This window comes from Schistocerca piceifrons, chromosome 2 (genome assembly GCF_021461385.2).
Source record: "Schistocerca piceifrons isolate TAMUIC-IGC-003096 chromosome 2, iqSchPice1.1, whole genome shotgun sequence".
NCBI classification, from domain to species: Eukaryota; Metazoa; Arthropoda; class Insecta; order Orthoptera; family Acrididae; genus Schistocerca; species Schistocerca piceifrons.
The window spans coordinates 646848981-646991538 of NC_060139.1; the positions used below are offsets into that span (position 1 = coordinate 646848981).

At 45.7% G+C, this 142558-nt stretch overlaps 55 non-coding genes across 55 annotated transcripts; all 55 read right to left on the reverse strand.

The window, feature by feature from the left end:
* Window positions 1-10161: 10161 nt before the first annotated feature.
* Window positions 10162-10243, reverse strand: Trnas-gcu. The gene has a single exon. It is a non-coding gene; the product is annotated as a tRNA-Ser (tRNA).
* A 2224-nt stretch (window positions 10244-12467) lies between these two features.
* On the reverse strand, window positions 12468-12549 carry Trnas-gcu. The gene has a single exon. It is a non-coding gene; the product is annotated as a tRNA-Ser (tRNA).
* Window positions 12550-14773: 2224 nt separating this feature from the next.
* Window positions 14774-14855, reverse strand: Trnas-gcu. Its single transcript has one exon. It is a non-coding gene; the product is annotated as a tRNA-Ser (tRNA).
* Window positions 14856-21904: 7049 nt separating this feature from the next.
* Trnas-gcu lies at window positions 21905-21986 on the reverse strand. The gene has a single exon. It is a non-coding gene; the product is annotated as a tRNA-Ser (tRNA).
* Window positions 21987-22798: 812 nt separating this feature from the next.
* Trnas-gcu lies at window positions 22799-22880 on the reverse strand. Its single transcript has one exon. It is a non-coding gene; the product is annotated as a tRNA-Ser (tRNA).
* A 7051-nt stretch (window positions 22881-29931) lies between these two features.
* On the reverse strand, window positions 29932-30013 carry Trnas-gcu. The gene has a single exon. It is a non-coding gene; the product is annotated as a tRNA-Ser (tRNA).
* Window positions 30014-36146: 6133 nt separating this feature from the next.
* On the reverse strand, window positions 36147-36228 carry Trnas-gcu. The gene has a single exon. It is a non-coding gene; the product is annotated as a tRNA-Ser (tRNA).
* Window positions 36229-37050: 822 nt separating this feature from the next.
* Trnas-gcu lies at window positions 37051-37132 on the reverse strand. The gene has a single exon. It is a non-coding gene; the product is annotated as a tRNA-Ser (tRNA).
* Window positions 37133-37954: 822 nt separating this feature from the next.
* Trnas-gcu lies at window positions 37955-38036 on the reverse strand. Its single transcript has one exon. It is a non-coding gene; the product is annotated as a tRNA-Ser (tRNA).
* An 822-nt stretch (window positions 38037-38858) lies between these two features.
* On the reverse strand, window positions 38859-38940 carry Trnas-gcu. Its single transcript has one exon. It is a non-coding gene; the product is annotated as a tRNA-Ser (tRNA).
* An 822-nt stretch (window positions 38941-39762) lies between these two features.
* Trnas-gcu lies at window positions 39763-39844 on the reverse strand. The gene has a single exon. It is a non-coding gene; the product is annotated as a tRNA-Ser (tRNA).
* Window positions 39845-40666: 822 nt separating this feature from the next.
* Trnas-gcu lies at window positions 40667-40748 on the reverse strand. Its single transcript has one exon. It is a non-coding gene; the product is annotated as a tRNA-Ser (tRNA).
* Window positions 40749-41570: 822 nt separating this feature from the next.
* Trnas-gcu lies at window positions 41571-41652 on the reverse strand. Its single transcript has one exon. It is a non-coding gene; the product is annotated as a tRNA-Ser (tRNA).
* Window positions 41653-42474: 822 nt separating this feature from the next.
* On the reverse strand, window positions 42475-42556 carry Trnas-gcu. The gene has a single exon. It is a non-coding gene; the product is annotated as a tRNA-Ser (tRNA).
* Window positions 42557-49222: 6666 nt separating this feature from the next.
* Window positions 49223-49304, reverse strand: Trnas-gcu. Its single transcript has one exon. It is a non-coding gene; the product is annotated as a tRNA-Ser (tRNA).
* Window positions 49305-52442: 3138 nt separating this feature from the next.
* Window positions 52443-52524, reverse strand: Trnas-gcu. Its single transcript has one exon. It is a non-coding gene; the product is annotated as a tRNA-Ser (tRNA).
* Window positions 52525-53346: 822 nt separating this feature from the next.
* On the reverse strand, window positions 53347-53428 carry Trnas-gcu. The gene has a single exon. It is a non-coding gene; the product is annotated as a tRNA-Ser (tRNA).
* Window positions 53429-54250: 822 nt separating this feature from the next.
* Trnas-gcu lies at window positions 54251-54332 on the reverse strand. Its single transcript has one exon. It is a non-coding gene; the product is annotated as a tRNA-Ser (tRNA).
* Window positions 54333-55154: 822 nt separating this feature from the next.
* Window positions 55155-55236, reverse strand: Trnas-gcu. The gene has a single exon. It is a non-coding gene; the product is annotated as a tRNA-Ser (tRNA).
* Window positions 55237-56058: 822 nt separating this feature from the next.
* On the reverse strand, window positions 56059-56140 carry Trnas-gcu. The gene has a single exon. It is a non-coding gene; the product is annotated as a tRNA-Ser (tRNA).
* An 822-nt stretch (window positions 56141-56962) lies between these two features.
* Trnas-gcu lies at window positions 56963-57044 on the reverse strand. Its single transcript has one exon. It is a non-coding gene; the product is annotated as a tRNA-Ser (tRNA).
* An 822-nt stretch (window positions 57045-57866) lies between these two features.
* Window positions 57867-57948, reverse strand: Trnas-gcu. The gene has a single exon. It is a non-coding gene; the product is annotated as a tRNA-Ser (tRNA).
* Window positions 57949-74791: 16843 nt separating this feature from the next.
* On the reverse strand, window positions 74792-74873 carry Trnas-gcu. Its single transcript has one exon. It is a non-coding gene; the product is annotated as a tRNA-Ser (tRNA).
* Window positions 74874-75695: 822 nt separating this feature from the next.
* On the reverse strand, window positions 75696-75777 carry Trnas-gcu. The gene has a single exon. It is a non-coding gene; the product is annotated as a tRNA-Ser (tRNA).
* Window positions 75778-76599: 822 nt separating this feature from the next.
* Trnas-gcu lies at window positions 76600-76681 on the reverse strand. Its single transcript has one exon. It is a non-coding gene; the product is annotated as a tRNA-Ser (tRNA).
* Window positions 76682-77503: 822 nt separating this feature from the next.
* On the reverse strand, window positions 77504-77585 carry Trnas-gcu. The gene has a single exon. It is a non-coding gene; the product is annotated as a tRNA-Ser (tRNA).
* An 822-nt stretch (window positions 77586-78407) lies between these two features.
* On the reverse strand, window positions 78408-78489 carry Trnas-gcu. Its single transcript has one exon. It is a non-coding gene; the product is annotated as a tRNA-Ser (tRNA).
* An 821-nt stretch (window positions 78490-79310) lies between these two features.
* Trnas-gcu lies at window positions 79311-79392 on the reverse strand. Its single transcript has one exon. It is a non-coding gene; the product is annotated as a tRNA-Ser (tRNA).
* Window positions 79393-80214: 822 nt separating this feature from the next.
* On the reverse strand, window positions 80215-80296 carry Trnas-gcu. The gene has a single exon. It is a non-coding gene; the product is annotated as a tRNA-Ser (tRNA).
* An 822-nt stretch (window positions 80297-81118) lies between these two features.
* Window positions 81119-81200, reverse strand: Trnas-gcu. The gene has a single exon. It is a non-coding gene; the product is annotated as a tRNA-Ser (tRNA).
* Window positions 81201-82022: 822 nt separating this feature from the next.
* Window positions 82023-82104, reverse strand: Trnas-gcu. Its single transcript has one exon. It is a non-coding gene; the product is annotated as a tRNA-Ser (tRNA).
* Window positions 82105-82925: 821 nt separating this feature from the next.
* On the reverse strand, window positions 82926-83007 carry Trnas-gcu. Its single transcript has one exon. It is a non-coding gene; the product is annotated as a tRNA-Ser (tRNA).
* An 822-nt stretch (window positions 83008-83829) lies between these two features.
* Trnas-gcu lies at window positions 83830-83911 on the reverse strand. The gene has a single exon. It is a non-coding gene; the product is annotated as a tRNA-Ser (tRNA).
* Window positions 83912-84733: 822 nt separating this feature from the next.
* On the reverse strand, window positions 84734-84815 carry Trnas-gcu. The gene has a single exon. It is a non-coding gene; the product is annotated as a tRNA-Ser (tRNA).
* Window positions 84816-85637: 822 nt separating this feature from the next.
* Window positions 85638-85719, reverse strand: Trnas-gcu. The gene has a single exon. It is a non-coding gene; the product is annotated as a tRNA-Ser (tRNA).
* An 821-nt stretch (window positions 85720-86540) lies between these two features.
* Trnas-gcu lies at window positions 86541-86622 on the reverse strand. The gene has a single exon. It is a non-coding gene; the product is annotated as a tRNA-Ser (tRNA).
* An 822-nt stretch (window positions 86623-87444) lies between these two features.
* On the reverse strand, window positions 87445-87526 carry Trnas-gcu. Its single transcript has one exon. It is a non-coding gene; the product is annotated as a tRNA-Ser (tRNA).
* An 822-nt stretch (window positions 87527-88348) lies between these two features.
* Window positions 88349-88430, reverse strand: Trnas-gcu. Its single transcript has one exon. It is a non-coding gene; the product is annotated as a tRNA-Ser (tRNA).
* An 822-nt stretch (window positions 88431-89252) lies between these two features.
* Trnas-gcu lies at window positions 89253-89334 on the reverse strand. The gene has a single exon. It is a non-coding gene; the product is annotated as a tRNA-Ser (tRNA).
* Window positions 89335-90155: 821 nt separating this feature from the next.
* Window positions 90156-90237, reverse strand: Trnas-gcu. Its single transcript has one exon. It is a non-coding gene; the product is annotated as a tRNA-Ser (tRNA).
* An 822-nt stretch (window positions 90238-91059) lies between these two features.
* Trnas-gcu lies at window positions 91060-91141 on the reverse strand. Its single transcript has one exon. It is a non-coding gene; the product is annotated as a tRNA-Ser (tRNA).
* Window positions 91142-91962: 821 nt separating this feature from the next.
* Window positions 91963-92044, reverse strand: Trnas-gcu. The gene has a single exon. It is a non-coding gene; the product is annotated as a tRNA-Ser (tRNA).
* An 822-nt stretch (window positions 92045-92866) lies between these two features.
* Trnas-gcu lies at window positions 92867-92948 on the reverse strand. Its single transcript has one exon. It is a non-coding gene; the product is annotated as a tRNA-Ser (tRNA).
* Window positions 92949-93770: 822 nt separating this feature from the next.
* On the reverse strand, window positions 93771-93852 carry Trnas-gcu. The gene has a single exon. It is a non-coding gene; the product is annotated as a tRNA-Ser (tRNA).
* Window positions 93853-94674: 822 nt separating this feature from the next.
* Window positions 94675-94756, reverse strand: Trnas-gcu. The gene has a single exon. It is a non-coding gene; the product is annotated as a tRNA-Ser (tRNA).
* An 822-nt stretch (window positions 94757-95578) lies between these two features.
* Trnas-gcu lies at window positions 95579-95660 on the reverse strand. The gene has a single exon. It is a non-coding gene; the product is annotated as a tRNA-Ser (tRNA).
* Window positions 95661-96481: 821 nt separating this feature from the next.
* On the reverse strand, window positions 96482-96563 carry Trnas-gcu. Its single transcript has one exon. It is a non-coding gene; the product is annotated as a tRNA-Ser (tRNA).
* Window positions 96564-97385: 822 nt separating this feature from the next.
* Trnas-gcu lies at window positions 97386-97467 on the reverse strand. The gene has a single exon. It is a non-coding gene; the product is annotated as a tRNA-Ser (tRNA).
* An 821-nt stretch (window positions 97468-98288) lies between these two features.
* Window positions 98289-98370, reverse strand: Trnas-gcu. Its single transcript has one exon. It is a non-coding gene; the product is annotated as a tRNA-Ser (tRNA).
* An 822-nt stretch (window positions 98371-99192) lies between these two features.
* On the reverse strand, window positions 99193-99274 carry Trnas-gcu. The gene has a single exon. It is a non-coding gene; the product is annotated as a tRNA-Ser (tRNA).
* Window positions 99275-100096: 822 nt separating this feature from the next.
* Window positions 100097-100178, reverse strand: Trnas-gcu. The gene has a single exon. It is a non-coding gene; the product is annotated as a tRNA-Ser (tRNA).
* An 822-nt stretch (window positions 100179-101000) lies between these two features.
* Window positions 101001-101082, reverse strand: Trnas-gcu. The gene has a single exon. It is a non-coding gene; the product is annotated as a tRNA-Ser (tRNA).
* Window positions 101083-101904: 822 nt separating this feature from the next.
* On the reverse strand, window positions 101905-101986 carry Trnas-gcu. The gene has a single exon. It is a non-coding gene; the product is annotated as a tRNA-Ser (tRNA).
* Window positions 101987-102786: 800 nt separating this feature from the next.
* On the reverse strand, window positions 102787-102868 carry Trnas-gcu. The gene has a single exon. It is a non-coding gene; the product is annotated as a tRNA-Ser (tRNA).
* Window positions 102869-109479: 6611 nt separating this feature from the next.
* Window positions 109480-109561, reverse strand: Trnas-gcu. Its single transcript has one exon. It is a non-coding gene; the product is annotated as a tRNA-Ser (tRNA).
* Window positions 109562-142558: the final 32997 nt, after the last annotated feature.

Here is a 142558-nt window from a genome sequence, read left to right on the forward strand (position 1 = left end):
AGGCACTTCTCGCTGAGTTGTAACTGCTGCCGGAGGGTGCGTACACATTGACAACTGTGACATCAAAGATTTGGCAGCTAATACCGCGACCAGATTCAAGTTTTTCGACTTCTGTGACGGGGATACCATTACGGATTAGCATGGCCGTGCCTGTATGAAGTTCGTGAGCTACGTTTTCAGTGGATTGGAAACCAGGAATATCAAGACTTTTGACTGCCACCTCCTGTAGTAGAATGATGTCTGCTTCAGATTCGTAAACGAATTGCCGCAGCATTGCTACTTTAAGGTCGGATTGCAGTTTGTTAATATTTATGGTTAACAGTGTATAGGCTTGAGACATGGCTACATTACGCTTAACTTAGACATTGAGGACTGCCAGTGTGTCATACGAACTACATCACAGAAAATATTGAAAAAACCATACGGAACAAAACAGAAAACAACCTATAGAGGCCTTCCGTCCTAACGCAACGTCACTAAGCCGTAAACAAGTATCCATTAATCGTTACTACTGTGGGGGTGGATCTCGCCGACACTTTTGGTTTGACTGCCGTCAAGTTCCTCACGCACTATTTCGGACCCGATATTCTTCTGTTTCAAATCTGATTTCCCTGGTTGCGACTGTTGTGATTGCGATGGATTACGAGAAGTCGAAAGATTAGGCTGCGGTTTGAGTTTGTGTCGTACCGTGGGGTGAGACGCCGATAGTGTTGTCGAGTCATCGGCCTTCTGTGTTGCTGTTTCCGTCCGACCGACACTCGTGAGCTGTTGTTTGGCAACAGCTTTCTCCTGGTTGTTTCCAGCTGAGGCTTGTTGTCGTAGTTTGTTGTGGAGCCGATGTTTACCCGCCACTTCCTCATGTTGATCGTGTTGAGGCGACTGTTGTACCAACGCCGGTGACACTCAAAGTTGTTGTCAGTTGCTGTTGGTCGGTAGGATCCTCCGTTTCCACATCCGATTTGTTGGCGGCAGGTGGTACTGCAGGATCAATGTGCAAACAATCGGCTTCTACTAAATCTTTGTCAGCTGAAGGTCATGGTTTTCTGATTGTGGGACAGGTGCGAGATAATTCATCTTCTGAATGATCATCGCTTCGCTCCAGTGGCCTTTTTTTATTCTGTAAATCACTGTCAGGGGGAACAGATTCGAGATACGTCGGGGCTACGATAGGTGGAAAATCAGTGACACTGCAAGGAATGTCAGGTGAAATTTCCTTAGCAACATCATCTTCAGGTTGGACAGGTGTACCGTTTGCCACAACTTCACTGAGTGTCAATTTGCGTCGCTGCATGAGGTTAGTTTTTAAGACAAACACACGGCGGGGACAATCCTGCCGGAAAATGACTTGACTCATTACAGACATGACATGTAGGGATTTGTCCAGTATAAATAATGTGGGCCTTGTGACTTACAACGGAGATATGTGACGGGATATTAGACTTAACTTCCATTTCAACCGACCTTATTCCATTAAAGCACTGTATTTTAAAATGCGGCGACCAGCGTTCATTAATGATTTCTTTAACATCCCCATATTGAGACAGAGCAACCTTAATTTTTTCGTTTTCAAGTTCAATGGGTAAATTAAGAACTCGAACAGTCCGATATGTAGTATCAGCCCTTTTGAGACAAACCATACTCTTAGTGCCTTCCCAATGGATAAACTCGACTTGGTTGCCAAACTTATCACGAATTTTATCAACCATTAACGGATTGAAGAACTTAACAAACACACAGTAGTTGTCGGAATCAAGCTGGGTAATACGAACAGAATCCGGATTAATGCCAATTACCTCTGTCAGCCATTCGTGCACCTCGCGAGCAGACGGTTGAACTCGGCGAGTTTCCTTTTCAAACGAAAAAACCAGGGTGTTCTTCCTGATGGAGACAGCCATATTGTGCAGCACCGGTCGGATTACGGTCAAAATCGAAAATCCGTAGAACGACGAATAACCGAAGACGTAACAAATACACAAAACCGGTGAAGAACAGATCTCAGTTTAAACACTGAACAGAAAGCAGTACACACGAAACAGTAAACAGTAGCGTAAGCGCTGTGTTCACGGAGCGGCGGCTAGTACGTCCGTACGCGACGGCAGCTAGAACCAGAATGCGCACAGCACACGCCGGAGGTCCGCACACCAAGGCCGAAAAAAGCCGACTTACGAACCACTCGGCCACCTCGTCTGCTGGAACTACAACTGTTTCTTTGGCGAGTGCTTGCGGAAAGAAGACATTTGTCGATTCGAAAACGCATTTAAAACATTGTACTGGGCCGGTGTTAACGTCTAATGCCCAGCTGCAGTGCAACCGACCAAGCTCCCACTCGCGAATTCTTTAATGACAGCATCCGTCAACGTCGATATCCGATCGGGACAAAATCACCGGCCCACTTATTTACTGCAGGAATAAGCACTGTATCGACATGCAGTGTCGTCTAATGCAAATCATAAATGTGCTGTGGATTCTTTTCTACAGCTTACTGCAACGAACCGTACATCTCGATGCGCTGCACTGATATTGCTTTCAAGGTTTTGACGTTCCTCCTAGCCGAAGATTGTCGTGCTGTCTGCTATGGAGGTTGGTGTTTGGGGGGCCACTAGCGACGGATGTCTGCAAAGTGAAGTCTCTCCAGTAGGCCCTGCCAAATCGCTTCTGTATATGGCGGCCCGACGCAGAACAAACTGGCAGATGTGTTATTATAGGATCGATACGTTAAAATGACTGCGACAGGTATGCACGTAATTATAAATAAGAACTCGTCGTTCGCAAATACCAACATACTCTTCACTGGAGCCGGAATTTGATTGGTTTATAGATCTCGAAATGATGTTTAATTCGAAGGGCATACGCTGTGGAATGTTGTGCACTTTCATCTGGTTGGCAGTTTTGTCTCGTATTTCATACACACGCTATCTGCCACGTACGCGCTTCGTTGTTACTGCTGAGTGGCGTTTCGCATGGAGAAGGAGTGACCGCAAACGGGTGCTTTACGTAAAATTCCTCAACGAGGATGGGATTCGAACCCACGCGTGCAGAGCACATTGGATTAGCAGTCCAACGCCTTAACCACTTTTTTTTCTTTTTTTAACGACTTTTTTTTGTCAGACGCCATAACCACTTTAATTTTTTTTTACGCCTTAACCACTTTTTTTTATTTTATCTTCCGGTACCGGGAATCGAACCCGGGCCTCCTGGGTGAGAGCCAGGTATCCTAGCCACTTTTTTTTTCTTTTTATTTTTTCTTTTTTTCTTTTTTTATTTAATTTTTCTTATATGATTTTTTAACGGAGAATAGAAGCTTAGCAGCATGAGGCAGGTGGAGGCAAAACGGGTAGTGGTCTGAGACTTAAGGCCTGGCCATGACGTCTCCCCCCAGTCCCGTTGCTGAGATGCTTCAATATAATATTCGTGACTGAGTATGCAAGCTATGCGTTGTGTTCATCGTACTCCTGAACCGATTGATCCTTCATTTTACACAAAAAATTTAGTTCATGTTGAGGCATTCGCAATTGAAGCTGATAGTTTGTAGTGTGTGTGGTATTTATTTATTTTATATTTTTTTTCCTTATTCCCACTGCTTCTTGAAAACAAAAAACATGCCTCTTTGTAACAGAAAAGTAATGCATGAAGCAATGGATCCTGAACGTGTATGTTTGTTCTTGTTCTAGTTTTTTTTTTTAGTAATTTGTTTGTTTTATTTTTGCTTTTTTTTCTTGTAAGAGAAGAAACTTTATTGAATGCAAAAAATAAATATTATGGTAAGGCACTATTGCCATAGCCTTGTTGTCTTGTTGATAGTTATAATAGTAATAATAATAAAAAGACATAGCCTCTTCCATTAGAAGAAATGAGACTTCCATGTTACTAATAAAATCGTAAAAAAAAACTTATCTGTACCCTGCGATGCTGGTTTTTGGTTTTTTTTCTTAATTTTTTAATTTTTTTTTGTTTTTTTTTCGGCTTCTGCTGTGGAATGAACAAAATAGCCTTCTGTGTTAGCAGAGTATAATTGATAGTAGTATGAAGCTGTAATTTTTTTCCTGTTTTTTTTTTTTAGAAACAAGCGTCCATTCGGTTAAAGAAATGATTTGTGTTTATCTCAGTTGCGTGTCAACCAATGCCCAGTCACTCAAATACTATTTTTAGCATATTGCCGTAGTTCTTCTTGTGATCTTTTTATTTCAGGTCTCTATAAAAAGCAAACTTCATGTTCACGTAAAACTCAATGGAATTGTCAGTTCCCAGGTGATTAATTACGTAATTGACATAGTGTCCCATTAACCAGTGGACGGAGTTGTTTTTTGCTGCGGGAAAATAGAGAGTCTGAGGCCTGAGGAATGTCACAGGGGGAAAATTTTCTACCGAAGACCTCGTAAGAAGTGCAAGTTGTTCTCTAATCCAACTACAGATTTATAGATTCCCACCGCACGTTAATCTGTGCACTAACGTATCGATCAGTTTGCATTTGAGACATAGATTCGTTTCGCTAATGCCGATTGCATGTAGCCTTTCATTAGTGCTGACGGTCCCATCCACTGTTTTATACCACGTTGATTTGACGTCGGATGCAAGACCACGCATATGAATATTTTCCCAATTGGCGTCCCAATCAAAATGTGTATATTTTCTTTCTAATTTGTTTCTCCCCTCCATTTTCTTTCGATGACACAGAATATCGCGGGCCGTGATCCGTCGTGAGTTGATTATGGCACTGCCAAGATAGCTGAGTTCCACGAAATATACTCGAACGTGCTGGAGCCAGTTATTTATTTTTTGCACATTCACCGGTGGCTATAGACTTGCAGGCCTGACAACTTCAAATAATTTAGTTGTAATGCTGTCAGCGTGGTCGCTAAGGATAGTGGCGGTCCTTTTTATAAAAAGTGCAGACGCCTTATTTCTAATGTCAACTAACCCTAAACCTCCATTCCTGGGATCTAAGGTCGCTGTTGTTGCATCTACTCGGAATATTTCACCTCTCCACAGACAACTGGCAATGGTAGACATTATCTGTTTTCCAATCATTTTGGGTAACAGGAAGATCTGCGCTGTAAAGTAACCTTTGGAGAGGAGGCAGTTGTTAATGAAAAGTACCCTCTGAACCTCGTTCATATTACGGGAGAGGTTTTCTCTTGTTGTTCCAAGAATTTGTCCTGACGTATTTCTCCAATTGATAGCTGCCATTTTCAATGGACAAGGCGTCAGCGTTATTCCCAGTGCTTTGCACTGGGTGACTTTTGTGGCCCAGGCTAATGTGGTGTGTTGGAAACCCCGTAGGTTTAAGAGTTTGCTTTTGTTTGCGTTGAGACTTGCTCCGGAGAGGCTACAGTACTTCTTAATTAGTACTTCCAATTGCGAAATGTCTTCGGCATTACGCAGTACGACTCCGACATCATCGGCATAGCTGTTTATAACAGTTCGGTGACCAGATAATGTGAGGCGAGTCAGGCTGACATGAACACTGCGGAGAAAAGGCTCTAAAGACAGCACGAAGAGGAGCATTGAGAGGGGGCTTCCTTGAGGCACGCCACGCCTGATCTGGATCTGCTTTGTCCTCTGGCTGTTGACTGATATACAAGCGCGGATTCCTGTTGCGATATTTCTAATCACACTTAGGACGCGCTCATTGAAACCTATTTTCTTCAGTGTGGCATTAAGGAATCTATGATCCACACGATCAAAAGCTTTCTGGAAGTCAATAAACATGATAGCACATTTTATGTTGGTCACAGCAGTGATTGCAATTACATCTCTATATTCAGCTATGCTTTTAAAAGTACTTCTATTAGGAACACGTGACTGGTGTGAGCTTACTATCTTTGTAGCGAGCTGTGAGAGTCTGTTGTTTATAATTCTGCCGACGATTTTATAATCAGAGTTTAACAGAGAGATAGGACGAAAGTTATTAAGGTTTGTTTTTGCAGTATTTTTTGGAATGAGTACTATTGTGCTCTCTTTAAAAACAGAAGGTATCTGTTTTCCCTGAAGTACCTCGTTTGTGATTCGGGTAAACATGTCACCAATCAAAGGCCAGTATCGTATATAAAATTCAGCAGGCAAACCATCCGGTCCCGGTGATTTCTTCAAAGGAGACTTGCAGATGGTTCTGTAGATTTCTTCGTTAGTACACTCGACGAGAAGGTTTTCGTTTTCCTCGTCCGACATCTGAGGAGCTATGGAACTAAGGTACTCATCGAAGGACTCTTCACATACCGGACTGACTGAGTATAGGTCTTCGTAATACTTGTGCACTGCATTGACAATGTCTCTCTGAGTCATGAGTGTCTCGCCATTTTCAGACTGAAGTCCATCGATGAAGGTGCGTCTCCTATTTCTTTCGTGCCTCAGTAGATGGTACAAGGAAGCATGTTCATCCTCCACGACTGTTTTAGCCTTTGATTTTATTTTCAGACCCTCCATCTGCTGTCTTTTAATGCTGAGCAATTTGGCATTGGTTTGCTTGATATCTGCCAGACGGATGTTGGAAGTGTCTGCCTGCTCATATAGATTTCTCAGCATGGTGTAATAAAATTCGATGGAATTTTTCAAGTCTTTAGATCGTTGTACACTAGAATGAATGAGAACTTTTCTCAGTTTAGGCTTTGCCCTGTTGCACCACCAGTCTAGAACTGAGACATGCCTATTTGCGGAGCGGAGGCACATCGCCCACGCTTCTGTCAAACTTTCCTCTAGTCCGTCTTCCTGCATCAGTGACATGTTAAGGTGCCATTGACTTCTGAAACGACGAGTAGGTTGCGCAATAAGGCTGACGGTAACGAGTACGGCACTATGATCAGAAAAGTAGACAGGAGTCGTCTCCGCTTTAATGAAGGAACTGACTAGACTTTGCGATATGTAGAGTCTGTCACTTCTACTTCGTGATTGAGGACCGATATATGTGAAAGCCACAAATGTGGGGTACGTTATTTCCCAAGCATCCTTAAGCTGTAAAACAGTGACGAAACGCTTCAGTTCGTTGCAGCTATTAAAATTTGGAACCTGGTCTTTTTTATTAATCACACAATTGAAATCACCGCCGATTATAAGATCCTTTGGGTTTTTCCGCAATAAATAAATGATCTCTTCTTTAAAGAACTGTGCTCTTTCCATTCTATTGGATGTACCGGAAGGGGCATACAGATTGACAAGTGTAAAACCAAAAACTTTGATACCTATCGCCCTGCCGGAGTCCAATCACTCAATATCTGTGACAGGGATTCCCTCCCTGACTAAAATTGCTGTCCCTACATTGGTGTCAAGCGAGACATTTAAAATTGCCAAATATCCTGGCACTGTCAGGTTAGTGAGTACAACTTCTTGTAGGAAAACAATGTCCGTCCCTGACTTGTATAGGTACTCTTTGAGCGCTGCAACTTTAGTTGCGGATGTAATCCTGTTAATATTGATAGTTGCAAGTGTATACGCCTGGGACATTTAGTTTACATAAAAATGTACATAAATGAATAAAATGCTAGTAAAATAGTAATTAAAAAAGGGATCTGCGCCGCTTCTAGAAGGGGTAAAAGTACTCCACTTCAATAAGCTCCTACAAGAATAATCTACAGATAAATACCTATGTGTATGAATAATACTTAGACCACTGCTTTTGGTTCCTCCGAGAAAAAAAAAAGGACTAAGACAGTAGTACAATTAGAACTGAAAGCGGCTCAACAATGGATTTTTTTTCCTTTTCTTTTTTTGTTGGTTTGAAAAATTTCATTTCGGTATAGTATTCCTAACTTCACGGGTTTTAGTTTTACATAGGGGCTTTGCATCACTAATGTTACTTGAAGGTACCTCCTTAGGTTTTTCCGTGATAATTTCATACAGGACATTCTTGGCCGTTGCGTCATCTTGTCCAGGTTGTTGTTTGCTTTGGTTACGTGAAGCTTTGAGAGAAGGTTGCGGTTTGAGTCTACGTCGTTGGCCATCTTGGCTCAACGCGCTGTCCTTCACATTGTCTATCTTTACCACTGTTGAGACCGAAGCTGAATCAACAGCGTGCAGTTTACGACCTCCACTTCCTTGCTCTTCCGTCACTAACTCCAGAGCGCTGACTGAATCGGTTGGTTGGGGGTCCGTAAGTTCGTGAATGCGGTTCTGCTCCGTCACCTCATGGGGTTTGGAGTGCGGCTCGTCCGTCGCCGCGACAACCGTTACTGCTTCGCCTCCAGGGTTTGTTGGTACCTGTGCGGCCGCCGACAGCGGTTGGGTTGCCTCTGCCGCTGTCATGACGTCCATACATGTACTGTCTGTTTCCTCTAACACATCCGCATCACACTGCTTCTGTTTGCGGGTGGAGGGGGAATTACGGGAGGACTCGTCCTCAGAGCCGTCATCAGTCGTTTCCAACGGTCGTTTCTTATTCTGAAGACGCATTCGGGAACAGAAGGGTGACTTGTTACAACTTTCAGAGGCGGGAACTCTGTGTTAGTTATGGCGGGCGTTGTAGAAGTACCTGCACCACCGTCATTATCCGAAGGAAGGGAGTTGCTACTTGGTAAGACGTCGCTGAGGGTCAGTTTTTGACGCTGTGTTAGATTATTCCGGAGGACAAAAACACGGCGTGGACAATCTTGTCTGAAATGACCTGTCTCATTACAAATATTACACGTACGCTCCTGTCCAGAATAAACAACATGTGCTTTGTGACCTGAAACAGATATATGGGACGGAATATTGGCTTTCACCTCCATTTCGACGGACCTAATGCCATTATAGCACTGTATCTTGTACAGTTTCGACCATCTTTCGTTATAGATTGATTTAACTTCCCCATATTTAGATAGAGCGTCTCTGATCAACTGATTGTCAACTTCAATAGGAACATTCAAAATCCTCACATTGGTGTACATGATATCAGCTTTTCGTACAGAAACATTACTTTTTGAACCGTCTCGATGAACAAATTCAACAAATTATCCCCTTTTTGCAAGTAACCTATCGACAGTCACGGAGTTCAGAAATTTAACATCAACACAGTATTTTTCAGCATCTAACTGCGTGGCATGAACAGAGTCAGAATTGATGCAGATTACCTCTGTGAGCCAATCACGGATCTCCAGTGCAGTGGGTTGGACGGGCCGGGTTTCCTTCTCGAACGAGAAGACTAACGTATTCTTCCTGACGGTGGCAGACATAGCCTTCTGTTCCGACGAAATTCCGGTAAAAACCGAAATCGCGACGAAGAACGAAACTGAGAACGGACGATAGCACTTCAAAAACACTTATCAGGACCGCCACACACAATTATACTACGAAAATGCACAGACAGCTGTACGTAAACACAACACACCGGCGATAGCGCTAACGTATGCGGAGCAAGAAACAAGCACGTACGACCGTGGCCACCTCGTCTGCTGGAACTACAACTGTGCCTTTGGTGAGTGCTTGCGGAAATAAGACATTTGTCGACTCGAAAACGCATTGTACTGGGCCGATGTTAACGTCTAATACCCAGCTGCAGTGCAACCGACCAAGCTCCCACTCGTGAATCATTTAATGATGGCATCCGTCCACGTCAGTATCCGATCGGAGGAAAGTAGTCGGCCCACTTACTTACTGCAGAAATAAGCACCGAATCGTCGTGTAGCGTTGTCTCATGCAAATGAGATATGTCCTGTGCATCCAGTATAACAACTACTGCAACGACGCGATTATCTCGATTCGCAACATTTATTTGTCACCTTCGTTGACCTCATCGCTGATGTTGCTTTCAGGTTTCTTTCGAAGAGCAAACCACGTTCTTCGTAGCCGAGTTGTGAGACCAGAGGCTCCTGCTGTCGGCGATGGAGGCAGACCTTATCAGATCGCTTTTGTATACGGCGGCCGGATGGAAATCAAACTGCTACAGTTGGAGGTATTATAGGCTCGATACGTTAAAATGACTGCGAGAAGTAAGCACTTAAATATGAATGAGAACGCACCGTTCCCAAACACCACCACGGTGCCAAACTTCGATTCGTTTATAGATCTTGAGATGATGTTTGATTCGAAAGACGTACGCTATCGAATGTTGTGTCCTTCCAATTGGTAGGCGGTTTAGTTTCGTATTTCTTACAGATGTTATCTGCCACCTACACGTTCCATTGCTACTACTCAGTGGCGTTTCGCATGTAGAAGGCGTGATCCGAAATGGCTGTTTTACGTAAAATTCTTCGACGAGGATGGGATTCGAACCCACGCGTGCAGAGCACATTGGATTAGCAGTCCAACGCCTTAACCACTCGGCCACCTTGTCTGATGCATCGGAAACTGCGTCCCTCGCTAGTCCTTACGGAAAGAAGTCGTTTGTCGATTCGAAATCGCATCGTACTGTGGCTGGTGTACACGCTGTAACGCCCTGCTGCAGTGCAGCTGACCAAGCTCCCACTCGTTAATCATTTACATCTACATCTACATCTACATCTATACTCCGCGAGCCACCTTACGGTGTGTGGCGGAGGGTACTTATTGTACCACTATCTGATCCCCCCTTCCCTGTTCCATTCACGAATTGTGCGTGGGAAGAACGACTGCTTGTAAGTCTCCGTATTTGCTCTAATTTCTCGGATCTTTTCGTTGTGATCATTACGCGAGATATATGTGGGCGGTAGTAATATGTTGCCCATCTCTTCCCGGAATGTGCTCTCTCGTAATTTCGATAATAAACCTCTCCGTATTGCGTAACGCCTTTCTTGAAGTGTCCGCCACTGGAGCTTGTTCAGCATCTCCGTAACGCTCTCGCGCTGACTAAATGTCCCCATGACGAATCGCGCTGCTTTTCGCTGGATCATGTCTATCTCTTCTATTAATCCAACCTGGTAAGGGTCCCATACTGATGAGCAATACTCAAGAATCGGACGAACAAGCGTTTTGTAAGCTACTTCTTTCGTCGATGAGTCACATTTTCTTAGAATTCTTCCTATGAATCTCAACCTGGCGCCTGCTTTTCCCACTATTTGTTTTATGTCATCATTCCACTTCAGATCGCTCCGGATAGTAACTCCTAAGTATTTTACGGTCGTTACCGCTTCCAATGATTTACCACCTATGGCATAATCGTACTGGAATGGATTTCTGCCCCTATGTATGCGAATTATATTACATTTATCTACGTTTAGGGAAAGCTGCCAGCTGTCGCACCATGCATTAATCCTCTGCAGGTCTTCCTGGAGTACGTACGAGTCTTCTGATGTTGCTACTTTCTTGTAGACAACCGTGTCATCTGCAAATAGCCTCACGGAGCTACCGATGCTGTCAACTAAGTCATTTATGTATATTGTAAACAATAAAGGTCCTATCACGCTTCCTTGCGGTACTCCCGAAATTACCTCTACATCTGCAGATTTTGAATCGTTAAGAATGACATGTTGTGTTCTTTCTTCTAGGAAATCCGGAATCCAATCACAAACCTGGTCCGATATTCCGTAAGCTCGTATTTTTTTCACTAAACGTAAGTGCGGAACCGTATCAAATGCCTTCCTGAAGTCCAGGAATACGGCATCAATCTGCTCGCCAGTGTCTACGGCACTGTGAATTTCTTGGGCAAATAGGGCGAGCTGAGTTTCACATGATCTCTGTTTGCGGAATCCATGTTGGTTATGATGAAGGAGATTTGTATTATCTAAGAACGTCATAATACGAGAACACAAAACATGTTCCATTATTCTACAACAGATTGACGTAAGCGAAATAGGCCTATAATTATTCGCATCTGATTTATGACCCTTCTTGAAAATGGGAACGACCTGCGCTTTCTTCCAGTCGCTAGGTACTTTACGTTCTTCCAGCGATCTACGATAAATTAATGATGGCATCCGTCCACGTCGGTAACCGATCGGAGGAAAGTAGTCGGCCCACTTACTTACTGCAGAAATAAGCACCGAATCGTCGTGTAGCGTTGTCTAATGCAAATGAAAGATGTCCTGTGCATTCAGTATAACAACTACTGCAACGACGCGATTATCTCGATTCGAAACATTTATTTGTCACCTTCGTTGACCTCATCGCTGATGTTGCTTTCAAGTTTCTTTCGAAGAGCAAACCACGTTCTTCGTAGCCGAATTGTGAGACCAGAGGCTCCTGCTGTTGGCGATGGAGCCAGGCCCTATCAGATCACTTCCGTATACGGCGGCCGGATGGAAAGCAAACTGTCGAAAGGCGACAGTTGCGCTACGGTTGGAGGTACTATAGCCTCGATACGTGAAAATGACTGCGATAAGTAAGCACTTAAATATGAATGAGAACGCACCGTTCCCAAACACCACCATGGTGCCAAACTTCGATTCGTTTATAGATCTTGAGATGATGTTTGATTCGAAAGACGTACGCTATCGAATGTTGTGTCCTTCCAATTGGTAGGCGGTTTAGTTTCGTATTTCTTACAGATGTTATCTGCCACCTACACGTTCCATTGCTACTACTCAGTGGCGTTTCGCATGTAGAAGGCGTGATCCGAAATGGCTGTTTTACGTAAAATTCTTCGACGAGAATGGGATTCGAACCCACGCGTGCAGAGCACATTGGATTAGCAGTCCAACGCCTTAACCACTCGGCCACCTTGTCTGATGCATCGGAAACTGCGTCCCTCGCTAGTCCTTACGGAAAGAAGTCGTTTGTCGATTCGAAATCGCATCGTACTGTGGCTGGTGTACACGCTGTAACGCCCTGCTGCAGTGCAGCTGACCAAGCTCCCACTCGTTAATCATTTACATCTACATCTACATCTACATCTATACTCCGCGAGCCACCTTACGGTGTGTGGCGGAGGGTACTTATTGTACCACTATCTGATCCCCCCTTCCCTGTTCCATTCACGAATTGTGCGTGGGAAGAACGACTGCTTGTAAGTCTCCGTATTTGCTCTAATTTCTCGGATCTTTTCGTTGTGATCATTACGCGAGATATATGTGGGCGGTAGTAATATGTTGCCCATCTCTTCCCGGAATGTGCTCTCTCGTAATTTCGATAATAAACCTCTCCGTATTGCGTAACGCCTTTCTTGAAGTGTCCGCCACTGGAGCTTGTTCAGCATCTCCGTAACGCTCTCGCGCTGACTAAATGTCCCCATGACGAATCGCGCTGCTTTTCGCTGGATCATGTCTATCTCTTCTGTTAATCCAACCTGGTAAGGGTCCCATACTGATGAGCAATACTCAAGAATCGGACGAACAAGCGTTTTGTAAGCTACTTCTTTCGTCGATGAGTCACATTTTCTTAGAATTCTTCCTATGAATCTCAACCTGGCGCCTGCTTTTCCCACTATTTGTTTTATGTCATCATTCCACTTCAGATCGCTCCGGATAGTAACTCCTAAGTATTTTACGGTCGTTACCGCTTCCAATGATTTACCACCTATGGCATAATCGTACTGGAATGGATTTCTGCCCCTATGTATGCGAATTATATTACATTTATCTACGTTTAGGGAAAGCTGCCAGCTGTCGCACCATGCATTAATCCTCTGCAGGTCTTCCTGGAGTACGTACGAGTCTTCTGATGTTGCTACTTTCTTGTAGACAACCGTGTCATCTGCAAATAGCCTCACGGAGCTACCGATGCTGTCAACTAAGTCATTTATGTATATTGTAAACAATAAAGGTCCTATCACGCTTCCTTGCGGTACTCCCGAAATTACCTCTACATCTGCAGATTTTGAATCGTTAAGAATGACATGTTGTGTTCTTTCTTCTAGGAAATCCGGAATCCAATCACAAACCTGGTCCGATATTCCGTAAGCTCGTATTTTTTTCACTAAACGTAAGTGCGGAACCGTATCAAATGCCTTCCTGAAGTCCAGGAATACGGCATCAATCTGCTCGCCAGTGTCTACGGCACTGTGAATTTCTTGGGCAAATAGGGCGAGCTGAGTTTCACATGATCTCTGTTTGCGGAATCCATGTTGGTTATGATGAAGGAGATTTGTATTATCTAAGAACGTCATAATACGAGAACACAAAACATGTTCCATTATTCTACAACAGATTGACGTAAGCGAAATAGGCCTATAATTATTCGCATCTGATTTATGACCCTTCTTGAAAATGGGAACGACCTGCGCTTTCTTCCAGTCGCTAGGTACTTTACGTTCTTCCAGCGATCTACGATAAATTAATGATGGCATCCGTCCACGTCGGTAACCGATCGGAGGAAAGTAGTCGGCCCACTTACTTACTGCAGAAATAAGCACCGAATCGTCGTGTAGCGTTGTCTAATGCAAATGAAAGATGTCCTGTGCATTCAGTATAACAACTACTGCAACGACGCGATTATCTCGATTCGAAACATTTATTTGTCACCTTCGTTGACCTCATCGCTGATGTTGCTTTCAAGTTTCTTTCGAAGAGCAAACCACGTTCTTCGTAGCCGAATTGTGAGACCAGAGGCTCCTGCTGTTGGCGATGGAGCCAGGCCCTATCAGATCACTTCCGTATACGGCGGCCGGATGGAAAGCAAACTGTCGAAAGGCGACAGTTGCGCTACGGTTGGAGGTACTATAGCCTCGATACGTGAAAATGACTGCGATAAGTAAGCACTTAAATATGAATGAGAACGCACCGTTCCCAAACACCACCATGGTGCCAACCTTCGATTCGTTTATAGATCTTGAGATGATGTTTGATTCGAAAGACGTACGCTATCGAATGTTGTGTATTTCCAATTGGTAGGCGGTTTAGTTTCGTATTTCTTACGGATGTTAACTGCCACCTACACGTTCCATTGCTACTACTGAGTGGCGTTTCGCGTGTAGAAGGCGTGATCCGAAATGGGTGCTTTACGTAAAATTCTTCGACGAGGATGGGATTCGAACCCACGCGTGCAGAGCATATTGGATTAGCAGTCCAACGCCTTAACCACTCGGCCACCTCGTCTGATGCATCGGAAACTGCGTCGCTCGCTAGTCCTTACGGAAAGAAGTCGTTTGTCGATTCGAAATCGCATCGTACTGTGGCTGGTGTACACGCTGTAACGCCCTGCTGCAGTGCAGCTGACCAAGCTCCCACTCGTGAATCATTTAATGATGGCATCCGTCCACGTTGGTATCCGATCGGAGGAAAGTAGTCGGCCCACTTACGTACTGCAGAAATAAGCACCGAATCGTCGTGTAGCGTTGTCTAATGCAAATGAAAAATGTCCTGTGCATTCAGTATAACAACTACTGCAACGCCGCGATTATCTCGATTCGAAACATTTATTTGTCACCTTCGTTGACCTCATCGCTGATGTTGCTTTCAAGTTTCTTTCGAAGAGCAAACCACGTTCTTCGTAGCCGAATTGTGAGACCAGAGGCTCCTGCTGTTGGCGATGGAGCCAGGCCCTATCAGATCGCTTCCGTATACGGCGGCCGGATGGAAAGCAAACTGTCGAAAGGCGACAGTTGTGCTACGGTTGGAGGTATTATAGGCTCGATACGTTAAAATGACTGCGATAAGTAAGCACTTAAAAATGAATGAGAACGCACCGTTCCCAAACACCACCATGGTGCCAAACTTCGATTCGTTTATAGATCTTGAGATGATGTTTGATTCGAAAGACGTACGCCATCGAATGTTGTGTATTTCCAATTGGTAGGCGGTTTAGTTTCGTACTTCTTACGGATGTTAACTTTCACCTACACGTTCCATTGCTACTACTGAGTGGCGTTTCGCATGTAGAAGGCGTGATCCGAAATGGGTGCTTTACGTAAAATTCTTCGACGAGGATGGGATTCGAACCCACGCGTGCAGAGCACATTGGATTAGCAGTCCAACGCCTTAACCACTTTTTTTTTTTTTTTTTTTTTTTAAATTGCCTCCTGGGTGAGAGCCAGGTATCCTAGCCCCTTTTTTTTTTTTTTTTTTTTTTTTTTTACCACTCGAACGAATATATCTATTGAAAAAAATATTAAAGAATATCCACCACACAGCCACTTCAAAAGAAGTACAGTACTGAAATTAAAATCCTAAAACATGACTATATAATGTAGACTGCTTACTGAAATAAAGATTAAAACACGAAAACTTCAGTCCTGGTGTAGAGAAGAAACATACATAAAAGGCGGCAAATCCAGAAACAGTATAAAAGAAAATGGCTCACACAGGTGACCTTAGCCAACACCCTCTCTTTCAAATGTCAGGCTAAGCATATTGGCAAAATCATCTCGGAGGCCTGGCAATCGCAAGCGCTGCCAGTAAGCAGTAAGCATGTACTGCCGAAACGCTAGGTGTCCATCCTCTTCATGACAACTGTTGACAAAATGTACGAAATGGCCAATCAACCACATGACGGTATGGAGCTTCGTCCGCGGAAAAAAGGAAGAATCGGGCTGGACAATGATGTCAATAGTATAAGCGGCTTCAGCAGACCTAGTGACAAAAGCAAGTTGTTTCCTGAGCCAACGCCAATTAGCAAGGTGCCCACAGCAGGTGAATCGATGTTCAAGGGTATCCAGGAGACCACACCGAGTACAGGTGTCCGTGTCAGAAAGACCAATACGGTGCAGTCGTACATTGGTGGGAACCAAATTATTTACTACCCTATACCACGTGGACGCCACGGCCATAGAGTGGATCGGCAGACTAACGTTCTTCCAGACGTTCCTCCAGGACACAGATGGAGACGCCAGCTCTATTGGATTGGGACCGGCCAGCCCCTCCCAGCGGGCAATCAAGCCCTTGGTCGTTGGCACCGGTCGCCGCAAGAAGACGTCACCGAGGTAACTCACCGCAATGTAAAATTCCCGAATGTGTTTCAACTTAAAATTTAGGCGTCCGACATCGACAGGTGGAGCAAGGCTCGCCGGACGCACAACAGTAAAAAGCCTGGATGTAATTGAAGTCACTTCTTGCGTAACAATTAGAGTCGTTCGGCGGACGTACAAAGCAGACGCCTTGCGAGTAATGTCAGAGAGGCCCAAGCCTCCGGAGAGACGCGGTTTCGTCATTACCTCGTAACGTAACTTGAATAGATGGCCCTTCCATATAAACCTGCTAGACAATTGGCGCAACCTTTTCGCCACCATCATGGGAAGTGGGAACAGCTGAGCAACATAATAAGCTTTACATAGAACGTAGGTGTCTAAAATTCTGACTCTTTGCAAAATGGTAGCAGAGCGCTGCTTATGGACCATCAGAGCCCCCTGTATCTTCTCGGTGACAGATTTCCAATTGAGAGCCGCCATTTTTAGAGGACACCGATCAATGATAATCCCCAAGGACGTATGGCGATCGACAAAAGTGGCCCAAGGGACGTCAGCATCGCGAAATCCTCGAATGTCAAGGAACTTACATTTACCCTGATTGAGACGCGCTCCAGAGACACGACAGTATGCATCAACTGCCCCTTTCAACAACGGGATATCATCACGTTGACGAAGGAGAACAACGACATCATCCGCATATGCCTTAACAGAGAGCTTCCCACCAGAGAGGGACATACCCTGAAGCTTGAGAGCAATAGTCCGAAGCAGCGGTTCCAGGGACAATACCCTGAGGCACTCCGCGGCGGATAGCAATGGGCGGCGTCAGCTGCCCATTGACCGACACCCGAGCTGTTATTCCCCTATACAAATTGCCAAGAACACCACGTGATGAAGCGTTAAAACCTATTGTACCTAAAACACGATCTAAAAACACATGACTGACGTGATCAAAAGCCTTATAAAAATCAAGGAAGGCAAAGGCACAATGTACGTTTGTAACCGCCGCAACCGAGACAACATCCCGATATTCGGCTACTGGTGTCAGAATAGATCTATCATGAAAACAACATTGATGTGCACCAATCACACCCCGAAGCAGAGAAGACAACCGGCTATTGAGCGCTCTAGCAGCTGTCTTATAGTCAAAATTCAGCAATGTGAGCGGACGAAGATTGGCAGCAGATAAACGACCAGAGGACTTCGGGATTAAAACAATTTTCCCTACTTTAAAATCGGCAGGCACATCCATCCCCCTGACAATCTCATTTAAAATCTGCGTAAAAATGCCACCCAAAAGAGGCCAAAAACGGAGATAAAATTCTTTAGGCAGGCCGTCTGGACCCGGCGATTTACTGGACGGAGAGCGAGCAATAAAATCGAAAACATCATCTACCTGGAACTCCCGGAGAAATTCGCCGTTCGCGTCAGGCGCGATCGTCGCAGTTAGATCCCCAAAGACATCATCCGAAAGAGACGCACCAGAATCATCGGCAGAATATAGACTAGTGTAATACTGATGAAGAGCACGAACCATTTCCTCCTGTGCACTAAGCTGTCGCCCATCATCCACCGTAAGAGAAGAGATGAAGGAGCGACGACGACGAGTCTGATGCCGTAGCAGGTGGTACAAGGATGTCAGTTCACCTTCAACAAGAGAGTGAGGTTTCGACTTAACTCGCAGACCATCCATCTGTCGTCGTTTAAGGCTCAAGAGCTTGGCTTTAGTACGACGAACATCATGGATCCGCAGTGGAGAGGTACCCGCCGCGTCATATAGTTCACGCAGGACAGAGTAGTAATATTCATACGTGTTCTTAAAATCACGCGTCCTAGCAGCACAGTAGAAAATCAAAGTCTGACGAATCTTGGGCTTGGCAAACGCAGTCCACCAAACCAGCAAGGAGGGGTATCGCGGGACAGAGCGAAGACATCGCTCCCACACGCCACTTATAACATCATCCATAGCACTGTCGGCAAGGTGGGAAACATTTAACATCCACTGGGAACGATAAAGTTTTGCAGGTTGGCGACTAAGATTTACAGTTGCAGTAAAAGCACAATGGTCAGAAAAACTAGTAGGAATAACATCGACAGAAAGAATTTTATCACATAAAAAATCAGATAAATAGAATCTGTCGAGTCTACTGCATGAGGACGCGGTAAAAAACGTATATTTCACCAGGGTTGGATATTTGTGTTCCCAAACATCACGCAGATGCATCGTACGAACTAAGTCATGTAAATCACGGCAATAATTAAAATTGGGGGACTGGTCTGCAGGGCGTAAAACACAATTAAAATCGCCTCCGAGCAGGAGACTCCGAGGACTCTGGCGCAAAAGATAAATAAGCTCTTCTTTATAAAAGCGCGATCGAGCCACAGTGTGACCCGAACCAGAGGGGGCATACAAAACAACGAGGCGGAGATCAAAAAGACGACAACCAATCCCACGGCCAGAGTCAAGGAATTCAATGTCAGTAATAGGAATGCCCTCTCGAAAGAAAAGAGCAGTTCCTGTTGAATTTTCCGGCGCGACATTAAAAACGGTTTGAAATCCAGGTAGAGAGAGATCAGAAAACAACACTTCCTGCAAAAACACTACGTCCGCACAGGCGTCGTAAATAAACTGCCGCAAAGAGGCAATGCGAACGTCGGACTCAATACGGTTAACATTTAAGGTAAGAAAGGTGTATGCTTGAACCATAGAGAGAAAAGCGAGAAAACAAATCACCTACACCGACGCACCAGCGTCACAGTCCATAGCAGGGGTGACGGAGGCATCCGAGGGAGGGGGACTGCTACCCCGTTCCGCGGATCCCTTACGTTTCGGTTTTTTACGAACAGCATTAACGTTCGGCTGAACGCGTAACTTGCGTCGGCTGACGGGCAAGGAAACTTCAGCCGCCGGTGACGTAGGAGGGTCAAGTTCTGTATCCGACACCACCCGCGCCGGTCCACATGCGGGATCCGGGGTCGCGGGGGAAACATCCGACAAAACGGAATGGTCAACACCTGCACTAGCTTCCGGCAAACATGGACTGCACGGAGGCGAAACGTGAGCAGGAAGGTCCGAGGCCGCAGAGTTGGAAGGAAGCGGAGCAGCTCCGCTGGCAGAGGTATGGGGCAGCGAAGCAGGAAGTTGTCGCGGCTCCACTTGTTGTGACATCGAAGTCGGTTCGGAAGACGGCGCCAACAGGCCCGACCGACGACCCGACTCGAGAGAAGCTGCGTCGGAGGCCGGAGGGGCGCCAGCAGCCGCCACCGGAACCGCTACCTCAGGAGGGCAGGGAGCAGCTACAGTACACAGTGGCTCGGAGGATGCCGGTCGCTCGGACTGGGGCACCTCAGGGAGACCCTCATCCGTACTATTTCCATCGTGTGGGCGACGCCTCTTATTATTCAAAAGTGGCACACCCACCTGAGGGACAGACGGAACAACATCAGATTTAGCACGCAAAGGAGGAAATTCTGTGTCAGGGGTGCGCAAAACCTGTGGCGGGGCGCTACTACCACTGGACTGTGCTACACCAAGAGCAGAACCACCTGCAACGAGGTCAGCGACCGTTAACTTGCGACGCTGTTCGAGAGAATTTTTTAAAACAAAAACTCTCCGCGGACAGTCGGTACGCACGTGACCACTTTCATTGCACAAAAAACAGCTGCCAACCTGACCACTATATGTTACATGGACACGATATCCACCGATCTGCAGGTGAGACGGAATATTCTGCTTAACGTGCATTTCGACTGAACGAATACCACTGTAACATTGCAGGCGATGTTGGCTCGACCAGCGTTCAAGGCGAATGCTCTTTACATCACCATACTTCTGTAGACCCTCCTTAAGATAGACATTATCCACCTCCGGTGGAAGGTTGTAAACACGAACATTGGTATACGTGATGGAAGCATTGGAAAGCAGCACGGTACTTACAGAATCATCCCGATGCCGAAAGAGAACTTGATGACCATATTTAGAAAGAATTTTATCAACCTGAAGTGGGTCCATAAACTTAACAAAGAAAACATACAGTTCGGTATCAAAATAAGCAGTGTGCACCTGATCCGAATGAACACCAAAGGTATCTACCAACCAATCATGAATCTCAAGAGAACTAGGTTGCACATGACGGGTTGACTTGTCAAAAGCAAAACTAACTGTAGCCTGACGAGGAATAACCTGGGACGACATTTTCAAAATATGCGGTCGAAACCGCTACACAAAAGACACTGAAATAAGGACAGAAAAAAAAAAACACAAGGTACGAAACAACGACGGAGAAACACTCACAGAAGTTGCAACACAACACGTAAACAAAAACGATAGTCCACTATACGTAACGCTACGGCGGAGCGGAAGACTAGGCACGTCCACACTGCACGGCGTCTAAAGCGGAACTGCCACTCGGCCACCTCGTCTGATGCATCGGAAACTGCGTCGCTCGCTAGTCCTTACGGAAAGAAGTCGTTTGTCGATTCGAAATCGCATCGTACTGTGGCTGGTGTACACGCTGTAACGCCCTGCTGCAGTGCAGCTGACCAAGCTCCCACTCGTGAATCATTTAATGATGGCATCCGTCCACGTTGGTATCCGATAGGAGGAAAGTAGTCGGCCCACTTACGTACTGCAGAAATAAGCACCGAATCGTCGTGTAGCGTTGTCTAATGCAAATGAAAAATGTCCTGCGCATTCAGTATAACAACTACTGCAACGACGCGATTATCTCGATTCGAAACATTTATTTGTCACCTTCGTTGACCTCATCGCTGATGTTGCTTTCAAGTTTCTTTCGAAGAGCAAACCACGTTCTTCGTAGCCGAATTGTGAGACCAGAGGCTCCTGCTGTTGGCGATGGAGCCAGGCCCTATCAGATCGCTTCCGTATACGGCGGCCGGATGGAAAGCAAACTGTCGAAAGGCGACAGTTGTGCTACGGTTGGAGGTATTATAGGCTCGATACGTTAAAATGACTGCGATAAGTAAGCACTTAAAAATGAATGAGAACGCACCGTTCCCAAACACCACCATGGTGCCAAACTTCGATTCGTTTATAGATCTTGAGATGATGTTTGATTCGAAAGACGTACGCCATCGAATGTTGTGTATTTCCAATTGGTAGGCGGTTTAGTTTCGTACTTCTTACGGATGTTAACTTTCACCTACACGTTCCATTGCTACTACTGAGTGGCGTTTCGCATGTAGAAGGCGTGATCCGAAATGGGTGCTTTACGTAAAATTCTTCGACGAGGATGGGATTCGAACCCACGCGTGCAGAGCACATTGGATTAGCAGTCCAACGCCTTAACCACTCGGCCACCTCGTCTGATGCATCGGAAACTGCGTCCCTCGCTAGTCCTTACGGAAAGAAGTCGTTTGTCGATTCGAAATCGCATCGTACTGTGGCTGGTGTACACGCTGTAACGCCCTGCTGCAGTGCAGCTGACCAAGCTCCCACTCGTGAATCATTTAATGATGGCATCCGTCCACGTTGGTATCCGATCGGAGGAAAGTAGTCGGCCCACTTACTTACTGCAGAAATAAGCACCGAATCGTCGTGTAGCGTTGTCTAATGCAAATGAAAAATGTCCTGTGCATTCAGTATAACAACTACTGCAACGCCGCGATTATCTCGATTCGAAACATTTATTTGTCACCTTCGTTGACCTCATCGCTGATGTTGCTTTCAAGTTTCTTTCGAAGAGCAAACCACGTTCTTCGTAGCCGAATTGTGAGACCAGAGGCTCCTGCTGTTGGCGATGGAGCCAGGCCCTATCAGATCGCTTCCGTATACGGCGGCCGGATGGAAAGCAAACTGTCAGTTGCGCTACGGTTGGAGGTATTATAGGCTCGATACGTTAAAATGACTGCGATAAGTAAGTACTTAAATATGAATGAAAACGCACCGTTCCCAAACACCACCATGGTGCCAAACTTCGATTCGTTTATAGATCTTGAGATGATGTTTGATTCGAAAGACGTACGCTATCGAATGTTGTGTATTTCCAATTGGTAGGCGGTTTAGTTTCGTATTTCTTACGGATGTTAACTTTCACCTACACGTTCCATTGCTACCACTGAGTGGCGTTTCGCATGTAGAAGGCGAGATCCGAAATGGGTGCTTTACGTAAAATTCTTCGACGAGGATGGGATTCGAACCCACGCGTGCAGAGCACATTGGATTAGCAGTCCAACGCCTTAACCACTCGGCCACCTCGTCTGATGCATCGGAAACTGCATCCCTCGCTAGTCCTTACGGAAAGAAGTCGTTTGTCGATTCGAAATCGCATCGTACTGTGGCTGGTGTACACGCTGTAACGCCCTGCTGCAGTGCAGCTGACAAAGCCCCCACTTGTGAATCATTTAATGATGGCATCCGTCCACGTCGGTATCCGATCGGAGGAAAGTAGTCGGCCCACTTACTTCCTGCAGAAATAAGCACCGAATCGTCGTGTAGCGTTGTCTAATGCAAATGAAAAATGTTCTGTGCATTCAGTATAACAACTACTGCAACGCCGCGATTATCTCGATTCGAAACATTTATTTGTCACCTTCGTTGACCTCATCGCTGATGTTGCTTTCAAGTTTCTTTCGAAGAGCAAACCACGTTCTTCGTAGCCGGTTGGAGGTATTATAGGCTCGATACGTTAAAATGACTGCGATAAGTAAGTACTTAAATATGAATGAGAACGCACCGTTCCCAAACACCACCATGGTGCCAAACTTCGATTCGTTTATAGATCTTGAGATGATGTTTGATTCGAAAGACGTACGCTATCGAATGTTGTGTATTTCCAATTGGTAGGCGGTTTAGTTTCGTATTTCTTACGGATGTTAACTTTCACCTACACGTTCCATTGCTACCACTGAGTGGCGTTTCGCATGTAGAAGGCGAGATCCGAAATGGGTGCTTTACGTAAAATTCTTCGACGAGGATGGGATTCGAACCCACGCGTGCAGAGCACATTGGATTAGCAGTCCAACGCCTTAACCACTTTTTTTTTTTTTTTTTTTTATATTTCCATTTTTTTTTTTTTTTATTTTTTAGATATTTTACGCCTTAACCACTTTTTTTTTTTTTTTTTGTCTTTGTGTTAAACCATTTTAATGACCCAGTGCAGCTCGGTGGAGGCGCGTTGGGCAGGGGTCGAATCCCGAGGCCTGGCCATGACGTCTCCTCCTCCCTGCACTGAAGCACAGTGGCACCAGTACGTAGTAATTGTCTTTGGTTCGGAGTCGCATGATACTGATATGTGGACACGGGGCTTATTTATGCGTTGTCTAACTAAACAGGTGAAAGCTTGGCAGGAAGGCAAAGTAACTAAGAGCTAGCGTGAATGTCTCCCCTATCATGAAGTGAGATCAGTATCCCCTTATACCGGCGCCATTAATGCAACTGGCGCAGGAGCGAGCAATAGAAGTGGAAACTTAACCAATCCCCTGCTTTTCGAAAACAATACTGAGCATATTCGCAAAGTCCCTCTTAAGATGTGGGAAAGATTGTTGCGTCCAGTACTCATGAAGCATGTAACCAGTAAACGAAATAAAATCGGAAATACCATCACCATCAACCACTGCAAAAATGTAACGGCCAAGAAGCCACATAATGGTGTTGTTCTTTGTCCGGGGATAAAAAACCGTGTCCGGCCAGCAGAGAATATCAGTTGTAAAAGCTGATTCCGAGCTTCTGGTGAGTAACGCCAATTGTCGGCGCAGCCAGTACCACATGCGAAGACGGTCAGCGCAGGTAAATCGGTGTGGGAGTGTATCAATACAACCACACGTTTGACAAAGCGGAGTGACACTTAAACCTATACGATGAAGTCGTTCGTTCGTAGGAATCAGCTGATTAACTACCTTATACCATAGGGAGGCAACAGCTGCGGAATGAACGGGTAAGCTAATATTCGTCCATATGTGACGCCAATTAAAACGGGGATATTGTAAAACAATCGGGATGGAAGAAGAAGACCTGTGCCATTTGTCAAGCAGTGTTCGCGTAGTAAAAACAGGACTACGTTGTAAGTGGAGATCCAGATAACTAATCTCAATGTAGAAGTCCCGAACATGCCGTAGCTTCGCATTTAGAGGCCCTACGTTAATAGGCGGTGACAAGCTCGCAGGACGAACGACATGGAATAATCGCGAAGTAACAGTCGGGGACTCAGAAAATAAAAGATGGAGGGTGCGCTTAACATAAAGGGCAGCAGCCTTGACACGGACATCGGTGAACGACAAGCCGCCCTCAAGTCGCGGCTTCGTAAGAACATCACAACGTAATTTAAAAATGTGCCCCCGCCAAATATATCTGTTAATAAGCTGGACCATTTTTGCACCCTGCATTCTGGGAAGCGGAAACAACTGAGCAACGTAATATACTTTACATAAAACATAAGTGTCTAATACATGCTTTTTTTGCAGTATCGGTATCGAACGCCATGAGTGTTCGAATAAAACACCTTGAAGCTTGGAAATGGCCACTTGCCAATTTTTCGCAGCCATACGAAGAGGACACCGTTCAAGATAGATACCTAAATGTGTATGATGTTCAACAGCCGTAACCCACGGAACAACCACATGTTCAAAGCCCCGCAAATTCAGGAGTTTGCTTTTACGGGGGTTGATACGAGAACCTGAGGCCGCAGAAAATTTATCCAGTTCCATTTTCAACGGCGGCACTTCTGCGGAGGAACGAAGTAAAACAACCAAATCATCAGCATAAGCTGTTGCTGTGTGGGTAACCCCAGAGATCGTAAGACCACGAAGTGTCGAGTTGAGACGTGTGAGGAGTGGTTGAAGGGAGAGAGCATAAAGGGTCATGGATAAAGGGCTACCTTGCGGGACGCCACGTTTAATATCAATGACCTTCGTCAGCTGTCCATTAATGTCAATCTTAGCAGAAATGCCAGTCGTCATATTCTTAAGAACCAGCAGCGCCTTTTCATTAAAACCGAGTCGGCGCAGCAGAAGCTCTAAAAACGAATGGGACACACGATCAAAAGCCTTACTAAAATCAACAAATAAAAGCGCACAGGAAATATTGGTGACAGCGACAATCGACACAATATCACGATACCCCGCCAGAGGCGTCAAGATGGAGCGCCCCGGAAAGCAGCTTTGACAAGGAGTTATCACAGGTGTAAGCAAGAGGGATAGACGTGCATTAACAGCCCTAGCAGCCGTCTTATAATCAAAATTTAAAAGGGTTAAAGGACGAAAGTCACTAGCTGTCTTCAAACCAGCAGATTTCGGTATCAGGACAACCGTACCTCTCTTGAATTCGGCTGGAATTGTGCCACCATTCAAAATTTCATTTACTATATCCGTAAAAACCGGCCCTATAATAGTCCAAAAGCGAACAAAAAACTCCTTAGGAAGGCCATCCGGACCAGGAGATTTGTGAGATGGTGAACAAGCAATGAAAGCTGAAATTTCGTCTGCAGTAAAAGGAGCTAAAAATTCCATATTATGGTCCTCTGTTAAAACTGATGGGATAGCAGTTGAAATCTCGTCAACATCAAGCGGATCAGAATCAGCCACAGCATATAAGGTCTCATAGTAGCAGGTAAGTTCATGGGTTATTTGATTCTGTAAGGTAAGCCGGCGACCATCAGCTGCCATAAGGCCGTCAATCAATACACGTCGACGGTTCTTGTGGTGACGAAACAGATGGTACATGGAAGTCATTTCATGTGCTAAGGTGGACGGCGGCTTAGATTTAATCTTCAATCCTTCCATCTGAAGCCGTTTAATACTAAGGAGCTTGGCTTTAATTTTCCGAACCTCAGAAAGGTGGGCACATGTCATTCGAGGAGTATCATAAAGTTCGCGAAGCACCGAATAATAATACTCAAAAGTCAGTTTCAGATCTCGCGCTCTATTATAACTGTAGGACATTAAAGTGCGACGTAGTTTTGGCTTCGCACAGTGGATCCACCAGTGAAGCTTAGACGGATAGTATCGCAGAGAACGTAAACACATGTCCCACGCCGTCTGTATTAGAGGTTCGATGTCAGGGTCATCGAGCAAGGAGACATTTAATTTCCACAGTGGCCGATAAAGTTTAAGAGGCTGACGTTCCAAATTAATTATAACCGCAAGGGCACAATGATCCGTAAAACTGGCTGGAATTACATCTACATTTAAAACAGAAACACTAAGGGGATCAGAAATATACAATCGGTCCAGGCGACTACTTGACGTGGCAGTAAAAAATGTAAATTTAACTAAAGTGGGGTGTTTAACCTCCCACGCATCGCGTAGTCGTAGTTGACGTACAAGAGAATGTAGCTCGAAACAATAATTAAAATGAGGGGATTGGTCCTTAGCTTGTAATACACAATTAAAATCACCCCCCAATATCAAAGTCGCAGGATTTTTGCGTAAAAGATAAATCAGATCCTCTTTATAAAAACGAGACCTTTCCTGCCGTTTGCTGGAACCAGAGGGGGCGTAAATATTAACCAAGGTTGTGTCAAATAACCGACAACCAATACCCCTTCCCGAGTCTAAGAGCTCAATTTCGGTAACGGGGATACCGTCACGAATTAGTAAGGCAGTACCTGTGGAAAACTCAGGCGCAAAATTTATAATAGTGCGAAAGCCAGGAACAAACAGGTGTGCAACGGAGACTTCCTGCAGGAAAACAGCATCAGCTGCAGAGTCATAAATGAACTGCTGCAGAGACGCTAACTTCAGAGCAGATTGAATGCTATTTATATTTAAGGTAATAAACGTGTACGCCTGCAACATCAACAAAACAAAAGGGAAAATGAACCCTAATTACACCACATTAGAAGCAACTACATCCAGATCATCAACATCAGACATGGCAGAGGGTGATTGCCCGGAATCAACGGAATCAGAGTCATCCTTTGCATGCTTGTGTTTTTTCCGCACCACGTGAAGATTGGGGGGCACTTTCACCCGACGGCGTATCTGATGCACACCAGAGTCAAGAGCAGGTGGAGTGGGGGGTTCGAGATCAGGCACGTCAACCAAGGCATCCGAAGGATTAGCAGGGCAAGAGGAATCTGAAGAAGGAGCAAGCAAGGGGAAAACTGCATCAGGAACATCGGCACCGGCATCAGAAGGTGTAGGTATTGGAAGTGTAGGAGGTGGAGAGATAGGTTTGGAATCCGCTGAAGCGGAGCGCGCAGTTCTAGAAGCGATTTTCCGACAAACAGCTGTCTGCACCGAAGTGTCGTCAACATGTTGTGATGCCTGTGTCGGGAGGGATGTCAACACCACCTCGACCGAATGTTGGGGCTCTTGCGCCGACAGCGTGGCACCAGGTTTGACGTCATCAGGCAAAGCAGGAGACACAGTGGGAACAGAATCCAAAACAAGCAAGGGAGATTCCGGAATTCTCTCGTCAGATTCGCTAACCGGCTGCGAAACAGCAGCTTCGTCATCAGTGCTACCGGTATCACTAGCACGACGGCGTTTGTTATTGGAAACAGACGGGATCGGTGTAGAAGCAGCCGATACATCTGGGCGAGTGGGTAACGGGGGAAAACCTGCATCAGAGGAAGGTGTCACCCGTTGTGAACAATCTACTGCAGGAGGCTGACACGAGACAGTGGAGGAAGCTGCTGGCACAAGATCGGCAACCGTTAATTTGCGGCGTTGTGCTAGCCCATTTTTAAGCACAAACACCCGCTTAGGGCAATTAGCACGAACATGACCATTTTCATTACATAGAAAACACGTACCAACTTGCCCCTCATAAGTAAGATGAACACGATAACCACATACAACCAGATGGGACGGTATATTCGACTTAATATGCATTTCAACCGATCTGATACCATTATAACATTGTAGCTTAGGTTGTGCAGACCAACGTTCATGTCGAATTGATCGAACGGTACCATAACCAAGCAAAGCTTCCTTGAGATAACTGTTTTCAACTTCAGGGGGTAAATTATAAACCCGAACTGTGGTATACGTAATTTCCGCATTTGAAACAGTAACACTGCTAACAGAACCATCTCTATGACGGAACGACACTTGCTCACCATGTTTAAGTAAAATCTTATCTAGCAAAACCGGGTTCAACAATTTCACAAAAAAGCAGTAAAGTTCTGTGTCAAAATACGCCGTATGTACCTGGTCCGATGTAATGCCAATCGTATCCACAATCCATTCGTGAATTTCCAACGAAGTTGGTTGAACATTCCTGGTGGCCTTGTTAAACTGAAAACTGAGAGTACACTTCCGCGGAAACAACCGGGAAGCCATAACACTTAATTAATGCGGCAAAAGCCGCTAGGCAACACAAGACACAACACAAACACTAAGTCGACGAAACAACGAAGAAAAGAAGACAAAGAAACGGCACACACAGAAGGTAAATAGTCACAACCCGAGGGAAACGGCGGATCGAATACACAGCACGTCCGATCGCTGTCGCGTCTCAAGCGGAACTGCCACTCGGCCACCTCGTCTGATGCATCGGAAACTGCATCCCTCGCTAGTCCTTACGGAAAGAAGTCGTTTGTCGATTCGAAATCGCATCGTACTGTGGCTGGTGTACACGCTGTAACGCCCTGCTGCAGTGCAGCTGACAAAGCCCCCACTTGTGAATCATTTAATGATGGCATCCGTCCACGTCGGTATCCGATCGGAGGAAAGTAGTCGGCCCACTTACTTCCTGCAGAAATAAGCACCGAATCGTCGTGTAGCGTTGTCTAATGCAAATGAAAAATGTTCTGTGCATTCAGTATAACAACTACTGCAACGCCGCGATTATCTCGATTCGAAACATTTATTTGTCACCTTCGTTGACCTCATCGCTGATGTTGCTTTCAAGTTTCTTTCGAAGAGCAAACCACGTTCTTCGTAGCCGAATTGTGAGACCAGAGGCTCCTGCTGTTGGCGATGGAGCCAGGCCCTATCAGATCGCTTCCGTATACGGCGGCCGGATGGAAAGCAAACTGTTGAAAGGCGACAGTTGCGCTACGGTTGGAGGTATTATAGGCTCGATACGTTAAAATGACTGCGATAAGTAAGCACTTAAATATGAATGAGAACGCACCGTTCCCAAACACCACCATGGTGCCAAACTTCGATTCGTTTATAGATCTTGAGATGATGTTTGATTCGAAAGACGTACGCTATCGAATGTTGTGTATTTCCAATTGGTAGGCGGTTTAGTTTCGTATTTCTTACGGATGTTAACTTTCACCTACACGTTCCATTGCTACTACTGAGTGGCGTTTCGCATGTAGAAGGCGTGATCCGAAATGGGTGCTCTACGTAAAATTCTTCGACGAGGATGGGATTCGAACCCACGCGTGCAGAGCACATTTGATTAGCAGTCCAACGCCTTAACCACTCGGCCACCTTTTTTTTTTTTTTTTTTTTTTTTTTTTTTGTAAGGCCTGGCCATGACGTCTCCCCCTCCCTGCACTGAAGCACAGTGGCACCAATACGTAGTAATTTCCCTTGGTTCAGAGTCTTATGATATTTATATGTGGACACGGGGCTTGTGATGCAGTGTCTATCCAAACAGGTAAAAGCTTGGCAGGAAAGCAAAATAAGTAAGAGCTAGCGAGAATGTCTTCCCTATCGTGAAGTGAGATCAGTATGCCCCTATACCGATGCCATTAATGTAACTGGCGCAGGAGCGATCAATAGAAGTGGAAACTTAACCAATCCCCTGCTTTTCGAAGACAATACTAAGCATATTCGCAAAGTCCCTCTTAAGATGTGGGAGAGATTGTTGCGTCCAGTACTCATGAAGCATGTAACCAATAAACGAAATAAAATCGGAAATACCATCACCATCAACCACTGCAAAAATGTAACGGCCAAGAAGCCACATAATGGTATTGTTCTTTGTCCCGGGATAAAAAACCGTGTCCGGCCAGTAGAGAATATCAGTTGTAAATGCCGATTCCGAGCTCCTGGTGAGTAACGCCAATTGTCGGCGCAGCCAGTACCACATGCGAAGACGGTCAGCGCAGGTAAATCGGTGTTGGAGTGTATCAACACAACCACACGTTTGACAAAGCGGAGAGACACTTAAACCTATGCGATGAAGTCGTTCGATCGTAGGAATCAGCTGGTGAACTACCTTATAGCATAGGGAGGCAACAGGTGCTGAATGAACGGGTAAGCTAATATTCGTCCATATGTGACGCCAATTAAAACGGGGATATTGCAAAACAATCGGGATGGAAGAAGAAGACCTGTGCCATTTGTCAAGCAGTGTTCGCATAGTAAAAACAGGACGACGTTGGAAGTGGAGATCCAGATAACTAATCTCAATGTAGAAGTCCCGAACATGCCGTAGCTTCGCATTTAGAGGCCCTACGTTAATAGGCGGTGACAAGCTCGCAGGACGAACGACATGGAATAATCGCGAAGTAACAGTCGGGGACTCAGAAAATAAAAGATGGAGGGTGCGCTTAACATAAAGGGCCGCAGCCTTGACACGGACATCGGTGAACGACAAGCCGCCCGCAAGACGCGGCTTCGTAAGAACATCACAACGTAATTTAAAAATGTGCCCCCGCCAAATATATCTGTTGATAAGCTGGACCATTTTTGCACCCTGCATTCTTGGAAGCGGAAACAACTGAGCAACGTAAAATACTTTACATAAAACATAAGTGTCTAATACACGCTTTTTTTGCAGTAGCGGTATCGAACGCCATGAGTGTTCGAATAAAACACCTTGAAGCTTGGAAATGGCCACTTGCCAATTTTTTGCAGCCATACGAAGAGGACACCGTTCAAGATAGATGCCTAAATGTGTATGGTGTTCAACAGCCGTAACCCACGGAACAACCACATTTTCAAAGCCCCGCAAATTCAGAAGTTTGCTTGTATGGGGGTTGAGACGAGAACCGGAGGCCGCAGAAAATTTATCTAGTTCCATTTTCAACTGCGGCACTTCGGCGGCGGAACGAAGCAAAACAACCAAATCATCAGCATAAGCTGTTGCTGTCAGGGTAACCCCAGAAATCGTAAGACCACGAAGTGTCGAGTTGAGACGAGAGAGGAGTGGTTGAAGGGAGAGAGCATAAAGGGTCATGGATAAAGGGCTACCTTGCGGGACGCCACGTTTAATATCAATGACCTTCGTTAGCTGGCCATTAATGTCAATCTTAGCAGAAATACCAGTCGTCATATTCTTAAGTACCAGCAGCGCCTTTTCATTAAAACCGAGTCGGCGCAGCAGAAGCTCTAAAAACGAATGGGACACACGATCAAAAGCCTTACTAAAATCAACAAATAAAAGCGCACAGGAAATATTGGTGACAGCGACAATCGACACGACATCACGATACCCCGCCAGAGGAGTCAATATGGAGCGCCCTGGAAAGCAGCTTTGACAAGGAGTTATCACAGGTGTAAGCAAGAGGGATAGACGTGCATTAACAGCCCTAGCAGCCGTCTTATAATCAAAATTTAAAAGGGTTAAAGGACGAAAGTCACTAGCTGTCTTCAAACCAGCAGATTTCGGTATCAGGACAACCGTACCTCTCTTGAAATCGGCTGGAATTGTGCCACCATTCAAGATTTCATTTACAATATCCGTAAAAACAGGCCCTATAATAGTCCAAAAGCGAACAAAAAATTCCTTAGGAAGGCCATCCGGACCAGGAGATTTGTGAGATGGTGAACAAGCAATGAAAGCTGAAATTTCGTCTGCAGTAAAAGGAGCTAAAAATTCCACATTATGGTCCTCTGTTAAAACTGATGGGATAGCAGTTAAAATCTCGTCAACATCAAGCGGATCAGAATCAGCCACAGCATATAAGGTCTCATAGTAGCAGGTAAGTTCATGGGTTATTTGATTCTGTAAGGTAAGCCGGCAACCATCAGCTGCCATAAGGCCGTCAATCAATACACGTCGACGGTTCTTGTGGTGACGAAACAGGTGGTACATGGAAGTCATTTCATGTGCTAAGGTGGACGGCGGTTTAGATTTAATCTTCAATCCTTCCACCTGAAGCCGTTTAATACTAAGGAGCTTGGCTTTAATTTTCCGAATCTCAGAAAGGTGGGCACCTGTCATTCGAGAAGTATCATAAAGTTCGCGAAGCACCGAATAATAATACTCAAAAGTCAGTTTCAGATCTCGCGCTCTATTATAACTGTAGGACATTAAAGTGCGACGTAGTTTTGGCTTCGCACAGTGGATCCACCAGTGAAGCTTAGACGGATAGTATCGCAGAGAACGTAAACACATGTCCCACGCCGTCTGTATTAGAGGTTCGATGTCAGGGTCATCGAGCAAGGAGACATTTAATTTCCACAGCGGCCGATAAAGTTTAAGAGGCTGACGCTCCAAATTAATTATAACCGCAAGGGCACAATGATCCGTAATACTGGCTGGAATAACATCTACATTTAAAACAGAAACACTAAGGGGATCAGAAATATACAATCGGTCCAGTCGACTACTTGACGTGGCAGTAAAAAATGTAAATTTAACTAAAGTGGGGTGTTTAACCTCCCACGCATCGCGTAGTCGTAGTTGACGTACAAGAGAATGTAGCTCGAAACAATAATTAAAATGAGGCGATTGGTCCTTAGCTTGTAATACACAATTAAAATCACCCCCCAATATCAAAGTCGCAGGATTTTTGCGTAAAAGATAAATCAGATCCTCTTTATAAAAACGAGACCGTTCCTGCCGTTTGCTGGAACCAGAGGGGGCGTAAATATTAACCAAGGTTGTGTCAAATAACCGACAACCAATACCCCTTCCCGAGTCTAAGAGCTCAATTTCGGTAACGGGGATACCGTCACGAATTAGTAAGGCAGTACCTGTGGAAAACTCAGGCGCAAAATTTATAATAGTGCGAAAGCCAGGAACAAACAGGTGTGCAACGGAGACTTCCTGCAGGAAAACAACATCAGCTGCAGAGTCATAAATGAACTGCTGCAGAGACGCTAACTTCAGAGCAGATTGAATGCTATTTATATTTAAGGTAATAAACGTGTACGCCTGCAACATCAACAAAACAAAAGGGAAAATGAACCCTAATTACACCACATTAGAAGCAACGACATCCAGATCATCAACATCAGACATGGCAGAGGGTGATTGCCCGGAATCAACGGAATCAGAGTCATCCTTTGCATGCTTGTGTTTTTTCCGCACCGCGTGAAGATTGGGGGGCACTTTCACCCGACGGCGTATCTGATGCACACCAGATTCAAGAGCAGGTGGAGTGGGGGGTTCGAGATCAGGCACATCAACCAAGGCATCCGAAGGATTAGCAGGGCGAGAGGAATCAGAAGAAGGAGCAAGCAAGGGGAAAACTGCATCAGGAACATCGGCACCGGCATCAGAAGGTGTAGGTATTGGAAGTGTAGGAGGTGGAGAGATAGGGTTGGAATCCGCTGAAGCGGAGCGCGCAGTTCTAGAAGCGATTTTCCGACAAACAGCTGTCTGCACCGAAGTGTCGTCAACATGTTGTGATGCCTGTGTCGGGGGGGATGTCAACACCACCGCGACCGAATGTTGGGGCTCTTGCGCCGACGGCGTGGCAGCAAGTTTGACGTCATCAGGCAAAGCAGGAGACACGGTGGGAACAGAATCCAAAACAAGCATGGGAGATTCCGGAAGTCTCTCGTCAGATCCGCAAACCGGCTGCGAAACAGCAGCTTCGTCATCAGTGCTACCGGTATCACTAGCACGACGGCGTTTGTTATTGGAAACAGACGGGATCGGTGTAGAAGCAGCCGATACATCTGAGCGAGTGGGTAACGGGGGAAAACCTGCATCAGAGGAAGGTGTCACCCGTTGTGAAGAATCTACTGCAGGAGGCTGACACGAGACAGTGGAGGAAGCTGCTGGCACAAGATCGGCAACCGTTAATTTGCGGCGTTGTGCTAGCCCATTTTTAAGCACAAACACCCGCTTAGGGCAATTAGCACGAACATGACCATTTTCATTACATAGAAAACACGTACCAACTTGCCCCTCATAAGTAAGATGAACACGATAACCACATACAACCAGATGGGACGGTATGTTCGACTTAATATGCATTTCAACCGATCTGACACCATTATAACATTGCAGCTTATGTTGTGCAGACCAACGTTCATTTCGAATTGACCGAACGGTACCATAACCAAGCAAAGCTTCCTTGAGGTAACTGTTTTCAACTTCAGGGGGTAAATTATAAACCCGAACTGTGGTATACGTAATTTCAGCATTTGAAACAGTAACACTGCTAACAGAACCATCTCCATGACGGAACGACACTTGCTCACCATGTTTAAGTAAAATCTTATCTAGCAAAACCGGGTTCAACAATTTCACAAAAAAGCAGTAAAGTTCTGTGTCAAAATACGCCGTATGTACCTGGTCCGATGTAATGCCAATTGTATCCACAATCCATTCGTGAATTTCCAACAAAGTTGGTTGAACATTCCTGGTGGCCTTGTTAAACTGAAAACTGAGAGTACACTTCCGCGGAAACAACCGGGAAGCCATAACACTTAATTAATGCGGCAAAAGCCGCTATACAACACAAGACACAACACAAACACTAAGGCGACGAAACAACGAAGAAAAGAAGACAAAGAAACGTCACACACAGAAAGTAAATAGTCACAACCCGAGGGAAACGGCGGATCGAATACACAGCACGTGCGATCGCTGTCGCGTCTCAAGCGGAACTGCCACCTCGTCTGATGCATCGGAAACTGCGTCCCTCGCTAGTCCTTACGGAAAGAAGTCGTTTGTCGATTCGAAATCGCATCGTACTGTGGCTGGTGTACACGCTGTAACGCCCTGCTGCAGTGCAGCTGACCAAGCTCCCACTCGTGAATCATTTAATGATGGCATCAGTCCACGTTGGTATCCGATCGGAGGAAAGTAGTCGGCCCACTTACTTACTGCAGAAATAAGCACCGAATCGTCGTGTAGCGTTGTCTAATGCAAATGAAAAATGTCCTGTGCATTCAGTATAACAACTACTGCAACGCCGCGATTATCTCGATTCGAAACATTTATTTGTCACCTTCGTTGACCTCATCGCTGATGTTGCTTCCAAGTTTCTTTCGAAGAGCAAACCACGTTCTTCGTAGCCGAATTGTGAGACCAGAGGCTCCTGCTGTTGGCGATGGAGCCAGGCCCTATCAGATCGCTTCCGTATACGGCGGCCGGATGGAAAGCAAACTGTCGAAAGGCGACAGTTGCGCTACAGTTGGAGGTATTATAGGCTCGATACGTTAAAATGACTGCGATAAGTAAACACTTAAATATGAATGAGAACGCACCGTTCCCAAACACCACCATGGTGCCAAACTTCGATTCGTTTATAGATCTTGAGATGATGTTTGATTCGAAAGACGTACGCTATCGAATGTTGTGTATTTCCAATTGGTAGGCGGTTTAGTTTCGTATTTCTTACGGATGTTAACTTTCACCTACACGTTCCATTGCTACCACTGAGTGGCGTTTCGCATGTAGAAGGCGAGATCCGAAATGGGTGCTTTACGTAAAATTCTTCGACGAGGATGGGATTCGAACCCACGCGTGCAGAGCACATTGGATTAGCAGTCCAACGCCTTAACCACGCGGCCACCTCGTCTGATGCATCGGAAACTGCATCCCTCGCTAGTCCTTACGGAAAGAAGTCGTTTGTCGATTCGAAATCGCATCGTACTGTGGCTGGTGTACACGCTGTAACGCCCTGCTGCAGTGCAGCTGACCAAGCTCCCACTCGTGAATCATTTAATGATGGCATCCGTCCACGTCGGTATCCGATCGGAGGAAAGTAGTCGGCCCACTTACTTACTGCAGAAATAAGCACCGAATCGTCGTGTAGCGTTGTCTAATGCAAATGAAAAATGTCCTGTGCATTCAGTATAACAACTACTGCAACGCCGCGATTATCTCGATTCGAAACATTTATTTGTCACCTTCGTTGACCTCATCGCTGATGTTGCTTTCAAGTTTCTTTCGAAGAGCAAACCACGTTCTTCGTAGCCGAATTGTGAGACCAGAGGCTCCTGCTGTTGGCGATGGAGCCAGGCCCTATCAGATCGCTTCCGTATACGGCGGCCGGATGGAAAGCAAACTGTCGAAAGGCGACAGTTGCGCTACAGTTGGAGGTATTATAGGCTCGATACGTTAAAATGACTGCGATAAGTAAACACTTAAATATGAATGAGAACGCACCGTTCCCAAACACCACCATGGTGCCAAACTTCGATTCGTTTATAGATCTTGAGATGATGTTTGATTCGAAAGACGTACGCTATCGAATGTTGTGTATTTCCAATTGGTAGGCGGTTTAGTTTCGTATTTCTTACGGATGTTAACTTTCACCTACACGTTCCATTGCTACCACTGAGTGGCGTTTCGCATGTAGAAGGCGAGATCCGAAATGGGTGCTTTACGTAAAATTCTTCGACGAGGATGGGATTCGAACCCACGCGTGCAGAGCACATTGGATTAGCAGTCCAACGCCATAACCACTCGGCCACCTCGTCTGATGCATCGGAAACTGCATCCCTCGCTAGTCCTTACGGAAAGAAGTCGTTTGTCGATTCGAAATCGCATCGTACTGTGGCTGGTGTACACGCTGTAACGCCCTGCTGCAGTGCAGCTGACCAAGCTCCCACTCGTGAATCATTTAATGATGGCATCCGTCCACGTCGGTATCCGATCGGAGGAAAGTAGTCGGCCCACTTACTTACTGCAGAAATAAGCACCGAATCGTCGTGTAGCGTTGTCTAATGCAAATGAAAAATGTCCTGTGCATTCAGTATAACAACTACTGCAACGCCGCGATTATCTCGATTCGAAACATTTATTTGTCACCTTCGTTGACCTCATCGCTGATGTTGCTTTCAAGTTTCTTTCGAAGAGCAAACCACGTTCTTCGTAGCCGAATTGTGAGACCAGAGGCTCCTGCTGTTGGCGATGGAGCCAGGCCCTATCAGATCGCTTCCGTATACGGCGGCCGGATGGAAAGCAAACTGTCGAAAGGCGACAGTTGCGCTACAGTTGGAGGTATTATAGGCTCGATACGTTAAAATGACTGCGATAAGTAAACACTTAAATATGAATGAGAACGCACCGTTCCCAAACACCACCATGGTGCCAAACTTCGATTCGTTTATAGATCTTGAGATGATGTTTGATTCGAAAGACGTACGCTATCGAATGTTGTGTATTTCCAATTGGTAGGCGGTTTAGTTTCGTATTTCTTACGGATGTTAACTTTCACCTACACGTTCCATTGCTACCACTGAGTGGCGTTTCGCATGTAGAAGGCGAGATCCGAAATGGGTGCTTTACGTAAAATTCTTCGACGAGGATGGGATTCGAACCCACGCGTGCAGAGCACATTGGATTAGCAGTCCAACGCCTTAACCACTCGGCCACCTCGTCTGATGCATCGGAAACTGCATCCCTCGCTAGTCCTTACGGAAAGAAGTCGTTTGTCGATTCGAAATCGCATCGTACTGTGGCTGGTGTACACGCTGTAACGCCCTGCTGCAGTGCAGCTGACCAAGCTCCCACTCGTGAATCATTTAATGATGGCATCCGTCCACGTCGGTATCCGATCGGAGGAAAGTAGTCGGCCCACTTACTTACTGCAGAAATAAGCACCGAATCGTCGTGTAGCGTTGTCTAATGCAAATGAAAAATGTCCTGTGCATTCAGTATAACAACTACTGCAACGCCGCGATTATCTCGATTCGAAACATTTATTTGTCACCTTCGTTGACCTCATCGCTGATGTTGCTTTCAAGTTTCTTTCGAAGAGCAAACCACGTTCTTCGTAGCCGAATTGTGAGACCAGAGGCTCCTGCTGTTGGCGATGGAGCCAGGCCCTATCAGATCGCTTCCGTATACGGCGGCCGGATGGAAAGCAAACTGTCGAAAGGCGACAGTTGCGCTACAGTTGGAGGTATTATAGGCTCGATACGTTAAAATGACTGCGATAAGTAAACACTTAAATATGAATGAGAACGCACCGTTCCCAAACACCACCATGGTGCCAAACTTCGATTCGTTTATAGATCTTGAGATGATGTTTGATTCGAAAGACGTACGCTATCGAATGTTGTGTATTTCCAATTGGTAGGCGGTTTAGTTTCGTATTTCTTACGGATGTTAACTTTCACCTACACGTTCCATTGCTACCACTGAGTGGCGTTTCGCATGTAGAAGGCGAGATCCGAAATGGGTGCTTTACGTAAAATTCTTCGACGAGGATGGGATTCGAACCCACGCGTGCAGAGCACATTGGATTAGCAGTCCAACGCCTTAACCACTCGGCCACCTCGTCTGATGCATCGGAAACTGCATCCCTCGCTAGTCCTTACGGAAAGAAGTCGTTTGTCGATTCGAAATCGCATCGTACTGTGGCTGGTGTACACGCTGTAACGCCCTGCTGCAGTGCAGCTGACCAAGCTCCCACTCGTGAATCATTTAATGATGGCATCCGTCCACGTCGGTATCCGATCGGAGGAAAGTAGTCGGCCCACTTACTTACTGCAGAAATAAGCACCGAATCGTCGTGTAGCGTTGTCTAATGCAAATGAAAAATGTCCTGTGCATTCAGTATAACAACTACTGCAACGCCGCGATTATCTCGATTCGAAACATTTATTTGTCACCTTCGTTGACCTCATCGCTGATGTTGCTTTCAAGTTTCTTTCGAAGAGCAAACCACGTTCTTCGTAGCCGAATTGTGAGACCAGAGGCTCCTGCTGTTGGCGATGGAGCCAGGCCCTATCAGATCGCTTCCGTATACGGCGGCCGGATGGAAAGCAAACTGTCGAAAGGCGACAGTTGCGCTACAGTTGGAGGTATTATAGGCTCGATACGTTAAAATGACTGCGATAAGTAAACACTTAAATATGAATGAGAACGCACCGTTCCCAAACACCACCATGGTGCCAAACTTCGATTCGTTTATAGATCTTGAGATGATGTTTGATTCGAAAGACGTACGCTATCGAATGTTGTGTATTTCCAATTGGTAGGCGGTTTAGTTTCGTATTTCTTACGGATGTTAACTTTCACCTACACGTTCCATTGCTACCACTGAGTGGCGTTTCGCATGTAGAAGGCGAGATCCGAAATGGGTGCTTTACGTAAAATTCTTCGACGAGGATGGGATTCGAACCCACGCGTGCAGAGCACATTGGATTAGCAGTCCAACGCCTTAACCACTCGGCCACCTCGTCTGATGCATCGGAAACTGCATCCCTCGCTAGTCCTTACGGAAAGAAGTCGTTTGTCGATTCGAAATCGCATCGTACTGTGGCTGGTGTACACGCTGTAACGCCCTGCTGCAGTGCAGCTGACCAAGCTCCCACTCGTGAATCATTTAATGATGGCATCCGTCCACGTCGGTATCCGATCGGAGGAAAGTAGTCGGCCCACTTACTTACTGCAGAAATAAGCACCGAATCGTCGTGTAGCGTTGTCTAATGCAAATGAAAAATGTCCTGTGCATTCAGTATAACAACTACTGCAACGCCGCGATTATCTCGATTCGAAACATTTATTTGTCACCTTCGTTGACCTCATCGCTGATGTTGCTTTCAAGTTTCTTTCGAAGAGCAAACCACGTTCTTCGTAGCCGAATTGTGAGACCAGAGGCTCCTGCTGTTGGCGATGGAGCCAGGCCCTATCAGATCGCTTCCGTATACGGCGGCCGGATGGAAAGCAAACTGTCGAAAGGCGACAGTTGCGCTACAGTTGGAGGTATTATAGGCTCGATACGTTAAAATGACTGCGATAAGTAAACACTTAAATATGAATGAGAACGCACCGTTCCCAAACACCACCATGGTGCCAAACTTCGATTCGTTTATAGATCTTGAGATGATGTTTGATTCGAAAGACGTACGCTATCGAATGTTGTGTATTTCCAATTGGTAGGCGGTTTAGTTTCGTATTTCTTACGGATGTTAACTTTCACCTACACGTTCCATTGCTACCACTGAGTGGCGTTTCGCATGTAGAAGGCGAGATCCGAAATGGGTGCTTTACGTAAAATTCTTCGACGAGGATGGGATTCGAACCCACGCGTGCAGAGCACATTGGATTAGCAGTCCAACGCCTTAGCCACTCGGCCACCTCGTCTGATGCATCGGAAACTGCATCCCTCGCTAGTCCTTACGGAAAGAAGTCGTTTGTCGATTCGAAATCGCATCGTACTGTGGCTGGTGTACACGCTGTAACGCCCTGCTGCAGTGCAGCTGACCAAGCTCCCACTCGTGAATCATTTAATGATGGCATCCGTCCACGTCGGTATCCGATCGGAGGAAAGTAGTCGGCCCACTTACTTACTGCAGAAATAAGCACCGAATCGTCGTGTAGCGTTGTCTAATGCAAATGAAAAATGTCCTGTGCATTCAGTATAACAACTACTGCAACGCCGCGATTATCTCGATTCGAAACATTTATTTGTCACCTTCGTTGACCTCATCGCTGATGTTGCTTTCAAGTTTCTTTCGAAGAGCAAACCACGTTCTTCGTAGCCGAATTGTGAGACCAGAGGCTCCTGCTGTTGGCGATGGAGCCAGGCCCTATCAGATCGCTTCCGTATACGGCGGCCGGATGGAAAGCAAACTGTCGAAAGGCGACAGTTGCGCTACAGTTGGAGGTATTATAGGCTCGATACGTTAAAATGACTGCGATAAGTAAACACTTAAATATGAATGAGAACGCACCGTTCCCAAACACCACCATGGTGCCAAACTTCGATTCGTTTATAGATCTTGAGATGATGTTTGATTCGAAAGACGTACGCTATCGAATGTTGTGTATTTCCAATTGGTAGGCGGTTTAGTTTCGTATTTCTTACGGATGTTAACTTTCACCTACACGTTCCATTGCTACCACTGAGTGGCGTTTCGCATGTAGAAGGCGAGATCCGAAATGGGTGCTTTACGTAAAATTCTTCGACGAGGATGGGATTCGAACCCACGCGTGCAGAGCACATTGGATTAGCAGTCCAACGCCTTAACCACTCGGCCACCTCGTCTGATGCATCGGAAACTGCATCCCTCGCTAGTCCTTACGGAAAGAAGTCGTTTGTCGATTCGAAATCGCATCGTACTGTGGCTGGTGTACACGCTGTAACGCCCTGCTGCAGTGCAGCTGACCAAGCTCCCACTCGTGAATCATTTAATGATGGCATCCGTCCACGTCGGTATCCGATCGGAGGAAAGTAGTCGGCCCACTTACTTACTGCAGAAATAAGCACCGAATCGTCGTGTAGCGTTGTCTAATGCAAATGAAAAATGTCCTGTGCATTCAGTATAACAACTACTGCAACGCCGCGATTATCTCGATTCAAAACATTTATTTGTCACCTTCGTTGACCTCATCGCTGATGTTGCTTTCAAGTTTCTTTCGAAGAGCAAACCACGTTCTTCGTAGCCGAATTGTGAGACCAGAGGCTCCTGCTGTTGGCGATGGAGCCAGGCCCTATCAGATCGCTTCCGTATACGGCGGCCGGATGGAAAGCAAACTGTCGAAAGGCGACAGTTGCGCTACGGTTGGAGGTATTATAGGCTCGATACGTTAAAATGACTGCGATAAGTAAGCACTTAAATATGAATGAGAACGTACCGTTCCCAAACACCACCATGGTGCCAAACTTCGATTCGTTTATAGATCTTGAGATGATGTTTGATTCGAAAGACGTACGCTATCGAATGTTGTGTATTTCCAATTGGTAGGCGGTTTAGTTTCGTATTTCTTACGGATGTTAACTTTCACCTACACGTTCCTTTGCTACTACTGAGTGGCGTTTCGCATGTAGAAGGCGTGATCCGAAATGGGTGCTTTACGTAAAATTCTTCGACGAGGATGGGATTCGAACCCACGCGTGCAGAGCACATTGGATTAGCAGTCCAACGCCTTAACCACTCGGCCACCTTTTTTTTTTTTTTTTTTTTTATTTTTTTTTTTTTTTTTTTTAGACGACGACGACGACGACGACAACCGCGAGGGTCTCTACCAGGGGTAGGAAATACATCACAAGAACTAAGTATTCCACGTCGGCATTCTCCGGAGACTGCCAAAAGCAGCAGTTTCTGGTGCCTACTTTAATAGCACCATTCGCACTATTCATTTGCGAGAGCATTTCTTAAATACCGCACCCATTCATAATTTTTTTTATCCTTGACCGCTTTTTTCGAAAGATCTACGGTAGAAGGGGCTGTTACAAAATTCATTTGCCTCCTGTGAGGATCGAACTCACGACCTCTGGTTTACTAGGCCAGCGCTCTGCCACTTTTTTTTTATTTTTTTTTTTTTTTAGATTACCTGCAATCTTCGGATCCGAAGTCCGACGCCTTATCCATTTTTTTTTTTTACCTTATCCATTTTTTTTTTATTAATTTTTCCACCATCATCACCGCTTTTTTTTGTTTTTTTTTAAATGCACTGTAATGACCCAGTGCAGCTCGGGGGAGGCGCGTTGGGCAGGGGTCGAAACCCGAGGCCTGGCCATGACGTCTCCCCCTCCCTGCACTGAAGCACAGTGGCACCAATACGTAGTAATTTTCCTTGGTTCAGAGTCTTATGATACTTATAAGTGGACACGGGGCTTGTGATGCAGTGTCTATCCAAACAGGTAAAAGCTTGGCAGGAAAGCAAAATAAGTAAGAGCTAGCGAGAATGTCTTCCCTATCATGAAGTGAGATCAGTATGCCCCTATACCGGTGCCATTAATGTAACTGGCGCAGGAGCGATCAATAGAAGTGGAAACTTAACCAATCCCCTGCTTTTCGAAGACAATACTAAGCATATTCGCAAAGTCCCTCTTAAGATGTGGGAGAGATTGTTGCGTCCAGTACTCATGAAGCATGTAACCAATAAACGAAATAAAATCGGAAATACCATCACCATCAACCACTGCAAAAATGTAACGGCCAAGAAGCCACATAATGGTATTGTTCTTTGTCCCGGGATAAAAAACCGTGTCCGGCCAGCAGAGAATATCAGTTGTAAATGCCGATTCCGAGCTCCTGGTGAGTAACGCCAATTGTCGGCGCAGCCAGTACCACATGCGATGACGGTCAGCGCAGGTAAATCGGTGTTGGAGTGTATCAACACAACCACACGTTTGACAAAGCGGAGAGACACTTAAACCTATACGATGAAGTCGTTCGTTCGTAGGAATCAGCTGGTGAACTACCTTATACCATAGGGAGGCAACAGGTGCTGAATGAACGGGTAAGCTAATATTCGTCCATATGTGACGCCAATTAAAACGGGGATATTGCAAAACAATCGGGATGGAAGAAGAAGACCTGTGCCATTTGTCAAGCAGTGTTCGCATAGTAAAAACAGGACGACGTTGGAAGTGGAGATCCAGATAACTAATCTCAATGTAGAAGTCCCGAACATGCCGTAGTTTCGCATTTAGAGGCCCTACGTTAATAGGCGGTGACAAGCTCGCAGGACGAACGACATGGAATAATCGCGAAGTAACAGTCGGGGACTCAGAAAATAAAAGATGGAGGGTGCGCTTAACATAAAGGGCCGCAGCCTTGACACGGACATCGGTGAACGACAAGCCGCCCGCAAGACGCGGCTTCGTAAGAACATCACAACGTAATTTAAAAATGTGCCCCCGCCAAATATATCTGTTGATAAGCTGGACCATTTTTGCACCCTGCATTCTTGGAAGCGGAAACAACTGAGCAACGTAAAATACTTTACATAAAACATAAGTGTCTAATACACGCTTTTTTTGCAGTAGCGGTATCGAACGCCATGAGTGTTCGAATAAAACACCTTGAAGCTTGGAAATGGCCACTTGCCAATTTTTTGCAGCCATACGAAGAGGACACCGTTCAAGATAGATGCCTAAATGTGTATGGTGTTCAACAGCCGTAACCCACGGAACAACCACATTTTCAAAGCCCCGCAAATTCAGAAGTTTGCTTTTACGGGGGTTGAGACGAGAACCAGAGGCCGCAGAAAATTTATCTAGTTCCATTTTCAACTGCGGCACTTCTGCGGCGGAACGAAGCAAAACAACCAAATCATCAGCATAAGCTGTTGCTGTCAGGGTAACCCCAGAAATCGTAAGACCACGAAGTGTCGAGTTGAGACGAGAGAGGAGTGGTTGAAGGGAGAGAACATAAAGGGTCATGGATAAAGGGCTACCTTGCGGGACGCCACGTTTAATATCAATGACCTTCGTTAGCTGGCCATTAATGTCAATCTTAGCAGAAATACCAGTCGTCATATTCTTAAGTACCAGCAGCGCCTTTTCATTAAAACCGAGTCGGCGCAGCAGAAGCTCTAAAAACGAATGGGACACACGATCAAAAGCCTTACTAAAATCAACAAATAAAAGCTCACAGGAAATATTGGTGACAGCGACAATCGACACGACATCACGATACCCCGCCAGAGGAGTCAATATGGAGCGCCCTGGAAAGCAGCTTTGACAAGGAGTTATCACAGGTGTAAGCAAGAGGGATAGACGTGCATTAACAGCCCTAGCAGCCGTCTTATAATCAAAATTTAAAAGGGTTAAAGGACGAAAGTCACTAGCTGTCTTCAAACCAGCAGATTTTGGTATCAGGACAACCGTACCTCTCTTGAAATCGGCTGGAATTGTGCCACCATTCAAGATTTCATTTACAATATCCGTAAAAACAGGCCCTATAATAGTCCAAAAGCGAACAAAAAATTCCTTAGGATGGCCATCCGGACCAGGAGATTTGTGAGATGGTGAACAAGCAATGAAAGCTGAAATTTCGTCTGCAGTAAAAGGAGCTAAAAATTCCACATTATGGTCCTCTGTTAAAACTGATGGGATAGCAGTTAAAATCTCGTCAACATCAAGCGGATCAGAATCAGCCACAGCATATAAGGTCTCATAGTAGCAGGTAAGTTCATGGGTTATTTGATTCTGTAAGGTAAGCCGGCAACCATCAGCTGCCATAAGGCCGTCAATCAATACACGTCGACGGTTCTTGTGGTGACGAAACAGGTGGTACATGGAAGTCATTTCATGTGCTAAGGTGGACGGCGTTTTAGATTTAATCTTCAATCCTTCCATCTGAAGCCGTTTAATACTAAGGAGCTTGGCTTTAATTTTCCGAATCTCAGAAAGGTGGGCACCTGTCATCCGAGAAGTATCATAAAGTTCGCGAAGCACCGAATAATAACACTCAAAAGTCAGTTTCAGATCTCGCGCTCTATTATAACTGTAGGACATTAAAGTGCGACGTAGTTTTGGCTTCGCACAGTGGATCCACCAGTGAAGCTTAGACGGATAGTATCGCAGAGAACGTAAACACATGTCCCACGCCGTCTGTATTAGAGGTTCGATGTCAGGGTCATCGAGCAAGGAGACATTTAATTTCCACAGCGGCCGATAAAGTTTAAGAGGCTGACGCTCCAAATTAATTATAACCGCAAGGGCACAATGATCCGTAAAACTGGCTGGAATAACATCTACATTTAAAACAGAAACACTAAGGGGATCAGAAATATACAATCGGTCCAGTCGACTACTTGACGTGGCAGTAAAAAATGTAAATTTAACTAAAGTGGGGTGTTTAACCTCCCACGCATCGCGTAGTCGTAGTTGACGTACAAGAGAATGTAGCTCGAAACAATAATTAAAATGAGGCGATTGGTCCTTAGCTTGTAGTACACAATTAAAATCACCCCCCAATATCAAAGTCGCAGGATTTTTGCGTAAAAGATAAATCAGATCCTCTTTATAAAAACGAGACCTTTCCTGCCGTTTGCTGGAACCAGAGGGGGCGTAAATATTAACCAAGGTTGTGTCAAATAACCGACAACCAATACCCCTTCCCGAGTCTAAGAGCTCAATTTCGGTAACGGGGATACCGTCACGAATTAGTAAGGCAGTACCTGTGGAAAACTCAGGCGCAAAATTTATAATAGTGCGAAAGCCAGGAACAAACAGGTGTGCAACGGAGACTTCCTGCAGGAAAACAACATCAGCTGCAGAGTCATAAATGAACTGCTGCAGAGACGCTAACTTCAGAGCAGATTGAATGCTATTTATATTTAAGGTAATAAACGTGTACGCCTGCAACATCAACAAAACAAAAGGGAAAATGAACCCTAATTACACCACATTAGAAGCAACGACATCCAGATCATCAACATCAGACATGGCAGAGGGTGATTGCCCGGAATCAACGGAATCAGAGTCATCCTTTGCATGCTTGTGTTTTTTCCGCACCGCGTGAAGATTGGGGGGCACTTTCACCCGACGGCGTATCTGATGCACACCAGATTCAAGAGCAGGTGGAGTGGGGGGTTCGAGATCAGGCACGTCAACCAAGGCATCCGAAGGATTATCAGGGCGAGAGGAATCAGAAGAAGGAGCAAGCAAGGGGAAAACTGCATCAGGAACATCGGCACCGGCATCAGAAGGTGTAGGTATTGGAAGTGTAGGAGGTGGAGAGATAGGGTTGGAATCCGCTGAAGCGGAGCGCGCAGTTCTAGAAGCGATTTTCCGACAAACAGCTGTCTGCACCGAAGTGTCGTCAACATGTTGTGATGCCTGTGTCGGGGGGGGATGTCAACACCACCTCGACCGAATGTTGGGGCTCTTGCGCCGACGGCGTGGCAGCAAGTTTGACGTCATCAGGCAAAGCAGGAGACACAGTGGGAACAGAATCCAAAACAAGCATGGGAGATTCCGGAAGTCTCTCGTCAGATCCGCAAACCGGCTGCGAAACAGCAGCTTCGTCATCAGTGCTACCGGTATCACTAGCACGACGGCGTTTGTTATTGGAAACAGACGGGATCGGTGTAGAAGCAGCCGATACATCTGGGCGAGTGGGTAACGGGGGAAAACCTGCATCAGAGGAAGGTGTCACCCGTTGTGAAGAATCTACTGCAGGAGGCTGACACGAGACAGTGGAGGAAGCTGCTGGCACAAGATCGGCAACCGTTAATTTGCGGCGTTGTGCTAGCCCATTTTTAAGCACAAACACCCGCTTAGGGCAATTAGCACGAACATGACCATTTTCATTACATAGAAAACACGTACCAACTTGCCCCACATAAGTAAGATGAACACGATAACCACATACAACCAGATGGGACGGTATGTTCGACTTAATATGCATTTCAACCGATCTGACACCATTATAACATTGCAGCTTATGTTGTGCAGACCAACGTTCATTTCGAATTGACCGAACGGTACCATAACCAAGCAAAGCTTCCTTGAGGTAACTGTTTTCAACTTCAGGGGGTAAATTATAAACCCGAACTGTGGTATACGTAATTTCAGCATTTGAAACAGTAACACTGCTAACAGAACCATCTCTATGACGGAACGACACTTGCTCACCATGTTTAAGTAAAATCTTATCTAGCAAAACCGGGTTCAACAATTTCACAAAAAAGCAGTAAAGTTCTGTGTCAAAATACGCCGTATGTACCTGGTCCGATGTAATGCCAATCGTATCCACAATCCATTCGTGAATTTCCAACGAAGTTGGTTGAACATTCCTGGTGGCCTTGTTAAACTGAAAACTGAGAGTACACTTCCGCGGAAACAACCGGGAAGCCATAACACTTAATTAATGCGGCAAAAGCCGCTACACAACACAAGACACAACACAAACACTAAGGCGACGAAACAACGAAGAAAAGAAGACAAAGAAACGTCACAAACAGAAAGTAAATAGTCACAACCCGAGGGAAACGGCGGATCGAATACACAGCACGTGCGATCGCTGTCGCGTCTCAAGCGGAACTGCCACCTCGTCTGATGCATCGGAAACTGCATCCCTCGCTAGTCCTTACGGAAAGAAGTCGTTTGTCGATTCGAAATCGCATCGTACTGTGGCTGGTGTACACGCTGTAACGCACTGCTGCAGTGCAGCTGACCAAGCTCCCACTCGTGAATCATTTAATGATGGCATCCGTCCACGTCGGTATCCGATCGGAGGAAAGTAGTCGGCCCACTTACTTACTGCAGAAATAAGCACCGAATCGTCGTGTAGCGTTGTCTAATGCAAATGAAAAATGTCCTGTGCATTCAGTATAACAACTACTGCAACGCCGCGATTATCTCGATTCGAAACATTTATTTGTCACCTTCGTTGACCTCATCGCTGATGTTGCTTTCAAGTTTCTTTCGAAGAGCAAACCACGTTCTTCGTAGCCGAATTGTGAGACCAGAGGCTCCTGCTGTTGGCGATGGAGCCAGGCCCTATCAGATCGCTTCCGTATACGGCGGCCGGATGGAAAGCAAACTGTCGAAAGGCGACAGTTGCGCTACAGTTGGAGGTATTATAGGCTCGATACGTTAAAATGACTGCGATAAGTAAACACTTAAATATGAATGAGAACGCACCGTTCCCAAACACCACCATGGTGCCAAACTTCGATTCGTTTATAGATCTTGAGATGATGTTTGATTCGAAAGACGTACGCTATCGAATGTTGTGTATTTCCAATTGGTAGGCGGTTTAGTTTCGTATTTCTTACGGATGTTAACTTTCACCTACACGTTCCATTGCTACCACTGAGTGGCGTTTCGCATGTAGAAGGCGTGATCCGAAACGGGTGCTTTACGTAAAATTCTTCGACGAGGATGGGATTCGAACCCACGCGTGCAGAGCACATTGGATTAGCAGTCCAACGCCTTAACCACTCGGCCACCTCGTCTGATGCATCGGAAACTGCATCCCTCGCTAGTCCTTACGGAAAGAAGTCGTTTGTCGATTCGAAATCGCATCGTACTGTGGCTGGTGTACACGCTGTAACGCCCTGCTGCAGTGCAGCTGACCAAGCTCCCACTCGTGAATCATTTAATGATGGCATCCGTCCACGTCGGTATCCGATCGGAGGAAAGTAGTCGGCCCACTTACTTACTGCAGAAATAAGCACCGAATCGTCGTGTAGCGTTGTCTAATGCAAATGAAAAGTGTTCTGTGCATTCAGTATAACAACTACTGCAACGACGCGATTATCTCGATTCGAAACATTTATTTGTCACCTTCGTTGACCTCATCGCTATTGTTGCTTTCAAGTTTCTTTCGAAGAGCAAACCACGTTCTTCGTAGCCGAATTGTGAGACCAGAGGCTCCTGCTGTTGGCGATGGAGCCAGGCCCTATCAGATCGCTTCCGTATACGGCGGCCGGATGGAAAGCAAACTGTCGAAAGGCGACAGTTGCGCTACGGTTGGAGGTATTATAGGCTCGATACGTTAAAATGACTGCGATAAGTAAGCACTTAAATATGAATGAGAACGCACCGTTCCCAAACACCACCATGGTGCCAAACTTCGATTCGTTTATAGATCTTGAGATGATGTTTGATTCGAAAGACGTACGCTATCGAATGTTGTGTATTTCCAATTGGTAGGCGGTTTAGTTTCGTATTTCTTACGGATGTTAACTTTCACCTACACGTTCCATTGCTACTACTGAGTGGTGTTTCGCATGTAGAAGGCGTGATCCGAAACGGGTGCTTTACGTAAAATTCTTCGACGAGGATGGGATTCGAACCCACGCGTGCAGAGCACATTGGATTAGCAGTCCAACGCCTTAACCACTTTTTTTTTTTTTTTTTTAAAGTCGGGCCAAGTCGCATAAGAGGAGCAACAAAATGCGCTTTTCCGGTACCGGGAATCGAACCTGTTCCTCCTGGGTGAGAGCCAGGTACCCTAGCCACTTTTTTTTTTTTTTTAACGCGTCGGACCAGAGTGTCAATTGTTCACATCGAATAAGAAGTTCATTTGATATTGACGGCGAGCTTTTGGCGCTGACTCAGCCACTGACCTGCGATCAGTTTGCACAAAATGCTAGGGCTCGTCCGGGATTTGAACCCGGGACCTCCTGCACCCTAAGCAGGAATCATACCCCTTTTTTTTTTTTTTTTTTTTTTTTGAAGCAGACACTCTACCACTCGAACGAATATATCTATTGAAAAAAAATATTAAAGAATATCCACCACACAGCCACTTCAAAAGAAGTACAGTACTGAAATTAAAATCCTAAAACATGACTATATAATGTAGACTGCTTACTGAAATAAAGGTTAAAACACGAAAACTTCAGTCCTGGTGTAGAGAAGAAACATACATAAAGGCGGCAAATTCAGAAACAGTATAAAAGAAAATGGCTCACACAGGTGACCTTAGCCAACACCCTCTCTTTCAAATGTCAGGCTAAGCATATTGGCAAAATCATCTCGGAGGCCTGGCAATCGCAAGCGCTGCCAGTAAGCATTAAGCATGTACTGCCGAAACGCTAGGTGTCCATCCTCTTCATGACAACTGTTGACAAAATGTACGAAATGGCCAATCAACCACATGACGGTATGGAGCTTCGTCCGCGGAAAAAAGGAAGAATCGGGCCGGACGATGATGTCAATAGTATAAGCGGCTTCAGCAGACCTAGTGACAAAAGCAAGTTGTTTCCTGAGCCAACGCCAATTAGCAAGGTGCCCACAGCAGGTGAATCGATGTTCAAGGGTATCCAGGAGACCACACCGAGTACAGGTGTCCGTGTCAGAAAGACCAATACGGTGCAGTCGTACATTGGTGGGAACCAAATTATTTATTACCCTATACCACGTGGACGCCACGGCCATAGAGTGGATCGGCAGACTAACGTTCTTCCAGACGTTCCTCCAGGACACGGATGGAGACGCCAGTTCTATTGGATTGGGACTGGCCAGCCCCTCCCAGCGGGCAATCAAGCTCTTGGTCGTTGGCACCGGTCGCCGCAAGAAGACGTCACCGAGGTAACTCACCGCAATGTAAAATTCCCGAATGTGTTTCAACTTAAAATTTAGGCGTCCGACATCGACAGGTGGAGCAAGGCTCGCCGGACGCACAACAGTAAAAAGCCTGGATGTAATGGAAGTCACTTCTTGCGTAACAATTAGAGTCGTTCGGCGGACGTACAAAGCAGACGCCTTGCGAGTAATGTCAGAGAGGCCCAAGCCTCCGGAGAGACGCGGTTTCGTCATTACCTCGTAACGTAACTTGAATAGATGGCCCTTCCATATAAACCTGCTAGACAATTGGCGCAACCTTTTCGCCACCATCATGGGAAGTGGGAACAGCTGAGCAACATAATAAGCTTTACATAGGACGTAGGTGTCTAAAATTCGGACTTTTTGCAAAATGGTAGCAGAGCGCTGCTCATGGACCATCAGAGCCCCCTGTATCTTCTCGGTGACAGATTTCCAATTGAGAGCCGCCATTTTTAGAGGACACCGATCAATGATAATCCCCAAGGACGTATGGCGATCGACAAAAGTGGCCCAAGGGACGTCAGCATCGCGAAATCCTCGAATATCAAGGAAGTTACATTTACCCTGATTGAGACGCGCTCCAGAGACACGACAGTATGCATCAACTGCCCCTTAGCCGAATTGTGAGACCAGAGGCTCCTGCTGTTGGCGATGGAGCCAGGCCCTATCAGATCGCTTCCGTATACGGCGGCCGGATGGAAAGCAAACTGTCGAAAGGCGACAGTTGCGCTACGGTTGGAGGTATTATAGGCTCGATACGTTAAAATGACTGCGATAAGTAAGCACTTAAATATGAATGAGAACGCACCGTTCCCAAACACCACCATGGTGCCAAACTTCGATTCGTTTATAGATCTTGAGATGATGTTTGATTCGAAAGACGTACGCTATCGAATGTTGTGTATTTCCAATTGGTAGGCGGTTTAGTTTCGTATTTCTTACGGATGTTAACTTTCACCTACACGTTCCATTGCTACTACTGAGTGGCGTTTCGCATGTAGAAGGCGTGATCCGAAATGGGTGCTTTACGTAAAATTCTTCGACGAGGATGGGATTCGAACCCACGCGTGCAGAGCACATTGGATTAGCAGTCCAACGCCTTAACCACTCGGCCACCTCGTCTGATGCATCGGAAACTGCGTCCCTCGCTAGTCCTTACGGAAAGAAGTCGTTTGTCGATTCGAAATCGCATCGTACTGTGGCTGGTGTACACGCTGTAACGCCCTGCTGCAGTGCAGCTGACCAAGTTCCCACTCGTGAATCATTTAATGATGGCATCCGTCCACGTTGGTATCCGATCGGAGGAAAGTAGTCGGCCCACTTACTTACTGCAGAAATAAGCACCGAATCGTCGTGTAGCGTTGTCTAATGCAAATGAAAAATGTCCTGTGCATTCAGTATAACAACTACTGCAACGCCGCGATTATCTCGATTCGAAACATTTATTTGTCACCTTCGTTGACCTCATCGCTGATGTTGCTTTCAAGTTTCTTTCGAAGAGCAATCCACGTTCTTCGTAGCCGAATTGTGAGACCAGAGGCTCCTGCTGTTGGCGATGGAGCCAGGCCCTATCAGATCGCTTCCGTATACGGCGGCCGGATGGAAAGCAAACTGTCGAAAGGCGACAGTTGCGCTACGGTTGGAGGTATTATAGGCTCGATACGTTAAAATGACTGCGATAAGTAAGCACTTAAATATGAATGAGAACGCACCGTTCCCAAACACCACCATGGTGCCAAACTTCGATTCGTTTATAGATCTTGAGATGATGTTTGATTCGAAAGACGTACGCTATCGAAAGTTGTGTATTTCCAATTGGTAGGCGGTTTAGTTTCGTATTTCTTACGGATGTTAACTTTCACCTACACGTTCCATTGCTACCACTGAGTGGCGTTTCGCATGTAGAAGGCGAGATCCGAAATGGGTGCTTTACGTAAAATTCTTCGACGAGGATGGGATTCGAACCCACGCGTGCAGAGCACATTGGATTAGCAGTCCAACGCCTTAACCACTCGGCCACCTCGTCTGATGCATCGGAAACTGCATCCCTCGCTAGTCCTTACGGAAAGAAGTCGTTTGTCGATTCGAAATCGCATCGTACTGTGGCTGGTGTACACGCTGTAACGCCCTGCTGCAGTGCAGCTGACCAAGCTCCCACTCGTGAATCATTTAATGATGGCATCCGTCCACGTCGGTATCCGATCGGAGGAAAGTAGTCGGCCCACTTACTTACTGCAGAAATAAGCACCGAATCGTCGTGTAGCGTTGTCTAATGCAAATGAAAAATGTTCTGTGCATTCAGTATAACAACTACTGCAACGACGCGATTATCTCGATTCGAAACATTTATTTGTCACCTTCGTTGACCTCATCGCTATTGTTGCTTTCAAGTTTCTTTCGAAGAGCAAACCACGTTCTTCGTAGCCGAATTGTGAGACCAGAGGCTCCTGCTGTTGGCGATGGAGCCAGGCCCTATCAGATCGCTTCCGTATACGGCGGCCGGATGGAAAGCAAACTGTCGAAAGGCGACAGTTGCGCTACGGTTGGAGGTATTATAGGCTCGATACGTTAAAATGACTGCGATAAGTAAGCACTTAAATATGAATGAGAACGCACCGTTCCCAAACACCACCATGGTGCCAAACTTCGATTCGTTTATAGATCTTGAGATGATGTTTGATTCGAAAGACGTACGCTATCGAATGTTGTGTATTTCCAATTGGTAGGCGGTTTAGTTTCGTATTTCTTACGGATGTTAACTTTCACCTACACGTTCCATTGCTACCACTGAGTGGCGTTTCGCATGTAGAAGGCGAGATCCGAAATGGGTGCTTTACGTAAAATTCTTCGACGAGGATGGGATTCGAACCCACGCGTGCAGAGCACATTGGATTAGCAGTCCAACGCCTTAACCACTCGGCCACCTCGTCTGATGCAGCGGAAACTGCATCCCTCGCTAGTCCTTACGGAAAGAAGTCGTTTGTCGATTCGAAATCGCATCGTACTGTGGCTGGTGTACACGCTGTAACGCCCTGCTGCAGTGCAGCTGACCAAGCTCCCACTCGTGAATCATTTAATGATGGCATCCGTCCACGTCGGTATCCGATCGGAGGAAAGTAGTCGGCCCACTTACTTACTGCAGAAATAAGCACCGAATCGTCGTGTAGCGTTGTCTAATGCAAATGAAAAATGTTCTGTGCATTCAGTATAACAACTACTGCAACGACGCGATTATCTCGATTCGAAACATTTATTTGTCACCTTCGTTGACCTCATCGCTATTGTTGCTTTCAAGTTTCTTTCGAAGAGCAAACCACGTTCTTCGTAGCCGAATTGTGAGACCAGAGGCTCCTGCTGTTGGCGATGGAGCCAGGCCCTATCAGATCGCTTCCGTATACGGCGGCCGGATGGAAAGCAAACTGTCGAAAGGCGACAGTTGCGCTACGGTTGGAGGTATTATAGGCTCGATACGTTAAAATGACTGCGATAAGTAAGCACTTAAATATGAATGAGAACGCACCGTTCCCAAACACCACCATGGTGCCAAACTTCGATTCGTTTATAGATCTTGAGATGATGTTTGATTCGAAAGACGTACGCTATCGAAAGTTGTGTATTTCCAATTGGTAGGCGGTTTAGTTTCGTATTTCTTACGGATGTTAACTTTCACCTACACGTTCCATTGCTACCACTGAGTGGCGTTTCGCATGTAGAAGGCGAGATCCGAAATGGGTGCTTTACGTAAAATTCTTCGACGAGGATGGGATTCGAACCCACGCGTGCAGAGCACATTGGATTAGCAGTCCAACGCCTTAACCACTCGGCCACCTCGTCTGATGCATCGGAAACTGCATCCCTCGCTAGTCCTTACGGAAAGAAGTCGTTTGTCGATTCGAAATCGCATCGTACTGTGGCTGGTGTACACGCTGTAACGCCCTGCTGCAGTGCAGCTGACCAAGCTCCCACTCGTGAATCATTTAATGATGGCATCCGTCCACGTCGGTATCCGATCGGAGGAAAGTAGTCGGCCCACTTACTTACTGCAGAAATAAGCACCGAATCGTCGTGTAGCGTTGTCTAATGCAAATGAAAAATGTTCTGTGCATTCAGTATAACAACTACTGCAACGACGCGATTATCTCGATTCGAAACATTTATTTGTCACCTTCGTTGACCTCATCGCTATTGTTGCTTTCAAGTTTCTTTCGAAGAGCAAACCACGTTCTTCGTAGCCGAATTGTGAGACCAGAGGCTCCTGCTGTTGGCGATGGAGCCAGGCCCTATCAGATCGCTTCCGTATACGGCGGCCGGATGGAAAGCAAACTGTCGAAAGGCGACAGTTGCGCTACGGTTGGAGGTATTATAGGCTCGATACGTTAAAATGACTGCGATAAGTAAGCACTTAAATATGAATGAGAACGCACCGTTCCCAAACACCACCATGGTGCCAAACTTCGATTCGTTTATAGATCTTGAGATGATGTTTGATTCGAAAGACGTACGCTATCGAATGTTGTGTATTTCCAATTGGTAGGCGGTTTAGTTTCTTTTTTCTTACGGATGTTAACTTTCACCTACACGTTCCATTGCTACCACTGAGTGGCGTTTCGCATGTAGAAGGCGAGATCCGAAATGGGTGCTTTACGTAAAATTCTTCGACGAGGATGGGATTCGAACCCACGCGTGCAGAGCACATTGGATTAGCAGTCCAACGCCTTAACCACTCGGCCACCTCGTCTGATGCATCGGAAACTGCATCCCTCGCTAGTCCTTACGGAAAGAAGTCGTTTGTCGATTCGAAATCGCATCGTACTGTGGCTGGTGTACACGCTGTAACGCCCTGCTGCAGTGCAGCTGACCAAGCTCCCACTCGTGAATCATTTAATGATGGCATCCGTCCACGTCGGTATCCGATCGGAGGAAAGTAGTCGGCCCACTTACTTACTGCAGAAATAAGCACCGAATCGTCGTGTAGCGTTGTCTAATGCAAATGAAAAATGTTCTGTGCATTCAGTATAACAACTACTGCAACGACGCGATTATCTCGATTCGAAACATTTATTTGTCACCTTCGTTGACCTCATCGCTATTGTTGCTTTCAAGTTTCTTTCGAAGAGCAAACCACGTTCTTCGTAGCCGAATTGTGAGACCAGAGGCTCCTGCTGTTGGCGATGGAGCCAGGCCCTATCAGATCGCTTCCGTATACGGCGGCCGGATGGAAAGCAAACTGTCGAAAGGCGACAGTTGCGCTACGGTTGGAGGTATTATAGGCTCGATACGTTAAAATGACTGCGATAAGTAAGCACTTAAATATGAATGAGAACGCACCGTTCCCAAACACCACCATGGTGCCAAACTTCGATTCGTTTATAGATCTTGAGATGATGTTTGATTCGAAAGACGTACGCTATCGAATGTTGTGTATTTCCAATTGGTAGGCGGTTTAGTTTCGTATTTCTTACGGATGTTAACTTTCACCTACACGTTCCATTGCTACTACTGAGTGGCGTTTCGCATGTAGAAGGCGTGATCCGAAATGGGTGCTTTACGTAAAATTCTTCGACGAGGATGGGATTCGAACCCACGCGTGCAGAGCACATTGGATTAGCAGTCCAACGCCTTAACCACTCGGCCACCTCGTCTGATGCATCGGAATCTGCGTCCCTCGCTAGTCCTTACGGAAAGAAGTCGTTTGTCGATTCGAAATCGCATCGTACTGTGGCTGGTGTACACGCTGTAACGCCCTGCTGCAGTGCAGCTGACCAAGCTCCCACTCGTGAATCATTTAATGATGGCATCCGTCCACGTCGGTATCCGATCGGAGGAAAGTAGTCGGCCCACTTACTTACTGCAGAAATAAGCACCGAATCGTCGTGTAGCGTTGTCTAATGCAAATGAAAAATGTTCTGTGCATTCAGTATAACAACTACTGCAACGACGCGATTATCTCGATTCGAAACATTTATTTGTCACCTTCGTTGACCTCATCGCTATTGTTGCTTTCAAGTTTCTTTCGAAGAGCAAACCACGTTCTTCGTAGCCGAATTGTGAGACCAGAGGCTCCTGCTGTTGGCGATGGAGCCAGGCCCTATCAGATCGCTTCCGTATACGGCGGCCGGATGGAAAGCAAACTGTCGAAAGGCGACAGTTGCGCTACGGTTGGAGGTATTATAGGCTCGATACGTTAAAATGACTGCGATAAGTAAGCACTTAAATATGAATGAGAACGCACCGTTCCCAAACACCACCATGGTGCCAAACTTCGATTCGTTTATAGATCTTGAGATGATGTTTGATTCGAAAGACGTACGCTATCGAATGTTGTGTATTTCCAATTGGTAGGCGGTTTAGTTTCGTATTTCTTACGGATGTTAACTTTCACCTACACGTTCCATTGCTACTACTGAGTGGCGTTTCGCATGTAGAAGGCGTGATCCGAAATGGGTGCTTTACGTAAAATTCTTCGACGAGGATGGGATTCGAACCCACGCGTGCAGAGCACATTGGATTAGCAGTCCAACGCCTTAACCACTCGGCCACCTCGTCTGATGCATCGGAAACTGCGCCCCTCGCTAGTCCTTACGGAAAGAAGTCGTTTGTCGATTCGAAATCGCATCGTACTGTGGCTGGTGTACACGCTGTAACGCCCTGCTGCAGTGCAGCTGACCAAGCTCCCACTCGTGAATCATTTAATGATGGCATCCGTCCACGTTGGTATCCGATCGGAGGAAAGTAGTCGGCCCACTTACTTACTGCAGAAATAAGCACCGAATCGTCGTGTAGCGTTGTCTAATGCAAATGAAAAATGTCCTGTGCATTCAGTATAACAACTACTGCAACGCCGCGATTATCTCGATTCGAAACATTTATTTGTCACCTTCGTTGACCTCATCGCTGATGTTGCTTTCAAGTTTCTTTCGAAGAGCAAACCACGTTCTTCGTAGCCGAATTGTGAGACCAGAGGCTCCTGCTGTTGGCGATGGAGCCAGGCCCTATCAGATCGCTTCCGTATACGGCGGCCGGATGGAAAGCAAACTGTCGAAAGGCGACAGTTGCGCTACGGTTGGAGGTATTATAGGCTCGATACGTTAAAATGACTGCGATAAGTAAGCACTTAAATATGAATGAGAACGCACCGTTCCCAAACACCACCATGGTGCCAAACTTCGATTCGTTTATAGATCTTGAGATGATGTTTGATTCGAAAGACGTACGCTATCGAATGTTGTGTATTTCCAATTGGTAGGCGGTTTAGTTTCGTATTTCTTACGGATGTTAACTTTCACCTACACGTTCCATTGCTACTACTGAGTGGCGTTTCGCATGTAGAAGGCGTGATCCGAAATGGGTGCTTTACGTAAAATTCTTCGACGAGGATGGGATTCGAACCCACGCGTGCAGAGCACATTGGATTAGCAGTCCAACGCCTTAACCACTTTTTTTTTTTTATTTTATAAAACCTTTATTAAAAAAAACAGTGTTACACATTGCAAATACATACTAAGTTATACATACATGAAGTTATTTAAACAAAGCGGTTTGATCATTTCAATTGCGCTGACGTTAAGGAAAGACAACAGAAGATTGTGTTACTGACTAAATCACCAGAAAGAATTAAATTAAACATAAATACTTGAGAATGGCGGAAAGGAGATATATAATAAAGTTGACTAGCCTTCCAACTACACTTTCTGGACATTAATTGAATCTAAGTATTTCAAGTGATCAGATCTATATAATCAGTCTTTCACTGCAAAAATGAACAGGGCAATGTGCCAGCCATTGAATATTACATTTATCGGATAGAATCTTATGGTTTTAACCAATCGATAAGGAAATTTCTATAAAAAACTGTCTGTTTCCAAATTTCTAGTATAAGCCAATAATGCACCTTTCATGTTTTGTGTTTGGCACTATTAGACACACAATCTCAATGTCACATAAGTTCTGTACATTAGCTTATAAATTTCAAAAAACTACTCTCTGAAGTAGAGAAAGCACACATAATAAATATACTGTAAAACCTTAAATAGTATCCTTAAGGTAACTATAATACATCACTGTCAACACAGTCTTCTTTTTTATATTAACCAATGCCCATTCTTTCAAATACAATTTTTAGCATATTACCGAACTTTTTCTTGTGATTCGAATAGCTTCTAATTTTGTGGAACTCACACAGCATGTGTACCTTGAACTCTATGATGCTATCGGATCCTAATTTGTTAAGGACGTAGTTAACAAAATTTCCCAGCAACCAGTACAGTGAGTGTAACTGACGTGGGTGACGAAGTCTGCACATGGTCATATATCGAGCGCAAACCTAATAAAAACGTCGTTACACCGCACCGTGGCGACCTTAGAAACAGGACTTGTGTGCAACTAAGGCACACAGGTACGAAACAAAGCATCAAGAGTCCTTCGGAAGTCAACGCGAGTTTTCGTGGAGCCTTCACCAGCCAGCGGCGACTTCGCGGGTGTGGGCATCTGACGGAGTGCAGCCAAGCAGTACGGTCACGCAGTTGTTCCACGAGAAGGCGCATCTGTTGGGCAGCAGCTGAACGCTGCAAACCCCGACAACCTTTTTTCTCCCTAAACTAATAGGCCCAGTACGTCAGCTGCGGGGTGTTCCTCCGGCTGGTATTAGAGGTGTTGCTGAGGGCTTCGCCTGTCTACGGCGGTGCCGGGCGTGGTTGCAGCCAGCGACGTTTGCGGTGTTCGACTCAGCGTCCTGCCGGTTGCGGAAGCGGGGTCGCAGCATCTCAGCGGCTGCATCGACGGCTGTTACATCTGCAGCCCATAGCAGCACACTGATCATCGAGAACTACAAATTACAATATTAGCGTCCGGTGAGTTTGTTTCAAGTTGGAAGTGGAGTGTTGTACATAGGAAGTGTGCTTTTACAGGATTGTTGATTGCAAATCTGCGTGTGTAAATAGTTAATATTTTACAATAATGTCGGGAAGTGAAATGTCAGACGAAGAGCAATCTATGTCCGATAGGAGCATGAGAGCCCTTTTTAGGGCGATCGCTAAATTAAAACACTCTAACGAGGAATCTACTGCTAGATTGAAACAGGAACTAAAACAGGAATTAAAACAGTCTAACGAGGAATCTACTGCTAGACTTAAAGGGGAGCTAACAAAATCAACAGACAGGTTGCAGGAATATCTTAATGAAACCAGTCGAGAATTAAGTGATAAAATAGAGTCTTCTAAAGTTGAAATGCAAGAAAAATTAGTAGGACTTAGTAATAAGATTGCCGATAATTGTAAAAGGTTAGAAGAACATATCCAGGAATCGCGCGAGGAAAAAGCTCGCATGCGAAACGATATCACTGACTTAACCGAGAGACTAGATAGTGTCAATATCTTAGTTGTAAATGAAATACAGAAAAATAACGATATGTTACGAGATGAATTTTCTATGCAAACAGAAACTGTTCGCAGAGAATTATTGAAATCTATTAAAGAGGTCTCTACCAAACCTGTAGAGATTTCTTCAATAGATAATGTAGAATTAGAAACATTAACTCATCAAGTAGAAAAGGACCATACCGAAATCGAAAACATGAAATTTTTAATTACTGAGATATGCAGTAATCTTGAGACTGCCAAAGATAATAATATTGACGAAGGTACAGAGCGTTCACATCGTGAACACAGTGAAGAATCGATATTAGCTAATCGCGTATCCAATACAGAAATGCGGATACAGGAAATTACGAAACGGTTATCGGAATTAGATAATAACGAGAACATTTCAGGTAGCAGAGGTAATAAAATAATCAGAGACAACAGTCGCATCGAATTTGCTAGCACGGATGGCAACAATATGAATAAGGCAGTCACGGCAAGCCAATCCGATGCAACTCCGTCTCTGCCAGCTAAACAGAATCCGACTATTTCTCTCGCAGAATGTCTGGATGACATAACAACAAATTCAAATGTAGCAAGTCGATTTCCTGTATTCAAACCAGGAGGCGAACTGCACCCTATAATCTTTATAAAAGCTTTTGAAACATCATTATCTCCTAAATGGAGTAATGAAAAACGCATTCAATTTGTAATAGGACATTTAGAAGCAGAAGCTGCGGAATGGGCAGTACTGCATAGAAATGAATTCAGGGATTGGGATGATTTTGTTAAGCAGTTTAAACAAAATTATTGGTCAAGAGGAAAACAACAACACTTAACTTTAGAGTTGTTAGACCCTCCTCCATATTCTAAACGGTGGGGAGGTTATAGGAATTATTTTGAATGGCATTTAAACCGTGCTAAATTAATTGAAGAACCAATTATTGAAAGTCATTTAATACGAGTCCTAATTAGTAGGTTACCGTATTACGTAAAGGAAAGAATGATAGAAAGAGAATGGTCACAGCCGTGCGAATTGTTAGGATATTTAGAGCAGTTAGATATACTTAATAGAGAAAGGGAAGACAAGAAGTTTAGATTTGGTAGAAATGACAATCCTCGAAATAATAATAATGATTCAGAACCACGAAAAGCTAATAACAACAATCATAGTCGGTTCTGTTATATAAAACGTCAATCTAAAGATAAAGAGAGCCAACAAAATCGTGGTAATAACTCTAAAGTGCGGAAATTACACAATAACGATCAGGAGATAAATCATCCTCAAGTAATTAATGAAGGTCAAGTGGTAGGTGACGTCATCATAGAACGTTCGGAAAACTAGTAAAGTCCTTTAGTACGGGTCAACTAAAGGGAACTATTGGTCAAGATTACCCAAGACCCAATTGCAATTTATCATTAAGCTGCCAAAAGGACGATGACTGGCAACAAGATTTACTTCAGGAAGACAATCAGATAAGGGAGAATGTAACATATAAACCCGTTATTAAAGGTTATATTAAAGACACCGAAGTAAATATTATAGTTGATTCGGGTAGCGAAGTAAGTATTTTATCCAAAGAATTATTTCAGCTTAAAAGAAAATATTGGAATTTCCCGACTTTACCTGTAACTGGGGTGAAAATTATAGGAGTTACTGGTAAAAGAAGTCAAAATATTACTGAAGAAGTTTATGTAACTTTTGAAATTGCTGAACAAGTAATTGCTCACTCTGTACTCGTCGTAGCCAACTTAAATGTGGCCATAATTTTAGGTATAGATTGGCTGTGTAAATATAAAGCTATATTAGATTTTAAAGATTCTTCCTTAACCATCCATAAGGAGGCATGTACTTTTAAGGTGAGGTTCTCTAACAGTCAAGTACCTGAAAATTGCTACGAGTCCTTACAGATTAAGTACGCACCGACCATGAATCTATTAACAGATTTTAGTGATCTTGGGTATGCAGTATACCAATGTCAGGCTAGTAATAGTATCGAAACCGAAGTGAAAGAAAAATGTTTATCTACGAATTGTCTATCCGAGCAAGAAAAGGAAGAGTTGGAATCTTTGATGTTAGAATTTAGAGCCGTCTTCTCAGATGAACCGGGGAGAATTAAAGATTACGTTTGTAAACTTAAGATTAAAGATAAGAAACCATTCTTTAAGAAACCTTATCCTATTCCAGTACAATTCAAAGAACCGGCTAGTAGAGAAATAAGTAAGATGCTAGAACAAAACATTATCGAACGATCATGTAGCGCTTTTAACAGTCCGTTGTGGGTAGTTAAGAAAGCTACTGGTGGGGTACGACTGGTTCTGGATGCCCGTGAATTAAATAAAATTATAGAGATGGAAAGAAACAGACCTATTCCTATGGAGGACGTACTTCTTAAGATCGCTGGTTCTCGTTATATGAGTACAATGGATCTAACCTCTGGCTACCATCAAGTAACATTACACCCGGATTCACGGCAATATACGGCTTTTCTTTTTGAAGGCAGATCATATCAGTTCCAAGTTTTACCTTTTGGACTTAATATATCAGTGTCAACTTTCATTAGGGCATTAGATTCTGCTTTGGGTCAGCAATTGTTACAAAAGATTATTTTATATGTAGATGATATTTTGGTAGCTACTAAAACGTGGGAAGAACACGTAACGATATTACGGGAATTGTTTAACCGTTTAATTGACAGAGGAATTACTTTAAAATTATCTAAGTCTTACTTCGGAAAGGAGGAAGTGAGTTTTTTGGGGCATATAGTGGACAGTAAAGGTATTAGGCCAGACCCAGCACGTATCGAAGCTATTGCTCGATGCCCGAGTCCTAGAAATCGGAAACAATTGAAATCATTCTTAGGAATGGTAGGATTTCTGAGAAGATTTCTTCCAGGGCAGGATATTGTTAATCCTACATTACTAGATTTATTGAAAGAGAAGTCAGTATGGCTCTGGGGACAAAAGGAAGAGGAAGTTTTTAATAAGATAAAAGGAGCGTTAACCAAAGCCAAAATGCTATACCACCCAGATTTCGATCAGGACTTTGGTATGTGTACGGATGCCTCTGATTATGGTGTGTCTTGTGTAATATTCCAAGGTGATCTGACCAATGAAGAGGGATTATATCGGCCTATTGGATTCGCTAGTCGAACTTTAAATAAACATGAAAGAAATTATTTTGTATCCGAGAAGGAAGCTCTCGCAGTGGTATGGGGTTTTCAACGATTTAGAGGATTATTAATGGGAAGAAAAACAATTGTATATACTGATCATCAGGCTTTAATCTTTTTGAACAATTGCCGGTTACTGCACCGTAGGCTATTACGTTGGGTATTATACTTGCAAGAATTTCAGTACGAAATTAGGTATATAAAAGGATCTCAGAATGTAATTTCAGATGCTTTGTCAAGGCTTCCCGTAGGAATGGAGAATATTAATATTGCAGAAGAACCAGGAACAAATTATCATGTTTATTTCCTTTTGACTAAGGAGAACGAACGTAAGGTTAAACGGATAGTAACTGCTGTTAGATGCAATCAAAGAAATGACGATCAATATAGGGACCTTATACAAAACCTTAATAATGGGGACGAAACAGTTAACACCCGGGGTGTGTGGTTATATTTTAACGACTTGTTGTATTGGAAAGCACAGAGGGAACACCAGAGATGGAAAATCTGCATTCCGAAAACTGTTGTGGACGAGTTAATTACTTATATTCATGAAGGTTACGGGCATTTTGGGATTCATAAATGTATTAAACATCTAATGAAGTATTATTATTTCAAAAATATGTCCCGTATTGTGAGAAGTATTATTAGGGCTTGTGAAACCTGTCAAAAGGTTAAAGTTAATAACAAATCCAAGCGTTATAAATTATATGCTGTAATTCCTCGAGGTTTGTGGGATCTACTGTCATTAGATTTTTTCGGCCCTCTGCCTCGGAGTTCAGGAGGATTAACATATGTGTTTGTTGTAATGGAATGTTGGTCCAAACATGTGAAACTATATACTTTGAAACGAGCGAATACAGCAAGCGTTATACGCTGCCTCACCCGAAATTACTTTGTTAACTGGGGCATTCCTAAACGACTTATGTCTGACAACGGTAGTGCCTTTATTAGTCAAAGATTTCAAGATATGATAAGACAATATGGAATCAAACATATCTTAATTTCGAAATATCACCCTCAAAGTAATTTAGTAGAAAGAGTCATGAAAGAATTAGGACGATTATGTAGAACTTATTGTGCACATAAACATACTCGGTGGGCCAAACTAATGCCTGAATTCGAAAAGATATTAAATGAATTGCCTCACCTAACGACGGGATTATCACCTATAGAAATTTTAGGCAAACGAATTATAGGTGAGCCTTTACTAGCTGCTTTACCTTGGCCACCAGTAAATGAGATACAACAAGATATTCCAGACGAAAAAGTTTGCGAACAGATTGTAAAAAATGCCGAACGGAGAATTAAAAGTTATAATCAACAGGCTGTAGAACCCTCATTTCAGGTAGGAGATCTTGTGTTAGTACGATCTCATCCTAAAAGTTCTAAGATCGATAAGGAATGTAGAAAATTCTTCTTTATCTTTGAAGGTCCATATGTTGTACATAAGATTGTACATCCCAAAGCATTACTTCTTATGGAACCTTCATCAGGTGTAATTAAAGGATTATATAGTGTTGATCAAATGAAACTCTTCATTCCTAAATAAGTTAATATTTAGTATATGTTACATACGGAAGAGCGTTCATAGTTTATTCATGTGAAGTTTTTCGTGATAGTTACGTATTATTTTAAAGAATAGAACAGAAAGCTTAAACAAGTGTTCTGCAATAATCTACTGGTACTTCAAAAAGAGAAAGATAACCAAAAAGGGGGATTTATATGGAGGAAATTTTGCTCTTAGGTCTAAAGGAATTTTGCGTATTTTAAATTTACTCGGATAGTAGGAGCCAAAGGGGATGGTTAATAGTTTTAGGGACCATGGGCGTCCAGAGCTATATGGCTCACGAGAACATAGCAGAGTGCCTTTAATAGAGGTTTGTAATAGTGTTAATATAGAACACACCAAACGGGGCTCTCTCGCTTGTTTCTCCTAAATAAATGGCCATTACCCAACAAGGTGTCCGAAGGTAAAGAAAGCCGTGCCGAGATTCTAAAGAAAGTTTTGCTTGATTTCTTCTTGACCTCAGGCATAAATAAGGCATTAGGGAAGAGAATGATGTAAAGTAAATAGTACTATTAGTTATTGTGAGAAACGTATTGGTAATATACATTCTTGGAAAGAATAACTCTAGTAAATAAATGAAACTATAACTAATCTATCACAATTTGAATGCTCTGTCCTAATGTACAACGTTAAAGAACGTACTAAATTAGTATTTATTAGCAACTATTAACTGAAGAGGAGCAATCTCCCTATATTCGGTTACGAATTACCATAAGAGCACAATTAAGAGTAAATGACAAATAGTCACAACGGTATCGTGTTAAAAGGATTAAATCTATCTAATAGCAAGGACTTGAGGTTACGTAAAATGTGAGGAAAATGTATTAACAGTTAAATATTGTATATTCAGTTTTAATTCAGGTTAAAACCTGACAAACTGAGCTTGTGGGTGGGGTATGTAGTGGGACGAAATTAAACGTCACCCATCCACCAAGTCAGCCCAGTTTGCAGGTGACTATAAGTTTAATTTAGTTTTTGTTTATGTGTTTTCTTATTATTTGTAATAAATGTGAATTATCTAAAAGTTTTGTATTTTTTTTTATGTGTTTCATGTACGGAGAGATCGGCGCAACGAACGGGGACAGCATCTTCGTTGCCGCGACCAGAGAGGAAATTGCTGGCCGCTATACGTCGCGGGTCGACAGCCAAGGAGCAACAGAAGATCCTGGAACCGAGTTGTTGCGTCGTGTTTCTAAAAAAATTAAAAATGAATTTTTATACTCTTTTTGTACAACAATGACGTCATAATGATCTTAACCTTATTGAAAAGTTAGTCACTGTCTGTCAACGCTCAAGTTCACATCTGTATGTGTAGGAAGCTAATAAAATAGTGTATGCTACTAAAGTTGAAACACGTGTCTTGAAGATTTATTTATGAAGAGTTATGTGAACGGATTAATAATATATTTGACAAGATTATTGATTCAGACAGCGTTGGCCGAAACTTTGAATCTAAAAAGTTTATTTAATGTGTGATTCTGATATCGATTAGATCAAGATAACGTGTGTCGATATAATTTTCTGAGGAGAAACAAACGAAATTTAAATTCGAAAAAGTTACGAAAACCAATTGGCCCAAGTGATGTAATTCTCTGCACACGACTCAACTGATGTTTTACAGTTTCGCTCAAGAACCATTCTATGACAATTTAAAAAGAATATAAATCATTTTTGAAGTGAGTGTAACTGACGTGGGTGACGAAGTCTGCACATGGTCATATATCGAACGCAAACCTAATAAAAACGTCGTTACACCGCACCACGCGTGCAGAGCACATTGGATTAGCAGTCCAACGCCTTAACCACTCGGCCACCTCGTCTGATGCATCGGAAACTGCGCCCCTCGCTAGTCCTTACGGAAAGAAGTCGTTTGTCGATTCGAAATCGCATCGTACTGTGGCTGGTGTACACGCTGTAACGCCCTGCTGCAGTGCAGCTGACCAAGCTCCCACTCGTGAATCATTTAATGATGGCATCCGTCCACGTTGGTATCCGATCGGAGGAAAGTAGTCGGCCCACTTACTTACTGCAGAAATAAGCACCGAATCGTCGTGTAGCGTTGTCTAATGCAAATGAAAAATGTCCTGTGCATTCAGTATAACAACTACTGCAACGCCGCGATTATCTCGATTCGAAACATTTATTTGTCACCTTCGTTGACCTCATCGCTGATGTTGCTTTCAAGTTTCTTTCGAAGAGCAAACCACGTTCTTCGTAGCCGAATTGTGAGACCAGAGGCTCCTGCTGTTGGCGATGGAGCCAGGCCCTATCAGATCGCTTCCGTATACGGCGGCCGGATGGAAAGCAAACTGTCGAAAGGCGACAGTTGCGCTACGGTTGGAGGTATTATAGGCTCGATACGTTAAAATGACTGCGATAAGTAAGCACTTAAATATGAATGAGAACGCACCGTTCCCAAACACCACCATGGTGCCAAACTTCGATTCGTTTATAGATCTTGAGATGATGTTTGATTCGAAAGACGTACGCTATCGAATGTTGTGTATTTCCAATTGGTAGGCGGTTTAGTTTCGTATTTCTTACGGATGTTAACTTTCACCTACACGTTCCATTGCTACTACTGAGTGGCGTTTCGCATGTAGAAGGCGTGATCCGAAATGGGTGCTTTACGTAAAATTCTTCGACGAGGATGGGATTCGAACCCACGCGTGCAGAGCACATTGGATTAGCAGTCCAACGCCTTAACCACTTTTTTTTTTTTATTTTATAAAACCTTTATTAAAAAAAACAGTGTTACACATTGCAAATACATACTAAGTTATACATACATGAAGTTATTTAAACAAAGCGGTTTGATCATTTCAATTGCGCTGACGTTAAGGAAAGACAACAGAAGATTGTGTTACTGACTAAATCACCAGAAAGAATTAAATTAAACATAAATACTTGAGAATGGCGGAAAGGAGATATATAATAAAGTTGACTAGCCTTCCAACTACACTTTCTGGACATTAATTGAATCTAAGTATTTCAAGTGATCAGATCTATATAATCAGTCTTTCACTGCAAAAATGAACAGGGCAATGTGCCAGCCATTGAATATTACATTTATCGGATAGAATCTTATGGTTTTAACCAATCGATAAGGAAATTTCTATAAAAAACTGTCTGTTTCCAAATTTCTAGTATAAGCCAATAATGCACCTTTCATGTTTTGTGTTTGGCACTATTAGACACACAATCTCAATGTCACATAAGTTCTGTACATTAGCTTATAAATTTCAAAAAACTACTCTCTGAAGTAGAGAAAGCACACATAATAAATATACTGTAAAACCTTAAATAGTATCCTTAAGGTAACTATAATACATCACTGTCAACACAGTCTTCTTTTTTATATTAACCAATGCCCATTCTTTCAAATACAATTTTTAGCATATTACCGAACTTTTTCTTGTGATTCGAATAGCTTCTAATTTTGTGGAACTCACACAGCATGTGTACCTTGAACTCTATGATGCTATCGGATCCTAATTTGTTAAGGACGTAGTTAACAAAATTTCCCAGCAACCAGTACACAGCGTTATTTTTTGCTTCTGGGAAATAGCGTGCTTCAGGCCTGTTTATCAATGACTGCGATATATACTCAGGGGATGTTCTTGTAATCAGAGCTATTTGCTCCCGGATCCACTTCCAACTATTCATGTGACCACTGCAAGTATATCTATGAATTACTGTGTCAACTAGATGGCATTGTTGACATAAATTTGTTTCACAGAGTCCGATTGCGTGCAGTCTTTCATTGGTGCTAACTATGTTGTTAACTGTCTTGTACCATGACGTTTTTATGTTAGACGTGAGCACATTAGAACTAATGTTCTTCCAAATCTCAGTCCACTCAATGTTTGGAAACTGTCGTTCTATTTTGTTTCTTCCTTCGCTTTTCTTTCGTTCCCGCATTATGGCTCTCGATGTTAAGTGTCGGGACTGCCTGAGTTCGACACTGACATAACTAAACTCAACATAGAAAATCCTCACGTGCTGTAAGCGACTGTTGATATTCTGCACGTCAATCGGGGGAAGCAGGCTTAGAGGTTTAATGATCTCGAAAAGTTGGCTGGTTATGCTTTCTCGCGAGTCTCTTATTAAATTAACTTGCCTTTTGATAAAAAGAGCAGAGGCTTTATCCGTTATGTCAGTTAATCCTAGTCCACCATTTTTAGGATCTAAAGTGGCTACTTTAGCAGGTACTCTGAACACTTCACCTCTCCACAAAAATTTTGTGATTTTGGACATTATTCTTCTCGCTATCATTCTCGGTATTGGAAACAGCTGGGCAGTATAATAAGCCTTAGCAAGGATGCATGAGTTGATATACTGTGTTCGTTGAACTTGGTTCATATATCGAGTTAAATTCTCTACAATGGCTCCTTGCACTTTATCTGCTGCAACTTTCCAATTTAAAGCCGTCATTTTCATAGGGCATGCTGTCAGGGTGATCCCAAGTGTTTTATGTTGTCCGACTAATTTTGCCCACTCGACGTTGATATTAGCAAAACCTCTGAGATTTAACATCTTACTTTTTTTTCCGTTTGCATTGGCTCCAGATGCTCTACAGTACGAATCAATCACTGTTGCTAGCGTGGTTACCTCGTCATTATTCCTTATAATGACCCCTATATCGTCAGCATAGGCTCTTATAACTGTTTTGTTTCCTGATAATGTTAAGCCTTTTAATGTAGCATGGACGTGTCGGAGGAAAGGTTCCAGCGAAATTGCGAAGAGCGACATGGACAGAGGACTTCCTTGAGGAACACCTCGTTGTATTTGCATCGGCCTGGATTGTTGACAATTCACCGCTATTTTAGCATTTATTCCAGTTGCTATGTTCTTAATCAACTGGATAACCCTATCGTTGAAACCTATTTTCTTCAATGTCTGTAGAAGATATTCATGGTTAACTACATCGAACGCCTTATAAAAATCTAAAAACAATAAAGCACACTTTATGTTTGTTACAGAAGTTATTGCAATGATATCCCTGAATTCCGCTAGATTTTGAAAAATGGTTCTGCCTTGCGCACAGTTCTGATGTTGACTAATAATTTTATCTGTAAGGCATGAAATTCTCTTGTTTATTATTCTAGCTATTAATTTATAATCAGAATTCAGCAGTGAAATTGGACGAAAATTATTTAAATCTTTGTTTCCATTATTTTTTGGCACCAGAACAATTTTACTCTCCTTAAACTCAGCCGGAATCATTTTACCCTGAATAACCTCATTTACAATGTCCGTAATTTTCGCACCTACTATTGGCCAGTAACGGATGTAAAACTCTGCTGGCAGACCATCCGGTCCTGGGGATTTTTTTGGTGGCGAGGCGCACAGAGTCTCATACACGTCTTCTTCACTGACAACCTCGAGAAAATTTTCGTTGTCATCTTCTGTCAGCTGTGGGGCTATGATGTCAAGGAATTCTTCCAAGGAAGTATCACTACTTTGATGTACAGAATATAGCTCGCAATAATAGCGATAAATCTCGTCCATGATATCCTGCTGGGTTCTGAGAATCGTGCCGTGTTTTGTTCGAATTTCTTCAATAAAAGTCCTTCTCCCGTTTTTCGTATGCTTCACTAAATGATATAGGGAAGTAGTTTCATCTGCTGACACCGAATTTGCCTTCGATTTTATCTTCAACCCTTCCATTTGACTTCTCTTGATATTAAGTAACTTGGCTTTGACTTTTTTTATGTCTGCTATCCGAAGTGAGGAACCTGCTGAGACTTGATCATATAGATCTCTCAAAACAGAATAGTAATACTCTATAGTGCATTTCATTTCCCTTGCGCTCTGGGCACTGTATTGAATAAGAACTTTCCTCAACTTTGGCTTTGCCATTTTAACCCACCAGTCAATAGCAGTGGCATATCTACTACGGGCTCGCAGGCATATTGCCCATGTTTCTTTAATCAGATCTTCTAAATCATGATTAACTAACAAGGAAGTGTTCAAATTCCACTGATTCTTGAATCGGCGAACCGGCTGTCTTGTTAGATTTATGCAAGCTAAGACACTTGAATGGTCTGAAAAGTACGTAGGAACGGTTTCTACTTTTGTCACGGAAGTTACAAGATTTTTAGAAATATATAGTCTATCAATCCTGCTACGTGATGTTGCCGTGACATAAGTGAACTCAACAGTGGAGGGGTATTTGATTTCCCATATATCCTTTAATTCTAAACCAGTAACTAATTGTTTTAGTTCACTTGAGAAATTAAAATTAGGTAACTGATCTTTTCGATTTAAAACACAATTAAAATCACCTCCAAGTAATAACTGTCTTGGTGATTTCCTTAACAAGTATATCAGGTCATCTTTGAAGAAACGTGCCCTGTCAGCTCGATGAGAACTTCCTGAAGGGGCGTACAAGTTGATGATAGTCACATCATAGATGTTTAGTCCTATTCCCCTTCCGGATTCCAGTCGTTCCAACTCGCTTACTGTAATCCCTTCCCTTACCAAAATAGCTGTTCCAACACTTGTTTCGGGAGACACATTTATGTAACTGACAAAACCGGGAATTACCAAATCCGAAATTAGAACTTCTTGTAACAGGGCAATATCAGTCGCGGATTCGTACAAAAATTCCTTAAGGGCCGATAATTTCAAACCGGTCGTGATTTTATTTATGTTTATAGTGGTGACAGAATAAGATTGCGTCATTGTGCTGTCACTATGTAGTTGTTTTGTTGAACTAATTTAGTTTACTGTGGTTCAGGGTTCAGTTAAGCTGTAACAGTTTTCTCGGAAGGCTGAACATGGAATAACACTTCAATCAGTTTATTAGTTACTGTCCCGTTTTTTTCTACTTCTGATGTTTTCTCTTGTGCCGCAAGCAGACTGATTTCCTGGTAAACTTTCTGATTTTTCCTCCAGTGATTCGTGTACGACCGTTTCGGACTGAACATTCTTTGGGCTTGGGTCGCCCCTACTGGATTTTCCCTTCCCTTGGTTACGAGCTACATTCTCATTTGGTTGCGTCGGTATTTTACTTCGCGGCTTATCTGGAGCAGCAGCAGACGCTTTCGCAATTTCGGTTGCCGGCGCCTGCCCTGAGGTGTTGACCGTGATTTCAGTTTGGCCACCACTTCCTCGTTCTTTATTAATTTCACTCACTTTCTGATCGAGGGAAACAAATGGAGACTGCAGTTTTGCATCCTCTCCCTGAAGTTGTTTATTAACAGATAGATTCTGATCTTTGCAATCGGCTACTGCACCTATTGTTTCTTGCAAATTAATGCTACTTACACCCCTTTCATTTTCTGGTACCGTATGTGTATTATCTTTCTGTTCATTAGTTTCCATTCGCATTTTGCCTTCAGGTTCCTCTGCCTTCTCATCGCACTGTTTTTGCTTGCGAAGTGAGGGAGTGGGACAAGACAGCTCGTCCTCTGAGCAACTATCAGTTAGCTCCAGAGGTCGTTTTTTCGGTTGCATTTCAGTTTCACGAGTAGTGGCAACGGGGTTTCCTTTTGTTGTTAACGGGGGAAATTGACTGTTATCGTGAAGGGAGACATCAGCTTGTCCCGCTGCGTAAACATCCTCAACCAGTTGTTCCGGGCTATTCTTTGGTAACAGATCATTTAAGGTAAGCTTCTGACGCTGTATCAAATTACTTTTAAGCACAACAGTTCGCCGCGGACATTCCTGTCTGAAGTGGCCGGTTTCGTTACATATATGACATGTAGCTTCCTGACCTGTATAAACAATTTGTGCCTTATACCCACAAACAGTTATGTGAGACGGAATATTCGTCTTAACGTCCATCTCTACACAGCGGACCCCGTTAAAACACTGCAGTTTAAAGCGAGGCGACCATCTTTCATTTGCAATTGATTTAACGTCTCCGTAGTTTGAAAGAGCTTCCTTAATCTTATCATTTTCAATTTCAATGGGGAGATTCAAGACACGAACGGTTTTGTAATGAATGTCCGCTCTATAGATGGAAACCTTACTTTTATAACCATTTCTATGCACAAAATCTACTTCATAGCCCCACTTTCGTAACACTTTATCAACAGTCGAAGCACTGATTAACTTGACAAAAACACAGTATTTTTCCTGATCCAGTTGCCAGGTATGAACGGTTTCAGAATTTAGACCAATTACCTGTGTAATCCAGTCATCAATTTCCAGGGATGTCGGCTGAACAGGACGGGATTCTTTGTCAAAAGCAAATACCAGAGTATTCTTCCTGAGGTTTGTAGCCATGGTTAATCCAGCGAAGCAATTTCGGTTAAACAACCGAAATTCCAAGTAGCAGCAGCAAGACCAGAAAGAGCGATCAGATCACAAGGAACAGGAACGAACACGGAGATTAACGGACAGACGGCACTCGGCGAAGCACAAGTACAGCGATGTAAACACTGAAGCGCAGCGCAACAGTTAACAGCGGCCACTCGCGAGCGCGGCTGAAACGGAACTGACCACTCGGCCACCTCGTCTGATGCATCGGAAACTGCGTCCCTCGCTAGTCCTTACGGAAAGAAGTCGTTTGTCGATTCGAAATCGCATCGTACTGTGGCTGGTGTACACGCTGTAACGCCCTGCTGCAGTGCAGCTGACCAAGCTCCCACTCGTGAATCATTTAATGATGGCATCCGTCCACGTTGGTATCCGATCGGAGGAAAGTAGTCGGCCCACTTACTTACTGCAGAAATAAGCACCGAATCGTCGTGTAGCGTTGTCTAATGCAAATGAAAAATGTCCTGTGCATTCAGTATAACAACTACTGCAACGCCGCGATTATCTCGATTCGAAACATTTATTTGTCACCTTCGTTGACCTCATCGCTGATGTTGCTTTCAAGTTTCTTTCGAAGAGCAAACCACGTTCTTCGTAGCCGAATTGTGAGACCAGAGGCTCCTGCTGTTGGCGATGGAGCCAGGCCCTATCAGATCGCTTCCGTATACGGCGGCCGGATGGAAAGCAAACTGTCGAAAGGCGACAGTTGCGCTACGGTTGGAGGTATTATAGGCTCGATACGTTAAAATGACTGCGATAAGTAAGCACTTAAATATGAATGAGAACGCACCGTTCCCAAACACCACCATGGTGCCAAACTTCGATTCGTTTATAGATCTTGAGATGATGTTTGATTCGAAAGACGTACGCTATCGAATGTTGTGTATTTCCAATTGGTAGGCGGTTTAGTTTCGTATTTCTTACGGATGTTAACTTTCACCTACACGTTCCATTGCTACTACTGAGTGGCGTTTCGCATGTAGAAGGCGTGATCCGAAATGGGTGCTTTACGTAAAATTCTTCGACGAGGATGGGATTCGAACCCACGCGTGCAGAGCACATTGGATTAGCAGTCCAACGCCTTAACCACTCGGCCACCTCGTCTGATGCATCGGAAACTGCGTCCCTCGCTAGTCCTTACAGAAAGAAGTCGTTTGTCGATTCGAAATCGCATCGTACTGTGGCTGGTGTACACGCTGTAACGCCCTGCTGCAGTGCAGCTGACCAAGCTCCCACTCGTGAATCATTTAATGATGGCATCCGTCCACGTTGGTATCCGATCGGAGGAAAGTAGTCGGCCCACTTACTTACTGCAGAAATAAGCACCGAATCGTCGTGTAGCGTTGTCTAATGCAAATGAAAAATGTCCTGTGCATTCAGTATAACAACTACTGCAACGCCGCGATTATCTCGATTCGAAACATTTATTTGTCACCTTCGTTGACCTCATCGCTGATGTTGCTTTCAAGTTTCTTTCGAAGAGCAAACCACGTTCTTCGTAGCCGAATTGTGAGACCAGAGGCTCCTGCTGTTGGCGATGGAGCCAGGCCCTATCAGATCGCTTCCGTATACGGCGGCCGGATGGAAAGCAAACTGTCGAAAGGCGACAGTTGCGCTACGGTTGGAGGTATTATAGGCTCGATACGTTAAAATGACTGCGATAAGTAAGCACTTAAATATGAATGAGAACGCACCGTTCCCAAACACCACCATGGTGCCAAACTTCGATTCGTTTATAGATCTTGAGATGATGTTTGATTCGAAAGACGTACGCTATCGAATGTTGTGTATTTCCAATTGGTAGGCGGTTTAGTTTCGTATTTCTTACGGATGTTAACTTTCACCTACACGTTCCATTGCTACTACTGAGTGGCGTTTCGCATGTAGAAGGCGTGATCCGAAATGGGTGCTTTACGTAAAATTCTTCGACGAGGATGGGATTCGAACCCACGCGTGCAGAGCACATTGGATTAGCAGTCCAACGCCTTAACCACTCGGCCACCTCGTCTGATGCATCGGAAACTGCGTCCCTCGCTAGTCCTTACGGAAAGAAGTCGTTTGTCGATTCGAAATCGCATCGTACTGTGGCTGGTGTACACGCTGTAACGCCCTGCTGCAGTGCAGCTGACCAAGCTCCCACTCGTGAATCATTTAATGATGGCATCCGTCCACGTTGGTATCCGATCGGAGGAAAGTAGTCGGCCCACTTACTTACTGCAGAAATAAGCACCGAATCGTCGTGTAGCGTTGTCTAATGCAAATGAAAAATGTCCTGTGCATTCAGTATAACAACTACTGCAACGCCGCGATTATCTCGATTCGAAACATTTATTTGTCACCTTCGTTGACCTCATCGCTGATGTTGCTTTCAAGTTTCTTTCGAAGAGCAAACCACGTTCTTCGTAGCCGAATTGTGAGACCAGAGGCTCCTGCTGTTGGCGATGGAGCCAGGCCCTATCAGATCGCTTCCGTATACGGCGGCCGGATGGAAAGCAAACTGTCGAAAGGCGACAGTTGCGCTACGGTTGGAGGTATTATAGGCTCGATACGTTAAAATGACTGCGATAAGTAAGCACTTAAATATGAATGAGAACGCACCGTTCCCAAACACCACCATGGTGCCAAACTTCGATTCGTTTATAGATCTTGAGATGATGTTTGATTCGAAAGACGTACGCTATCGAATGTTGTGTATTTCCAATTGGTAGGCGGTTTAGTTTCGTATTTCTTACGGATGTTAACTTTCACCTACACGTTCCATTGCTACTACTGAGTGGCGTTTCGCATGTAGAAGGCGTGATCCGAAATGGGTGCTTTACGTAAAATTCTTCGACGAGGATGGGATTCGAACCCACGCGTGCAGAGCACATTGGATTAGCAGTCCAACGCCTTAACCACTCGGCCACCTCGTCTGATGCATCGGAAACTGCGTCCCTCGCTAGTCCTTACGGAAAGAAGTCGTTTGTCGATTCGAAATCGCATCGTACTGTGGCTGGTGTACACGCTGTAACGCCCTGCTGCAGTGCAGCTGACCAAGCTCCCACTCGTGAATCATTTAATGATGGCATCCGTCCACGTTGGTATCCGATCGGAGGAAAGTAGTCGGCCCACTTACTTACTGCAGAAATAAGCACCGAATCGTCGTGTAGCGTTGTCTAATGCAAATGAAAAATGTCCTGTGCATTCAGTATAACAACTACTGCAACGCCGCGATTATCTCGATTCGAAACATTTATTTGTCACCTTCGTTGACCTCATCGCTGATGTTGCTTTCAAGTTTCTTTCGAAGAGCAAACCACGTTCTTCGTAGCCGAATTGTGAGACCAGAGGCTCCTGCTGTTGGCGATGGAGCCAGGCCCTATCAGATCGCTTCCGTATACGGCGGCCGGATGGAAAGCAAACTGTCGAAAGGCGACAGTTGCGCTACGGTTGGAGGTATTATAGGCTCGATACGTTAAAATGACTGCGATAAGTAAGCACTTAAATATGAATGAGAACGCACCGTTCCCAAACACCACCATGGTGCCAAACTTCGATTCGTTTATAGATCTTGAGATGATGTTTGATTCGAAAGACGTACGCTATCGAATGTTGTGTATTTCCAATTGGTAGGCGGTTTAGTTTCGTATTTCTTACGGATGTTAACTTTCACCTACACGTTCCATTGCTACTACTGAGTGGCGTTTCGCATGTAGAAGGCGTGATCCGAAATGGGTGCTTTACGTAAAATTCTTCGACGAGGATGGGATTCGAACCCACGCGTGCAGAGCACATTGCATTAGCAGTCCAACGCCTTAACCACTCGGCCACCTCGTCTGATGCATCGGAAACTGCGTCCCTCGCTAGTCCTTACGGAAAGAAGTCGTTTGTCGATTCGAAATCGCATCGTACTGTGGCTGGTGTACACGCTGTAACGCCCTGCTGCAGTGCAGCTGACCAAGCTCCCACTCGTGAATCATTTAATGATGGCATCCGTCCACGTTGGTATCCGATCGGAGGAAAGTAGTCGGCCCACTTACTTACTGCAGAAATAAGCACCGAATCGTCGTGTAGCGTTGTCTAATGCAAATGAAAAATGTCCTGTGCATTCAGTATAACAACTACTGCAACGCCGCGATTATCTCGATTCGAAACATTTATTTGTCACCTTCGTTGACCTCATCGCTGATGTTGCTTTCAAGTTTCTTTCGAAGAGCAAACCACGTTCTTCGTAGCCGAATTGTGAGACCAGAGGCTCCTGCTGTTGGCGATGGAGCCAGGCCCTATCAGATCGCTTCCGTATACGGCGGCCGGATGGAAAGCAAACTGTCGAAAGGCGACAGTTGCGCTACGGTTGGAGGTATTATAGGCTCGATACGTTAAAATGACTGCGATAAGTAAGCACTTAAATATGAATGAGAACGCACCGTTCCCAAACACCACCATGGTGCCAAACTTCGATTCGTTTATAGATCTTGAGATGATGTTTGATTCGAAAGACGTACGCTATCGAATGTTGTGTATTTCCAATTGGTAGGCGGTTTAGTTTCGTATTTCTTACGGATGTTAACTTTCACCTACACGTTCCATTGCTACTACTGAGTGGCGTTTCGCATGTAGAAGGCGTGATCCGAAATGGGTGCTTTACGTAAAATTCTTCGACGAGGATGGGATTCGAACCCACGCGTGCAGAGCACATTGGATTAGCAGTCCAACGCCTTAACCACTCGGCCACCTCGTCTGATGCATCGGAATCTGCGTCCCTCGCTAGTCCTTACGGAAAGAAGTCGTTTGTCGATTCGAAATCGCATCGTACTGTGGCTGGTGTACACGCTGTAACGCCTGCTGCAGTGCAGCTGACCAAGCTCCCACTCGTGAATCATTTAATGATGGCATCCGTCCACGTTGGTATCCGATCGGAGGAAAGTAGTCGGCCCACTTACTTACTGCAGAAATAAGCACCGAATCGTCGTGTAGCGTTGTCTAATGCAAATGAAAAATGTCCTGTGCATTCAGTATAACAACTACTGCAACGCCGCGATTATCTCGATTCGAAACATTTATTTGTCACCTTCGTTGACCTCATCGCTGATGTTGCTTTCAAGTTTCTTTCGAAGAGCAAACCACGTTCTTCGTAGCCGAATTGTGAGACCAGAGGCTCCTGCTGTTGGCGATGGAGCCAGGCCCTATCAGATCGCTTCCGTATACGGCGGCCGGATGGAAAGCAAACTGTCGAAAGGCGACAGTTGCGCTACGGTTGGAGGTATTATAGGCTCGATACGTTAAAATGACTGCGATAAGTAAGCACTTAAATATGAATGAGAACGCACCGTTCCCAAACACCACCATGGTGCCAAACTTCGATTCGTTTATAGATCTTGAGATGATGTTTGATTCGAAAGACGTACGCTATCGAATGTTGTGTATTTCCAATTGGTAGGCGGTTTAGTTTCGTATTTCTTACGGATGTTAACTTTCACCTACACGTTCCATTGCTACTACTGAGTGGCGTTTCGCATGTAGAAGGCGTGATCCGAAATGGGTGCTTTACGTAAAATTCTTCGACGAGGATGGGATTCGAACCCACGCGTGCAGAGCACATTGGATTAGCAGTCCAACGCCTTAACCACTCGGCCACCTCGTCTGATGCATCGGAAACTGCGTCCCTCGCTAGTCCTTACGGAAAGAAGTCGTTTGTCGATTCGAAATCGCATCGTACTGTGGCTGGTGTACACGCTGTAACGCCCTGCTGCAGTGCAGCTGACCAAGCTCCCACTCGTGAATCATTTAATGATGGCATCCGTCCACGTTGGTATCCGATCGGAGGAAAGTAGTCGGCCCACTTACTTACTGCAGAAATAAGCACCGAATCGTCGTGTAGCGTTGTCTAATGCAAATGAAAAATGTCCTGTGCATTCAGTATAACAACTACTGCAACGCCGCGATTATCTCGATTCGAAACATTTATTTGTCACCTTCGTTGACCTCATCGCTGATGTTGCTTTCAAGTTTCTTTCGAAGAGCAAACCACGTTCTTCGTAGCCGAATTGTGAGACCAGAGGCTCCTGCTGTTGGCGATGGAGCCAGGCCCTATCAGATCGCTTCCGTATACGGCGGCCGGATGGAAAGCAAACTGTCGAAAGGCGACAGTTGCGCTACGGTTGGAGGTATTATAGGCTCGATACGTTAAAATGACTGCGATAAGTAAGCACTTAAATATGAATGAGAACGCACCGTTCCCAAACACCACCATGGTGCCAAACTTCGATTCGTTTATAGATCTTGAGATGATGTTTGATTCGAAAGACGTACGCTATCGAATGTTGTGTATTTCCAATTGGTAGGCGGTTTAGTTTCGTATTTCTTACGGATGTTAACTTTCACCTACACGTTCCATTGCTACTACTGAGTGGCGTTTCGCATGTAGAAGGCGTGATCCGAAATGGGTGCTTTACGTAAAATTCTTCGACGAGGATGGGATTCGAACCCACGCGTGCAGAGCACATTGGATTAGCAGTCCAACGCCTTAACCACTCGGCCACCTCGTCTGATGCATCGGAAACTGCGTCCCTCGCTAGTCCTTACGGAAAGAAGTCGTTTGTCGATTCGAAATCGCATCGTACTGTGGCTGGTGTACACGCTGTAACGCCCTGCTGCAGTGCAGCTGACCAAGCTCCCACTCGTGAATCATTTAATGATGGCATCCGTCCACGTTGGTATCCGATCGGAGGAAAGTAGTCGGCCCACTTACTTACTGCAGAAATAAGCACCGAATCGTCGTGTAGCGTTGTCTAATGCAAATGAAAAATGTCCTGTGCATTCAGTATAACAACTACTGCAACGCCGCGATTATCTCGATTCGAAACATTTATTTGTCACCTTCGTTGACCTCATCGCTGATGTTGCTTTCAAGTTTCTTTCGAAGAGCAAACCACGTTCTTCGTAGCCGAATTGTGAGACCAGAGGCTCCTGCTGTTGGCGATGGAGCCAGGCCCTATCAGATCGCTTCCGTATACGGCGGCCGGATGGAAAGCAAACTGTCGAAAGGCGACAGTTGCGCTACGGTTGGAGGTATTATAGGCTCGATACGTTAAAATGACTGCGATAAGTAAGCACTTAAATATGAATGAGAACGCACCGTTCCCAAACACCACCATGGTGCCAAACTTCGATTCGTTTATAGATCTTGAGATGATGTTTGATTCGAAAGACGTACGCTATCGAATGTTGTGTATTTCCAATTGGTAGGCGGTTTAGTTTCGTATTTCTTACGGATGTTAACTTTCACCTACACGTTCCATTGCTACTACTGAGTGGCGTTTCGCATGTAGAAGGCGTGATCCGAAATGGGTGCTTTACGTAAAATTCTTCGACGAGGATGGGATTCGAACCCACGCGTGCAGAGCACATTGCATTAGCAGTCCAACGCCTTAACCACTCGGCCACCTCGTCTGATGCATCGGAAACTGCGTCCCTCGCTAGTCCTTACGGAAAGAAGTCGTTTGTCGATTCGAAATCGCATCGTACTGTGGCTGGTGTACACGCTGTAACGCCCTGCTGCAGTGCAGCTGACCAAGCTCCCACTCGTGAATCATTTAATGATGGCATCCGTCCACGTTGGTATCCGATCGGAGGAAAGTAGTCGGCCCACTTACTTACTGCAGAAATAAGCACCGAATCGTCGTGTAGCGTTGTCTAATGCAAATGAAAAATGTCCTGTGCATTCAGTATAACAACTACTGCAACGCCGCGATTATCTCGATTCGAAACATTTATTTGTCACCTTCGTTGACCTCATCGCTGATGTTGCTTTCAAGTTTCTTTCGAAGAGCAAACCACGTTCTTCGTAGCCGAATTGTGAGACCAGAGGCTCCTGCTGTTGGCGATGGAGCCAGGCCCTATCAGATCGCTTCCGTATACGGCGGCCGGATGGAAAGCAAACTGTCGAAAGGCGACAGTTGCGCTACGGTTGGAGGTATTATAGGCTCGATACGTTAAAATGACTGCGATAAGTAAGCACTTAAATATGAATGAGAACGCACCGTTCCCAAACACCACCATGGTGCCAAACTTCGATTCGTTTATAGATCTTGAGATGATGTTTGATTCGAAAGACGTACGCTATCGAATGTTGTGTATTTCCAATTGGTAGGCGGTTTAGTTTCGTATTTCTTACGGATGTTAACTTTCACCTACACGTTCCATTGCTACTACTGAGTGGCGTTTCGCATGTAGAAGGCGTGATCCGAAATGGGTGCTTTACGTAAAATTCTTCGACGAGGATGGGATTCGAACCCACGCGTGCAGAGCACATTGGATTAGCAGTCCAACGCCTTAACCACTCGGCCACCTCGTCTGATGCATCGGAATCTGCGTCCCTCGCTAGTCCTTACGGAAAGAAGTCGTTTGTCGATTCGAAATCGCATCGTACTGTGGCTGGTGTACACGCTGTAACGCCTGCTGCAGTGCAGCTGACCAAGCTCCCACTCGTGAATCATTTAATGATGGCATCCGTCCACGTTGGTATCCGATCGGAGGAAAGTAGTCGGCCCACTTACTTACTGCAGAAATAAGCACCGAATCGTCGTGTAGCGTTGTCTAATGCAAATGAAAAATGTCCTGTGCATTCAGTATAACAACTACTGCAACGCCGCGATTATCTCGATTCGAAACATTTATTTGTCACCTTCGTTGACCTCATCGCTGATGTTGCTTTCAAGTTTCTTTCGAAGAGCAAACCACGTTCTTCGTAGCCGAATTGTGAGACCAGAGGCTCCTGCTGTTGGCGATGGAGCCAGGCCCTATCAGATCGCCTCCGTATACGGCGGCCGGATGGAAAGCAAACTGTCGAAAGGCGACAGTTGCGCTACGGTTGGAGGTATTATAGGCTCAATACGTTAAAATGACTGCGATAAGTAAGCACTTAAATATGAATGAGAACGCACCGTTCCCAAACACCACCATGGTGCCAAACTTCGATTCGTTTATAGATCTTGAGATGATGTTTGATTCGAAAGACGTACGCTATCGAATGTTGTGTATTTCCAATTGGTAGGCGGTTTAGTTTCGTATTTCTTACGGATGTTAACTTTCACCTACACGTTCCATTGCTACTACTGAGTGGCGTTTCGCATGTAGAAGGCGTGATCCGAAATGGGTGCTTTACGTAAAATTCTTCGACGAGGATGGGATTCGAACCCACGCGTGCAGAGCACATTGGATTAGCAGTCCAACGCCTTAACCACTCGGCCACCTCGTCTGATGCATCGGAATCTGCGTCCCTCGCTAGTCCTTACGGAAAGAAGTCGTTTGTCGATTCGAAATCGCATCGTACTGTGGCTGGTGTACACGCTGTAACGCCCTGCTGCAGTGCAGCTGACCAAGCTCCCACTCGTGAATCATTTAATGATGGCATCCGTCCACGTTGGTATCCGATCGGAGGAAAGTAGTCGGCCCACTTACTTACTGCAGAAATAAGCACCGAATCGTCGTGTAGCGTTGTCTAATGCAAATGAAAAATGTCCTGTGCATTCAGTATAACAACTACTGCAACGCCGCGATTATCTCGATTCGAAACATTTATTTGTCACCTTCGTTGACCTCATAGCTGATGTTGCTTTCAAGTTTCTTTCGAAGAGCAAACCACGTTCTTCGTAGCCGAATTGTGAGACCAGAGGTTCCTGCTGTTGGTGATGGAGCCAGGCCCTATCAGATCGCTTCCGTATACGGCGGCCGGATGGAAAGCAAACTGTCGAAAGGCGACAGTTGCGCTACGGTTGGAGGTATTATAGGCTCGATACGTTAAAATGACTGCGATAAGTAAGCACTTAAATATGAATGAGAACGCACCGTTCCCAAACACCACCATGGTGCCAAACTTCGATTCGTTTATAGATCTTGAGATGATGTTTGATTCGAAAGACGTACGCTATCGAATGTTGTGTATTTCCAATTGGTAGGCGGTTTAGTTTCGTATTTCTTACGGATGTTAACTTTCACCTACACGTTCCATTGCTACTACTGAGTGGCGTTTCGCATGTAGAAGGCGTGATCCGAAATGGGTGCTTTACGTAAAATTCTTCGACGAGGATGGGATTCGAACCCACGCGTGCAGAGCACATTGCATTAGCAGTCCAACGCCTTAACCACTCGGCCACCTCGTCTGATGCATCGGAAACTGCGTCCCTCGCTAGTCCTTACGGAAAGAAGTCGTTTGTCGATTCGAAATCGCATCGTACTGTGGCTGGTGTACACGCTGTAACGCCCTGCTGCAGTGCAGCTGACCAAGCTCCCACTCGTGAATCATTTAATGATGGCATCCGTCCACGTTGGTATCCGATCGGAGGAAAGTAGTCGGCCCACTTACTTACTGCAGAAATAAGCACCGAATCGTCGTGTAGCGTTGTCTAATGCAAATGAAAAATGTCCTGTGCATTCAGTATAACAACTACTGCAACGCCGCGATTATCTCGATTCGAAACATTTATTTGTCACCTTCGTTGACCTCATCGCTGATGTTGCTTTCAAGTTTCTTTCGAAGAGCAAACCACGTTCTTCGTAGCCGAATTGTGAGACCAGAGGCTCCTGCTGTTGGCGATGGAGCCAGGCCCTATCAGATCGCTTCCGTATACGGCGGCCGGATGGAAAGCAAACTGTCGAAAGGCGACAGTTGCGCTACGGTTGGAGGTATTATAGGCTCGATACGTTAAAATGACTGCGATAAGTAAGCACTTAAATATGAATGAGAACGCACCGTTCCCAAACACCACCATGGTGCCAAACTTCGATTCGTTTATAGATCTTGAGATGATGTTTGATTCGAAAGACGTACGCTATCGAATGTTGTGTATTTCCAATTGGTAGGCGGTTTAGTTTCGTATTTCTTACGGATGTTAACTTTCACCTACACGTTCCATTGCTACTACTGAGTGGCGTTTCGCATGTAGAAGGCGTGATCCGAAATGGGTGCTTTACGTAAAATTCTTCGACGAGGATGGGATTCGAACCCACGCGTGCAGAGCACATTGCATTAGCAGTCCAACGCCTTAACCACTCGGCCACCTCGTCTGATGCATCGGAAACTGCGTCCCTCGCTAGTCCTTACGGAAAGAAGTCGTTTGTCGATTCGAAATCGCATCGTACTGTGGCTGGTGTACACGCTGTAACGCCCTGCTGCAGTGCAGCTGACCAAGCTCCCACTCGTGAATCATTTAATGATGGCATCCGTCCACGTTGGTATCCGATCGGAGGAAAGTAGTCGGCCCACTTACTTACTGCAGAAATAAGCACCGAATCGTCGTGTAGCGTTGTCTAATGCAAATGAAAAATGTCCTGTGCATTCAGTATAACAACTACTGCAACGCCGCGATTATCTCGATTCGAAACATTTATTTGTCACCTTCGTTGACCTCATCGCTGATGTTGCTTTCAAGTTTCTTTCGAAGAGCAAACCACGTTCTTCGTAGCCGAATTGTGAGACCAGAGGCTCCTGCTGTTGGCGATGGAGCCAGGCCCTATCAGATCGCTTCCGTATACGGCGGCCGGATGGAAAGCAAACTGTCGAAAGGCGACAGTTGCGCTACGGTTGGAGGTATTATAGGCTCGATACGTTAAAATGACTGCGATAAGTAAGCACTTAAATATGAATGAGAACGCACCGTTCCCAAACACCACCATGGTGCCAAACTTCGATTCGTTTATAGATCTTGAGATGATGTTTGATTCGAAAGACGTACGCTATCGAATGTTGTGTATTTCCAATTGGTAGGCGGTTTAGTTTCGTATTTCTTACGGATGTTAACTTTCACCTACACGTTCCATTGCTACTACTGAGTGGCGTTTCGCATGTAGAAGGCGTGATCCGAAATGGGTGCTTTACGTAAAATTCTTCGACGAGGATGGGATTCGAACCCACGCGTGCAGAGCACATTGGATTAGCAGTCCAACGCCTTAACCACTCGGCCACCTCGTCTGATGCATCGGAATCTGCGTCCCTCGCTAGTCCTTACGGAAAGAAGTCGTTTGTCGATTCGAAATCGCATCGTACTGTGGCTGGTGTACACGCTGTAACGCCTGCTGCAGTGCAGCTGACCAAGCTCCCACTCGTGAATCATTTAATGATGGCATCCGTCCACGTTGGTATCCGATCGGAGGAAAGTAGTCGGCCCACTTACTTACTGCAGAAATAAGCACCGAATCGTCGTGTAGCGTTGTCTAATGCAAATGAAAAATGTCCTGTGCATTCAGTATAACAACTACTGCAACGCCGCGATTATCTCGATTCGAAACATTTATTTGTCACCTTCGTTGACCTCATCGCTGATGTTGCTTTCAAGTTTCTTTCGAAGAGCAAACCACGTTCTTCGTAGCCGAATTGTGAGACCAGAGGCTCCTGCTGTTGGCGATGGAGCCAGGCCCTATCAGATCGCTTCCGTATACGGCGGCCGGATGGAAAGCAAACTGTCGAAAGGCGACAGTTGCGCTACGGTTGGAGGTATTATAGGCTCAATACGTTAAAATGACTGCGATAAGTAAGCACTTAAATATGAATGAGAACGCACCGTTCCCAAACACCACCATGGTGCCAAACTTCGATTCGTTTATAGATCTTGAGATGATGTTTGATTCGAAAGACGTACGCTATCGAATGTTGTGTATTTCCAATTGGTAGGCGGTTTAGTTTCGTATTTCTTACGGATGTTAACTTTCACCTACACGTTCCATTGCTACTACTGAGTGGCGTTTCGCATGTAGAAGGCGTGATCCGAAATGGGTGCTTTACGTAAAATTCTTCGACGAGGATGGGATTCGAACCCACGCGTGCAGAGCACATTGGATTAGCAGTCCAACGCCTTAACCACTCGGCCACCTCGTCTGATGCATCGGAATCTGCGTCCCTCGCTAGTCCTTACGGAAAGAAGTCGTTTGTCGATTCGAAATCGCATCGTACTGTGGCTGGTGTACACGCTGTAACGCCCTGCTGCAGTGCAGCTGACCAAGCTCCCACTCGTGAATCATTTAATGATGGCATCCGTCCACGTTGGTATCCGATCGGAGGAAAGTAGTCGGCCCACTTACTTACTGCAGAAATAAGCACCGAATCGTCGTGTAGCGTTGTCTAATGCAAATGAAAAATGTCCTGTGCATTCAGTATAACAACTACTGCAACGCCGCGATTATCTCGATTCGAAACATTTATTTGTCACCTTCGTTGACCTCATCGCTGATGTTGCTTTCAAGTTTCTTTCGAAGAGCAAACCACGTTCTTCGTAGCCGAATTGTGAGACCAGAGGCTCCTGCTGTTGGCGATGGAGCCAGGCCCTATCAGATCGCTTCCGTATACGGCGGCCGGATGGAAAGCAAACTGTCGAAAGGCGACAGTTGCGCTACGGTTGGAGGTATTATAGGCTCAATACGTTAAAATGACTGCGATAAGTAAGCACTTAAATATGAATGAGAACGCACCGTTCCCAAACACCACCATGGTGCCAAACTTCGATTCGTTTATAGATCTTGAGATGATGTTTGATTCGAAAGACGTACGCTATCGAATGTTGTGTATTTCCAATTGGTAGGCGGTTTAGTTTCGTATTTCTTACGGATGTTAACTTTCACCTACACGTTCCATTGCTACTACTGAGTGGCGTTTCGCATGTAGAAGGCGTGATCCGAAATGGGTGCTTTACGTAAAATTCTTCGACGAGGATGGGATTCGAACCCACGCGTGCAGAGCACATTGGATTAGCAGTCCAACGCCTTAACCACTCGGCCACCTCGTCTGATGCATCGGAATCTGCGTCCCTCGCTAGTCCTTACGGAAAGAAGTCGTTTGTCGATTCGAAATCGCATCGTACTGTGGCTGGTGTACACGCTGTAACGCCCTGCTGCAGTGCAGCTGACCAAGCTCCCACTCGTGAATCATTTAATGATGGCATCCGTCCACGTTGGTATCCGATCGGAGGAAAGTAGTCGGCCCACTTACTTACTGCAGAAATAAGCACCGAATCGTCGTGTAGCGTTGTCTAATGCAAATGAAAAATGTCCTGTGCATTCAGTATAACAACTACTGCAACGCCGCGATTATCTCGATTCGAAACATTTATTTGTCACCTTCGTTGACCTCATAGCTGATGTTGCTTTCAAGTTTCTTTCGAAGAGCAAACCACGTTCTTCGTAGCCGAATTGTGAGACCAGAGGTTCCTGCTGTTGGTGATGGAGCCAGGCCCTATCAGATCGCTTCCGTATACGGCGGCCGGATGGAAAGCAAACTGTCGAAAGGCGACAGTTGCGCTACGGTTGGAGGTATTATAGGCTCGATACGTTAAAATGACTGCGATAAGTACGCACTTAAATATGAATGAGAACGCACCGTTCCCAAACACCACCATGGTGCCAAACTTCGATTCGTTTATAGATCTTGAGATGATGTTTGATTCGAAAGACGTACGCTATCGAATGTTGTGTATTTCCAATTGGTAGGCGGTTTAGTTTCGTATTTCTTACGGATGTTAACTTTCACCTACACGTTCCATTGCTACTACTGAGTGGCGTTTCGCATGTAGAAGGCGTGATCCGAAATGGGTGCTTTACGTAAAATTCTTCGACGAGGATGGGATTCGAACCCACGCGTGCAGAGCACATTGCATTAGCAGTCCAACGCCTTAACCACTCGGCCACCTCGTCTGATGCATCGGAAACTGCGTCCCTCGCTAGTCCTTACGGAAAGAAGTCGTTTGTCGATTCGAAATCGCATCGTACTGTGGCTGGTGTACACGCTGTAACGCCCTGCTGCAGTGCAGCTGACCAAGCTCCCACTCGTGAATCATTTAATGATGGCATCCGTCCACGTTGGTATCCGATCGGAGGAAAGTAGTCGGCCCACTTACTTACTGCAGAAATAAGCACCGAATCGTCGTGTAGCGTTGTCTAATGCAAATGAAAAATGTCCTGTGCATTCAGTATAACAACTACTGCAACGCCGCGATTATCTCGATTCGAAACATTTATTTGTCACCTTCGTTGACCTCATCGCTGATGTTGCTTTCAAGTTTCTTTCGAAGAGCAAACCACGTTCTTCGTAGCCGAATTGTGAGACCAGAGGCTCCTGCTGTTGGCGATGGAGCCAGGCCCTATCAGATCGCTTCCGTATACGGCGGCCGGATGGAAAGCAAACTGTCGAAAGGCGACAGTTGCGCTACGGTTGGAGGTATTATAGGCTCGATACGTTAAAATGACTGCGATAAGTAAGCACTTAAATATGAATGAGAACGCACCGTTCCCAAACACCACCATGGTGCCAAACTTCGATTCGTTTATAGATCTTGAGATGATGTTTGATTCGAAAGACGTACGCTATCGAATGTTGTGTATTTCCAATTGGTAGGCGGTTTAGTTTCGTATTTCTTACGGATGTTAACTTTCACCTACACGTTCCATTGCTACTACTGAGTGGCGTTTCGCATGTAGAAGGCGTGATCCGAAATGGGTGCTTTACGTAAAATTCTTCGACGAGGATGGGATTCGAACCCACGCGTGCAGAGCACATTGGATTAGCAGTCCAACGCCTTAACCACTCGGCCACCTCGTCTGATGCATCGGAATCTGCGTCCCTCGCTAGTCCTTACGGAAAGAAGTCGTTTGTCGATTCGAAATCGCATCGTACTGTGGCTGGTGTACACGCTGTAACGCCTGCTGCAGTGCAGCTGACCAAGCTCCCACTCGTGAATCATTTAATGATGGCATCCGTCCACGTTGGTATCCGATCGGAGGAAAGTAGTCGGCCCACTTACTTACTGCAGAAATAAGCACCGAATCGTCGTGTAGCGTTGTCTAATGCAAATGAAAAATGTCCTGTGCATTCAGTATAACAACTACTGCAACGCCGCGATTATCTCGATTCGAAACATTTATTTGTCACCTTCGTTGACCTCATCGCTGATGTTGCTTTCAAGTTTCTTTCGAAGAGCAAACCACGTTCTTCGTAGCCGAATTGTGAGACCAGAGGCTCCTGCTGTTGGCGATGGAGCCAGGCCCTATCAGATCGCTTCCGTATACGGCGGCCGGATGGAAAGCAAACTGTCGAAAGGCGACAGTTGCGCTACGGTTGGAGGTATTATAGGCTCAATACGTTAAAATGACTGCGATAAGTAAGCACTTAAATATGAATGAGAACGCACCGTTCCCAAACACCACCATGGTGCCAAACTTCGATTCGTTTATAGATCTTGAGATGATGTTTGATTCGAAAGACGTACGCTATCGAATGTTGTGTATTTCCAATTGGTAGGCGGTTTAGTTTCGTATTTCTTACGGATGTTAACTTTCACCTACACGTTCCATTGCTACTACTGAGTGGCGTTTCGCATGTAGAAGGCGTGATCCGAAATGGGTGCTTTACGTAAAATTCTTCGACGAGGATGGGATTCGAACCCACGCGTGCAGAGCACATTGGATTAGCAGTCCAACGCCTTAACCACTCGGCCACCTCGTCTGATGCATCGGAATCTGCGTCCCTCGCTAGTCCTTACGGAAAGAAGTCGTTTGTCGATTCGAAATCGCATCGTACTGTGGCTGGTGTACACGCTGTAACGCCCTGCTGCAGTGCAGCTGACCAAGCTCCCACTCGTGAATCATTTAATGATGGCATCCGTCCACGTTGGTATCCGATCGGAGGAAAGTAGTCGGCCCACTTACTTACTGCAGAAATAAGCACCGAATCGTCGTGTAGCGTTGTCTAATGCAAATGAAAAATGTCCTGTGCATTCAGTATAACAACTACTGCAACGCCGCGATTATCTCGATTCGAAACATTTATTTGTCACCTTCGTTGACCTCATCGCTGATGTTGCTTTCAAGTTTCTTTCGAAGAGCAAACCACGTTCTTCGTAGCCGAATTGTGAGACCAGAGGCTCCTGCTGTTGGCGATGGAGCCAGGCCCTATCAGATCGCTTCCGTATACGGCGGCCGGATGGAAAGCAAACTGTCGAAAGGCGACAGTTGCGCTACGGTTGGAGGTATTATAGGCTCGATACGTTAAAATGACTGCGATAAGTAAGCACTTAAATATGAATGAGAACGCACCGTTCCCAAACACCACCATGGTGCCAAACTTCGATTCGTTTATAGATCTTGAGATGATGTTTGATTCGAAAGACGTACGCTATCGAATGTTGTGTATTTCCAATTGGTAGGCGGTTTAGTTTCGTATTTCTTACGGATGTTAACTTTCACCTACACGTTCCATTGCTACTACTGAGTGGCGTTTCGCATGTAGAAGGCGTGATCCGAAATGGGTGCTTTACGTAAAATTCTTCGACGAGGATGGGATTCGAACCCACGCGTGCAGAGCACATTGGATTAGCAGTCCAACGCCTTAACCACTCGGCCACCTCGTCTGATGCATCGGAATCTGCGTCCCTCGCTAGTCCTTACGGAAAGAAGTCGTTTGTCGATTCGAAATCGCATCGTACTGTGGCTGGTGTACACGCTGTAACGCCTGCTGCAGTGCAGCTGACCAAGCTCCCACTCGTGAATCATTTAATGATGGCATCCGTCCACGTTGGTATCCGATCGGAGGAAAGTAGTCGGCCCACTTACTTACTGCAGAAATAAGCACCGAATCGTCGTGTAGCGTTGTCTAATGCAAATGAAAAATGTCCTGTGCATTCAGTATAACAACTACTGCAACGCCGCGATTATCTCGATTCGAAACATTTATTTGTCACCTTCGTTGACCTCATCGCTGATGTTGCTTTCAAGTTTCTTTCGAAGAGCAAACCACGTTCTTCGTAGCCGAATTGTGAGACCAGAGGCTCCTGCTGTTGGCGATGGAGCCAGGCCCTATCAGATCGCTTCCGTATACGGCGGCCGGATGGAAAGCAAACTGTCGAAAGGCGACAGTTGCGCTACGGTTGGAGGTATTATAGGCTCAATACGTTAAAATGACTGCGATAAGTAAGCACTTAAATATGAATGAGAACGCACCGTTCCCAAACACCACCATGGTGCCAAACTTCGATTCGTTTATAGATCTTGAGATGATGTTTGATTCGAAAGACGTACGCTATCGAATGTTGTGTATTTCCAATTGGTAGGCGGTTTAGTTTCGTATTTCTTACGGATGTTAACTTTCACCTACACGTTCCATTGCTACTACTGAGTGGCGTTTCGCATGTAGAAGGCGTGATCCGAAATGGGTGCTTTACGTAAAATTCTTCGACGAGGATGGGATTCGAACCCACGCGTGCAGAGCACATTGGATTAGCAGTCCAACGCCTTAACCACTCGGCCACCTCGTCTGATGCATCGGAATCTGCGTCCCTCGCTAGTCCTTACGGAAAGAAGTCGTTTGTCGATTCGAAATCGCATCGTACTGTGGCTGGTGTACACGCTGTAACGCCCTGCTGCAGTGCAGCTGACCAAGCTCCCACTCGTGAATCATTTAATGATGGCATCCGTCCACGTTGGTATCCGATCGGAGGAAAGTAGTCGGCCCACTTACTTACTGCAGAAATAAGCACCGAATCGTCGTGTAGCGTTGTCTAATGCAAATGAAAAATGTCCTGTGCATTCAGTATAACAACTACTGCAACGCCGCGATTATCTCGATTCGAAACATTTATTTGTCACCTTCGTTGACCTCATAGCTGATGTTGCTTTCAAGTTTCTTTCGAAGAGCAAACCACGTTCTTCGTAGCCGAATTGTGAGACCAGAGGTTCCTGCTGTTGGTGATGGAGCCAGGCCCTATCAGATCGCTTCCGTATACGGCGGCCGGATGGAAAGCAAACTGTCGAAAGGCGACAGTTGCGCTACGGTTGGAGGTATTATAGGCTCGATACGTTAAAATGACTGCGATAAGTAAGCACTTAAATATGAATGAGAACGCACCGTTCCCAAACACCACCATGGTGCCAAACTTCGATTCGTTTATAGATCTTGAGATGATGTTTGATTCGAAAGACGTACGCTATCGAATGTTGTGTATTTCCAATTGGTAGGCGGTTTAGTTTCGTATTTCTTACGGATGTTAACTTTCACCTACACGTTCCATTGCTACTACTGAGTGGCGTTTCGCATGTAGAAGGCGTGATCCGAAATGGGTGCTTTACGTAAAATTCTTCGACGAGGATGGGATTCGAACCCACGCGTGCAGAGCACATTGCATTAGCAGTCCAACGCCTTAACCACTCGGCCACCTCGTCTGATGCATCGGAAACTGCGTCCCTCGCTAGTCCTTACGGAAAGAAGTCGTTTGTCGATTCGAAATCGCATCGTACTGTGGCTGGTGTACACGCTGTAACGCCCTGCTGCAGTGCAGCTGACCAAGCTCCCACTCGTGAATCATTTAATGATGGCATCCGTCCACGTTGGTATCCGATCGGAGGAAAGTAGTCGGCCCACTTACTTACTGCAGAAATAAGCACCGAATCGTCGTGTAGCGTTGTCTAATGCAAATGAAAAATGTCCTGTGCATTCAGTATAACAACTACTGCAACGCCGCGATTATCTCGATTCGAAACATTTATTTGTCACCTTCGTTGACCTCATCGCTGATGTTGCTTTCAAGTTTCTTTCGAAGAGCAAACCACGTTCTTCGTAGCCGAATTGTGAGACCAGAGGCTCCTGCTGTTGGCGATGGAGCCAGGCCCTATCAGATCGCTTCCGTATACGGCGGCCGGATGGAAAGCAAACTGTCGAAAGGCGACAGTTGCGCTACGGTTGGAGGTATTATAGGCTCAATACGTTAAAATGACTGCGATAAGTAAGCACTTAAATATGAATGAGAACGCACCGTTCCCAAACACCACCATGGTGCCAAACTTCGATTCGTTTATAGATCTTGAGATGATGTTTGATTCGAAAGACGTACGCTATCGAATGTTGTGTATTTCCAATTGGTAGGCGGTTTAGTTTCGTATTTCTTACGGATGTTAACTTTCACCTACACGTTCCATTGCTACTACTGAGTGGCGTTTCGCATGTAGAAGGCGTGATCCGAAATGGGTGCTTTACGTAAAATTCTTCGACGAGGATGGGATTCGAACCCACGCGTGCAGAGCACATTGGATTAGCAGTCCAACGCCTTAACCACTCGGCCACCTCGTCTGATGCATCGGAATCTGCGTCCCTCGCTAGTCCTTACGGAAAGAAGTCGTTTGTCGATTCGAAATCGCATCGTACTGTGGCTGGTGTACACGCTGTAACGCCCTGCTGCAGTGCAGCTGACCAAGCTCCCACTCGTGAATCATTTAATGATGGCATCCGTCCACGTTGGTATCCGATCGGAGGAAAGTAGTCGGCCCACTTACTTACTGCAGAAATAAGCACCGAATCGTCGTGTAGCGTTGTCTAATGCAAATGAAAAATGTCCTGTGCATTCAGTATAACAACTACTGCAACGCCGCGATTATCTCGATTCGAAACATTTATTTGTCACCTTCGTTGACCTCATAGCTGATGTTGCTTTCAAGTTTCTTTCGAAGAGCAAACCACGTTCTTCGTAGCCGAATTGTGAGACCAGAGGTTCCTGCTGTTGGTGATGGAGCCAGGCCCTATCAGATCGCTTCCGTATACGGCGGCCGGATGGAAAGCAAACTGTCGAAAGGCGACAGTTGCGCTACGGTTGGAGGTATTATAGGCTCGATACGTTAAAATGACTGCGATAAGTAAGCACTTAAATATGAATGAGAACGCACCGTTCCCAAACACCACCATGGTGCCAAACTTCGATTCGTTTATAGATCTTGAGATGATGTTTGATTCGAAAGACGTACGCTATCGAATGTTGTGTATTTCCAATTGGTAGGCGGTTTAGTTTCGTATTTCTTACGGATGTTAACTTTCACCTACACGTTCCATTGCTACTACTGAGTGGCGTTTCGCATGTAGAAGGCGTGATCCGAAATGGGTGCTTTACGTAAAATTCTTCGACGAGGATGGGATTCGAACCCACGCGTGCAGAGCACATTGCATTAGCAGTCCAACGCCTTAACCACTCGGCCACCTCGTCTGATGCATCGGAAACTGCGTCCCTCGCTAGTCCTTACGGAAAGAAGTCGTTTGTCGATTCGAAATCGCATCGTACTGTGGCTGGTGTACACGCTGTAACGCCCTGCTGCAGTGCAGCTGACCAAGCTCCCACTCGTGAATCATTTAATGATGGCATCCGTCCACGTTGGTATCCGATCGGAGGAAAGTAGTCGGCCCACTTACTTACTGCAGAAATAAGCACCGAATCGTCGTGTAGCGTTGTCTAATGCAAATGAAAAATGTCCTGTGCATTCAGTATAACAACTACTGCAACGCCGCGATTATCTCGATTCGAAACATTTATTTGTCACCTTCGTTGACCTCATCGCTGATGTAGCTTTCAAGTTTCTTTCGAAGAGCAAACCACGTTCTTCGTAGCCGAATTGTGAGACCAGAGGCTCCTGCTGTTGGCGATGGAGCCAGGCCCTATCAGATCGCTTCCGTATACGGCGGCCGGATGGAAAGCAAACTGTCGAAAGGCGACAGTTGCGCTACGGTTGGAGGTATTATAGGCTCGATACGTTAAAATGACTGCGATAAGTAAGCACTTAAATATGAATGAGAACGCACCGTTCCCAAACACCACCATGGTGCCAAACTTCGATTCGTTTATAGATCTTGAGATGATGTTTGATTCGAAAGACGTACGCTATCGAATGTTGTGTATTTCCAATTGGTAGGCGGTTTAGTTTCGTATTTCTTACGGATGTTAACTTTCACCTACACGTTCCATTGCTACTACTGAGTGGCGTTTCGCATGTAGAAGGCGTGATCCGAAATGGGTGCTTTACGTAAAATTCTTCGACGAGGATGGGATTCGAACCCACGCGTGCAGAGCACATTGGATTAGCAGTCCAACGCCTTAACCACTCGGCCACCTCGTCTGATGCATCGGAATCTGCGTCCCTCGCTAGTCCTTACGGAAAGAAGTCGTTTGTCGATTCGAAATCGCATCGTACTGTGGCTGGTGTACACGCTGTAACGCCTGCTGCAGTGCAGCTGACCAAGCTCCCACTCGTGAATCATTTAATGATGGCATCCGTCCACGTTGGTATCCGATCGGAGGAAAGTAGTCGGCCCACTTACTTACTGCAGAAATAAGCACCGAATCGTCGTGTAGCGTTGTCTAATGCAAATGAAAAATGTCCTGTGCATTCAGTATAACAACTACTGCAACGCCGCGATTATCTCGATTCGAAACATTTATTTGTCACCTTCGTTGACCTCATCGCTGATGTTGCTTTCAAGTTTCTTTCGAAGAGCAAACCACGTTCTTCGTAGCCGAATTGTGAGACCAGAGGCTCCTGCTGTTGGCGATGGAGCCAGGCCCTATCAGATCGCTTCCGTATACGGCGGCCGGATGGAAAGCAAACTGTCGAAAGGCGACAGTTGCGCTACGGTTGGAGGTATTATAGGCTCGATACGTTAAAATGACTGCGATAAGTAAGCACTTAAATATGAATGAGAACGCACCGTTCCCAAACACCACCATGGTGCCAAACTTCGATTCGTTTATAGATCTTGAGATGATGTTTGATTCGAAAGACGTACGCTATCGAATGTTGTGTATTTCCAATTGGTAGGCGGTTTAGTTTCGTATTTCTTACGGATGTTAACTTTCACCTACACGTTCCATTGCTACTACTGAGTGGCGTTTCGCATGTAGAAGGCGTGATCCGAAATGGGTGCTTTACGTAAAATTCTTCGACGAGGATGGGATTCGAACCCACGCGTGCAGAGCACATTGCATTAGCAGTCCAACGCCTTAACCACTCGGCCACCTCGTCTGATGCATCGGAAACTGCGTCCCTCGCTAGTCCTTACGGAAAGAAGTCGTTTGTCGATTCGAAATCGCATCGTACTGTGGCTGGTGTACACGCTGTAACGCCCTGCTGCAGTGCAGCTGACCAAGCTCCCACTCGTGAATCATTTAATGATGGCATCCGTCCACGTTGGTATCCGATCGGAGGAAAGTAGTCGGCCCACTTACTTACTGCAGAAATAAGCACCGAATCGTCGTGTAGCGTTGTCTAATGCAAATGAAAAATGTCCTGTGCATTCAGTATAACAACTACTGCAACGCCGCGATTATCTCGATTCGAAACATTTATTTGTCACCTTCGTTGACCTCATCGCTGATGTAGCTTTCAAGTTTCTTTCGAAGAGCAAACCACGTTCTTCGTAGCCGAATTGTGAGACCAGAGGCTCCTGCTGTTGGCGATGGAGCCAGGCCCTATCAGATCGCTTCCGTATACGGCGGCCGGATGGAAAGCAAACTGTCGAAAGGCGACAGTTGCGCTACGGTTGGAGGTATTATAGGCTCGATACGTTAAAATGACTGCGATAAGTAAGCACTTAAATATGAATGAGAACGCACCGTTCCCAAACACCACCATGGTGCCAAACTTCGATTCGTTTATAGATCTTGAGATGATGTTTGATTCGAAAGACGTACGCTATCGAATGTTGTGTATTTCCAATTGGTAGGCGGTTTAGTTTCGTATTTCTTACGGATGTTAACTTTCACCTACACGTTCCATTGCTACTACTGAGTGGCGTTTCGCATGTAGAAGGCGTGATCCGAAATGGGTGCTTTACGTAAAATTCTTCGACGAGGATGGGATTCGAACCCACGCGTGCAGAGCACATTGGATTAGCAGTCCAACGCCTTAACCACTCGGCCACCTCGTCTGATGCATCGGAATCTGCGTCCCTCGCTAGTCCTTACGGAAAGAAGTCGTTTGTCGATTCGAAATCGCATCGTACTGTGGCTGGTGTACACGCTGTAACGCCTGCTGCAGTGCAGCTGACCAAGCTCCCACTCGTGAATCATTTAATGATGGCATCCGTCCACGTTGGTATCCGATCGGAGGAAAGTAGTCGGCCCACTTACTTACTGCAGAAATAAGCACCGAATCGTCGTGTAGCGTTGTCTAATGCAAATGAAAAATGTCCTGTGCATTCAGTATAACAACTACTGCAACGCCGCGATTATCTCGATTCGAAACATTTATTTGTCACCTTCGTTGACCTCATCGCTGATGTTGCTTTCAAGTTTCTTTCGAAGAGCAAACCACGTTCTTCGTAGCCGAATTGTGAGACCAGAGGCTCCTGCTGTTGGCGATGGAGCCAGGCCCTATCAGATCGCTTCCGTATACGGCGGCCGGATGGAAAGCAAACTGTCGAAAGGCGACAGTTGCGCTACGGTTGGAGGTATTATAGGCTCAATACGTTAAAATGACTGCGATAAGTAAGCACTTAAATATGAATGAGAACGCACCGTTCCCAAACACCACCATGGTGCCAAACTTCGATTCGTTTATAGATCTTGAGATGATGTTTGATTCGAAAGACGTACGCTATCGAATGTTGTGTATTTCCAATTGGTAGGCGGTTTAGTTTCGTATTTCTTACGGATGTTAACTTTCACCTACACGTTCCATTGCTACTACTGAGTGGCGTTTCGCATGTAGAAGGCGTGATCCGAAATGGGTGCTTTACGTAAAATTCTTCGACGAGGATGGGATTCGAACCCACGCGTGCAGAGCACATTGGATTAGCAGTCCAACGCCTTAACCACTCGGCCACCTCGTCTGATGCATCGGAATCTGCGTCCCTCGCTAGTCCTTACGGAAAGAAGTCGTTTGTCGATTCGAAATCGCATCGTACTGTGGCTGGTGTACACGCTGTAACGCCCTGCTGCAGTGCAGCTGACCAAGCTCCCACTCGTGAATCATTTAATGATGGCATCCGTCCACGTTGGTATCCGATCGGAGGAAAGTAGTCGGCCCACTTACTTACTGCAGAAATAAGCACCGAATCGTCGTGTAGCGTTGTCTAATGCAAATGAAAAATGTCCTGTGCATTCAGTATAACAACTACTGCAACGCCGCGATTATCTCGATTCGAAACATTTATTTGTCACCTTCGTTGACCTCATAGCTGATGTTGCTTTCAAGTTTCTTTCGAAGAGCAAACCACGTTCTTCGTAGCCGAATTGTGAGACCAGAGGTTCCTGCTGTTGGTGATGGAGCCAGGCCCTATCAGATCGCTTCCGTATACGGCGGCCGGATGGAAAGCAAACTGTCGAAAGGCGACAGTTGCGCTACGGTTGGAGGTATTATAGGCTCGATACGTTAAAATGACTGCGATAAGTAAGCACTTAAATATGAATGAGAACGCACCGTTCCCAAACACCACCATGGTGCCAAACTTCGATTCGTTTATAGATCTTGAGATGATGTTTGATTCGAAAGACGTACGCTATCGAATGTTGTGTATTTCCAATTGGTAGGCGGTTTAGTTTCGTATTTCTTACGGATGTTAACTTTCACCTACACGTTCCATTGCTACTACTGAGTGGCGTTTCGCATGTAGAAGGCGTGATCCGAAATGGGTGCTTTACGTAAAATTCTTCGACGAGGATGGGATTCGAACCCACGCGTGCAGAGCACATTGCATTAGCAGTCCAACGCCTTAACCACTCGGCCACCTCGTCTGATGCATCGGAAACTGCGTCCCTCGCTAGTCCTTACGGAAAGAAGTCGTTTGTCGATTCGAAATCGCATCGTACTGTGGCTGGTGTACACGCTGTAACGCCCTGCTGCAGTGCAGCTGACCAAGCTCCCACTCGTGAATCATTTAATGATGGCATCCGTCCACGTTGGTATCCGATCGGAGGAAAGTAGTCGGCCCACTTACTTACTGCAGAAATAAGCACCGAATCGTCGTGTAGCGTTGTCTAATGCAAATGAAAAATGTCCTGTGCATTCAGTATAACAACTACTGCAACGCCGCGATTATCTCGATTCGAAACATTTATTTGTCACCTTCGTTGACCTCATCGCTGATGTTGCTTTCAAGTTTCTTTCGAAGAGCAAACCACGTTCTTCGTAGCCGAATTGTGAGACCAGAGGTTCCTGCTGTTGGTGATGGAGCCAGGCCCTATCAGATCGCTTCCGTATACGGCGGCCGGATGGAAAGCAAACTGTCGAAAGGCGACAGTTGCGCTACGGTTGGAGGTATTATAGGCTCGATACGTTAAAATGACTGCGATAAGTAAGCACTTAAATATGAATGAGAACGCACCGTTCCCAAACACCACCATGGTGCCAAACTTCGATTCGTTTATAGATCTTGAGATGATGTTTGATTCGAAAGACGTACGCTATCGAATGTTGTGTATTTCCAATTGGTAGGCGGTTTAGTTTCGTATTTCTTACGGATGTTAACTTTCACCTACACGTTCCATTGCTACTACTGAGTGGCGTTTCGCATGTAGAAGGCGTGATCCGAAATGGGTGCTTTACGTAAAATTCTTCGACGAGGATGGGATTCGAACCCACGCGTGCAGAGCACATTGGATTAGCAGTCCAACGCCTTAACCACTCGGCCACCTCGTCTGATGCATCGGAAACTGCGTCCCTCGCTAGTCCTTACGGAAAGAAGTCGTTTGTCGATTCGAAATCGCATCGTACTGTGGCTGGTGTACACGCTGTAACGCCCTGCTGCAGTGCAGCTGACCAAGCTCCCACTCGTGAATCATTTAATGATGGCATCCGTCCACGTTGGTATCCGATCGGAGGAAAGTAGTCGGCCCACTTACTTACTGCAGAAATAAGCACCGAATCGTCGTGTAGCGTTGTCTAATGCAAATGAAAAATGTCCTGTGCATTCAGTATAACAACTACTGCAACGCCGCGATTATCTCGATTCGAAACATTTATTTGTCACCTTCGTTGACCTCATCGCTGATGTTGCTTTCAAGTTTCTTTCGAAGAGCAAACCACGTTCTTCGTAGCCGAATTGTGAGACCAGAGGTTCCTGCTGTTGGTGATGGAGCCAGGCCCTATCAGATCGCTTCCGTATACGGCGGCCGGATGGAAAGCAAACTGTCGAAAGGCGACAGTTGCGCTACGGTTGAAGGTATTATAGGCTCGATACGTTAAAATGACTGCGATAAGTAAGCACTTAAATATGAATGAGAACGCACCGTTCCCAAACACCACCATGGTGCCAAACTTCGATTCGTTTATAGATCTTGAGATGATGTTTGATTCGAAAGACGTACGCTATCGAATGTTGTGTATTTCCAATTGGTAGGCGGTTTAGTTTCGTATTTCTTACGGATGTTAACTTTCACCTACACGTTCCATTGCTACTACTGAGTGGCGTTTCGCATGTAGAAGGCGTGATCCGAAATGGGTGCTTTACGTAAAATTCTTCGACGAGGATGGGATTCGAACCCACGCGTGCAGAGCACATTGGATTAGCAGTCCAACGCCTTAACCACTCGGCCACCTCGTCTGATGCATCGGAAACTGCGTCCCTCGCTAGTCCTTACGGAAAGAAGTCGTTTGTCGATTCGAAATCGCATCGTACTGTGGCTGGTGTACACGCTGTAACGCCCTGCTGCAGTGCAGCTGACCAAGCTCCCACTCGTGAATCATTTAATGATGGCATCCGTCCACGTTGGTATCCGATCGGAGGAAAGTAGTCGGCCCACTTACTTACTGCAGAAATAAGCACCGAATCGTCGTGTAGCGTTGTCTAATGCAAATGAAAAATGTCCTGTGCATTCAGTATAACAACTACTGCAACGCCGCGATTATCTCGATTCGAAACATTTATTTGTCACCTTCGTTGACCTCATCGCTGATGTTGCTTTCAAGTTTCTTTCGAAGAGCAAACCACGTTCTTCGTAGCCGAATTGTGAGACCAGAGGTTCCTGCTGTTGGTGATGGAGCCAGGCCCTATCAGATCGCTTCCGTATACGGCGGCCGGATGGAAAGCAAACTGTCGAAAGGCGACAGTTGCGCTACGGTTGAAGGTATTATAGGCTCGATACGTTAAAATGACTGCGATAAGTAAGCACTTAAATATGAATGAGAACGCACCGTTCCCAAACACCACCATGGTGCCAAACTTCGATTCGTTTATAGATCTTGAGATGATGTTTGATTCGAAAGACGTACGCTATCGAATGTTGTGTATTTCCAATTGGTAGGCGGTTTAGTTTCGTATTTCTTACGGATGTTAACTTTCACCTACACGTTCCATTGCTACTACTGAGTGGCGTTTCGCATGTAGAAGGCGTGATCCGAAATGGGTGCTTTACGTAAAATTCTTCGACGAGGATGGGATTCGAACCCACGCGTGCAGAGCACATTGCATTAGCAGTCCAACGCCTTAACCACTCGGCCACCTCGTCTGATGCATCGGAAACTGCGTCCCTCGCTAGTCCTTACGGAAAGAAGTCGTTTGTCGATTCGAAATCGCATCGTACTGTGGCTGGTGTACACGCTGTAACGCCCTGCTGCAGTGCAGCTGACCAAGCTCCCACTCGTGAATCATTTAATGATGGCATCCGTCCACGTTGGTATCCGATCGGAGGAAAGTAGTCGGCCCACTTACTTACTGCAGAAATAAGCACCGAATCGTCGTGTAGCGTTGTCTAATGCAAATGAAAAATGTCCTGTGCATTCAGTATAACAACTACTGCAACGCCGCGATTATCTCGATTCGAAACATTTATTTGTCACCTTCGTTGACCTCATAGCTGATGTTGCTTTCAAGTTTCTTTCGAAGAGCAAACCACGTTCTTCGTAGCCGAATTGTGAGACCAGAGGTTCCTGCTGTTGGCGATGGAGCCAGGCCCTATCAGATCGCTTCCGTATACGGCGGCCGGATGGAAAGCAAACTGTCGTTGGAGGTATTATAGGCTCGATACGTTAATATGACTGCGATAAGTAAGCACTTAAATATGAATGAGAACGCACCGTTCCCAAACACCACCATGGTGCCAAACTTCGATTCGTTTATAGATCTTGAGATGATGTTTGATTCGAAAGACGTACGCTATCGAATGTTGTGTATTTCCAATTGGTAGGCGGTTTAGTTTCGTATTTCTTACGGATGTTAACTTTCACCTACACGTTCCATTGCTACTACTGAGTGGCGTTTCGCATGTAGAAGGCGTGATCCGAAATGGGTGCTTTACGTAAAATTCTTCGACGAGGATGGGATTCGAACCCACGCGTGCAGAGCACATTGGATTAGCAGTCCAACGCCTTAACCACTCGGCCACCTTTTTTTTTTTTTTTTTTTTTTTTTTTTTTTTTTTTTTTTTTTTTTTGAACCTGTTCCCGCGTAATTTACCTGTTTTCCCGCATGTACGAAATTGGTAGTTTTGGAATATTTAAAATGCATTGTCAGATGTGGGGTTCGAACCCACGCTCCCCTTAGGGAACCAGAGCTTAAATCTGGCGCCTTAGACCGCTTTTTTTTTTTATTTGTTTCCACGGACATTATGAACAGAAACAACGCACGCTACCGCTTTTTTTTTTTTTTCCTTAACCACTTTCTTTTTTTTTTTTAGTCAGACGCCTTAACCACTTTTTTTTTTTTTGTGACAGGATTCGAACCTGCAATCTTCGGATCCGAAGTCCGACGCCTTATCCATTTTTTTTTTTTTTTTTGCTCTACCACTTTTTTTTTATCCATTTTTTTATGCTTTATCCATTTTTTTTTTTTTGTATTTCTTTCACTGTAATGACCCAGTGCAGCTCGGGGGAGGCGCGTTGGGCAGGGGTCGAAACCCGAGGCCTGGCCATGACGTCTCCTCCTCCCTGCACTGAAGCACAGTGGCACCAATACGTAGTAATGTTCCTTGGTTCAGAGTCTTATGATACTTATATGTGGACACGGGGCTTGTGATGCAGTGTCTATCCAAACAGGGAAAAGCTTGGCAGGAAAGCAAAATAAGTAAGAGCTAGCGAGAATGTCTTCCCTATCATGAAGTGAGATCAGTATGCCCCTATACCGGTGCCATTAATGTAACTGGCGCAGGAGCGATCAATAGAAGTGGAAACTTAACCAATCCCTTGCTTTTCGAAGACAATACTAAGCATATTCGCAAAGTCCCTCTTCAGATGTGGGAAAGATTGTTGCGTCCAGTACTCATGAAGCATGTAACCAATAAACGAAATGAAATCGGAAATACCATCACCATCAACCACTGCAAAAATGTAACGGCCAAGAAGCCACATAATGGTATTGTTCTTTGTCCCGGGATAAAAAACCGTGTCCGGCCAGCAGAGAATATCAGTTGTAAATGCCGATTCCGAGCTCCTGGTGAGTAACGCCAATTGTCGGCGCAGCCAGTACCACATGCGAAGACGGTCAGCGCAGGGAAATCGGTGTTGGAGTGTATCAACACAACCACACGTTTGACAAAGCGGAGAGACACTTAAACCTATGCGATGAAGTCGTTCGTTCGTAGGAATCAGCCGGTGAACTACCTTATACCATAGGGAGGCAACAGGTGCTGAATAAACGGGTAAGCTAATATTCGTCCATATGTGACGCCAATTAAAACGGGGATATTGCAAAACAATCGGGATGGAAGAAGAAGACCTGTGCCATTTGTCAAGCAGTGTTCGCATAGTAAAAACAGGACCACGTTGGAAGTGGAGATCCAGATAACTAATCTCAATGTAGAAGTCCCGAACATGCCGTAGCTTCGCATTTAGAGGCCCTACGTTAATAGGCGGTGACAAGCTCGCAGGACGAACGACATGGAATAATCGCGAAGTAACAGTCGGGGACTCAGAAAATAAAAGATGGAGGGTGCGCTTAACATAAAGGGCCGCAGCCTTGACACGGACATCGGTGAACGACAAGCCGCCCGCAAGACGCGGCTTCGTAAGAACATCACAACGTAATTTAAAAATGTGCCCCCGCCAAATATATCTGTTGATAAGCTGGACCATTTTTGCACCCTGCATTCGGGGAAGCGGAAACAACTGAGCAACGTAATATACTTTACATAAAACATAAGTGTCTAATACACGCTTTTTTTGCAGTAGCGGTATCGAACGCCATGAGTGTTCGAATAAAACACCTTGAAGCTTGGAAATGGCCACTTGCCAATTTTTTGCAGCCATACGAAGAGGACACCGTTCAAGATAGATGCCTAAATGTGTATGGTGTTCAACAGCCGTAACCCACGGAACAACCACATTTTCAAAGCCCCGCAAATTCAGAAGTTTGCTTTTACGGGGGTTGAGACGAGAACCGGAGGCCGCAGAAAATTTATCTAGTTCCATTTTCAACTGCGGCACTTCTGCGGCGGAACGAAGCAAAACAACCAAATCATCAGCATAAGCTGTTGCTGTCAGGGTAACCCCAGAAATCGTAAGACCACGAAGTGTCGAGTAGAGACGAGAGAGGAGTGGTTGAAGGGAGAGAGCATAAAGGGTCATGGATAAAGGGCTACCTTGCGGGACGCCACGTTTAATATCAATGACCTTCGTGAGCTGGCCATTAATGTCAATCTTAGCAGAAATACCAGTCGTCATATTCTTAAGTGCCAGCAGCGCCTTTTCATTAAAACCGAGTCGGCGCAGCAGAAGCTCTAAAAACGAATGGGACACACGATCAAAAGCCTTACTAAAATCAAGAAATAAAAGCGCACAGGAAATATTGGTGACAGCGACAATCGACACGACATCACGATACCCCGCCAGAGGAGTCAATATGGAGCGCCCTGGAAAGCAGCTTTGACAAGGAGTTATCACAGGTGTAAGCAAGAGGGATAGACGTGCATTAACAGCCCTAGCAGCCGTCTTATAATCAAAATTTAAAAGGGTTAAAGGACGAAAGTCACTAGCTGTCTTCAAACCAGCAGATTTTGGTATCAGGACAACCGTACCTCTCTTGAAATCGGCTGGAATTGTGCCACCATTCAAGATTTCATTTACAATATCCGTAAAAACAGGCCCTATAATAGTCCAAAAGCGAACAAAAAATTCCTTAGGAAGGCCATCCGGACCAGGAGATTTGTGAGATGGTGAACAAGCAATGAAAGCTGAAATTTCATCTGCAGTAAAAGGAGCTAAAAATTCCACATTATGGTCCTCTGTTAAAACTGATGGGATAGCAGTTAAAATCTCGTCAACATCAAGCGGATCAGAATCAGCCACAGCATATAAGGTCTCATAGTAGCAGGTAAGTTCATGGGTTATTTGATTCTGTAAGGTAAGCCGGCAACCATCAGCTGCCATAAGGCCGTCAATCAATACACGTCGACGGTTCTGGTGGTGACGAAACAGGTGGTACATGGAAGTCATTTCATGTGCTAAGGTGGACGGCGGTTTAGATTTAATCTTCAATCCTTCCATCTGAAGCCGTTTAATACTAAGGAGCTTGGCTTTAATTTTCCGAATCTCAGAAAGGTGGGCACCTGTCATTCGAGAAGTATCATAAAGTTCGCGAAGCACCGAATAATAATACTCAAAAGTCAGTTTCAGATCTCGCGCTCTATTATAACTGTAGGACATTAAAGTGCGACGGAGTTTTGGCTTCGCACAGTGGATCCACCAGTGAAGCTTAGCCGGATAGTATCGCAGAGAACGTAAACACATGTCCCACGCCGTCTGTATTAGAGGTTCGATGTCAGGGTCATCGAGCAAGGAGACATTTAATTTCCACAGCGGCCGATAAAGTTTAAGAGGCTGACGCTCCAAATTAATTATAACCGCAAGGGCACAATGATCCGTAAAACTGGCTGGAATAACATCTACATTTAAAACAGAAACACTAAGGGGATCAGAAATATACAATCGGTCCAGTCGACTACTTGACGTGGCAGTAAAAAATGTAAATTTAACTAAAGTGGGGTGTTTAACCTCCCACGCATCGCGTAGTCGTAGTTGACGTACAAGAGAATGTAGCTCGAAACAATAATTAAAATGAGGGGATTGGTCCTTAGCTTGTAATACACAATTAAAATCACCCCCTAATATCAAAGTCGCAGGATTTTTGCGTAAAAGATAAATCAGATCCTCTTTATAAAAACGAGACCTTTCCTGCCGTTTGCTGGAACCAGAGGGGGCGTAAATATTAACCAAGGTTGTGTCAAATAATCGACAACCAATACCCCTTCCCGAGTCTAAGAGCTCAATTTCGGTAACGGGGATACCGTCACGAATTAGTAAGGCAGTACCTGTGGAAAACTCAGGCGCAAAATTTATAATAGTGCGAAAGCCAGGAACAAACAGGTGTGCAACGGAGACTTCCTGCAGGAAAACAACGTCAGCTGCAGAGTCATAAATGAACTGCTGCAGTGACGCTAACTTCAGAGCAGATTGAATGCTATTTATATTTAAGGTAATAAACGTGTACGCCTGCAACATCAACAAAAAAAAGGGAAAATGAACCCTAATTACACCACATTAGAAGCAACTACATCCAGATCATCAACATCAGACATGGCAGAGGGTGATTGCCCGGAATCAACGGAATCAGAGTCATCCTTGGCATGCTTGTGTTTTTTCCGCACCGCGTGAAGATTGGGGGGCACTTTCACCCGACGGCGTATCTGATGCACACCAGATTCAAGAGCAGGAGGAGTGGGGGGTTCGAGATCAGGCACGTCAACCAAGGCATCCGAAGGATTAGCAGGGCGAGAGGAATCAGAAGAAGGAGCAAGCAAGGGGAAAACTGCATCAGGAACATCGGCACCGGCATCAGAAGGTGTAGGTATTGGAGTGTAGGAGGTGGAGAGATAGGGTTGGAATCCGCTGAAGCGGAGCGCGCAGTTCTAGAAGCGATTTTCCGACAACCAGCTGTCTGCACCGAAGTGTCGTCAACATGTTGTGATGCCTGTGTCGGGGGGGATGTCAACACCACCTCGACCGAATGTTGGGGCTCTTGCGCCGACGGCGTGGCAGCAAGTTTGACGTCATCAGGCAAAGCAGGAGACACAGTGGGAACAGAATCCAAAACAAGAATGGGAGATTCCGGAAGTCTCTCGTCAGATCCGCAAACCGGCTGCGAAACAGCAGCTTCGTCATCAGTGCTACCGGTATCACTAGCACGACGGCGTTTGTTATTGGAAACAGACGGGATCGGTGTAGAAGCAGCCGATACATCTGGGCGAGTGGGTAACGGGGGAAAACCTGCATCAGAGGAAGGTGTCACCCGTTGTGAAGAATCTACTGCAGGAGGCTGACAGGAGACAGTGGAGGAAGCTGCTGGCACAAGATCGGCAACCGTCAATTTGCGGCGTTGTGCTAGCCCATTTTTAAGCACAAACACCCGCTTAGGGCAATTAGCACGAACATGACCATTTTCATTACATAGAAAACACGTACCAACTTGCCCCTCATAAGTAAGATGAACACGATAACCACATACAACCAGATGGGACGGTATATTCGACTTAATATGCATTTCAACCGATCTGACACCATTATAACATTGCAGCTTATGTTGTGCAGACCAACGTTCATTTCGAATTGACCGAACGGTACCATAACCAAGCAAAGCTTCCTTGAGGTAACTGTTTTCAACTTCAGGGGGTAAATTATAAACCCGAACTGTGGTATACGTAATTTCAGCATTTGAAACAGTAACACTGCTAACAGAACCATCTCTATGACGGAACGACACTTGCTCACAATGTTTAAGTAAAATCTTATCTAGCAAAACCGGGTTCAACAATTTCACAAAAAAACAGTAAAGTTCTGTGTCAAAATACGCCGTATGTACCTGGTCCGATGTAATGCCAATCGTATCCACAATCCATTCGTGAATTTCCAACGAAGTTGGTTGGACATTCCTGGTGGCCTTGTTAAACTGAAAACTGAGAGTACACTTCCGCGGAAACAACCGGGAAGCCATAACACTTAATTAATGCGGCAAAAGCCGCTATACAACACAAGACACAACACAAACACTAAGGCGACGAAACAACGAAGAAAAGAAGACAAAGAAACGTCACACACAGAAAGTAAATAGTCACAACCCGAGGGAAACGGCGGATCGAATACACAGCACGTGCGATCGCTGTCGCGTCTCAAGCGGAACTGCCACCTCGTCTGATGCATCGGAAACTGCGTCCCTCGCTAGTCCTTACGGAAAGAAGTCGTTTGTCGATTCGAAATCGCATCGTACTGTGGCTGGTGTACACGCTGTAACGCACTGCTGCAGTGCAGCTGACCAAGCTCCCACTCGTGAATCATTTAATGATGGCATCCGTCCACGTTGGTATCCGATCGGAGGAAAGTAGTCGGCCCACTTACTTACTGCAGAAATAAGCACCGAATCGTCGTGTAGCGTTGTCTAATGCAAATGAAAAATGTCCTGTGCATTCAGTATAACAACTACTGCAACGCCGCGATTATCTCGATTCGAAACATTTATTTGTCACCTTCGTTGACCTCATCGCTGATGTTGCTTTCAAGTTTCTTTCGAAGAGCAAACCACGTTCTTCGTAGCCGAATTGTGAGACCAGAGGTTCCTGCTGTTGGCGATGGAGCCAGGCCCTATCAGATCGCTTCCGTATACGGCGGCCGGATGGAAAGCAAACTGTCGAAAGGCGACAGTTGCGCTACGGTTGGAGGTATTATAGGCTCGATACGTTAAAATGACTGCGATAAGTAAGCACTTAAATATGAATGAGAACGCACCGTTCCCAAACACCACCATGGTGCCAAACTTCGATTCGTTTATAGATCTTGAGATGATGTTTGATTCGAAAGACGTACGCTATCGAATGTTGTGTATTTCCAATTGGTAGGCGGTTTAGTTTCGTATTTCTTACGGATGTTAACTTTCACCTACACGTTCCATTGCTACTACTGAGTGGCGTTTCGCATGTAGAAGGCGTAATCCGAAATGGGTGCTTTACGTAAAATTCTTCGACGAGGATGGGATTCGAACCCACGCGTGCAGAGCACATTGGATTAGCAGTCCAACGCCTTAACCTCTCGGCCACCTCGTCTGATGCATCGGAACTGCGTCCCTCGCTAGTCCTTACGGAAAGAAGTCGTTTGTCGATTCGAAATCGCATCGTACTGTGGCTGGTGTACACGCTGTAACGCCCTGCTGCAGTGCAGCTGACCAAGCTCCCACTCGTGAATCATTTAATGATGGCATCCGTCCACGTTGGTATCCGATCGGAGGAAAGTAGTCGGCCCACTTACTTACTGCAGAAATAAGCACCGAATCGTCGTGTAGCGTTGTCTAATGCAAATGAAAAATGTCCTGTGCATTCAGTATAACAACTACTGCAACGCCGCGATTATCTCGATTCGAAACATTTATTTGTCACCTTCGTTGACCTCATCGCTGATGTTGCTTTCAAGTTTCTTTCGAAGAGCAAACCACGTTCTTCGTAGCCGAATTGTGAGACCAGAGGTTCCTGCTGTTGGCGATGGAGCCAGGCCCTATCAGATCGCTTCCGTATACGGCGGCCGGATGGAAAGCAAACTGTCGTTGGAGGTATTATAGGCTCGATACGTTAAAATGACTGCGATAAGTAAGCACTTAAATATGAATGAGAACGCACCGTTCCCAAACACCACCATGGTGCCAAACTTCGATTCGTTTATAGATCTTGAGATGATGTTTGATTCGAAAGACGTACGCTATCGAATGTTGTGTATTTCCAATTGGTAGGCGGTTTAGTTTCGTATTTCTTACGGATGTTAACTTTCACCTACACGTTCCATTGCTACTACTGAGTGGCGTTTCGCATGTAGAAGGCGTGATCCGAAATGGGTGCTTTACGTAAAATTCTTCGAGGATGGGATTCGAACCCACGCGTGCAGAGCACATTGGATTAGCAGTCCAACGCCTTAACCACTTTTTTTTTTTTTTTTTTTTTTTTTTTTTTTTGTTGCTAATGAACCGCTGCAGGAGCAGGACGACGGGTAGGGCAGGGGTCGACACCCGAAGCCTGGCCATCCCGCCGCCACGCCCAAGCAACGTGTTCGAGTTCGAGGATCGAAGGATCAGAAAGAGGATGGAGTGGGTTTGTCGAGGGTGTTCTTTTTATTTATTTATTTCTTTAATTATTTATAATATTTTTTTTTATTATAGATTTATTTGTGTTTCATTACAAAGAAAGATCCTACAACTGCCGTAGCCGAGCGTCCGAGTCGTCTTCTCGTCTGTTGGGAGGGGTTCCCCCCTATTCCGTCCGTAGAGGATCAATATGCTCCAGGATTCTTCTTCATTTTCAGCGTCTCATACCCGGGACGCCCCAGTGAGCAGGAGGATCCGCAAATAATGAACCTAAATAATTTGCGAAACGAGCTCTGTACTTCGGGTGGCGGCTGAAAGCTGCATGTGTCGTCATCAATAGGGACCAAAAGTCGAGTGTGCCTTTGGGAACATCGCAAAATATGTAGTAAACGGCCATGCCTTTTAGCCAGTTAACGGCGTTCGTTCTGGTTGATGGAAAGTATACGACGTCGGGGCGCAATACGTCATCAGGGGAGACAGACTCCGGCAATCGCCGCAAGAGTAATGCCAGCATGCGCTGCGTCAGTAGCCAGCACTCGCTGGTCGCGGCACACGTCAGCCGGTGTGCATCCGAGTCAGCGACTGAGCATATCGGACGCAAGGGGTCGTCCGTCAGATGTATAGAATGTAACCTCTGACGAGTAGCGAACTTCCCATTCACAACCACGTACCACAATGAACGCACCGTCGTAGGTAGAAAAGGCGTGTGTGCCGCTCGCCACACCGTGTTCCAGGCAACTTCAGGATGTCTGTGGGTGACCGTATTTACAGGTTGCCGCTGCTGATAGAGGCGATAATAGTCTTTTGTGCTGGGCTTCCGTGTCGTCGGAAGTTCTGACCGTAAGTAGCTGAAGTCAATAAAGAAGTCTCTGATGTGGGTGAGTGCCGGTGAAATGTGTCCTACAGAAACCGGGGGATGCAGAGAGTGTGGTGCCACTTCCGCTATCAGGGTGCCCGTCAGAGTGGCGTGGGCAGAGGTCCACGTGCGACGCATAGTGTTGAGATAAAGCGATCGCGCACGGTTATATACGTGAATTAAACCGATACCGCCCGCCCGCTGCGGCAGTGTCAGGGTGGCGTATCGGACTTTAAAAACCAGACCGGTGCTTACGAAATGTCCATATGCTGCTTGAAATCTGTCGGCCATCGTAGCTGTCAAGGGAAGGATATGCGCAAAATAGTTCAGTTTTGAGATAAGATAGGTGTTGACATAACGTGTTCTGAGGAGCATATCCAAGCGACGCAGTTTGTTGTCCTGCAGCAGTGCACGTGTTTGGTGTAGGAGCCGGCGGTACGTAGCCGCTGCCGTGCGGCGGATATTGCTATAGAATTGCACTCCTAAACACTTGAGTACGGGCACCTTGTCAAAGGGCACCGCCGTTGTGTGGGAAATCCCCCCTCCGACATCCATGTATTTTGTCTTCTTCACGTTGATGACGCTCCCAGCGACCGCCCCGTACTGGCGTAGCCACTGTAGCGCCATATGCATTTCATCCTCTGATCTGGCCAGGAACACCACGTCATCGGCGAATGCACCACAACAAAAGGTCACGTCCCGCAAGGAGATACCAGTTAATCGCTGCCGTAGACCATGTAAAGCTGGTTCAAGCGCTGCAGCAAATAATATGCCCGACAGGGGGCACCCTTGTCGCACTGACCGTCCAACAACAGTGTGACCAGACTGATAACCGTTGACCATCATGCGGGAGCGCGCTCCGTGGACCAGTCGAAGGACCACCTGTGCAGACTCCGGAGAGAGGCCCATGTGTTGCAAAACTGCGCGTAAGAAGCCGTGATCGACGCGGTCGAATGCGTGGGCAAAATCTACGGCGACAAGGGCGCCTCGTATTTTGCAGGCCGCCGTCAAAGCAATTACGTCGCGGTATGCTCCTAACGCCGTATGAATGTTGCTGACACCACCTAAACATGTCTGATCGGTGTGGATGGCTTTCCCGATAGCGGTGTGGAGACGCGCGCGGAGGATACGGGCGAAGATCTTGTAGTCGTTGTTGAGGAGTGTGAGTGGGCGAAAATCCTGCCACCTACAACCACCATTCGGTTTCGGAACTGGGATCAAGATGCCTTCTGTGAATTCTGTGGGGACAGTGAAATCAGGGCGGATCAGGTCTTGAAACATTTGGAGCCACTTGTCACCCATAAGGTGGTAAAAAGTGCGGTAGAATTCCAGGGGTAAACCGTCCGGTCCAGGCGACTTGTTCGGTGCTCCACGTGCCAAGGCCGACGTCAGCTCGTCGGGTGTAATGGGCAACAGCAGACTATCATCGGGTGCCACTTCTCGAGGGGCGGGAAAATCGTGCAACCGCTCGTCATAATCACGTACATTTCGCGGATCTTCCATGTACAAGGTCCCATAGTGTCTGGCGAACGTGTGCGCGATGTCCGTTTGTGTCACTGCGCGCCCGCCGTCCTCCGTGTTTACCGCCGTAATGAGCTGACGTTTGCGGTGGCGCCTCTCGCGCACAATGTGATACACTGACGCTGTTTCGTTGGGGATACAGTCTTGTACTCGCGCACGGATGCGAACACCGTCTAGCTGCTCTGTCCTGATGCGAAGTAGACGAGCTTTGATGCGCTGTACGGACATCTGACGTTCGGGAGACGGCGGTTGCGTCGCCAGCTCACGTAACGCTGTATAATAAAATTCCGATGTCGCCCTTTGCCAGTGCGATCTGTCACGCCCGTAGGCCATCAAGGTCTTTCGGAGGGCAGGTTTGACACATCCCAGCCACCACAGTAACGTGGAAGCATACATAGGCAGGCGCCTGATACATCGACGCCACGTGTCAGTGACTGCTCGCCGACACGCTTCCTCGCGAAGGAGGGAGACGTTCAGCGTCCACGGGCCCCTGCTGCGTCTTGTGAGTTGTCGGGGCAAGGTGACAGTGCAGATGTACGCGAGATGGTCTGTGAAGGCCGTCGGCCAGAGTTCTGCATCACGGGTTGCTGTGCGGAGGGCACGCGAGACGTATATCCGGTCCAGACGACTGGCAGAATGGCTGGTAAAGTGCGTATATCCACTCTGGGTCCCATGATGTAAGAGCCATGTGTCGTGGAGCGCGAGGTGACGTATCAATGCTTGTAGAGCCGGGCATGGGACGTAATGCGGTATCTGGTCCTCGGGCCGCAGAACACTGTTAAAATCGCCGCCCACTATGTAATGGTCCATATTTCCTTGCAAAAGTGGGGCCAACTCCTCCGAATATAAGACATGCCTGTCACCACGGTGCGAATTACCGGAGGGAGCGTAGACGTTAATGAGGCGGACTGCGCCAAGTGTGAGTGCGATGCCTCGCCCGTTCGGCAAGTACGTTGCGTCCGTCGCGTCTATGCCATCTCGGAGAAGGATGGCCGTTCCTCCTGCGCCATCACCTACGGGTAGGCTGTACGTGGTGTAGCCATATAGGTCTAAACACAGCTCGGGACGGACCTCCTGGAGAAGGGCAATGTCCAAGTCTGCCGCTCTGATCATGTCGTGTAACATGCGGGTCTTGACAGTGGAGTGGACACCATTTACGTTGACTGTTCCCACACGGTATGACTGAGACATATCAAGTGGCGGAGGCAGTGTGCCGGTGCAAGCCCACAGTGATCTCACACACCACACAGCCATCCATCTGCATGCTGTGCATTACTGTGCCGTAGGAGTCCCTGACTGGCAGAGCCCTCCGGGCTCAATGTCAGCCACGGGCTCTGGTGGAGATATTGATGTTTGCTGTGCATCATCTGCCTCCATATCGTCTGCCCAATCACCAAGAGACGATTGTGATGTCATTGGGGGCTGTACGCTTTCACAGGAGCCCACATTTTGGGAGTCGACGCAGTGCGGCTCGTTTTCTAGGCCACCAGATTTAGGAGAGTGTTCCTTGTCTTCAGGCACCTTCTGGTGAATGATGCCACTGGAGTCCGTTGCAATTGTGGGCGAGTCAACGAAGTCGATGTCTTCCGCCGGCTTCACATTCCTGTCCTGTTCGTCAGCTGACAATCGTCTCTTCTTGTGTCGCTTGGGTGATTTTTGTTTTCGGGTCCGAGATTCGACATCCACTGGAGGGCGGGGCTCGACACAGTCTCGGTCGCTAGGAACCCCTGTGTCTGATCCCGACAGTGACGGTGGCTGGGTGCCCACGACGCTGCGGTGGGCGGAGGCTGTAGGAACCTCTGCACCGTTGGGCTGCGGCGTCGTCGACGGCGCTGACTCTCCAACGGAGCTGGCAGCGGCTTGAGGAGGTAGCAGGTTTTGATCATCCATCACATCATGTCGTGCCGCCTCCACATATGTTAGCGGGAGAGAGGTCATAGTGGATCGTTGGGGAAGTTCATTGCGGGGCACCTGAACGAGGCGGCGCTGCAGACACTCAGTTCTAACATGGCCCTCCTGGCCGCAGCCCGAGCAGGTCCTCGGTTGTCCATCATATATAACACTGGCGCGGCAGCCACCAACGAAAACATACGATGGAACGTGCTTCTTAAGTTCTATGCGCACTTGTCGTACCCCGTTAAGGACAGGGTACGTTTCGAATGTGTTCCATTTCTCCTCTGTGTGGCTCAGAACTGTGCCGTATGGCCGCAGCGCATCAACGACTAGGTTGGCAGGAACTTCGAACGGTAGTTCAAAGATGCGCACGGTACGCACCCCCAGACCAGCATGGTCAACTCCTACCACGCTCACGTTACCGTCTGCGTGGCAGAAGCGAAAGCCGTTTGCAGATCGTTGGAGTAATCTGTCGCAGGCCGCTTCGTCAATCAGTTTGAGGTACACTGTGCTGGTTACAATAGACAGATGAATTCCTATCAGTTCTTGTGGTTCGATGTGCATGATGTCTCGTAGAAACCGTTCAATTTCATGGGCCTTCGGTCTCGTGTACGATGCGTTGAACGTTAGTTTGATTGTAGCTTTTCGATATGAGAACGCCATGTCGGGTCGGTACAGGTACTATACGGCAAGACAACGACGCGACCGCGCGCTAGCGGGTAAACAACAACACCTGCGGAGCACTGCCCGGCGCGCCGAGCCCGTCCGCACGGTAACACGGCTGAAAGCCGACTGCCCACTCGGCCACCTCGTCTGATGCATCGGAAACTGCGTCCCTCGCTAGTCCTTACGGAAAGAAGTCGTTTGTCGATTCGAAATCGCATCGTACTGTGGCTGGTGTACACGCTGTAACGCCCTGCTGCAGTGCAGCTGACCAAGCTCCCACTCGTGAATCATTTAATGATGGCATCCGTCCACGTTGGTATCCGATCGGAGGAAAGTAGTCGGCCCACTTACTTACTGCAGAAATAAGCACCGAATCGTCGTGTAGCGTTGTCTAATGCAAATGAAAAATGTGCTGTGCATTCAGTATAACAACTACTGCAACGACGCGATTATCTCGATTCGAAACATTTATTTGTCACCTTCGTTGACCTCATCGCTGATGTTGCTTTCAAGTTTCTTTCGAAGAGCAAACCACGTTCTTCGTAGCCGAATTGTGAGACCAGAGGCTCCTGCTGTTGGCGATGGAGCCAGGCCCTATCAGATCGCTTCCGTATACGGCGGCCGGATGGAAAGCAAACTGTCGTTGGAGGTATTATAGGCTCGATACGTTAAAATGACTGCGATAAGTAAGCACTTAAATATGAATGAGAACGCACCGTTCCCAAACACCACCAAGGTGCCAAACTTCGATTCGTTTATAGATCTTGAGATGATGTTTGATTCGAAAGACGTACGCTATCGAATGTTGTGTATTTCCAATTGGTAGGCGGTTTAGTTTCGTATTTCTTACGGATGTTAACTTTCACCTACACGTTCCATTGCTACTACTGAGTGGCGTTTCGCATGTAGAAGGCTTAACGTAAAATTCTTCGACGAGGATGGGATTCGAACCCACGCGTGCAGAGCACATTGGATTATCAGTCCAACGCCTTAACCACTTTTTGTTTTGTTATTCCTGTGTAATGACCCAGGGCAGGTCGGTGGAGGCGCGGTGGGCAGGGGTCGAATCCCGAGGCCTGGCCATGACGCCTCCTCCTCCCTGCACTGGAGCACAGTGTCACTAATATGATGTAACTGTCCTTGGATCAGCGTCCTATAATACTCATATGTGGACATGCTTCTTAGGAATCGTTGTCCATCCAAACAGGTAAAAGCTTAACAGGAAGGCAAAATAACTAAAAACTAGCGAGAATGTCTTCCCTATCAGGAAGGTACATTAGTAAGCCCCTATACCGGTGCCATTAGTGAATCTGGCACAGGAGCGATCAACAGAAATGGAAACTTAACCAACCCCCTGCTTTTCGCAAACAATACTAAGCATATTCGCAAAGTCCCTCTTAAGATGTGGGAAAGATTTCTGCGTCCAGTACTCAGGAAGCATGTAACCAGTAAACGAAATAAAATCGGAAATACCATCACCATCAACCACTGCAAAAATGTAACGGCCAAGAAGCCACATAATGGTGTTGTTCTTGGCCCGAGGATAAAAAACCGTGTCCGACCAGCAGAGAATATCAGTTGTAAATGCCGATTCCGAGCTCCTGGTGAGTAAAGCCAATTGTCGGCGCAGCCAGTACCACATGCGAAGATGGTCAGCGCAGGTAAATCGGTGTTGGATTGTATCAACACAACCACACGTGTGACAAAGCGGAGAGACACATAAACCTATACGATGAAGTCGTTCGTTCGTAGGAATCAGCTGATTAACTACCTTATACCATAGGGAGGCAACAGTTGCAGAATGAACGGGTAAGCTAATATTCGTCCATATGTTACGCCAATTAAAGCGGGGATGTTGCAAAACAACCGGGTTGGAAGAAGAAGACCTGTGCCATTTTTCAAGCAGTGTTCGCGTAGTAAAAACAGGACGACGTTGTAAGTGGAGATCTAGATAACTAATCTCAATATAGAAGACTCGAACATGCCGTAGCTTCGCATTTAGAGGCCCAACGTGAATTGGCGGTGACAAGCTCACAGGACGAACGACATGGAATAATCGCGAAGTAACAGTCGGGGACTCAGAAAATAAAAGATGGAGGGTTCGCTTAACATAAAGGGCAGCAGCCTTGACACGGACATCGGTGAACGACAAGCCGCCCTCAAGACGCGGCTTCGTAAGAACATCACAACGTAATTTAAAAATGTGCCCCCGCCAAATATACCTGTTAAGAAGCTGGATCATTTTTGCACCCTGCAGTCGGGGAAGCGGAATCAACTGAGCAACGTAATATACTTTACATAAAACATAAGTGTCTAAGACACAATTTTTTTCCAGTAGCGGTATCAAACGCCATGAGTGTTCTAATAAAACACCTTGTAGCTTGGAAATGGCCACTTGCCAATTTTTTGCAGCCATACGAAGAGGACACCGTTCAAGATAGATACCCAAATGTGTATGGTGTGCAACAGCCGTAACCCACGGAACAACCACACGTTCAAAGCCCCGCAAATTCAGGAGTTTGCTTTTATGGGGGTTGATACGAGAACCTGAGGCCGCAGAAAATTTATCTAGTTCCATTTTCAACTGCGGCACTTCTGCGGCGGAACGAAGCAAAACAACCAAATCATCAGCATAAGCTGTTGCTGTCAGGGTAATCCCAGAAATCGTAACTCCACGAAGTGTCGAGTTGAGACGAGAGAGAAGTGGTTGAAGGGAGAGAGCATAAAGGGTCATGGATAAAGGGCTACCTTGCGGGACGCCACGTTTAATATCAATGACCTTCGTTAGCTGGCCATTAATGTCAATCTTAGCAGAAATACCAGTCGTCATATTCCTAAGTACCAGCAGTCGGCGCAGCAGAAGCTCTACAAACGAATGGGACACACGATCAAAAGCCTTACTAAAATCAACAAATAAAAGCGCACAGGAAATATTGGTGACAGCGACAATCGACACGACATCACGATACCCCGCCAGAGGAGTCAATATGGAGCGCCCTGGAAAGCAGCTTTGACAAGGAGCTATCACAGGTGTAAGCAAGAGGGATAGACGTGCATTAACAGCCCTAGCAGCCGTCTTATAATCAAAATTTAAAAGGGTTAAAGGACGAAAGTCACTAGCTGTCTTCAAACCAGCAGATTTTGGTATCAGGACAACCGTACCTCTCTTGAAATCGGCTGGAATTGTGCCACCATTCAAGATTTCATTTACAATATCCGTAAAAACAGGCCCTATAATAGTCCAAAAGCGAACAAAAAACTCCTTAGGAAGGCCATCCGGAACAGGAGATTTGTGAGATGGTGAACAAGCAATGAAAGCTGAAATTTCGTCTGCAGTAAAAGGAGCTAAAAATTCCATATTATGGTCCTCTGTTAAAACTGATGGGATAGCAGTTAAAATCTCGTCAACATCAAGCGGATCAGAATCAGCCACAGCATATAAGGTCTCATAGTAGCAGGTAAGTTCATGGGTTATTTGATTCTGTAAGGTAAGCCGGCGACCATCAGCTGCCATAAGGCCGTCAATCAATACACGTCGACGGTTCTTGTGGTGACGAAACAGATGGTACATGGAAGTCATTTCATGTGCTAAGGTGGACGGCGGTTTAGATTTAATCTTCAATCCTTCCATCTGAAGCCGTTTAAAACTAAGGAGCTTGGCTTTAATTTTCCGAATCTCAGAAAGGTGGGCACATGTCATTCGAGAAGTATCATAAAGTTCGCGAAGCACCGAATAATAATACTCAAAAGTCAGTTTCAGATCTCGCGCCTTATAACTGTAGGACATTAAAGTGCGACGTAGTTTTGGCTTCGCACAGTGGATCCACCAGTGAAGCTTAGACGGATAGTATCGCAGAGAACGTAAACACATGTCCCACGCCGTCTGTATTAGAGGTTCGATGTCAGGGTCATCGAGCAAGGAGACATTTAATTTCCACAGCGGCCGATAAAGTTTAAGAGGCTGACGCTCCAAATTAATTATAACAGCAAGGGCACAATGATCCGTAAAACTGGCTGGAATAACATCTACATTTAAAACAGAAACACTAAGGGGATCAGAAATATACAATCGGTCCAGTCGACTACTTGAGGTGGCAGTAAAAAATGTAAATTTAACTAAAGTGGGGTGTTTAACCTCCCACGCATCACGTAGTCGTAGTTGACGTACAAGAGAATGTAGCTCGAAACAATAATTAAAATGAGGGGATTGGTCCTTAGCTTGTAATACACAATTAAAATCACCCCCCCAGTATCAAAGTCGCAGGATTTTTGCGTAAAAGATAAATCAGATCCTCTTTATAAAAACGAGACCTTTCCTGCCGTTAGCTGGAACCAGAGGGGGCGTAAATATTAACCAAGGTTGTGTCAAATAACCGACAACCAATACCCCTTCCTGAGTCTAAGAGCTCAATTTCGGTAACGGGGATACCGTCACGAATTAGTAAGGCAGTACCTGTGGAAAACTCAGGCGCAAAATTTATAATAGTGCGAAAGCCAGGAACAAACAGGTGTGCAACGGAGACTTCCTGCAGGAAAACAACATCAGCTGCAGAGTCATAAATAAACTGCTGCAGAGACGCTAACTTCAGTGCAGATTGAATGCAATTTATATTTAAGGTAATAAACGTGTACGCCTGCAACATCAACCAAAAAAGGGAAAATGAACCCTAATTACACCACATTAGAAGCAACTACATCCAGATCATCAACATCAGACATGGCAGAGGGTGATTGCCCGGAATCAAAGGAATCAGAGTCATCCTTGCATGCTTGTGTTTTTTCCGCACCCCGTGAAGATTGGGGGCACTTTCACCCGACGGCGTATCTGATGCACACCAGATTCAAGAGCAGGTGGAGTGGGGGTTCGAGATCAGGCACGTCAACCAAGGCATCCGAAGGAATAGCAGGGCGAGAGGAATCAGAAGAAGGAGCCAGCAAGGGGAAAACTGCATCAGGAACATCGGCACCGGCATCAGAAGGTGTAGGTATTGGAAGGGTAGGAGGTGGAGAGATAGGTTTGGATTCCGCTGAAGCGGAGCGCACAGGTCTAGAAGTGATTTTCCGACAAACAGCTGTCTGCACCGAAGTGTCGTCAACATGTTGTGATGCCTGTGTCGGGGGGGATGTCAGCGCCACCTCGACCGAATGTTGTGGCTCTTGCGCTGACGGCGTGGCAGCAAGTTTGACGTCATCAGGCAAAGCAGGAGACACAGCGGGAACAGAATCCGAAACAAGCATGGGAGATTCCGGAATTCTCTCGTCAGATTCGCAAACCGGCTGCGAAACGGCAGCTTCGTCATCAGTGCTACCGGTATCACTAGCACGACGGCGTTTGTTATTGGAAACAGACGGGGTCGGTGTAGAAGCAGCCGATACATCTGGGCGAGTGGGTAACGGGGGAAAACCTGCATCAGAGAAAGGTGTCACCTGTTGTGAATAATCTACTGCAGGAGGCTGACAGGAAACAGTGGACGAAGCTGCTGGCACAAGATGGTAACCGTTAATTTGCGTCGTTGTGCTAGCCCATTTTTAAGCACAAACACCCGCTTAGGGCAATTAGTACGAACATGACCATTTTCATTACATAGAAAACATGTAGCAACTTGCCCCTCATAAGTAAGATGAACACGATAACCACATACAACCAGATGGGACGGTATATTCGACTTAATATACATTTCAACCGATCTGACACCATCATAACATTGCAGCTTATGTTGTGCAGACCAACGTTCATTTCGAATTGACCGAACGGTACCATAACCAAGCAAAGCTTCCTTGAGATAACTGTTTTCAACTTCAGGGGGTAAATTATAAACCCGAACTGTGGTATACGTAATTTCAGCATTTGAAACAGTAACACTGCTAACAAAACCATCTCTATGACGGAACGACACTTGCTCACCATGTTTAAGTAAAATCTTATCTATCAAAACCGGGTTCAACAATTTCACAAAAAAGCAGTAAAGTTCTGTATCAAAATACGCCGTATGTACCTGGTTCGATGTAATGCCAATTGTATCCACAATCCATTCGTGAATTTCCAACGAAGTTGGCTGAACATTCCTGGTGGCCTTGTTAAACTAAACTGAGAGTACACTTCCGCGGAAACAACCGGGAAGCCATAACACTTAATTAATGTGGCAAAAGCCACTATACAACACAAGACACAACACAAACACTAAGGCGACGAAACAACGAAGAAAAGAAGACAAAGAAACGTCACACACAGAAAGTAAATAGTCACAACCCGAGGGAAACGGCGGATCGAATACACAGCACGTCCGATCGCTGTCCTTCCACTCGGCCACCTCGTCCGACGCATCGGAAACTGCGTCCCACGCTAGTCCTTACGGAAAAAAGTCGTTTGTCGATTCGAAAACGCATCGTACTGTGGCTGGTGTTAACGCTGTAACGCCCTGCTGCAGTGCAGCTGACCAAGCTCCCACTCGTGAATCATTTAATGATGGCATCCGTCCGCGTCATGCCAATCGTATCCACAATCCATTCGTGAATTTCCAACGAAGTTGGCTGAACATTCCTCGTGGCCTTGTTAAACTGAACTGAGAGTACACTTCCGCGGAAACAACCGGGAAGCCATAACACTTAATTAATGTGGCAAAAGCCGCTATACAACACAAGACACAACACAAACACTAAGGCGACGAAACAACGAAGAAAAGAAGACAAAGAAACGTCACACACAGAAAGTAAATAGTCACAACCCGAGGGAAACGGCGGATCGAATACACAGCACGTCCGATCGCTGTCCTTCCACTCGGCCACCTCGTCCGACGCATCGGAAACTGCATCCCACGCTAGTCCTTACGGAAAAAAGTCGTTTGTCGATTCGAAAACGCATCGTACTGTGGCTGGTGTTAACGCTGTAACGCCCTGCTGCAGTGCAGCTGACCAAGCTCCCACTCGTGAATCATTTAATGATGGCATCCGTCCGCGTCATGCCAATCGTATCCACAATCCATTCGTGAATTTCCAACGAAGTTGGCTGAACATTCCTCGTGGCCTTGTTAAACTGAACTGAGAGTACACTTCCGCGGAAACAACCGGGAAGCCATAACACTTAATTAATGTGGCAAAAGCCGCTATACAACACAAGACACAACACAAACACTAAGGCGACGAAACAACGAAGAAAAGAAGACAAAGAAACGTCACACACAGAAAGTAAATAGTCACAACCCGAGGGAAACGGCGGATCGAATACACAGCACGTCCATAACACTTAATTAATGTGGCAAAAGCCGCTATACAACACAAGACACAACACAAACACTAAGGCGACGAAACAACGAAGAAAAGAAGACAAAGAAACGTCACACACAGAAAGTAAATAGTCACAACCCGAGGGAAACGGCGGATCGAATACACAGCACGTCCGATCGCTGTCCTTCCACTCGGCCACCTCGTCCGACGCATCGGAAACTGCGTCCCACGCTAGTCCTTACGGAAAAAAGTCGTTTGTCGATTCGAAAACGCATCGTACTGTGGATGGTATTAACGCTGTAACGCCCTGCTGCAGTGCAGCTGGCCAAGCTCCCACTCGTGAATCATTTAATGATGGCATCCGTCCGCGTCGGTATCCGATCGGAGGAAAGTAGTCGGCCCACTTACTTACTGCAGAAATAAGCACCGAATCGTCATGTAGCGTTGTCTAATGCAAGTGAGAAATGTCCTGTGCATTAAGTATAACGACTACTGCAACGACGCGATTATCTGGATCGCAGCATTTATTTGTCACCTTCGATGACCTCATCGCTGATGTTGCTTTCAAGTTTCTTTCGAAGCGCAAACCACGTTCTTCGTAGCTGATTGGTGACTCCAGAGGCTCCTGCTGATGGCGACGGTGCCAGGCAGTTGGGGATATTATAGGCTCGATACGTTAAAATGACTGCAAGAAGTAAGCACTTAAATATGAATGAGAATGCACCGTTCCCAAACACCACCATGGTGCCAAACTTCGATTCGTTTATAGATCTTGAGATGATGTTTGATTCGAAAGACGTACGCTATCGAATGTTGTGTCCTTCCAATTAGTAGGCGGTTTAGTTTCGTATTTCTTACAGATGCTATCTGCCACCTACACGTTCCATTGCTACTACTGAGTGGCGTTTCGCATGTAGAAGGCGTGATCCGAAATGGGTGCTTAACGTAAAATTCTTCGACGAGGATGGGATTCGAACCCACGCGTGCAGAGCACATTGCATTAGCAGTCCAACGCCTTAACCACTTTTTTTATTATATATATATTTTTTTAGGACCTCCCATCTCCCCTTCTAGCCCTTCCATTCGCTCTCCTTCATGCGCCTTCTTCGGCGAGCTTCAATGCCCCACCTCTTTTTTTTTCAGTTTCTTAGGAAACTGAATTGCATCTTGTAGATAATGTTAGAAAATTGTAGATTGTAATCGGTTTCGATTACGGTGAAAATAACTCCTTCTGTAATACTATTTACTGCATTAACGAAACGCAAAATATTCTTCCATTAGAATTTAAACAAAAATGAGAGAGAAACAAAAGTAAAAATTAAGAGAGGAAATTAAACTTCTTCTGTGATGCACGTCTTTTGCATGAGAATAGTTTTTCCCTACTATTCTTGTGCTTTGGCGTGACTCCTGTTACTTCTTGGGAGAACATGCTTTTTCGAGGTTCTGTTGAGGCCTTCGCGGCTACCGTAACGGTCCCAGGGCACACGAAGTCCCCACCCTACTTCACCCTCAACAGCAATCCCCTACTTTGGCAGTCGATCTTGTTCGGTCGATTTCATATTATTTAGGTATTAACCGATGCCTTGTTTCTGAAATTAATTTGTATCATATTTCCGAACTTCTTTTTATGGTCTTTGTTCCGGTATATTTTGAAGTATTCGTCTTTCATATATTCTCGATAGTCTTGTAGATTGTCATTGCCTTTGTTGTTAACAACATAATTGACAAAATTTCCGAATAGCCACAAGATGACAATCTGTTTTTGTTGTGGAAAGGAAATTTCTTCTGGTTAGAGTATATCGTTTAGCGTGATTTCTCTTCCGTCGGTCCTTTTAAGAAAAGCGACTTGCAATACAATGTAATTCCAAATATTCTTGTATCCATTGCAGATGAAGCGATGCTTTAAGGAGTCCAAAGTCTGACATTTTTGGCACACATTGGTTGCTTGTAGTCCTATTAAATACAGTTTTTCATTGGTACTAATAATGTTGTTGAAAACTCTGTACCATGACGCTTGCACTTCCGTAGTCAGTGTTTTGTTATTTATATTAGTCCATATTTTTTTCCCAGTTTTTGTTGGGATACTTCAGCTCCATTTTATTTTGGTTTTCGCGTGATTTTCACTTCTCTACTATACAATGTCTTGTCCTCTTATTTTTGTCTGTTAAAATGCATGTCAAGTAGCTTAATTCTACATAAATATCCTTAATATGCTTTAGGTTGTAATTTATGTTTTGAACATCTACCGGCTGCTGCATGCTTCCGGGCTTGAGAAGGTCAAATAGAGCGGCAGTTATGCTGTTCGGCTGTGTCTCTATAAGTTTTAGCGTTCTTTTAATGAAGAGGGCAGTGTTTTTCCTCCGAAGGTCTGTCAGCCCTAGGACTCCGTTTTTGGGTCTCGATGTAGTCGTTCCTACTGCTACTCTAAAAATATGGCCTTTCCATACGTATCGACAGATTTTGTTCATTATAGATTTCACTATGTCTGGAGGTGTTGGTAAAATCTGAACGACATATGCAGCTTTCGAAAGAACTGCACAGTTGATTAGTTTAATTCTTTGATTGATATTTAAGTCTCTCGTTTCATGCAGTATTAAGCTGCCTCTGATTTTTCCCAACACCTGTTTCCAATTAGCAGCCGTTGTTCTGAATGGGCAACTGTAAAAAGTTATGCCCAAAGCAGTGTGACGCTCCACCCTGTTTGCCCACGGTAGCTGCACATTGTCAAGACCCCATAAATTTAAAAAGGAACTATTCGTTTCATTTATCCTCGCACCAGTTGCCCTGCTATAAAGCAATAACTTGTCTGTTAGCTGGGCACAGTCATCATCGCTCCTTACTAGAACTCCCACATCGTCGACGTATGCATTTGTAACCGTCTTCAGCCCAGCTATTGTTATGCCTTCTAAGGTTGTGTTCAAAAGCCGTAAAAGGGGTTCCAGAGAAACCACATAAAACAACATGGACAAAGGACTTCCCCGAGGAACTCCACTAGATATCAATACTTCATTAGTATATTGTCCATTGATCGAGATTTTGGTTCGTATGCCTCTGAAGATGTTCATTAAAACCGCTAAGTTGCCATCATTGAAACCTGTTGTTTCAAGGTTCTGAACAGATATCCGTAGTTGACTCTGTCAAACGCTTTAGCAAAATCAATGAAGGCAATGCCTCCATTCGCTGACGATGATGAGAAAATAGAAATAATGTCTCGATATTCACATTCAGTCTTAAAAATAGTACGTCGAGGGAGACACATCTGGTGGCATTCAATGACTTTTGCTAAAATCGGTACCATTCGTTCTTTAATTACACGTGCAACTACCTTGTAATCTGAGTTCATTAGACTGATAGGCCTCATTTTAGTAATATCTTTCGTGTCCGTACTCCTTCCTTTCCTTGAAAGCAGCAGGAATTTCCTCTCCCCTCAAGACGTCATTAACTACTTCCGTGAATTGGGAACCTATTAGGTGCCAAAAGGTCCTATAAAACTCCACAGGCAGGCCGTCTGGGCCTGGAGACTTACGTGAAGATGAAGATTTGAGTATATCAAAAACCTCGTCATTCGTAATTTCTAACGTTAAACCGCTGTTCTCCTCCTCTGTAACAACTGCCTCTATTCCGGAGTTCTGTAAAATCTGTTGTACTGAGTTGTCATCAGTAGCATTTCCAGAATATAATTGCTGAAAAAATCTATGTGCTTCATTTAAGGCGCCCTTTGTTCTGTCAGGACTCTGTTATCTTCCGTTCTGAGGCTGGTAATAAAATTTCTTCTCCTGTTTTTTGTGTGTTGTATCAAGTGGTAGATGGAGGTGTTTTGTGCCTCCACCGTCGTTCTAGTGTGTGATTTGATTTGTAATCCCTCCAAATGTACCCTCTTGATACATATCATTTTGGCTTTAACGTTTTTAATATTGATAAAGACGTCTTCAGACATTGGTTGGTCGTAAAGGTCTCTTAAGCACGAGTAGTAAAACTCCATCGTGTATCTTGACCACATTGACCGTTCTTTGGCGTAAGATATCAGCGCTGCTCTTATCTTTCTCTTAGCGGCCATAGTCCACCATTCAATAGTTGTTCTATATTTAGTACGCATCCTTAAAACAGACTGCCAAGTTTCTTGCATCTTTAAAGCTAGAGCATTTTCAGGGAGTGTATTGATATTTAATTTCCATAGTGGGCGACCCCAATATGTCTTTTTCCTGGTTAATTTGATGCTGCATCTCACTCCGAGGTGGTCAGAGAAGGCAGCTGGTATCACCTCGATACTACTGACTTTGGTGGCTAAATTGGGGGTGGCATATATTCTGTCGATTCTGCTCTGTGTAGTACCAGTGATATATGTGAAGCGAACCAGCGTCGGATATTGTATTTCCCACGCGTCAAACCACTTCATGTTGGTGACCAACGCCTGCAGTTCTTGGGAGAAGTCAAAATTTGGTCGCTGATCCTTTTTATTTAAAACGCAATTAAAATCTCCACCAATGACAATTTCTGCCGGGTTTTCTTGGAGTAGAAATAAAATTTCACTTTCAAAAAAGGCTGCACTCTCTCGTCTCGCATTGTTTCCTGAAGGTGCGTATAGGTTTATAACAGTGGTGGTAAAATTTTTGCAGCTAATTCCCCTCCCCGACTCTAAAAGGCACACGTTTGTCAACTCGATCCCTTCTTTAGCAAGGATGGCTGTTCCACACGCGTTTTCTGGAGCCACATTCAACACCTCTTTGTATCCTGAAACATACAATTCTTTGACATTAACTTCCTGCAGGAAGGCGATATCTGTACCTGACTGATACAGAAAGTCCTTCAGTGCAGCTACCTTTGCTTGACTCTGAATTTTGTTTATGTTTAAGGTGGTCACGTTATATGTATGTTCCACTGTGAGACGCTACGGGACAGTAGACAGAGGACACGGTATTGGAGCCGAGTACAATAACTTTGGGTTAGATATATATAGTGTTATTTTATTTTACTTTTATTCCATTGACGGTTTTCCGTCTTTTTGCTTTTTTTTCTTCTCTCTTCTTAGAGTTCGGTGTGACAATTTTTAATAAAAAAATTCTTCCACAAAAGCCCCTTCCGCCCCCATTGCATCGGTCTGATCTTCCTTTTCGTCCGCCCAGTTAAATCGTGGCTCGGTGATGTCGTGTCCATGTCCTTGTCCAAGTCGGGTATCATTGTCTATATCTGATGTCGTATTGCCATGCAAGGGTTCAAATGTTCCGTGTGGCGTGTCAGCCCGTTCTTGTCTCTTGTTCCGATCCGAAGACTCGCCGACCGCTTCCTTTTGTGTATCTTCGTCCTTCTTTTCGGTCTCCTGCATCTTCCTCAGCCGCTCTCTTAAAGGAGGGGCCAAATTCTCTGCAGCTTGATGCTGGCGACTCCGTGGAAGGTCGAGGAGAAGTCACCTGTCCCGCCTTCGTGGCGGAAGATTTTTGAGCTCCGTTAATTTCAGAGTCGGCCGTTGCTGCTGTTTCTACGACACGTGAGACGGGTGGTGTCATTGGTTCGTCTTCTTGTGCCCCCCCTTTTCCTTTGACGTTTCCTGAACCTGTCTGTAGTCTCCTGTCATCTGTGTGGTTGTCAGTTGTCTGTTGTATCACTTCCTCTTTATGTCCATCCACTGTAATTCCCTCTGGAATGTTGGCCCTGTCGTGTGTAACTAACGCTTCGTACTCTACCATGTCTACATCAGGTATTATCAATGAAGCTTGTCGCTCGTTGGAAGAGTTGCCAGACTCAGAGGGTAAGTGCAGTGCGCCGTCAGTGACGTCATTACTGGCCAGATGCTGATTGTCATCGTTAGTCAACTCCGCGGTGCTTCCCGTAGCCGTGCGCGCGTCGCAGGGTCCAGTCTGCTGGGCCATATTCTATTGATAGGGGGCCCGGCTAGCTGCCGCGGCAGCGTACTTCACTTGCATGCCAACAACTTGTCCTGGGACAGCCGCCTCGTTAGTCGGTAATTGAGGAACCCGCCTTCTACTGCACTCACTTCTGACGTGCCCTGTGGCGTTACATAACGCACAATTCCATCGTCGCCCATCATAAATTACGAGAGCGCGATGGCCACAGATATTCAAGTAAGAAGGGATATGTCGTAAGAGCTCATCCTTAATCTGTCTAACTCCATTCAAAACCGGAAACATATATTGCTCCGACCATTTTTCTGCAATATTAGATATAACCCTACCATAGGGCTGAAGAGCAGCATTGATTGCTCCGGCAGGGACCTCGAACGGCAGTTCGAAAACTATCACCGTTCGAATGCCTATCCCAGCATGGGAAACAAGAACGTCACTAACGGTTCCGTCTGCATGATTGTATTTCATTTTGCCACCACACTTGTCAACTATCGAGGAGCACAAATCACAGGAAATAAATTTCTAAAAGACAGAATTGGAAATAAAAGAAAGATGAACGCCAATAATTTCGTCTCCTGTGATCTTATCTGTTTCTGAAAGCCACCTTTTGATCTCAAACGCCTTTGGTCTTTTACAGGTCCAATCAAAAGTGAATCTAACCGTATCTCTTCTTTCACAGTTAATTTCGTTCATTTTGTCATTTTAAATCACTGAAAGGTGCAAAGTAAACAAAGCGCTCTACTGACTTTCGTAACAGCCACACAGCCGCTGTTTACGCCAGCCCTCCTAGCGCTGCCGCCACGCGTCCGTCCGGCTCGGCGGCCGAGCAGCGAATAACCACTCGGCCACCTCGTCTGATGCATCGGAAACTGCGCCCCTCGCTAGTCCTTACGGAAAGAAGTCGTTTGTCGATTCGGAAACGCATCGTACTGTGGCTGGTGTTAACGCTATAACGCCCTTCTGCAGTGCAGCTGACCAAGCTCCCACTCGTGAACCATTTAATGATGGCATCCGTCCACGTCGGTATCCGATCGGAGGAAATAGTCGGCCCACTTACTTACTGCAGAAATAAGCACCGAATCGTCGTGTAGCGTTGTCTAATGCAAATGAGAAATGTTCTGTGCATTCAGTATAACAACTACTGGAACGACGCGATTATCTCGATTCGCAACATTTATTTGTCACCTTCACTGACTTCATCGCTGATGTTGCTTTCAAGTTTATTTCGAAGAACAAACCACGTTATTCGTAGCCGAATTGTGAGACCAGAGGCTCCTGCTGTTGGCGATGGAGCCAGGCCCTATCAGATCGCTTCCGTTTATGGCGGCCGGACGGAAAGCAAACTGTTGAGAGGACAGAATGGGAAAAACTAGAATCTGCTAGAGGAGTTGGAAATTGTAAACATCTCTATGTCGGTCAAAAATAAGTTGCAGAAAGATCAGTTGAATAGGTGAACGGTTCTAGGCGCTCAGTCCGGAACCGCGCGACTGCTACGGTCGCAGGTTCGAATCCTGCCTCGGGCATGGATGTGTGTGATGTCCTTGGGTTAGTTAGGTTTAAGTAGTTCTAAGTTCTAGGGGACTGATGACCACAGATGTTAAGTCCCACAGTGCTCAGAGCCATTTGAACCATTTTTGAATTGGGTGAAACCTAGTACGCTATGCGGTCAAAAGTATCCGGACGCCTGGCTGAAAGTTACTTACAAGCTCGTGGCGCCCTCCATCGTTATCCTGGTATTCTATATTGTGTTGGCCCACCCTTAGCCTTGATGACAGTTTCCACTCTCGCAGGCATACGTTCAGTCAGGTGCTGGTAGGTTTGTTGGGCAATGCCAGCACATTCTTCACGAAGTGCTGCATTGTGGAGAGGTATCGATATCGGTCGGTGAGACCTGACACGAATTCGGCGTTCCAAAACATCCCAAATGTGGTCTATGGGATTCAGGTCAGCAGTCTGTGCAGGCTAGTGGATTACAGGCATGTATTGTCGTCCATCCACTCAGCCACAGGCCGTGCGTTACGAACAGGTGCTCGACAGTGGTGAAAGATGCAACCACCATTCCCGAATTGCTCTTCAACAGTGGGAAGCACGAAGGTACCTAAAACATCAATGTGATCCTGTGCAGTGATAGTGGCACGAAAAACGTCAAGGGGTGCAAGCCACCTCCATGAAGAACACGACCACACCGTAACACCACCGCCTCCGAATTTTACTTTTTGCACTACACACGCTAGCAGATGACGTTCACCCGGCATTCGCCATACCCAGACCTTGCCATCGAATCGCCACATTGTGTACCATGATTCGTCACTGCACACAACGTTTTTCCACTGTTCAGTCATCCAATGTTTAGACTCCTTACACCAAGCAAGGCGTCGTTTGGCGTTTACCGGCGTGATGTGTGGCTTATGAGGAGCCGCTCGACCGAGAAATCCGTTTTCTCGCCTCCCGCCTAACTGTTGTAGTACTTGCAGTGGAGCCTGATGCAGTTTGGTATTCCTGTGTGGTGGTCTGGATAAAGGTCTGCCTATTACACATTACGATCCTCTTCAACCGTCGGCGGTCTCCGTCAGTCAACAGACGAGGTCGGCATGTACGCTTTTGTGCTGCACGTACCCCTTCACGTTTTCACTTCACTTTCACGTCGGAAACAGTTGACCTAGGGATGTTTAGAAGTGTGGAAATCTCACTTAAGACGTAAGACGCAAATGACACCCATTCACCTGACCGCATTCGAAGTCTGTGAGTTCCGCAGAGCGCCCCATTCTGCTCTCCCACGATATATAATGACTACTGAGGTCGCTTATATGGAGTACCTGGTTCAAATGGCTCTGAGCACTATGGGACTTAACATCTGTGGTCATCAGTCCCCTAGAACTTAGAACTACTTAAACCTAACTAACCTAAGGACATCACACACATCCATGCCCGAGGCAGGATTTGAACCTGCGACCGTAGCAGTCGCGCGGTTCCGGACTGCGCGCCTAGAACCGCTAGACCACCGCGGCCGGCTGGAGTACCTGGCAGTATGTGGCAGCACAATGCACCTAATATGAAAAACGTATGTTTTGTGGGGTGTCCGGATACTTTTGATCACATAGTGTGTATTATGATGCAATGCTTGCATTGTTTGGAGTGTTAATCCATACCTTTCATTTTGTCGACAGCCTAATTTTCAACTTGTTTGTTTTGTTGTATATGAAGCCTAATTTTTAACTTATTTGTTTTGTTGTATATGAAGTTAGGGGAGTTATATTTCAGGTGGAGGCTTATTAACGATCTTACATTATATTAGGTGACTTTACTTTTTTGTATGCTGTAAATTATATTTTTATTCTAATGATGAGAAATAAGTCTTTTTAATAGTTTTGAATGATTAAAACTGCCCCTGTTCGTGATGCCTTGATGTTTGGGTTGTTGGTTTTGTATACATACCAAGGGCAGGCACTCTAAAATTTAGCTAGTATGACAAATTTAGTGACATATTTTACTTTGCTAATTTAAGCCATAATTTTGACTATTTTTCTGTTTTATACAAGGATACCTTAATGTAGTGTTAGCTTTATGTGGTTGCAATTGTTTGCTAATATGCGTCTTAACTTATTAGGCTTATGTAGTCTTTTTATTTCGCAAATGTGCCTTATTCCGGCCATACTCGCCATCTGGGGACCTCTTGCCACACTAAACGCCGTGTTTACATCTTATTCTGTCACAGTTACATTGTGGTGCGTACTGGGTTTGGCACATATAGCGTTTAGTTTTGTAAGCATGGTCCTAATTTGTACTACTATGGCCGTGCCAGTTGGTGTATTCAACGTAACATGCGACCTCTCTATATCTTCTTAATAATACACTGGCGGTTTTCTTTTCTTTTAACTGGATTCACCTTGCATTTTATGTATTTTTATGATGGACTGATTACATTTCCAGTTCCTGTTGCGTCCTTTTTCTATTTCGTATCGCCATATGACAAATGGAGATTTTATATCTATTTTTACACCCTACGATGTGGATAGGAACTGTGCTTGCTGTGAGCGGACATAAGGAGAATATGCTGCTGTTCGTAAACAGCTGGAAGCAGCGTTGGCTACCGTCGGCATGCTTCTGGCTAATGTTCAAGTTTGCGGCGCTGTGGACGAGACCTGCGACACCTATGATACTTTTGGAATCCCCTGGTAATCGGGATGCCGCTGCATAGAGTCCCTCAGGGAAACAGCAGGCAAGGCAGGAAAGATTGCCAGCGCGCACTCGGTATGTTTGCTGCGTGGCCCGTCCATTATGTGGAAGAGGCCCAGCCGGGAGCTATCGAGCATACTGGGTGCAATCGGCTGAATGTAGTGGCACATGTTGGCAGGAATGACGCCTGACGCTCGGGTTCTGAGAGCATCCTCTGCTTCTTTCGGCGGATGGCTAATTTGGTGAAGGCAAATAGCATCACTCGCGGATTGCAAGCTAAGCTGTCTATTTGTAGCGTCGTTTCCAGGATTGATCGCGGTTCTCTGGTTTGGAGCAGAATAGAAGGTCTAAACCAGAGGCTGAGACGATTCTGCGACGGTATAGGAGGCATATTTCTCGACATCCACTATCGGGTACGGAATTATGGGGTACCCTTTAGTAGGTCAGGCGTGCACTACACACAGGAAGCGGCTATTAGGCTACGTGTAGTGTGCACATTGGGCTTCTTTAGGTTGGAGAAACCCTCCCTTGGGATCAGAGACAATTTACCTGCTATATTAGCCAGAATGTAATGCGATAACTTTTGTCGTCGCAGATCATAGACATAAAAGGTTAATACGATTTCAGAAAAATGCAGGGGACTCCAAGGAAAGGTCGCAGAATTAGTATCGATTACTGAAGATTATAAAGCGCAGGTAGTATTAGGAACAAAAATTTGGCTGAAACCGGGCATTAATGACAATGAAATCCTAAGTTCAGACTGCAATATTTATTATAATGATAGGTTATTCGCCAATGGTGGCGGCGTGTTTATTGCAGCAAAGAATTCGATAAGATCCAGCGAGTTAATCTGGGTGAAGTTAATTATCGAAAGTGGGTCAAAAATGGTAGTCGGATGCTTTTATAGACCGCCTGGGTCAGGAGTTCTAATGACAGAGCGCTTCAGACAGAAAATGCAGAATATCGTTAGTAATTTTCCTGATCGTGCTGTTGTAATAGAGGGTGACTCCAGCTTGCCAGGTATAGGTTGGGAGTGTCATGCTATCAAAACTCGTGCCAGAAACAGTGATTCGTATGACACTGTTCTGGATATCTGCTCTGAAAATTACTATGAGCAGATAGTTAGCGAAACAAGTCGTGAGGGTAACGTCTTAGACCTCCTGGCAACAAACAGACCTGATCTTATCGAATCAATTAACCCAGAGCAAGGTATCAGTGACATAAGGCTTCTAGGACGACGGGTCCTACAAGGAATGTTAAGAAAGGTATGAAGATATATTTGCTCAGCAAGAGTGACAGGACACAAATTTCAGATTATCTGAACAGTCAGCATCAAATATACGGTGATGAGGACCAAGATGTGGTCAGCAAATGGAAAAAATTCCAAGGAAACGTACAATATGCCCTAGACCAATATGTTTCCAGTTCAGGGATGGGAAAAACCTACCATGGTACAACAGTCGGGTTAGAAAACTGCAACGTAAACAAAGAGAACTTCACCTCAGATTCAAGAGAAAGATCTGGCTGAGAAAAGCTGAAAGAAGCGAAAATGAGCGTAATGAGATCAATGAAAGAAGCGTTCAGTGAATTTGAAAGTAAAACTTTGTCAACGTATCTGAATAAAGAGCCTAACAGGTTTTAGTAGAATGTAAAATCAGCAAGTGGGTCAAGAACCATCTCTTCATTCACTCAGGGACCATTCTGGCACCCAAAACGGAAGATGACAGAAGCAAGGACGAAATACTGAATTCGGTCTTCCAAAATTGTTTCACCGCGGAAGATCGTAACACGGTCCCTCCTTTCAATCGTCGTACAATCGTCGAGATGGCAGATATTGAGATAACCGATGGCGAAACAGAAAAACAGCTACAATCGCGCAGTAGCGGAAAGGCTTCAGGACCAGATGAAATACCTATAAGATTCTACAAAGATTATGCGAAAGAACTTGCTCCCCTTCTAGCAGTAATCGGTTAAGCAACGAAGACTGCCGAACGACTGGAAGAAAGCGCAGGTCATTCCCGTTTTTAAGAAGGGGCGTAGGACAGATGCACACAATTGTAGACCTATATCGTTGACGTCCGTCTGTTGTAGAATTATGGAACATATTTTATGCTCAAGATTTATAACTTTCTTGCAGAAGGAAAATGTCCTCTATAAAAATAAACATGGATTCCGCAAACAGAGATCCTGCGAAATTCAGCTCACTCTGTTACTCCATGAGATCCACAGTGTCGTAGACAATGGCTCTCAGGTTTTTGCCATGTTCTTTGACTTCAGGAAGGCATTCGACCCCGTCCCGCACTGCCGTTTAGTGAAAGAAATTACGAGCTTATCGAGTATCGGAGTAAATTTGTGACTAGGTTCAAGACTTCCTTGCAAACTGAACTCAACACGTTATTCTTAATGGAACAAAATCGACAAATATAAAGGTAATTCCCAGTCGACTCCGGGGAAGTGTGATATTAACGTTACTGTTTACAATATATACACTCCTGGAAATTGAAATAAGAACACCGTGAATTCATTGTCCCAGGAAAGGGAAACTTTATTGACACATTCCTGGGGTCAGATACATCACATGATCACACTGACAGAACCACAGGCACATAGACACAGGCAACAGAGCATGCACAATGTCGGCACTAGTACAGTGTATATCCACCTTTCGCAGCAATGCAGGCTGCTATTCTCCCATGGAGACGATCGTAGAGATGCTGGATGTAGTCCTGTGGAACGGCTTGCCATGCGATTTCCACCTGGCGCCTCAGTTGCTGGACGTGCAGACCGCGTGAGACGACGCTTCATCCAGTCCCAAACATGCTCAATGGGGGACAGATCCGGAGATCTTGCTGGCCAGCGTAGTTGACTTACACCTTCTAGAGCACGTTGGGTGGCGGACGTGGATTGTCCTGTGGGAACAGCAAGTTCCCTTGCCGGTCTAGGAATGGTAGAACGATGGGTTCGATGACGGTTTGGATGTACCGTGCACTATTCAGTGTCCCCTCGACGATCACCAGTGGTGTACAGCCAGTGTAGGAGATCGCTCCCCACACCATGATGCCGGGTGTTGGCCCTGTGTGCCTCGGTCGTATGCAGTCCTGATTGTGGCGCTCACCTGCATGGCGCCAAACACGCATACGACCATCATTGGCACCAAGGCAGAAGCGACTCTCATCGCTGAAGACGACACGTCTCCATTCGTCCCTCCATTCACGCCTGTCGCGACACCACTGGAGGCGGGCTGCACGATGTTGGGGCGTGAGCGGAAGACGGCCTAACGGTGTGCGGTACCGTAGCCCAGCTTCATGGAGTCGGTTGCGAATGGTCCTCGCCGATACCCCAGGAGCAACAGTGTCCCTAATTTGCTGGGAAGTGGCGGTGCGGTCCCCTACGGCACTGTGTAGGATCCTACGGTCTTGGCGTGCATCCGTGCGTCGCTGCGGTCCGGTCCCAGGTCGACGGGCATGTGCACCTTCCGCCGACCAGTGGCGACAACATCGATGTACTGTGGAGACCTCACGCCCCACGTGTTGAGCAATTCGGCGGTACGTCCACCCGGCCTCCCGCATGCCCACTATACGCCCTCGCTCAAAGTCCGTCAACTGCACATACGGTTCACGTCCACGCTGTCGCGGCATGCTACCAGTGTTAAAGACTGCGATGGAGCTTCGTATGCCACGGCAAACTGGCTGACACTGACGGCGACGGTGCACAAATGCTGCGCAGCTAGCGCCATTCGACGGCCAACACCGCGGTTCCTGGTGTGTCCGCTGTGCCGTGCGTGTGATCATTGCTTGTACAGCCCTCTCGCAGTGTCCGGAGCAAGTATGGTGGGTCTGACACACCGGTGTCAATGTGTTCTTTTTTCCATTTCCAGGAGTGTAGAAATGATCTAGTAGAAAGCGTCGGATGCTCTCTAAGGGTGTTCGCAGATGGTGCGGCTGTCTATAATAACGCTAGACGATAGCAGCGATTTGCAGAATGACCTCCAGAGAATTGATGAGTGGTGCAGGCTTTGGCAGTTGAACCTGAACGTAAATAAATGTAACATATTGCGCGTACATAGGAAAAGAAGTCCACTACTATGTAGCTACACTATTGATAACAAACCGTTGGAACAGTATCTGCCGTAAAATATCTAGCATTCTTAAGTGGAATGACCATATAAAACAAATGGTGGAAAGAGGAGATGCTAGACGCATATTTCATAGGAAGAATCTTAAGGAAATGTAACTCATTGATGAAGGAAGTGGCTTATAAGGCGCTTGTTCTACACATTTTTTAGTATTTTTCATTATCTGGGATCACTACCAGATACGTATGATGGAAGAGATAAAGAATATACAACGAAGAGGGGCACGTTTCGTCACGGGATCGTTTTTTCCGCACGAGAGCGTTACGAAGATACTCAACAAGCTGTGTTGTCAGACCTTAGAAGAGAGGAGTTGTGCACCACGGAGAGATTTACTATTGAAATTTCGAGAGAGCTCTTTCCGGGAGGATTCGGACAACATTTACTTCCCCCTACATACGTCTCGAGTAATGACCATGAGCGGAAAATTCGAGAAATTAGAGCCAATACAGAGGCTTCCCGACAGTCGCTCTTCCCACGCACTATTCGTGAGTGGAACAGATTTGAAGAGCTTAGTTTGTGATACAAAAAGTACTCTCCGCCACACATCATTAGGTGGCTTGCGGAGTATGCTGTTGATGTAGATGGATTTCATATCGAATTATTTTTATGTAAGTTTCTATTAGTTGTAGCTAATTTTACCTATGTAGTCTGCAAGATAAAACCATCCTCCTTCCTCTATCTGTCGCTAATTGATTATTTTCTTGTTTATAAAGACAATCTGACGGTGTCCCAAAGAGTATAACGCGTCTTTGACATTAAATCATTTGGCAACCAAGACTGTTCTTATTTAACAATAGTTAGATAAAAAGTCCAAACACACAACTTGACTAGGAGCAAAACTTCTCCGCAGCCGTGGCTGGGTGAGTTAAGGTAGCGCGTCATCTAGCGTTACCACGAACCCAGCTGCTGGTTTCCGTGGTTCCTGTCACTCTGTCCGTATCAGCGATACTGTAGCCTTCCAACAACTCAGCTGCGTTACCTGTCCTTCACGAGTTCTGACACTACGCCGCAGCTGGCGTGACGTGCACAAACTTTGAATGAAATTATGGGCCTGGGAAGAGACTGGTTTCCAGAAATAAGTACCCAACGCATCTGCTAAAAACAGACTATACAAGTGAGTATTGTTAACGGCCTGTGCCGCCCAGTTAAACTGGTATACATCAGTATCTACACTCCTGGAAATGGAAAAAAGAACACATTGACACCGGTGTGTCAGACCCACCATACTTGCTCCGGACACTGCGAGAGGGCTGTACAAGCAATGATCACACGCACGGCACAGCGGACACACCAGAAACCGCGGTGTTGGCCGTCGAATGGCGCTAGCTGTGCAGCATTTGTGCACCGCCGCCGTCAGTGTCAGCCAGTTTGCCGTGGCATACGGAGCTCCATCGCAGTCTTTAACACTGGTAGCATGCCGCGACAGCGTGGACGTGAACCGTATGTGCAGTTGACGGACTTTGAGCGAGGGCGTATAGTGGGCATGCGGGAGGCCGGGTGGACGTACCGCCGAATTGCTCAACACATGGGGCGTGAGGTCTCCACAGTACATCGATGTTGTCGCCAGTGGTCGGCGGAAGGTGCACGTGCCCGTCGACCTGGGACCGGACCGCAGCGACGCACGGATGCACGCCAAGACCGTAGGATCCTACGCAGTGCCGTAGGGGACCGCACCGCCACTTCCCAGCAAATTAGGGACACTGTTGCTCCTGGGGTATCGGCGAGGACCATTCGCAACCGTCTCCATGAAGCTGGGCTACGGTCCCGCACACCGTTAGGCCGTCTTCCGCTCACGCCCCAACATCGTGCAGCCCGCCTCCAGTGGTGTCGCGACAGGCGTGAATGGAGGGACGAATGGAGACGTGTCTTCTTCAGCGATGAGAGTCGCTTCTGCCTTGGTGCCAATGATGGTCGTATGCGTGTTTGGCGCCGTGCAGGTGAGCGCCACAATCAGGACTGCATACGACCGAGGCACACAGGGCCAACACCCGGCATCATGGTGTGGGGAGCGATCTGCTACACTGGCGGTACACCACTGGTGATCGTCGAGGGGACACTGAATAGTGCACGGTACATCCAAACCGTCATCGAACCCATCGTTCTACCATTCCTAGACCGGCAAGGGAACTTGATGTTCCAACAGGACAATGCACGTCCGCATGTATCCCGTGTCACCCAACGTGCTCTAGAAGGTGTAAGTCAACTACCCTGGCCAGCAAGATCTCCGGATCTGTCCCCCATTGAGCATGTTTGGGACTGGATGAAGCGTCGTCTCACGCGGTCTGCACGTCCAGCACGAACGCTGGTCCAACTGAGGCGCCAGGTGGAAATGGCATGGCAAGCCGTTCCACAGGACTACATCCAGCATCTCTATGATCGTCTCCATGGGCGAATAGCAGCCTGCATTGCTGCGAAAGGGGGATATATACTGTACTAGTGCCGACATTGTGCATGCTCTGTTGCCTGTGTCTATGTGCCTGTGGTTCTGTCAGTGTGATCATGTGATGTATCTGACCCCAGGAATGTGTCAATACAGTTTCCCCTTCCTGGGACAATGAATTCACGGTGTTCTTATTTCAATTTCCAGGAGTGTATTTCCTGTCACAGACAAAACAGGTGCACCACACCAGAATTCAACTAACATTCATGGAAGTCACTAACGCAGAGTAATCATCTCATTAACGCAACGCTGACGAACTAGCGACATCAATTAGCTACCATACCAAATAAGCTTCCACGTTCCCACTTCATACGTAAAACGCCAGGATAGCTATAATACTGATTAGCACCTATCCCAAGGAATTATTCACTACTATTAAATTTCCACTCTCACTCGTGACCGAAGAGCCACCTGCGACTATCTACCACTACACTGAGTATGTACACAGAGAGAAAATAAACATAGCCCTGGTTACCAGCACCAGTGTGAGACTTCACAGTAACTCGACATACGCTTTGTTCATCTTATCTAATGACTTGTTCTAAACTGCAGGTATTGTCACAGTTCAAGATGTAGCTTTAGAGCGCAAGTCAAAGTCACTTCCTTTGCAATTGTAGTTTGATATGTTTCAGAGATGATCTAACAGTAAAGCTTATTGCACTGCTGAAGTGGAGCGGCCACCAACTGCGTAGTTCAACCTCAGCGAACACCCGTCTAAATTTATCTTTAAAAAGGGGACGGTACCCTATTTGTTACTTAGTCCGTGACATCAGGCGTGGCTTCCCCTAACATCCACAATTAGGCTACTTTTATGAATCACAACAGTAATCTAGACTTACACTCACTCGGAGCCCTTCCTATGATACTTTACATGGTCGATCTGTCGCATACATAACTTATCTTTACTGATGGGTAATTTATTTCCTCCCATCCTGCAGGGCCGTTGATGAGTCCTTCCTGCTTTTACCAAGAAGTGTCTTCCTCCTCAAACTGCGCCTTACGTTTCAATTTCGACGGAAGTATTCCTACGCGAAAGTTCCAGAACATTCGAGACGCCTGCTTCTCCCCTCTCTGGAACGTGGCTTCCCCTACTGCAGCAGACTGACATCTCCCGCGGCCGAGCTTCGTCACCTGGCGAGACAGTGGTTGTTGCTCCCCTGTCCGAACTCTGATGAGTTCAATTAAAAATCGCTTAACACTCGAACCACACTTAGGATGTACGCAAGGGTAGCGCAAATAATGTGAAAACTTCCAATGACATATTCTGAAATCGGTTGTACAATATGTTACACCGGTACTTAATTTAGTCGATGACTTATATTGGCTTCGGGCTTGGTGGGGGGAAATAACTTGGTAGTAACGTGTCTCACATGTCAACGGTTTTAGTTCCCTATTACGCTCCTAAACTTTTTCATCCACAACGTAATAGCGTTCCCATCATAACGTTAGCACTGGAACATGTTTGAAACGTAACAACAACATTTCACACTTACAAAATTTACAATGCACGTTCATGTTCATCAATATGCTATACAAATTTTATTTTTATTCGCTAAAAACTGTACCTCACATTTTTACTGACTGTACTGAATATGAGTATATTAATCATTTCTATTTTGTAAAAGAAATATCGTAAAAGTTAGCCTGAAGATTATACGTACATACTGTGACTCTTCTACAATGAGGGGACAAAAGTCATAGGACACCTAATATCGTGTCAAACCTCCTTTTTCCGGAGCAGTGCAGCAACTCGACGTGGTATGGACACAACAAGTCGTTGGAAACGCCCTGCTGCCTCTGCACCCGTCCATAATTGCGTAGCTGTTGGCTGTGCCGTATGTTGTACACGAGCTGAGCTCTCGATTAGGTTCCATAAATATTCGGTGGGATTCATGTCGTGCGATGTGGGTGGCCAAACCATTGTCCAGAATGTTCTTCAAGCCAATCACGAACAACTGTGGCCCGGTAACACCTTCGGAAACATGAAGTCCATGAATGGTGGCAAATGGTTTACAGGTAGCCGAGCATAACCATTTCCAGTCAATGATCGGTTCAGATGGGCCAAAAGACCCAGTCCAATCCATGTAAATACATCTCACACCATTATGGAGGCACCACCGGATTGCAGAGGGTCTTGTTCATAACTTGGGTACATGGCTTCGTATGGTCAGCGCCACACTCGAACCTTACCATCTGTTCTTACCAACCGAAATCGGGGCCACGGTTTTCCCGTCGACTAGGCTCCAGTCGATATGGTCACGAGTCGAGAAGAGACACTGCAGGCGAATCGTGCTGTTAGCGAAAGTGCTCGTGTCGGTCGTCTGCTGCCATAGCCTTATACCTAATTTCTCCGCACCGTCGTAACGGGTACGCTCATCGTACGTCACACTTTGATTTCTACGGCTACTGCACGCAGCGTTGCTTGTCTTTTAGCACTGACAACTTTACGCAAACGCCGCTGCTGTCGATCGTTAAGTGAAGGTCGTCGGCAACTGCGTTGTCCATGGTGCGACGTAGTGCCTGTAATTCGGTATTCTCAGCACACTCTTCTCTAAAGATTCCTGAAATGGAATGTGGTGTCACCGCCAGACACCACACTTGCTAGGTGGTAGCCTTTAAATCGGCCGCGGTCCGTTAGTATACGTCGGACCCGCGTGTCGCCACTATCAGTGATTGCAGACCAAGCGCCGCCACACGGCAGGTCTAGAGAGACTTTCTAGCACTCGCCCCAGTTGGACAGCCGACTTTGCTAACGATGGTTCACTGACAAATTACGCTCTCATTTGCCGAGACGATAGTTAGCATAGCCTTCAGCTACGTCATTTGCTACGACCTAGCAAGGCGCCATTATCATTTGCTTTTTATCTTGTGATGCATGTACCGTCAGACCGATTTTCACCAATTATGGATTAAAGTTAAGTATTCCAGAAGCTACGTACCTTTTTTGCTAGTCTCTATTCCTTTACTGTTCCAGACATCACGCCAGCCTGCGTGAGCTTGAACGCGTGCCTTTCGGCTTCCTCTCATAGTGGCTTGGCTGTCTTGCCAAGTCACAACATGGAATATCCCGTGCCTCCAGCTCCAACTACCGTTCCACGTTGCAAAGTCAATTAAATCCCTTCGTGCGGCCATAATCACGTAGGAAACTTTTTCACACGAATCACCTGACTCCTTTCATACCTTATGTACGCGACAATACC